Raw genomic sequence first — 126,968 nt, forward strand, 5'->3', positions numbered from 1 at the left:
TGTGTGTGTGTGTGTGAGATCAGATGTGCACAGTTTATTACATTGTAAAGTTAAGTTATATAGGCAATGTTGTTTGTGGGAGTTACACCTTCCAGGTGTGTGTGTGCGTTTTCCGGTGTGTGCAGGCAGGGAATACGAGACGCTAGGAGTTGTGTTCGAGTGTGGGGAAAAGTGTTATACTATTGATTGGTTCTGTAAATAAAGAGAACGTTTTCGACATTGAAGGCTAGAGTGATCTGTGATCTTGAAAAGCGGTGAACGCTACAATATGAACAGGCTCGTGCTTGGCCCACTGGTATTGTTTGTTTATTTATTTTGAAAATTAACTAGCAACGCCGTGCTGTCATATAGCAACTGCTAAGCTACTGCAGCAAAAACATCCTGGCGCCGCCCATGTGTAAAATACATTTCTTCTTGTTCTTCAGAGAGTGATAAAAACTGCTTCAACACTTTTTAGACCGTAAAACCGGGATGACATTGAAACGAGAGCTGAAAAAGCATCACGTTAGCAGATTTAGCAGAGAAACAGAAGAGTTGAAGAAGCTCCTGCTGATCACTGCTATGCTGGAGCTGAAGATGTGTCCTGTCTGGTGTGTTTGGCCTCTTATTGTGACAAACAACTCCAGCGTCATTGTGACACAGCTACATTTAAAAAACACAAGCTGGTGGAGCCCTCCAAGAAGCTGTATTGCTGAGATAGATTTGGGCATCATCAGCATAGCAGTGGAAGTTGAGTCCGTGATGGCAGATGATCTGGCCAAGGGGTACCATGTAAATGGTGAACAGGAGGGGGCCAAGCATAAAGCCTTGGGGGACACCATGATTGACTGGGGCTGGAGGGGAATTCGAGTTATATCTGAAGCAATTTATGTTTCTGACAATGTGTAGTCAATTCCACCCTTCAATGTAGCACAAATGTGAACTCTCATTACAGGAACATTACCGGAAACAGACGTAGGAAAGATCCTCAGCTCGCCGATTGGATGTTTTAGCCTCAATGCACGTTGGGATATGGTGTTTATGCGATGTGAAACAAACACATATAGCTGATCAGTAATTATTATTTAGTTGTTGCAACAAACAATAATGGGAAGTACATCACCAATCGCGGAAATGCCCCCGACAGTAGCAGTAATCACACAACATAATTATATAGCCACGGCAATGAACACACACACATTTTCCCTAAGCATGTTTGACGCAAACACATTTTATCATGCAGCCTACCACACACATGTCACATGTTTTTCTCTCTGAAAGCTATACTTGTATATGTTTAAACATCAACATCTCATGACATCCTTAGGATTAGTTAACTGACAAAGGTTAACTGTTTTTATAACTTAAGGCCTTTTCTTAACTTCCTCTAACCTCGGTGTCAGCTCACTTAAAATGAAAACATGTATTGATAATTCAGAACGACCATTGTCTCTCTAACGTGTGTGACCCAACTCAGTAACACACATCATATGGAATACCATGTGATCTCTAATGAATATCATAAATATGCTGTATTAAACATGCTGCTATAACAATAGGGTGGTGGGACAAGTGTTCATTCTGTCTGGCTTAGCCTATTATCATACTAAAAGGAATGCATGCAGCACGCCCTTCCAGGTGTCCCGATGCAACAAGTATCTGAATCCTATTTACATTGTACACTTGAGTCACACGATACTACCTGGCTTAGCCTTATCATAACAAAAGGAATACCTACACCCATATATGCAGATAAACCAGATCAACAAGTCACACAATGCTGTCTGGCTAATGCTAACAGGCTGATTATCATACTAAAAGGGATACATCCAAGTGTCCCAAAACATTTCAGAAACTGTTTCTGCAAGAACCAGAGTTAAATGTATTTTTGTAAGTAATGAACTGATAAGATACAAGTAGAGTTTAACATATTGCTACAGATATAATTTCACATACTTTTATCAGAAATAATGTATTAATTTATTCAATTCTGGTGTTCATTCAAAATCTTAACAAAGGACACATTTAGAACTTAGTTATAGTGAATTATCAAAGATATTATATTTATATTAGAGTTTTATTTCTATATGTGAATAAAACAAAGAGATGTTGCTTGTTTGAAGATTCAGAAGTTGTGTGAGTGTATGCTCCAGAGGGCAGGACCTATAAACACATGTAATACCCAATAGCATTGTGAGGCTGACCAAAGGACCGTTAGACCGTGTAAATTGAGTCTTTAAAAAAACAAAAACATTTACTGACTTTTTTAGGATAGCTTAAAATAATATTGTAAAATTACAACAGTGGGCTTTACAGGGTTAACATCTTCTCATGAGTTGTTCTGTAGATGTTGGAGTTTCTTCAGGCGGCGCTCCTTCCTGTCTGTTTAGCCATGGAGGCTGTCACTGATCAGGAGGATTTCTGTTAACCTCAACTGATATTTCTCCGCATGGAAATGTAAACTTTACTCTAAATATTTGTTGAATATCGATATTGATGTATTTGTAGGTTGTTGTTTCTCTTGTAAAGCATGAGAGAGGGAAAGCAACAGAGCTTCTTTCATTGTAGATATTTTATTCTAAATGTATTCAATTTTTTACTAAGTCTCAATGTGTTGAATGCATAAAGGACATTTTGAAGAAGGAAATAACACACATTAAAAGAAAAGCCAGCAGGATGAGTTTGCAATAAATTGTGTTTCTATTTTCAAGATGTGAGATGAGTGCCACATTTACTTGTCTCTAAAAAATAACATGTTGGGATTTTTCTTGTTAATAAAAGAGCTCTGAGGAAAAATGTCAGTGTTGTGTTTATTTTTTCTGAAACAAGATATTCGCATTTTTAAAATGTATTTTTAGGAAAATAATATTAAATTCAGATTTTATTTTATTTTCAGAAAAACATGGGAATATATTTTAGTAAACCCTGCACATGTTTCGTCAGGTTGGTGTAGATTTCTCTTCATTTGCATGTGTTTTGGCACATTGCTGTTAATATGTTTCATTGTTATTGAAGCTGCAGCACGTCCTGATGTAAGTGTTTGGTCCGTTGTGGCGTGATTGCACCTGCCGGCCACCGTAGTTTGTACATCTGAAACTTAATCATCGAGTTTAAAGTAATAACATGTCAAATACATTTCTTCTTGTTCTTCAGAGAGTGATAAAAACTGCTTCAACACTTTTTAGACCGTAAAACCGGGATGACATTGAAACGAGAGCTGAAAAAGCATCACGTTAGCAGATTTAGTGGAGAAACAGAAGAGTTGAATAAGCTCCTGCTGATCACTGCAATGCTGGAGCTGAAGATGTGTCCTGTGTGGTGTGTTTGGCCTCTTATTGTGACAAACACCTCCAGTCTCATTGTGACACAGCTACATTTAAAAAACACAAGCTGGTGGAGCCCTCCAAGAAGCTGTAGTGCTGAGATAGATTTGGGTATCATCAGCATAGCAGTGGAAGTTGAGTCCGTGATGGCAGATGATCTGGCCAAGGGGTACCATGTAAATGGTGAACAGGAGGGGGCCAAGCATAAAGCCTTGGGGGACACCATGATTGACTGGGGCTGGAGGGGAATTCGAGTTATATCTGAAGCAATTTATGTTTCTGACAATGTGTAGTCAATTCCGCCCTTCAATGTAGCACAAATGTGAACTCTCATTACAGGAACAATACCGGAAACAGACGTAGGAAAGATCCTCAGCTCGCTGATTGGATGTTTTAGCCTCAATGGACGTTGGGATATGGTGTTTATGCGATGTGAAACAAACACAAACGGCTGATCAGTAATTATTATTTAGTTGTTGCAACAAACAATAATGGGAAGTGCATCACCAATCGCGGAAATGCCCCCGACAGTAGCAGTAATCACACAACATAATTATATAGCCACTGCAATGAACACACACACATTTTCCCTAAGCATGTTTGACGCACACAAATGTTATCATGCAGCCTACCACACAAATGTCAAATGTTTTTCTCTCTGAAAGCTATACTTGTATATGTTTAAACATCAACATCTCATGATATCCTTAGGATGAGTTAACTAACAAAGGTTAACTGTTTTTATAACCTAAGGCCTTCTCTGAACTTCCTCTAACCTCGGTGTCAGCTCACTTAAAATGAATACATCTATTGATAATTCAGAACGACCATTGTCTCTCTAACGTGTGTGACCCAACTCAGTAACACACATCATATGGAATACCATGTGATCTCTAATGAATATCATAAATATGCTGTATTAAACATGCTGCTATAACAATAGGGTGGTGGGACAAGTGTTCATTCTGTCTGGCTTAGCCTATTATCATACTAAAAGGAATGCATGCAGCACCCCCTTCCAGGTGTCCCGATGCAACAAGTATCTGAATCCTATTTACATTGTACACTTGAGTCACACGATACTACCTGGCTTAGCCTTATCATAACAAAAGGAATACCTACACCCATACATGCAGATTAACCAGATCAACAAGTCACACAATGCTGTCTGGCTAATGCTAACAGGCTGATTATCATACTAAAAGGGATACATCCAAGTGTCCCAAAACATTTCAGAAACTGTTTCTGCAAGAACCAGAGTTAAATGTATTTTTGTAAGTAATTAACTGATAAGATACAAGTAGAGTTTAACATATTGCTACAGATATAATTTCACATACTTTAATTAGAAATAATGTATTAATTTATTCAATTCTGGTCTTAATTCAAAATCTTAACAGAGGACACATTTAGAACTTAGTTATAGTGAATTATCAAAGACATTATATTTATATTAGAGTTTTATTTCTATATGTGAATAAAACAAAGAGATGTTGCTCGTTTGAAGATTCTGAAGTTGTGTGAGTGTATGCTCCAGAGGGCAGGACCTATAAACACATGTAATACCCAATAGCATTGTGAGGCTGACAAAAGGACCGTTAGACCGTGTAAATGTAGTCTTTAAAAAAACTAAAACATTTACTGACTTTTTTAGGATAGCTTAAAATAATGTTGTAAAATTACAACAGTGGGCTTTACAGGGTTAACATCTTCTCATGACTTGTTCTGTAGATGTTGGAGTTTCTTCAGGCGGCGCTCCTTCCCGTGTCTGTTTCGCCATGGAGGCTGTCACTGCTCAGGAGGATTTCTGTTAACCTCAACTGATATTTATCTGCATGGAAATGTAAACTTTAGTCTAAATATTTATTGAATATCGATATTGATGTATTTGTATGTTGTTGTTTCTCTTGTAAAGCATGAGAGAGGGAAAGCACCAGAGCTTCTTTCATCGTATATATTTTATTCTAAAGGTCTTTTATTTGTATCTAAGTCTCAATGTGTTGAATGCATAAAGGACATTTTGAAGCAGGAAACCAAACACATCAAAAGAAAAGCTAGCATGTTGAGTTTGTAATAAATAGGGTTTCTATTTTCAAGATGTGAGATGAGTGCCACCTTTACGTGTCTGTAAAAAATAAAATGTTGGGGTTTTTCTTGTTAAAAAAAGAGCTAAGAGGACAACATCTCCGTCTTATGTTTTCTTAATCTAAAAAATATCTCTAAATTATTTTTTCTGAAACAAGATATTTTCATTTTAAATGTATTTTTAGGATTAAGAAAATAATAATGAATTCAGATTTTCTATTATTTTCAGAAAAAAATGTGAATATCTTTTAGTAAACCCTGCACATGTGTCGTCAGGTTGGTGAAGATTTCCCTTCATTTGCATGTGTTTTGCAAACACAGCCTGCCTCTCACACAAAGCTTTGTTGAAAGCAGTTAAATCTGTTCCCTTTGATTCCTGCTCCCAAACACACTGAGCTGCACCCTATCAAGGTATTTGAATGTTCCCGCCCCTTCACAGGTTGGCAACATGTTAAAAGAGAAATCTGTTTCCTCATTCTTTGCATTGACTGAGCAAAAGCAGGAGGAGAGGAGATTTGTTGTCCGTCAGAGATTGTTTCTGTTCAGAGAAAGTGGATATTTGACCTTCTGTCTGCAGTCCGTAACTATCACTGAGAGGTGAGATGAGGCAGAAAGGAGTTCAGCTGGACCGGGAAACCTTCTCTTGTTCCATCTGTCTGGATCTACTGAAGGATCCGGTGGCTATTCCCTGTGGACACAGCTACTGCATGGACTGTATCAAACGCCACTGGGATAGAGAGGATAAGAAGAAAGTCTATAGCTGCCCTCAGTGTAGAAGGAGCTTCAAACCGAGGCCTGTCCTGCTGAAGAACACCATGTTAGCAGATTTAGTGGAGAAGCTGAAGAAGCCTGGACTTGAAGAAGATCCTGCTGATCACTGCTATGCTGGAGCTGAAGATGTGGCCTGTGATTTCTGCACTGGGAGGAAACTGAGAGCCTGTAAGTCCTGCCTCATCTGTCTTTTATCTTATTGTGAGAAACACCTCCAGTCTCATTTTGACGTAGCTCAATTAAAGAAACACAAGCTGGTGGAGCCCTCCAAGAAGCTCCAGGAGAACATCTGCTCTCGCCACGAAGAGGTGATGAAGATGTTCTGCCGCACTGATCAGCAGAGTATCTGTTCTCTCTGCTCTGTGGACGAACACAAAGGACACGACACGGTGTCAGCTGCAGCAGAGAGGACTGAGAGGCAGAGAGAGCTGGAGGGGAGTCGACTAAACATCCAGCAGAGAATCCAGGACGGAGAGAAGGAGGTGAAGCTGCTTCAGCAGGAGGTGAAGGCCTTCAATGGCTCTGCTGATAAAGCAGTGGAGGACAGTGAGAAGATGTTCACTGAGCTGATCCGTCTGATGGAGAAAAGAAGCTCTGATGTGAAGCAGCAGCTCAGATCCCAGCAGAAGAGAGAAATGAGTCAAGCCAAAGAGTTTCAGAAGAAGCTAAAGCAGGAGATCTCTGAGCTGAAGAGAAGAGACGCTGAGCTGAAGCTGCTCTCTCACACAGAGGATCACAACCAGTTTCTGCTCAGCTACCCCTCCTCACTGTCAGCCCTCAGTGAAGCTACACACTCCTCCAGCATCAACATCCGTCCTCTGAGCTACTTTGAGGACGTGACGGCGGCCCTGTCAGCAGTCAGAGACAAACTACAGGACGTCCTGAGAGAGGAATGGACCAACGTCTCATTGACTGAAGTGGATGTTTTACTGCCAGCAGCAGAGCCCACCACCAGAGCTGGGTTCTTAAGATATTCACAGGAGATCACTCTGGATCCAAACACAGCACACACAGAGCTGTTATTATCTGAGGGGAGCAGAAAAGTAACATTCATGAAAGAACAGTCTTATTCTAGTCATCCAGACAGATTCACTGATTGGCCTCAGGTCCTGAGTAGAGAGAGTCTGACTGGACGTTGTTACTGGGAGGTGGAGCGGAGAGGGAGAGCAGTTTTTGTTTCAGTCTCATACAAGAATATCCGCAGAGCAGGGGATGGTACTGAATGTTTATTTGGATACAATGACAAATCCTGGGCGTTAGAGTTTAAACAAAACAGTTATTCATTTACTTACAACAATAGCAAAATTCCCGTCTCAGGTCCTCTGTCCTCCAGAGTAGGAGTGTACCTGGATCACAGAGCAGGTATTCTGTCCTTCTACAGCGTCTCTGAAACCATGACTCTCCTCCACAGAGTCCAGACCACATTCACTCAGCCGCTACATGCTGGACTTTTGGTTTGTGACGCAGCTGAGTTGTGTAAACTGAAATAGCCTGAATTCATTTGAGGAACTCTTCTACTTCTTAAACTCTTTGTGTGTCCATCATTGTTGCTGAGAGCTGAGTGTTCATGTCTTCACTGCACAGAGATCAGCTGTCAATCAAACATTATGGGATGTGCTTTAACATCTTCTCATGAGTTGTTCTGTAGATGTTGGAGTTTCTTTAGGCGGCACTCCTTCCTGTGTCTGTTTAGCCATGGAGGCTGTCACTGCTCAGGAGGATTTCTGTTAACCTCAACTGATATTTCTCCGCATGGAAATGTAAACTTTGATCTAAATATTTGTTGAATATCGATATTGATTTATTTTTATTTTGTTGTTTCTCTTGTAAATCATGAGAGAGAGAAAGCAACAGAGCTTCTTTCATTGTAGATATTTTATTCTAAATGTATTCAATTTTTTACTAAGTCTCAATGTGTTGAATGCATAAAGGACATTTTGAAGAAGGAAATAACACACATTAAAAGAAAAGCCAGCAGGATGAGTTTGCAATAAATTGTGTTTCTATATTCAAGATGTGAGATGAGTGCCACATTTACTTGTCTCTAAAAAATAACATGTTGGGATTTTTCTTGTTAATAAAAGAGCTCTGAGGAAAAATGTCAGTGTTGTGTTTATTTTTCTGAAACAAGATATTCGCATTTTTTAAATTTATCTTTAGGAAAATAATATTAAATTCAGATTTTATTTTATTTTCCGAAAAACATGGGAAAATATTTTAGTAAACCCTGCACATGTTTCGTCAGGTTGGTGTAGATTTCTCTTCATTTGCATGTGTTTTGGCACATTGCTGTTAATGTTTCATTGTCATTGAAGCTGCAGCACGTTACTCCTGATGTAAGTGTTTGGTCCGTTGTGGCGCGATTGCACCTGCCGGCCACCGTAGTTTGTACATCTGAAATTTAATCATCGAGTTTAAAGTAATACAATGTAAAATCAGGGACGGCGCCAGGGGGTTGCTGGCAGTTGCTATAGCAACTCCAGGAATTGGCCTAGCAACGGCTTAGCAACCCCATTGTTTTGTAATGAAAAAAATGTATCTATATATATTTACACATTCTCGCGAGATCTTTCTGGGGTCTTTGTAAGTTAAAGCGCGAATTCTAGGTATGTGAAGTGAACACACAGATCGAAAATGGAAAAATGTCTAACAAATCAGCGAAAACGACCGCGATCTCAAACGGAGCCGGTCCAGCCGGACAACCCTACTATCCACAAGGATCCCGATGTTACTATTACTAATGATAACCGGGAGGATTGGGACCACGAAGAACAGGTGCCCCCGGCCCGCCGACTGACCCACTGCCCCCGCAGCAGCAGGAACAGCTAGCTGCTACGGCGAGCTGCAGTGGAACCAGCGGAGCTAGCGCTGCTCCCCGACCCCTCCACACCGTAATTGACATCAGCCAGTCAGCCTCTGATGGACCAAGAGGTCCCATGCTTAGAAAATACCCGACCAAGAAGTACGGACTGCAAATGCGGTCATTCAATCGCCGATGGTACGAGCAATACACTTGGCTCGAGTACTCAGTGTCTATGGACGGTGTATTTTGTTTTGCCTGCAGGCATTTTGCTCACGAAGGACGCCGCGGTTCCATAAAGAAACCGCCTTTACCCATGACGGATTTACCACCTGGGTTAAAGATACGCAGTCATTCCTTACACATGATGTGAGCAGTGGATATAAATGTGCCATGGATGCATGGCCTGAATTTAAAGTAAGGAAAGAGAGTGGCTCAAAAATCAGCAACGCACTCAGCGAGGGACATTCAAAAACTGTATGTGAAAACAGGGAATATATGCGGGCAGTTGTGGAAGCATTGCGTGACACTGCGTGTCAAACCATTGCACTACGGGGGCATAGGGAGAGTGAAGCAGCCAACAGGGGGAACTCATCGAACTTTTAGACCTGATTGGCAAGTTTGACAAAACTGTGGAGAAAAAAAAAATCTGACAATCCAAGAAATGCAAAGTACACACACCACGACATACAAGATGAGCTAATTGAGCTGATATCAAATATGGTCAGGGATCAAATCAGCGGGGAAGTACAGGAAGCTGGAGTGTTTGCACTGATGGTGAATGAGAGCAAAGACGTGAGTAAAAAGGAGCAGGTGTCTGGCAGTGCGGTATATACATGACGATGGCATACAGGAGGAGTTCCTTCACTTCACCCCAGCTGATGGACTAGACGCAGATTCACTTTTGACAACGATCAAACAGACGCTCAGTAAATGCAACATTGATCACAACATGTGCATTGGCCAACGCTACGACGGTGCCGCTGTCATGTCGGGGTGTAATAATGGTGTGCAGGAGAGATTTCGGAAGGAGGTGCCACAGGCCCTTTATGTACATTGCCATGCCCACCGGCAACATTTTGTTTTTGTTGACTGTGTCAAGAATGTAAGATCAGCAGGGGATTTTCAACTGGCCTCTGCTATGGATCTTGTTGAGTCGGTAATTACATCCCTCTCCCAAAAGAGAAATGAAAAATCATGGGAGGAAATTTTGGACAAAGCACACGCCCTCTCCACCAAGACTGGCATCCTCGTCAAGTTGAGACAAGAGCGACGTCAGACTCAGCCTGCATGCCACCTACAGGAGTTTGTAGTTGATGCTCCAACAGGAAAACTTCCACCTCTCACCTCCTCTGATGACATCCGCAAGCACTGCTACTACCCTGTCATTGATAGACTTGTCAATGAAATGAAAAGGCGGTTTTCGTCTGAATCTTGTGGCTTGCTGCAGGGCACGTCTGCCTTAAATCCAACTCACAAGTCATTCCTTGAGCTGGAGCACCTATCACCCATGGCCCAGTATTATGGGGTAAAAACGGACAACCTGTCTGCAGAACTGCACCAAGTTCGACGGCTCCTTGACCGAAAAAAGCAGCAGCAGCAGGGACAAACTGTGAAAACCACGCACAAATTTCTCTCCCTTCTCCGGCCATACAAGGACGCATTTATTGATTTGCACAGACTTTTGTGTATATCGGTCACACTGCCTGTCACGTCTGCAAACTGCGAACGCAGCTTTTCTTGTTTACGGCGTGTGAAAAACTACATGAGGAGCAACAGCGGGGACTTGAGGAATAGCAATTTGGCTTTGCTGTCCATCAATGCAGAACGAGCAAGAGCCCTGGATGTGCAGGGGGTAATAGAGAGGCGAAGTCCCTCCCCTTCCGGGAGCCTCCATGGGACCCCGGAAGCGGAAAATTATACATTGAATTCAATGGAGAGAGAAAACGTATCTTTTGATCCCGTTTGAATTGTGCCACGAATGACACATATGATGTTTGTCAATTTAAAAGAACATTTTGCAAGTCAAAACAATTAAAATGTGTCGTAAAACTGTGAAGTAACACATTTTTTTGTGTTAAGCCGCTCAGTGAACTACATGTCTCTGGTCCCGCACAATACGCGTCACCAACACAAAGATGGCCGTCACATTGGCAATCTTTCAGAATGAGAATAAAAGTATAAAACGAGGTGAAAATCACTACAAGTCTGGGCACGTTGAGAGCTGTACATACACGAAAGGGGAGTTAGTCGGTTCTGTAAGAGCCAGCATGCGGGACCGGCTTTACAAGATTTCGGTGAGTAGTATGAGTGCAATGTTTAAGGTTAATGTCAGTCAATAAGGAGGAGAATGAAAAAAAAGATGATGAACCACAGACCCGGCATATAATGACTGCAGTGTGCAGGGCTGTGTTAATTTATGTTACTGTTATCAATAGCATTAGTTGACTGAGAAAACCGTCAAGAAAAAAAGTTTAGCGATGTTACGAGTCGACTAGCATAATATGAACAACGGCTGTGATTGACAACCTGGACAGCCAGTCAGAAGCTAGAATGCCAACCTAGAGAGCCAATCAGAACCTAGAACGGGTGTACTGTATACGGGTGTGTATGCTGTGGATAACATTTGTGTTCACAAGAACAAGGTACACTCCCGTGTTTTGTTTTAGTTGCTCTTCAGATTGAAGCGGCCAGTTTTATATCGACTATATGTGTGATCTCCTTTTTACATCTCGTTGTGTCATTTGAGTTTATTTGCTGTGTGTAGATTCAAGGATTTTGGTTATCTTGTCAATTTGTTTGGTTATCTAGGCACAGCTGTGTGTGACTCCCTCTGGTACACTGGTATGTGTTTTCCTAATGTAGAGAGCATTGATTAATTCATAAACTACACACTGAGTCTAGACCCTGACCAAATCCTTTTTTGTTGATCAAATGTTTTTCAAAAATGTAATACACATTTAAAAAAATACAATGTACAATCACAACCAATACAACACAAATTACAAAAAATTCAGAAAAAACAAACAACAACAATCAGACAAGAGGACAAAACTATGGAAAAATAAACCCTCCCACCCCCAGATCTGGACCATCCTTGTATTGCTCATTCAATCTATTATAGCATGTTAACAAACATGGTACTTACTTTATTTGTACAGATCTACATGGGAGAGGATGGCGTGATGCAGAGCGCTGTCTGTGGTTGTGCACGGGGGATGTACAAATGCAGCCACGCTGCAGCATTGGCAATATTTGCCATGTGGCAGATCAGCTCCACAGAAGTTGAGTGCCAGTGGAGGAAGCCTGGCTCTTCAAAAGTAGTCCAGCCGGTGTCTCAACTCTACCAACAGCAAGAGGAGAAATACAACCCACTGGCCAGAGACATCGCCACTGAGGAAGTAGACTTTTTCAGGTCTGCACTGAGGGGCACAGCGTGGCATGGCATGGCTTTTGTCACCTGAGCCAGAGCTGCAGCCTCAACATCAGGCCATTTTCAACGTGCCGGAGCTGGTGAAGGAGCGTGGGAGTCGGGGGCTTGAGGCAATTCTTGCCTCAATGCGACTGAGCAGAGACCAGCAAGCTGCCATCCAGACAGCCACCGTAGGACAGCGGACAAATCCTCAGTGGCAGTTACACAGGCAGGGCAGGTTGACAGCCAGCAATTTTGGTGCTGTGCTGAGGTCGGGACTTTCATCCACTCCATGCGCGTCCCTCATGAAGAGGGTGCTTGGGGGGTACAATTTAGACGGAGTCATGGCTGTCAACTGGGGAGTTGTAAACGAGGTGTGTTTGGCCAGTGTGTTTGGCCTTTTAAGTGTGACACATATGTAGTGATAAATGCTTCACCTGACCACTGTTCCTAAATAAAAAAAGTTTTCTGCATCGTCAGTCATTTTTTCCAAATAATGACCAATATTTCACAAATTCTTCATGTCAACTTAAGAGCACAGCTGTATGTTGAGTGTCAGCTTTGCTTGGTTCATCTTACTGGGGGGCAGCTACATGGATGTCGGTGCAGTCCACAATAATTTTGCAGTTGAAGGCAGAATGAATTTATTATTGACTCAGAATGAAGCACAACTTCATGTCATACAATACATTGACTTTATTTGTAATTGTGTAAAAAAATAAAGCATTTATTAGCAAGCAGGACCTGCAGGAACAGAGAACGATGATGGATGGAGCTGGGAAGAGAGAAGAATAAAGAAAACAGATCAACTTTATTATCGGATATTAAAAATTCAATTTCAAAACAAGTTGCCGCTCCTACAGTTTTCTAGTATGTAAAGATGATTTCACATGACCTATGCAAAATATCACACTCAATACATGTGTCTCTCTGGGGGGTGCATTGTGCCTTTGATGTATATAAATAATATACCATAACCAAATACTATTACGTACAGTGGAAATCAGGTTGCCAGAGCATGTCAGTGTGCATGTTCCTCAGGGTCTCAGCAGTTACAGGTGAGGTAAAGACAATAAGAGAAAAAGGTCAGTAACAACACTTTAAAGTAACAACACTGAATAATTATCTATTTTAATAATTTTCTCTCAGTAATCACTCAACTACTGTCTTTCCAACAAACAGATTGACTCACCCTCACTGTCATCACAATGACACATGTCCAGAAGAATGTCATGCAAGGCTCCCTGCCTGCCTGCCTTCCTTCGACTCTCCCTGAACTGCTTCCTTAGCACCCGGTGGAGGGGGCAGTAGGCCACTCTTCAAATGTTTCACGAAATACTTACCATGATGACTACTCTTACTGTTTAACATTTTGGTTTACTTCATGTAATACAATAATAACTTAATGGTAAGGCTACTAAAAATGACAAGGCTAAGTAATGTAATGCTAACTAACGTGCTCGCTACTCGTCGCTACTAGCTAGGTAGCTAACTTGACTATGTTCCATGCACAACATGTATATTACCTATGATATTACCTGATATGTTTGGTCCAGCGACTCCTGGTCCTTTCATAAGAGGGGAAGCGATAGAACGAGCAAGTGGTATGATCACTTTTGTGATTACAACATGGTACAAAGCACACAGGCATCTTGTAAAAGTGAATTTATTGGAGCAATCTCTTATATTTATTGGAGGGAATAAATCAGTTATGAAATCTTCTTCTTCGCTTTAATTACGAGTCGCAACCACTTGGAGCATTATCGCCTGTGACATCACATGCGCGACCCAGAATGGGATTTGGGATTTGTAGTCTTTGTAGTCGCGTATTTTTCATAGTCTTTTATTTCAACAGTTTTACGACAAAATGTGACTTTTTTGACATGGAAATGATTGTTTAAGATTGACAAACATCATATGTGTAGTACGTGGCACAATTCAAACGGGATCAAAAGATACGTTTTCTCTCTCCATTGAATTCAATGTATAATTTTTCGCTTCCGGGGTCCCATGGACCGGAAGTAGATGGGCGTGACTTCGCCTCTCTATAGAGAGGCGAAGTCCCGCCCATCTACTTCCGACCCATGGGACCCCGGAAGCGGAAAATTATACATTGACGTCAATGGAGAGAGAAAAGTCATCTTTCGATCCCGTTTGAATTGTGCCACGAATGACACATATGATGTTTGTCAAATTAAAAGAACATTTTGCAAGTCAAAAAAATAAAAATGTGTCGTAAAACTGTGAAGTTACAATTTTTTTTGTGTGAAACCGCTCAGTGAACTACAGGTCTCTGGTCTCGCACAATACGCGTCACCATCACAAAGATGGCTGTCACGTTAGTAAATTTCACCTGTTTCTTTCAGAATGAGGCGAAAAAGTATAAAAAGAGGTGAAAATCACTACAAGTCTGGGCATGTTGAGAGCTGTACATACACGAAAGGGAGCGGTTCTGTAAGAGCCAGCATGCGGGACCGGCTTTACAAGGTTTCAGTGAGTAATATGAGTGCAATGTCTAAGGTTAATGTCAGCTAGCTAACAAGGTACACTAACGTGTTTTGTTTTAGCAACTAGTTTTCTCCTTAAGAACTTTGTGGTGTCTGTGTATGCTTTGGATAACATTAGTGTTCACAAGAACAAGATACGCTCCCGTGTTTTGTTTTAGTTGCTCTTCAGATTGAAGCGGCCAGTTCTATATCGACTGTGTGATCTCCTTTTTACATCTCGTTGTGTCATTTGAGTTTATTTGCTGTGTGTAGATTCAAGGATTTTGGTTATCTTGTCCAGGGATGCAAACTTGTCACCTTTCGGCGAAATTCTCCGTTTTGAATCCAAAATAGGTCGTTTTTATGATTCCTGTAGATCTGCAATAAAAATATTTTTGGGGTATGGGAGGGGGTCTGGGACCCGGATTAATGTGCGGCCGCGAGCTTTTTTTTATATATTATAATGAAGCGCGAGCTGTGTGCTCGAGTCTTCCTGCCTGTCGGCTCTGCTCATGATGTATAATAAGCCTCTGCTGCTCGGCGATGATGGTCTAGCTTCAGCAGCTACATTACCTACGGTGCGTTCGTTAATATTAACTGTGCGTCCGGAGTCACTGTGGCACAGACTGGACCGCTGGTGAACAGCTGTTAGAACGGGCCGTTCAGGTGTTCAGAGTAGAGCTCCCTGTCGGAGCGGCAGAGCGTGATATGCACTGAAAAGTTTTTTTTCCCCGTCGCAATATTATCGTTGAGCTAGCTAACTAGCATACATTGTCACTATCTGCTAACGTTAGCTTTAGCCTTCGTTTTCTAATCGTTTTTTTCATAGGCTATAAACAGAGGTGGTATAAGTATATATCTTGAAATTGATTAAAAGTAGAAGTACTCAGTTCTTGTACTTGAGTAAAAGTAGAAGTACCAGAGTGTAGGAATACTCTGTTACAGTAAAAGTCCTGCATTCCAAATGTTCCTCAAGTAAAAGTAGAAAATTATTATTATCAAAATATAGTGAAAGTAGCGACAGTAAAAGTAGTCATTTTGCAGATTGGTCCATTTCAGAATAATATGATATGTTTTATAATGACTGATCATTAAAGTGTTATCAAAGCTGGTAAAGGTGCAGCTAGTTTGAATGACTTTGTATACTGCAGGCAGGGTAGCTTTTGGATTTACTCCAGGTGGAACTAAAGTCTGATTTAACACTTGATTATATTTCACATCATTCATCCACATCTGTAAAGTAACTAAAGGTATTACATACATGTAGTGGAGTAAAAGTACACCATTTACCTCTGAACTGTAGTAGAGTAGAAGTACAAAGTAGCAAAACATTGAAATACTTAAGTAAAGTACAAGTATCTCAAAATTGTGCCCAAGTATAGTACTTGTTGAGTTTATGAACTTGGTTACTTTACACCAGTGGCTATAAAGATAGAAAGACTAAGCCTTGCACAGAGGCATGAAAATACATTTTCAAAATGCTCAACAGTGCTGCCAAAATTATAAACTGACTGCTACACAATTAAAATAAATGCTTTTTATATATTTCTATTAGATGTGACTCTATGGCGTTTCTGTTAATATTAACACTGCTGCTTTAGTTGTTCTGACTGCTAAAATCCTGTTATTCCTAATTTTAAAGCCGATATTCTGTGGGGTCAGGGGGCTCGGATCCTTGTCACCTTTTTCATACCTGATGAGTTTGCATCCCTGTTGTCAATTTGTTTGGTTATCTAGGCACAGCTGTGTGTGACTCCCTCTGGTACACTGGTATGTGTTTTCCTAATGTAGAGAGCATTGATTAATTAATAAACTACACACTGACTCTAGATCCTGACCAAATCTTTATTTTTTGATCAAATGTTTTTCAAAAAAATTTATTGTATATTATATAACAGCTGCACATCACAGACCGGAGTCTCTGCTGCTGTGGACCACGATGGAGGCGATCATCCTCCCCATCCCCAAAGACCCTGCATGGCATGGAAATCTCCTCCTCCTGGAACAATTCTACACCCAGCATATGCTCCCTGTGTTGGCCAGTAGAGAGGAGGACATTTAAATAAACATACTCTTAACACCCTCGGACTCTGCGTTGTGTTTCGTATGTGTGATGGGGTGTTATGCAGAGGGGAGGAAAACAGGACACAGCAGATTGGGATTGTGGTGGAGATGCTGAGCAGTTATTTAATTGTTGCGTGTAATTATTATTATACTGCGTGCTTCTTAGTTATTCCATCTTTTGCTGTAACATGGATCTGTATGTAACTCTATATTTACTTGTTATCTACCACACTTCCTTCTACATCATACACCATCATTATACATGGTGTATATAGGATATATATTTATTTGTATACATATCTGTAAATTGTATAATTTTATTTTTCGTATTTGGGATTTCTCTTTTGTCCACTCAAATACACTTGGCCCTTACACTTGGCCCTTTCTCTTTTCCATGTGGAAAATGGCAGCTGCATATTCTGCTTTTCTCATCTGCTCCCTGTCTGCTCATCTACGATGAGAAAATTATATAATTAATTACTAATAATCATTTAAACCTGTTATTACCAATATTTCACAAATTCTTCATGTAAACTTAAGAGTACAGCTGTATGTTGAGTATGTCAACTTTGCTTGGTTCATCTTACTGGGGGGCAGCTACATGGATGTCAGTGCAGTCCACAATAATTTTGCAGCTGAAGGCAGAATGAATTTATTATTGACTCAGAATGAAGCACAACTTCATGTCATACAATACATTGACTTTATTTGTAATTGTGTAAAAAAATATGAATATTGATTAGCAAGCAGGACCTGCAGGAACAGAGAATGGTGATGGATGGAGCTGGGAAGAGAGAAGAATAAAGAAAACAGATCAACTTTATTATCGGATATTAAAAATTCAATTTCAAAACAAGTTGCCGCTCCTACAGTTTTCTAGTATGTAAAGATGATTTCACATGACCAATGCAAAATATCACACTCAATACATGTGTGTCTCTGGGGGGTGCATTGTGCCTTTGATGTATATAAATAATATACCATAACCAAATACTATTACGTACAGTGGAAATCAGGTTGCCAGAGCAGGTCAGTCCAGTGTGCTTGTTCCTCAGGGTCTCAGCAGTTACAGGTGAGGTAAAGAAAATAAAAGAGAAAAAGGTCAGTAACAACACTTTAAAGTAACAACACTGAATAATTATCTCTTTTAATAATTTTCTCTCAGTAATCACTCAACTACTGTCTTTCCAACAAACAGATTGACTCACTCTCACTATCATCACAATGAAACACGTCCAGAAGAATGTCATGCAAAGCTGCCTGCCTTCCTTCCTTCGACTCTCCCTGAACTGCCTGATCTTTTAATGGTCAATGTTAACCATTTGTGCAGATAGCATTAAGTAGAAAAGATCGCTGATACTAATGTGGGGTTAGCCTACCTCCCGCCCCCTTAGCACCTGGTGGAGGGGGCGATAGGCTACTCTTCAAATGTTTCACAAAATACTTACCATCATGAATACTCTTACTGTTTAACATTTCGGTTTACTTCGTGTTAAGGCTAATACAAATGACAAGGCTAAGTAATGTAATATAATGCTAACTAACATGCTCGCTACTAGCTAGGTAGCTAACTTGACTATGTTCCATGCAAAACATGTATATTACCTGATATGTTTGGTCCAACAACTCCTGGTCCTTTCATCAGACGGGAAGCGATAGAACGAGCAAGTGGTATGATCTCTTTTGTGATTACAACCTCGTACAAAGCACACAGGCATCTTGTAAAAGTGAATTTATTGGAGCAATCTCTTATATTTATTGGAGGGAATAAATCAGTCTTCTTCCTCTTTGCTTTGCGAGTCACAACCAGTCTTGGAGCATTATCGCCTATGACATCACTTACGCGACCCAGAATGCATTTGGGATTTGTAGTCTTTCTAGTTGCGTATTATTCATAGTCTTATATTTCAGCAGTTTTACGACAAACTGTGACTTTTTTTGCATGGAAATGATTGTTTAAGATTGACAAACATCATATGTGTCATTCGTGGCACAATTCAAACGGGATCAAAAGATAACTTTTCTCTCTCCATTGACTTCTATGTATAATTTTCCGCTTCCGGGGTCCCATGGAGGCTCCCGGAAGGGGAGGGACTTCGCCTCTCTATTGACGCGTTTGCTTTGCACCACAACAACAGACGCATTGTCTTGCTGTAACGGATGTGACCCATTGGTGTGTGTGTGTGTGTGTGTGTGTGTGTGTGTGTGTGTGTGTGTGTGTGTGTGTGTGTGTGTGTGTGTGTGTGTGTGTGTGTGTGTGTGTGTGTGTGTGTGTGTGTGTGTGTGTGTGTGATCAGATGTGCACAGTTTATTACATTGTAAAGTTAAGTATATAGGCAATGTTGTTTGTGGGAGTTACACCTTCCAGGTGTGTGTGTGCGTTTTCCGGTGTGTGCAGAAACGCTACAATATGAACAGGCTTGGCCCACTGGTATTGTTTGTTTATTTATTTTGAGAATTAACTAGCAACGCCGTGCTGTCATATAGCAACTGCTAAGCTACTGCAGCAAAAACATCCTGGCGCCGCCCATGTGTAAAATACATTTCTTCTTGTTCTTCAGAGAGTGATAAAAACTGCTTCAACACTTTTTAGACCGTAAAACCGGGATGACATTGAAACGAGAGCTGAAAAAGCATCACGTTAGCAGATTTAGCAGAGAAACAAAAGAGTTGAAGAAGCTCCTGCTGATCACTGCTATGCTGGAGCTGAAGATGTGTCCTGTCTGGTGTGTTTGGCCTCTTATTGTGACAAACACCTCCAGCGTCATTGTGACACAGCTACATTTAAAAAACAAGCTGGTGGAGCCCTCCAAGAAGCTGTAGTGCTGAGATAGATTTGGGTATCATCAGCATAGCAGTGGAAGTTGAGTCTGTGATGGCAGATGATCTGGCCAAGGGGTACCATGTAAATGGTGAACAGGAGGGGGCCAAGCATAAAGCCTTGGGGGACACCATGATTGACTGGGGCTGGAGGGGAATTCGAGTTATATCTGAAGCAATTTATGTTTCTGACAATGTGTAGTCAATTCCACCCTTCAATGTAGCACAAATGTGAACTCTCATTACAGGAACAATACCGGAAACAGACGTAGGAAAGATCCTCAGCTCGCTGATTGGATGTTTTAGCCTCAATGCACGTTGGGATATAGTGTTTATACGATGTGAAACAAACACAAACAGCTGATCAGTAATTATTATTTAGTTGTTGCAACAAACAATAATGGGAAGTACATCACCAATCGCGGAAATGCCCACCGACAGTAGCAGTAATCACACAACATAATTATATAGCCACGGCAATGAACACACACACATTTTCCCTAAGCATGTTTGACGCACACACATTTTATCATGCAGCCTACCACACAAATGTCACATGTTTTTCTCTCTGAAAGATATACTTGTATATGTTTAAACATCAACATCTCATGATATCCTTAGGATTAGTTAACTAACACATGTTAACTGTTTTTATAACCTAAGGCCTTCTCTGAACTTCCTCTAACCTCGGTGTCAGCTCACTTAAAATGAATACATGTATTGATAATTCAGAACGACCATTGTCTCTCTAACGTGTGTGACCCAACTCATCATATGGAATACCATGTGATCTCTAATGAATAGCATAAATATGCTGTATTAAACATTCTGCTGTAACAATAGGGTGGTGGGACAAGTGTTCATTCTGTCTGGCTTAGCCTATTATCATACTAAAAGGAATGCATGCAGCACGCCCTTCCAGGTGTCCCGATGCAACAAGTATCTGAATCCTATTTACATTGAACACTTGAGTCACACGATACTACCTGGCTTAACCTTATCATAATAAAAGGAATACCTACACCCACACATGCAGATAAACCAGATCAACAAGTCACACAATGCTGTCTGGCTAATGCTAACAGGCTAATTATCATACTAAAAGGGATGCATCCAAGTGTCCCAAAACATTTCAGAAACTGTTTCTGCAAGAACCAAAGTTAAATGTATTTTTGTAAGTAATTAACTGATAAGATACAAGTAGAGTTTAACATATTGCTACAGATATAATTTCACATACTTTAATTAGAAATAATGTATTAATTTATTCCATTCTGGTGTTAATTCAAAATCTTAACAAAGGACACATATAGAACTTAGTTATAGTAAATTATCAAAGATATTATATTTATATTAGAGTTTTATTTCTATATGTGAATAAAACAAAGAGATGTTGCTTGTTTGAAGATTCTGAAGTTGTGTGAGTGTATGCTCCAGAGGGCAGGACCTATAAACACATGTAATACCCAATAGCATTGTGAGGCTGACCAAAGGACCGTTAGACCGTGTAAATTGAGTCTTTAAAAAAACAAAAACATTTAATGACTTTTTTAGGATAGCTTAAAATAATATTGTAAAATTACAACAGTGGGCTTTACAGGGTTAACATCTTCTCATGAGTCGTTCTGTAGATGTTGGAGTTTCTTCAGGCGGCGCTCCTTCCCGTGTCTGTTTAGCCATGGAGGCTGTCACTGCTCAGGAGGATTTCTGTTAACCTCAACTGATATTTCTCTGCATGGAAATGTAAACTTTGCTCTAAATATTTGTTGAATATCGATATTGATGTATTTGTATGATGTTGTTTCTCTTGTAAATCATGAGAGAGAGAAAGCAACAGAGCTTCTTTCATTGTAGATATTTTATTCTAAATGTATTCAATTTTTTACAAAGTCTCAATGTGTTGAAAGCATAAAGGACATTTTGAAGAAGGAAATAACACACATTAAAAGAAAAGCCAGCAGGATGAGTTTGCAATAAATTGTGTTTCTATATTCAAGATGTGAGATGAGTGCCACATTTACTTGTCTCTAAAAAATAACATGTTGGAATTTTTCTTGTTAATAAAAGAGCTCTGAGGAAAAATGTCAGTGTTGTGTTTATTTTTTCTGAAACAAGATATTCGCATTTTTTAAATTTATTTTTAGGAAAATAATATTAAATTCAGATTTTATTTTATTTTCAGAAAAACATGGGAATATATTTTAGTAAACCCTGCACATGTTTCGTAGGGTTGGTGTAGATTTCTCTTCATTTGCATGTGTTTTGGCACATTGCTGTTAATATGTTTCATTGTTATTGAAGCTGCAGCACGTTACTCCTGATGTAAGTGTTTGGTCCGTTGTGGCGCGATTGCACCTCCCGGCCACCGTAGTTTGTACATCTGAAACTTAATCATCGAGTTTAAAGTAATAACATGTCAAATACATTTCTTCTTGTTCTTCAGAGAGTGATAAAAACTGCTTCAACACTTTTTAGACCGTAAAACCGGGATGACATTGAAACGAGAGCTGAAAAAGCATCACGTTAGCAGATTTAGTAGAGAAACAGAAGAGTTGAAGAAGCTCCTGCTGATCACTGCTATGCTGGAGCTGAAGATGTGTCCTGTGTGGTGTGTTTGGCCTCTTATTGTGACAAACACCTCCAGTCTCATTGTGACACAGCTACATTTAAAAAACACAAGCTGGTGGAGCCCTCCAAGAAGCTGTAGTGCTGAGATAGATTTGGGTATCATCAGCATAGCAGTGGAAGTTGAGTCCGTGATGGCAGATGATCTGGCCAAGGGGTACCATGTAAATGGTGAACAGGAGGGGGTCAAGCATAAAGCCTTGGGGGACACCATGATTGACTGGGGCTGGAGGGGAATTCGAGTTATATCTGAAGCAATTTATGTTTCTGACAATGTGTAGTCAATTCCGCCCTTCAATGTAGCACAAATGTGAACTCTCATTACAGGAACAATACCGGAAACAGACGTAGGAAAGATCCTCAGCTCGCTGATTGGATGTTTTAGCCTCAATGGACGTTGGGATATGGTGTTTATGCGATGTGAAACAAACACAAACGGCTGATCAGTAATTATTATTTAGTTGTTGCAACAAACAATAATGGGAAGTGCATCACCAATCGCGGAAATGCCCCCGACAGTAGCAGTAATCACACAACATAATTATATAGCCACTGCAATGAACACACACACATTTTCCCTAAGCATGTTTGACGCACACAAATGTTATCATGCAGCCTACCACACAAATGTCAAATGTTTTTCTCTCTGAAAGCTATACTTGTATATGTTTAAACATCAACATCTCATGATATCCTTAGGATGAGTTAACTAACAAAGGTTAACTGTTTTTATAACCTACTGTAAGGCCTTCTCTGAACTTCCTCTAACCTCGGTGTCAGCTCACTTAAAATGAATACATCTATTGATAATTCAGAACGACCATTGTCTCTCTAACGTGTGTGACCCAACTCAGTAACACACATCATATGGAATACCATGTGATCTCTAATGAATATCATAAATATACTGTATTAAACATTCTGCTGTAACAATAGGGTGGTGGGACAAGTGTTCATTCTGTCTGGCTTAGCCTATTATCATACTAAAAGGAATGCATGCAGCACGCCCTTCCAGGTGTCCCGATGCAACAAGTATCTGAATCCTATTTACATTGTACACTTGAGTCACACGATACTACCTGGCTTAGCCTTATCATAACAAAAGGAATACCTACACCCATACATGCAGATAAACCAGATCAACAAGTCACACAATGCTGTCTGGCTAATGCTAACAGGCTAATTATCATACTAAAAGGGATACATCCAAGTGTCCCAAAACCTTTCAGAAACTGTTTCTGCAAGAACCAGAGTTAAATGTATTTTTGTAAGTAATGAACTGATAAGATACAAGTAGAGTTTAACATATTGCTAAAGATATAATTTCACATACTTTAATTAGAAATAATGTATTAATTTATTCAATTCTGTTGTTCATTCAAAATCTTAACAAAGGACACATTTAGAACTTAGTTATAGTGAATTATCAAAGACATTATATTTATATTAGAGTTGTATTTCTATATGTGAATAAAACAAAGAGATGTTGCTCATTTGAAGATTCTGAAGTTGTGTGAGTGTATGCTCCAGAGGGCAGGACCTATAAACACATGTAATACCCAATAGCATTGTGAGGCTGACCAAAGGACCGTTTGACCGTGTAAATGGAGTCTTTAAAAAAACTAAAACATTTACTGACTTTTTTAGGATAGCTTAAAATAATGTTGTAAAATTACAACAGTGGGCTTTACAGGGTTAACATCTTCTCATGACTTGTTCTGTAGATGTTGGAGTTTCTTTAGGCGGCGCTCCTTCCTGTGTCTGTTTAGCCATGGAGGCTGTCACTGCTCAGGAGGATTCCTGTTAACCTCAACTGATATTTATCTGCATGGAAATGTAAACTTTAGTCTAAATATTTATTGAATATCGATATTGATGTATTTGTATGTTGTTGTTTCTCTTGTAAAGCATGAGAGAGGGAAAGCAACAGAGCTTCTTTCATCGTATATATTTTATTCTAAAGGTCTTTTATTTGTATCTAAGTCTCAATGTGTTGAATGCATAAAGGACATTTTGAAGAAGGAAACCAAACACATCAAAAGAAAAACCAGCAGGTTGAGTTTGTAATAAACTGTGTTTCTATTTTCAAGATTTGAGATGAGTGCCACCTTTACGTGTCTGTAAAAAATAAAATGTTGGGGTTTTTCTTGTTAAAAAAAGAGCTAAGAGGACAAAATCTCAGTCTTATGTTTTCTTAATCTAAAAAATATCTCTAAATTATTTTTTCTGAAACAAGATATTTTCATTTTAAATGTATTTTTAGGATCAAGAAAATAATAATGAATTCAGATTTTCTATTATTTTCAGAATAAAATGTGAATATCTTTTAGTAAACCCTGCACATGTTTCGTCAGGTTGGTGAAGATTTCCCTTCATTTGCATGTGTTTTGCAAACACACCCTGCCTCTCACACAAAGCTTTGTTGAAAGCAGTTAAATCTGTTCCCCTTGATTCCTGCTCCCAAACACACTGAGCTGCACCCTATCAAGGCATTTGAATATTCCCGCCCCTTCACAGGTTGGCAACATGTTAAAATAGAAAGCTGTTTCCTCATTCTCTGCATTGACTGAGCAAAAGCAGGAGGAGAGGAGATTTGTTGCCCGTCAGAGATTGTTTCTGTTCAGAGAAAGTGGATATTTGACCTTCTGTCTGCAGTCCGTAACTATCACTGAGAGGTGAGATGAGGCAGAAAGGAGTTCAGCTGGACCGGGAAACCTTCTCTTGTTCCATCTGTCTGGATCTACTGAAGGATCCGGTGGCTATTCCCTGTGGACACAGCTACTGCATGGACTGTATCAAACGCCGCTGGGATAGAGAGGATAAGAAGAAAGTCTACAGCTGCCCTCAGTGTAGAAGGAGCTTCAAACCGAGGCCTGTCCTGCTGAAGAACACCATGTTAGCAGATTTAGTGGAGAAGCTGAAGAAGACTGGACTCCAAGCTGCTCCTGCTGATCACTGCTATGCTGGAGCTGAAGATGTGGCCTGCGAGATCTGCACTGGGAGAAAGCTGAGAGCCTGTAAGTCCTGTCTGCAGTGTTTGGCCTCTTACTGTGAGAAACACCTCCAGCCTCATTTTGACGTAGCTCAATTAAAAAAACACAAGCTGGTGGAGCCCTCCAAGAAGCTCCAGGAGAACATCTGCTCTCGTCACGAAGAGGTGATGAAGCTGTTCTGCCGCACTGATCAGCAGAGTATCTGTTCTCTCTGCTCTGTGGACGAACACAAAGGACACGACACGGTGTCAGCTGGAACAGAGAGGACTGAGAGGCAGAGAGAGCTGGAGGGGAGTCGACTAAACATCCAGCAGAGAATCCAGGACGGAGAGAAGGAGGTGAAGCTGCTTCAGCAGGAGGTGAAGGCCTTCAATGGCTCTGCTGATAAAGCAGTGGAGGACAGTGAGAAGATGTTCACTGAGCTGATCCGTCTGATGCAGAGAAGAAGCTCTGATGTGAAGCAGCAGCTCAGATCCCAGCAGAAGAGAGAAGTGAGTCGAGCCAAAGAGTTTCAGAAGAAGCTGAAGCAGGAGATCTCTGAGCTGAAGAGAAGAGACGCTGAGCTGAAGCTGCTCTCTCACACAGAGGATCACACCCAGTTTCTGCTCAGCTACCCCTCCTCACTGCCAGCCCTCAGTGAAGCTACACACTCCTCCAGCATCAACATCCGTCCTCTGAGCTACTTTGAGGACGTGACGGCGGCCCTGTCAGCAGTCAGAGACAAACTACAGGACGTCCTGAGAGAGGAATGGACAAACGTCTCACCGACTGAAGTGGATGTTTTACTGCCAGCAGCAGAGCCCACCACCAGAGCTGGGTTCTTAAGATATTCACAGGAGATCACTCTGGATCCAAACACAGCACACACAGAGCTGTTATTATCTGAAGGGAGCAGAAAAGTAACATTCATGAAAGAACAGTCTTATTCTAGTCACCCAGACAGATTCACTGATTGGCCTCAGGTCCTGAGTAGAGAGAGTCTGACTGGACGTTGTTACTGGGAGGTGGAGCGGAGAGGGAGAGCAGTTTTTGTTTCAGTCTCATACAAGAATATCCGCAGAGCAGGGGATGGTACTGAATGTTTATTTGGATACAATGACAAATCCTGGGCGTTAGAGTTTAAACAAAACAGTTATTCATTTACTTACAACAATAGCAAAATTCCCGTCTCAGGTCCTCTGTCCTCCAGAGTAGGAGTGTACCTGGATCACAGAGCAGGTATTCTGTCCTTCTACAGCGTCTCTGAAACCATGACTCTCCTCCACAGAGTCCAGACCACATTCACTCAGCCGCTACATGCTGGACTTTTGGTTTGTGACGCAGCTGAGTTGTGTAAACTGAAATAGCCTGAATTCATTTGAGGAACTCTTCTACTTCTTAAACTCTTTGTGTGTCCATCATTGTTGCTGAGAGCTGAGTGTTCATGTCTTCACTGCACAGAGATCAGCTGTCAATCAAACATTATGGGATGTGCTTTAACATCTTCTCATGAGTTGTTCTGTAGATGTTGGAGTTTCTTTAGACGGCGCTCCTTCCTGTGTCTGTTTAGCCATGGAGGCTGTCACTGCTCAGGAGGATTTCTGTTAACCTCAACTGATATTTCTCCACATGGAAATGTAAACTTTGCTCTAAATATTTGTTGAATATCGATATTGATTTATTTTTATTTTGTTGTTTCTCTTGTAAATCATGAGAGAGAGAAAGCAACAGAGCTTCTTTCATTGTAGATATTTTATTCTAAATGTATTCAATTTTTTACTAAGTCTCAATGTGTTGAATGCATAAAGGACATTTTGAAGAAGGAAATAACACACATTAAAAGAAAAGCCAGCAGGATGAGTTTGCAATAAATTGTGTTTCTATATTCAAGATGTGAGATGAGTGCCACATTTACTTGTCTCTAAAAAATAACATGTTGGGATTTTTCTTGTTAATAAAAGAGCTCTGAGGAAGAATGTCAGTGTTGTGTTTATTTTTCTGAAACAAGATATTCGCATTTTTTAAATTTATTTTTAGGAAAATAATATTAAATTCAGATTTTATTTTATTTTCAGAAAAACATGGGAAAATATTTTAGTAAACCCTGCACATGTTTCGTCAGGTTGGTGTAGATTTCTCTTCATTTGCATGTGTTTTGGCACATTGCTGTTAAAATGTTTCATTGTTATTGAAGCTGCAGCACGTTACTCCTGATGTAAGTGTTTGGTCCGTTGTGGCGCGATTGCACCTGCCGGCCACCGTAGTTTGTACATCTGAAACTTAATCATCGAGTTTAAAGTAATACAATGTAAAATCAGGGGCGGCGCCAGGGGGTTGCTGGCAGTTGCTATAGTAACTCCAGGAATTGGCCTAGCAACGGCTTAGCAACCCCATTGTTTTGTAATGAAAAAAATGTATCTATATATATTTACACATTCTCGCGAGATCTTTCTGGGGTCTTTGTAAGTTAAAGCGCGAATTCTCAGTATGTGAAGTGAACACACAGATCGAAAATGGAAAAATGTCTAACAAGCCAGCGAAAACGACCGCGATCTCAAACGGAGCCGGTCCAGCCGGACAACCCTACTATCCACAAGGATCCCGATGTTACTATTACTAATGATAACAGGGAGGATTGGGACCACGAAGAACAGGTGCCCCCGGCCCGCCGACAGACCCACTGCCCCCGCAGCAGCAGGAACAGCTAGCTGCTACGGCGAGCTGCAGTGGAACCAGCGGAGCTAGCGCTGCTCCCCGACCCCTCCACACCGTAATTGACATCAGCCAGTCAGCCTCTGATGGACCAAGACGTCCCATGCTTAGAAAATACCCGACCAAGAAGTACGGACTGCAAATGCGGTCATTCAATCGCCGATGGTACGAGCAATACACTTGGCTCGAGTACTCAGTGTCTATGGACGGTGTATTTTGTTTTGCCTGCAGGCATTTTGCTCACGAAGGACGCCGCGGTTCCATAACAGGGTGTCCGCGGGGTCTTAAAAAGTATTAAAAGTTGATAAATCAATTTAGCGAAAATTAAGGCTATTAAAAAGTATTAAACGGCATTTCCCAAGGTATTAAGAAGGTTCACAGCAACGACAACATGAAACACCCTTTAATTTACTGAAACGACATGTCGGGAAACCCCACAAGGCGGCCCCATGCATAGCGCGCCGTAAAATGCTGCTTATTATTTTAAGTTTCGTTGCCTTGCTCCGCTCTGTGTGTGTGTGTGGGGGGGGGGAATAAACGACTACGGTAACGGGTCCCAAGGTGGGTAGACCGTTGTATATTTTTGTTTTTTTGGTTTCATGGTTCTGCCACGAGCTCACAAGACAGTTTTGGGTAGACCGGCATACGCAACGCTCTGGGGGGACCAACCCTATGTGATCATTTTCTGATAAAGATGAAAGAGCCCGCCTCCCTCTCCCCACGTCTCCTGCTGCTGCTGGGCTGTCAGAAGAGGGGGAGGAAAAGAGAGGCAGTCACCGTTTATTAAATATTATTATATTATTATACAGAGAACAGAGTCGTTATCAATTTGTTTTAAAGCTCAATAAATAACAAAGAAGACCTCTGACCGGCACTTTCCTAATTTTGTACGGAAGATTTAAACTTTAAAGGACATGTTGACCGGCGGAACATTTTTTTTAAGGAAGCTCTGCCGCACGGTTCCTTGGAAGAGGCGGAGAGGTGGGTGTTTTTCATCTGCTGGTGGACTACCTGAGAGATACAGCAGGAGAACACGCCGTCCACCGCGGAGAATAAACAGAAGGGCAACCATGGCAACCATGCTCCGGGGTCTTCTTCGCTGCTTTTGGTGTATTTCGGGCGGCAGCAGCGCCACTTACAGGCCTGACATATGTACTACATCATTTCCAGTATTTCCAGCGGTCTAGTGTGAACGGACACGTTAATGAATCGAAAGCGTGTGCCCAATTTAACCCCTGGGTATTTGTGAGGGTGCTCCTATATGGCATTACCCCGCTGAAGCTCACCAAAGTTTAACATATTTCATAGTTCAAAGTTTTGTCAATTGTTTTGTTTATTGGTCAAATACTGGTTTCTAATGTTTTCTGAGGAATTTTACTGGAATGAAAGAGCACAGAGTACAGAAGCAACAAAGCAGCATACTGCATTAAACCTTCACAGAGAGGTTGAAGTTCATGTGGAAAGGAGGCTTCAGTAGTCTGTCTGCACTCTGTTTAGTTTTACTATCTTACAATCAATATAGTCAATGTGAGGTAAAGTGTGTTGCCAATGTAACCGGTTAGAACTCAAAGTTGTGATGAGGTCTTAAAATGTATGGAAAGGGTCTTAAAAAAGGTCTTAAAAGGTATTAAATTTGACTTCAGGATTCCTGCATATACCCTGCATAAAGAAACCGCCTTTACCCATGACGGATTTAGCACCTGGGTTAAAGATACGCAGTCATTCCTTACACATGATGTGAGCAGTGGACATAAATGTGCCATGGATGCATGGTCTGAATTTAAAGTAAGGAAAGAGAGTGGCTCAAAAATCAGCAACGCACTCAGCGAGGGACATTCAAAAACTGTATGTGAAAACAGGGAATATATGCGGGCAGTTGTGGAAGCATTGCGTGACACTGCGTGTCAAACCATTGCACTACGGGGGCATAGGGAGAGTGAAACAGCCAACAGGGGGAACTCATCGAACTTTTAGACCTGATTGGCAAGTTTGACAAAACTGTGGAGAAAAAAAAAATCTGACAATCCAAGAAATGCAAAGTACACACACCACGACATACAAGGTGAGCTAATTGAGCTGATATCAAATATGTTCAGGGATCAAATCAGCGGGGAAGTACAGGAAGCTGGAGTGTTTGCACTGATGGTGAATGAGAGCAAAGACGTGAGTAAAAAGGAGCAGGTGTCTGGCAGTGCGGTATATACATGACGATGGCATACAGGAGGAGTTCCTTCACTTCACCCCAGCTGATGGACTAGACGCAGATTCACTTTTGACAACGATCAAACAGACGCTCAGTAAATGCAACATTGATCACAACATGTGCATTGGCCAACGCTACGACGGTGCCGCTGTCATGTCGGGGTGTAATAATGGTGTGCAGGAGAGATTTCGGAAGGAGGTGCCACAGGCCCTTTATGTACATTGCCATGCCCACCGGCGAAATTTAGTTTTTGTTGACTGTGTCAAGAATGTAAGATCAGCAGGGGATTTTCAACTGGCTCTGCTATGGATCTTGTTGAGTCGGTAATTACATCCCTCTCCCAGAAGAGAAATGAAAAATCATGGGAGGAAATTTTGGACAAAGCACACGCCCTCTCCACCAAGACTGGCATCCTCGTCAAGTTGAGACAAGAGCGACGTCAGACTCAGCCTGCATGCCACCTACAGGAGTTTGTAGTTGATGCTCCAACAGGAAAACTTCCACCTCTCACCTCCTCTGATGACATCCGCAAGCACTGCTCCTACCCTGTCATTGATAGACTTGTCAATGAAATGAAAAGGCGGTTTTCGTCTGAATCTTGTGGCTTGCTGCAGGGCACGTCTGCCTGAAATCCAACTCACAAGTCATTCCTTGAGCTGGAGCACCTATCAGCCATGGCCCAGTATTATGGGGTAAAAACGGACAACCTGTCTGCAGAACTGCACCAAGTTCGACGGCTCCTTGACCGAAAAAAGCAGCATCAGCAGGGACAAACTGTGAAAACCACGCACACATTTCTCTCCCTTCTCCGGCCATACAAGGACGCATTTATTGATTTGCACAGACTTTTGTGTATATCGGTCACACTGCCTGTCACGTCTGCAAACTGCGAACGCAGCTTTTCTTGTTTACGGCGTGTGAAAAACTACATGAGGAGCAACAGCGGGGACTTGAGGAATAGCAATTTGGCTTTGCTGTCCATCAATGCAGAACGAGCAAGAGCCCTGGATGTGCAGGGGGTAATAGAGAGGCGAAGTCCCTCCCCTTCCGGGAGCCTCCATGGGACCCCGGAAGCGGAAAATTATACATTGAATTCAATGGAGAGAGAAAACGTATCTTTTGATCCCGTTTGAATTGTGCCACGAATGACACATATGATGTTTGTCAATTTAAAAGAACATTTTACAAGTCAAAAAAATTAAAATGTGTCGTAAAACTGTGAAGTAACACATTTTTTTGTGTTAAGCCGCTCAGTGAACTACATGTCTCTGGTCCCGCACAATACGCGTCACCAACACAAAGATGGCCGTCACATTGGCAGTCTTTCAGAATGAGAATAAAAGTATAAAACGAGGTGAAAATCACTACAAGTCTGGGCACGTTGAGAGCTGTACATACACGAAAGGGGAGTTAGTCGGTTCTGTAAGAGCCAGCATGCGGGACCGGCTTTACAAGGTTTCGGTGAGTAATATGAGTGCAATGTTTAAGGTTAATGTCAGTCAATAAGGAGGAGAATGAAAAAAAAGATGATGAACCACAGACCCGGCATATAATGACTGCAGTGTGCAGGGCTGTGTTAATTTATGTTACTGTTATCAATAGCATTAGTTGACTGAGAAAACCGTCAAGAAAAAAAGTTTAGCGATGTTACGAGTCGACTAGCATAATATGAACAACGGCTGTGATTGACAACCTGGACAGCCAGTCAGAAGCTAGAATGCCAACCTAGAGAGCCAATCAGAACCTAGAACGGGTGTACTGTATACGGGTGTGTATGCTGTGGATAACATTTGTGTTCACAAGAACAAGGTACACTCCCGTGTTTTGTTTTAGTTGCTCTTCAGATTGAAGCGGCCAGTTTTATATCGACTATATGTGTGATCTCCTTTTTACATCTCGTTGTGTCATTTGAGTTTATTTGCTGTGTGTAGATTCAAGGATTTTGGTTATCTTGTCAATTTGTTTGGTTATCTAGGCACAGCTGTGTGTGACTCCCTCTGGTACACTGGTATGTTTTCCTAATGTAGAGAGCATTGATTAATTCATAAACTACACACTGAGTCTAGGTCCTGACCAAATCCTTTTTTGTTGATCAAATGTTTTTCAAAAATGTAATACACATTTAAAAAAATACAATGTACAATCACAACCAATACAACACAAATTACAAAAAATTCAGAAAAAACAAACAACAACAATCAGACAAGAGGACAAAACTATGGAAAAATAAACCCTCCCACCCCCAGATCTGGACCATCCTTGTATTGCTCATTCAATCTATTATAGCATGTTAACAAACATGGTACTTACTTTATTTGTACAGATCTACATGGGAGAGGATGGCGTGATGCAGAGCGCCGTCTGTGGTTGTGCACGGGGGATGTACAAATGCAGCCACGCTGCAGCATTGGCAATATTTGCCATGTGGCAGATCAGCTCCACAGAAGTTGAGTGCCAGTGGAGGAAGCCTGGCACTTCAAAAGTAGTCCAGCCGGTGTCTCAACTCTACCAACAGCAAGAGGAGACATACAACCCACTGGCCAGAGACAAGAGCACAGCTGTATGTTGAGTGTCAGCTTTGCTTGGTTCATCTTACTGGGGGGCAGCTACATGGATGTCGGTGCAGTCCACAATCATTTTGCAGTTGAAGGCAGAATGAATTTATTATTGACTCAGAATGAAGCACAACTTCATGTCATACAATACATTGACTTTATTTGTAATTGTGTAAAAAAATAAAGCATTTATTAGCAAGCAGGACCTGCAGGAACAGAGAACGGTGATGGATGGAGCTGGGAAGAGAGAAGAATAAAGAAAACAGATCAACTTTATTATCGGATATTAAAAATTCAATTTCAAAACAAGTTGCCGCTCCTACAGTTTTCTAGTATGTAAAGATGATTTCACATGACCTATGCAAAATATCACACTCAATACATGTGTCTCTCTGGGGGGTGCATTGTGCCTTTGATGTATATAAATAATATACCATAACCAAATACTATTACGTACAGTGGAAATCAGGTTGCCAGAGCATGTCAGTGTGCATGTTCCTCAGGGTCTCAGCAGTTACAGGTGAGGTAAAGACAATAAGAGAAAAAGGTCAGTAACAACACTTTAAAGTAACAACACTGAATAATTATCTATTTTAATAATTTTCTCTCAGTAATCACTCAACTACTGTCTTTCCAACAAACAGATTGACTCACCCTCACTGTCATCACAATGACACATGTCCAGAAGAATGTCATGCAAAGCTCCCTGCCTGCCTGCCTTCCTTCGACTCTCCCTGAACTGCTTCCTTAGCACCCGGTGGAGGGCGCAGTAGGCCACTCTTCAAATGTTTCACGAAATACTTACCATGATGACTACTCTTACTGTTTAACATTTTGGTTTACTTCATGTAATAAAATAATAACTTAATGGTAAGGCTACTAAAAATGACAAGGCTAAGTAATGTAATGCTAACTAACGTGCTCGCTACTCGTCGCTACTAGCTAGGTAGCTAACTTGACTATGTTCCATGCACAACATGTATATTACCTATGATATTACCTGATATGTCTGATCCAGCGACTCCTGGTCCTTTCATAAGAGGGGAAGCGATAGAACGAGCAAGTGGTATGATCACTTTTGTGATTACAACATGGTACAAAGCACACAGGCATCTTGTAAAAGTGAATTTATTGGAGCAATCTCTTATATTTATTGGAGGGAATAAATCAGTTATGAAATCTTCTTCTTCGCTTTAATTACGAGTCGCAACCACTTGGAGCATTATCGCCTGTGACATCACATGCGCGACCCAGAATGGGATTTGGGATTTGTAGTCTTTGTAGTCGCGTATTTTTCATAGTCTTTTATTTCAACAGTTTTACGACAAAATGTGACTTTTTTGACATGGAAATGATTGTTTAAGATTGACAAACATCATATGTGTAGTACGTGGCACAATTCAAACGGGATCAAAAGATACGTTTTCTCTCTCCATTGAATTCAATGTATAATTTTTCGCTTCCGGGGTCCCATGGACCGGAAGTAGATGGGCGTGACTTCGCCTCTCTATTGACGCGTTTGCTTTGCACCACAACAACAGACGCATTGTCTTGCTGTAACGGATGTGACCCATTGGTGTGTGTGTGTGTGTGTGTGTGTGTGTGTGTGTGTGTGTGTGTGTGTGTGTGTGTGTGTGTGTGTGTGTGTGTGTGTGTGTGTGTGTGTGTGTGTGTGTGTGTGTGTGTGTGTGTGTGTGTGTGTGTGTGTGAGATCAGATGTGCACAGTTTATTACATTGTAAAGTTAAGTATATAGGCAATGTTGTTTGTGGGAGTTACACCTTCCAGGTGTGTGTGTGCGTTTTCCGGTGTGTGCAGAAACGCTACAATATGAACAGGCTTGGCCCACTGGTATTGTTTGTTTATTTATTTTGAGAATTAACTAGCAACGCCGTGCTGTCATATAGCAACTGCTAAGCTACTGCAGCAAAAACATCCTGGCGCCGCCCATGTGTAAAATACATTTCTTCTTGTTCTTCAGAGAGTGATAAAAACTGCTTCAACACTTTTTAGACCGTAAAACCGGGATGACATTGAAACGAGAGCTGAAAAAGCATCACGTTAGCAGATTTAGCAGAGAAACAGAAGAGTTGAAGAAGCTCCTGCTGATCACTGCTATGCTGGAGCTGAAGATGTGTCCTGTGTGGTGTGTTTGGCCTCTTATTGTGACAAACACCTCCAGCGTCATTGTGACACAGCTACATTTAAAAAACACAAGCTGGTGGAGCCCTCCAAGAAGCTGTAGTGCTGAGATAGATTTGGGTATCATCAGCATAGCAGTGGAAGTTGAGTCTGTGATGGCAGATGATCTGGCCAAGGGGTACCATGTAAATGGTGAACAGGAGGGGGCCAAGCATAAAGCCTTGGGGGACACCATGATTGACTGGGGCTGGAGGGGAATTCGAGTTATATCTGAAGCAATTTATGTTTCTGACAATGTGTAGTCAATTCCACCCTTCAATGTAGCACAAATGTGAATTCTCATTACAGGAACAATACCGGAAACCGACGTAGGAAAGATCCTCAGCTCGCTGATTGGATGTTTTAGCCTCAATGCACGTTGGGATATGGTGTTTATGCGATGTGAAACAAACACATATAGCTGATCAGTAATTATTATTTAGTTGTTGCAACAAACAATAATGGGAAGTACATCACCAATCGCGGAAATGCCCCCCGACAGTAGCAGTAATCACACAACATAATTATATAGCCACGGCAATGAACACACACACATTTTCCCTAAGCATGTTTGACGCACACACATTTTATCATGCAGCCTACCACACAAATGTCACATGTTTTTCTCTCTGAAAGATATACTTGTATCAATCAATCAATCAATGTTTATTTATATAGCCCAATATCACAAATGTTACATTTGTCTCAGTGGACTTCACAGTTTGTACAGAATATCAGTATGACAATACGACACCCTCTGTCCTTAGACCCTCACATCGTACAAGGAAAAACTTCCAGAGAAAACCCCACAGTTTAAAGGGAAAAATGGGAGAAACCTCAGGGAGAGCAACAGAGGAGGGATCCCTCTCCCAGGACGGACAGACGTGCAATAGATGCCGTGTGTAAATTGAAAAGATAATACATTTGCAACATAGGTAGTCCAAATGTTTTGAAATGCATGTGTGTATAATAAGAAGATGAATCCACGAGGATATCCATCCAGGACTTATGATCCAGGACCGCAGCCACGACTCAAGATCCAGGACTCGCAGTCCATGACACAGGACCGCAGGATCATCCATGACTCCGGATCCCGGCGTATATAGACACCAAAAAGAAAGAAATTTGGGGAAGCTGGGTTAATCGGAACATGAGAGTACACAGGTATAGACAGAGAGAAGGAAGAAGTAAGATGTCCCCCGACAAACTAAGCCTATATCAGCAAAACTAGGGGCTGAATCTAATCAGCCCTAACTATAAGCTTTATCAAAAAGGAAGGTCTTAAGCGCACTCTTAAAAACGTGTCTGCCGTCCGAACACAAACTGGAAGCTGATTCCACAAAAGTGGAGCTTGATAAGAAAAGGCTCTGGCTCCCATTGTACTTTTAGAGACTCTAGGAACAACCAACAACCCTGCATTCTTGGAACGCAATGCCCTAGTAGGACAATAGGGTATAATGAGTTCTTTAAGGTAAGATGGCGCCTGCCCATTAAGGGCTTTGTAGGCGAGAAGAAGAATTTTAAATTCTATCCTGTGTTCTATAGGGAGCCAGTGTAAGGCAGCCAGAACAGGAGTAATGTGGTCCCTTTTCCTAACTCTGGTTAGTACACGAGCTGCAGCATTTTGAATCAGCTGAAGCGACTTGACTGACTTCTTGGTACACCCTGATAATAAGGAGTTACAATAATCCAGCCTTGAAGTAACAAATGCATGGACTAGTTTCTCTGCATCGTTTTGAGGCAAGATATGCCTGATTTTTGCAATGTTACGTAGATGGAAGTAGGCGGTCCTTGAAATTGATTTTATGTGGGCGTTAAAGGATAAATCCTGATCAAATATAACACCAAGATTCCTTACAGTCTCACTGGAGGCCAAATTAATGCCATCCATAGTTAATATATCTTTAGATAATTTTTTTCGTAGATTCTTCGGGCCAAGTACAATAACTTCAGTTTTGGTCGTGTTTAACATCAAAAAATTTAAGGTCATCCACGTTTTTAAGTCCTTGAGGCAGTCTTGAATTTTATTTAGATGATTAATTTCATCAGGCTTGAATGATAAATATAGTTGAGTATCATCCGCATAACAATGAAAGTTTACAGAATGATTCCTTATAATATTGCCTAACGGAAGCACATATAGGGTGAACAAAATAGGTCCAAGCACTGAGCCCTGTGGCACTCCATGGCTAACTTTGGTTTGCATGGAAGATTCATCGTTGACACGTACAAACTGAGAGCGTTCAGATAGATAAGACCTAAACCAGCCTAAAGCAGTTCCCTGTATGCCAACTAAGTGCTCTAGTCTTTGCAATAGGATATCATGGTCGATAGTATCAAATGCAGCACTAAGATCGAGTAAGACAAGAATAGAGACAAGTCCCTTGTCAGAGGCTATTAGAATGTCATTTGTGACTTTAACCAGAGCTGTCTCTGTGCTATGTTGTGTTCTAAAGCCAGACTGAAAATCTTCAAATAAATCATAGTTTCTTAAGTAATCACACAGCTGTTTTGCGACTGCTTTCTCAAGAATTTTTGAGAGGAACGGAAGATTAGAAATAGGTCTATAGTTGGCTAAAACCTCTGGATCGAGGTTGTGCTTTTTAAGAAGCGGTTTTATCACTGCTACTTTGAATGATTTTGGAACATAGCCTGATAATAAAGACATATTCATAATATTTAATAAAGAAGTGCTAATTAATGGAAAAACTTATTTTAACAGCTTAGTTGGAATCGGGTCTAAGATACACGTTGATGGTTTAGAAGAGAGAATCATTGAATTTAATTGTTCAAGGTTTATGGCTGAAAAGCATTCTAGTTTACTATCTAGTGTAATATTATTAGAACTTACGTTTCCGGGAGCTGTTGATAACACTATACTGGTCAAAGGCAAGAGGTCATTGATTTTGTTTCTAAGAGTAACAATTTTATCGTTAAAAAAGCACATAAAATCATTACTACTGAGTGCTATGGGAATAGAAGGCTCAGTCGAGCTGTGGCTCTCTGTCAGCCTGGCTACAGTGCTGAAAAGAAATCTTGCATTATTCTTATTCTCATCTATTAATGAAGAGTAGTATGCTGCTCTCGCTTTACGCAGTGCTTTCTTATATTCATTGAGAGTAATATGCCAAATTAAACGAGATTCTTCAAGTTTAGTGGAACGCCATATCCTTTCAAGTTGTCTCGACTTTTGCTTTATTTTGCGGGTTTCGGCATTATGCCATGGAGCTAATCTATGTTGTTTTATTTTCTTCTTTTTCAAAGGAGCAACAGAGTCTAATTTTATTCGCAGCGCATCTGTAGCACTATCAACAACATGATCAATTTGGGGTGGTGTACATTTTGTATAAGTTTCCTCCCCTACATGCAGACATGCTATCGAGTTAAGTATTGGTGGAATCTCTTCCTTAAATTTGGCTATAGCACTAACAGATAGGTTTCTGCTGCAGGAGCTTTTGGCTAATGCTTTGTAGTCTAGTAACAGTACTTCAAAAGTTACTAAGAAATGGTCGGATAAAGCAGGATTATGCGGTTCGACTAATAGTTGCTCAATTTCAATACCATAAGTCAGAACAAGGTCAAGAGTGTGATTATAGCAGTGGGTTGGTTTATTTACACTCTGACAGAAACCAACAGAATCTAATATAGAGTTAAATGCAACAGTAAGGCTATTTTTATCATCGTCAACATGAATATTAAAGTCACCTACGATAATTACTTTATCTGTTTTAAGTACCAAAGCTGATAAAAACTCAGAGAATTCTGATAAGAATTCTGAATAAGGACCTGGTGCACGGTACACTGTAACAAATAAGATTGGCTGCAAAGTTTTCCAGGTCGGATGCGTAAGACTGAAAATGAGGCTTTCAAAGGAGGTATAATTTAATTTTTGTTTAGTATTGATAAGTAAACTTGAGTCAAAGATTGCTGCAACTCCACCTCCTCGGCCCGTGCCTCGGGCAATATGAGTATTGATATGGCTGGGTGGAGTGGCCTCATTTATGCTGACATATTCTTCATGTCTCAACCAAGTTTCAGTGAGACAGCATATATCAATATTATAATCTGATATTAAATCATTTACCAGTATTGCTTTAGATGCTAGAGATCTTATGTTTAAGAGACCACATTTAATCTTCCTGTTTTGTTGCACTGTAGTAGTTGTTACATTTACTTTTATTAGGTTATTATGTATGACACCTCTATTAGATTTTACCTTAAATTGTCCTTGGGCAGACACACACACCGTTAATATTGGGTATTTTATTGGGGTCGGGATTCCTATGGATGACTGCCTAGGAGAGAGCGCAGAGAAGCGTGTAAGACTGCGACTCTGCCTCCTGGTCTCAACTCCAGTTTGTCATGGATTAAGTCCACAGAGCCCTGAAATGTTTGCCGAAATGAGATTTGCACCTTCCAAAGTAGGATGAATGCCGTCTCTCTTAATCAGACCAGGTTTTCCCCAGAAGGCTGTCCAATTATTCACGAAGCCCACATTGTTTGCTGGGCACCACCAAGACAACCAGCGCTGAAATGATGACATGCGGCTATACATGTCATCATTGATCAGATTGGGGAGGGGACCAGAGAAGATTACGGTGTCCGACATTGTTTTAGCATAACTACACACCGACGCCACATTAAGTTTGGTGCATTCTGATTGGCGTAAACTAACATCATTACCACCGACGTGATAACAATCCTACTGTATTTACGTTTATTTTTAGCCAGCAGTCTAAGATGCGCCTCAACGTCGCCCGCTCTGGCCCCCGGAATGCATGTGACTGTGGACGCTTCGGTCTCTAAATTCACGTGTCTCATAATAGAGCTACCAATAACCAGAGTTGGCTTCTCAGCGGGTGTCTCGCTGAGTGGGGAATATCTGTTAGATACGTGAACGGGTTGGTGGGGACCTGCGGGTTTCGCGTTATGCCCCTTCTGAACAGTCACCCATTCTCCCTGCTGCTCGGGAGTTGCCGGGGGACGGCTAAGAGGAGCTACCTTTTGCCGGTCCGCACCGGCTAACATGGGCTTTACTGTAGCTGAGTTATTTTCTAAGATGCGGAGCCGGGCTTCTATGGCTATGATTCCCGCCTCCAACCTAACAACTATACTACATTTAACACATGTATCGGTACCAGTAAAGGAGGTAGGGGAGTAACCAAACATGAGACAGTTAGAGCAGGAAATAGCACCCGAGGGTGGGGAAAGAGCCATGGCTAGCTATCAAGCTAAAGTAGCTACCGTTAGCAAACCCGAAAAGAGTGTAGGCAACTGTGGAGTTACAGTCGCTAAGAGAAGGAGAGTTTGTGGGTGCTTAAGCTGTAGTAACGTGTGATTACAACGTCAGGCAGTTGCCGTGATCAAGAGTTTTAAAACGATCGATTAAGTTAAGATAACAAGCTATCAGCAACAGAACAGGCACACGGGATACCCGGAGATGACAACAACAACCGGAAGTTACAACATGCTTACCGCAATAGTGGTCCGTACTTGTATATGTTTAAACATCAACATCTCATGATATCCTTAGGATTAGTTAACTAACACATGTTAACTGTTTTTATAACCTAAGGCCTTCTCTGAACTTCCTCTAACCTCGGTGTCAGCTCACTTAAAATGAATACATTGATAATTCAGAACGACCATTGTCTCTCTAACGTGTGTGACCCAACTCAGTAACACACATCATATGGAATACCATGTGATCTCTAATGAATATCATAAATACGCTGTATTAAACATTCTGCTATAACAATAGGGTGGTGGGACAAGTGTTCATTCTGTCTGGCTTAGCCTATTATCATACTAAAAGGAATGCATGCAGCACGCCCTTCCAGGTGTCCCGATGCAACAAGTATCTGAATCCTATTTACATTGTACACTTGAGTCACACGATACTACCTGGCTTAGCCTTATCATAACAAAAGGAATACCTACACCCATACATGAAGATAAACCAGATCAACAAGTCACACAATGCTGTATGGCTAATGCTAACAGGCTGATTATCATACTAAAAGGGATACATCCAAGTGTCCCAAAACCTTTCAGAAACTGTTTCTGCAAGAACCAGAGTTAAATGTATTTTTGTAAGTAATTAACTGATAAGATACAAGTAGAGTTTAACATATTGCTAAAGATATAATTTCACATACTTTAATTAGAAATAATGTATTAATTTATTCAATTCTGTTGTTCATTCAAAATCTTAACAAAGGACACATTTAGAACTTAGTTATAGTGAATTATCAAAGACATTATATTTATATTAGAGTTGTATTTCTATATGTGAATAAAACAAAGAGATGTTGCTCATTTGAAGATTCAGAAGTTGTGTGAGTGTATGCTCCAGAGGGCAGGACCTATAAACACATGTAATACCCAATAGCATTGTGAGGCTGACAAAAGGACCGTTAGACCGTGTAAATGGAATCTTTAAAAAAACTAAAACATTTACTGACTTTTTTAGGATAGCTTAAAATAATGTTGTAAAATTACAACAGTGGGCTTTACAGGGTTAACATCTTCTCATGACTTGTTCTGTAGATGTTGGAGTTTCTTCGGGCGGCGCTCCTTCCCGTGTCTGTTTCGCCATGGAGGCTGTCACTGCTCAGGAGGATTTCTGTTAACCTCAACTGATATTTCTCTGCATGGAAATGTAAACTTTAGTCTAAATATTTATTGAATATCGATATTGATGTATTTGTATGTTGTTGTTTCTCTTGTAAAGCATGAGAGAGGGAAAGCACCAGAGCTTCTTTCATCGTATATATTTTATTCTAAAGGTCTTTTATTTGTATCTAAGTCTCAATGTGTTGAATGCATAAAGGACATTTTGAAGCAGGAAACCAAACACATCAAAAGAAAAGCTAGCAGGTTGAGTTTGTAATAAATAGGGTTTCTATTTTCAAGATGTGAGATGAGTGCCACCTTTACATGTCTGTAAAAAATAAAATGTTGGGGTTTTTCTTGTTAAAAAAAGAGCTAAGAGGACAAAATCTCAGTCTTATGTTTTCTTAATCTAAAAAATATCTCTAAATTATTTTTTCTGAAACAAGATATTTTCATTTTAAATGTATTTTTAGGATTAAGAAAATAATAATGAATTCAGATTTTCTATTATTTTCAGAAAAAAATGTGAATATCTTTTAGTAAACCCTGCACATGTTTCGTCAGGTTGGTGTAGATTTCCCTTCATTTGCATGTGTTTTGCAAACACACCCTGCCTCTCACACAAAGCTTTGTTGAAAGCAGTTAAATCTGTTCCCCTTGATTCCTGCTCCCAAACACACTGAGCTGCACCCTATCAAGGCATTTGAATGTTCCCGCCCCTTCACAGGTTGGCAACATGTTAAAAGAGAAAGCTGTTTCCTCATTCTTTGCATTGACTGAGCAAAAGCAGGAGGAGAGGAGATTTGTTGTCCGTCAGAGATTGTTTCTGTTCAGAGAAAGTGGATATTTGACCTTCTGTCTGCAGTCCGTAACTATCACTGAGAGGTGAGATGAGGCAGAAAGGAGTTCAGCTGGACCGGGAAACCTTCTCTTGTTCCATCTGTCTGGATCTACTGAAGGATCCGGTGGCTATTCCCTGTGGACACAGCTACTGCATGGACTGTATCAAACGCCACTGGGATAGAGAGGATAAGAAGAAAGTCTATAGCTGCCCTCAGTGTAGAAGGAGCTTCAAACCGAGGCCTGTCCTGCTGAAGAACACCATGTTAGCAGATTTAGTGGAGAAGCTGAAGAAGCTTGGACTTGAAGAAGATCCTGCTGATCACTGCTATGCTGGAGCTGAAGATGTGGCCTGTGATTTCTGCACTGGGAGGAAACTGAGAGCCTGTAAGTCCTGCCTCATCTGTCTTTTATCTTATTGTGAGAAACACCTCCAGTCTCATTTTGACGTAGCTCAATTAAAGAAACACAAGCTGGTGGAGCCCTCCAAGAAGCTCCAGGAGAATATCTGCTCTCGTCACGAAGAGGTGATGAAGCTGTTCTGCCGCACTGATCAGCAGAGTATTTGTTCTCTCTGCTCTGTGGACGAACACAAAGGACACGACACGGTGTCAGCTGCAGCAGAGAGGACTGAGAGGCAGAGAGAGCTGGAGGGGAGTCGACTAAACATCCAGCAGAGAATCCAGGACGGAGAGAAGGAGGTGAAGCTGCTTCAGCAGGAGGTGAAGGCCTTCAATGGCTCTGCTGATAAAGCAGTGGAGGACAGTGAGGAGATGTTCACTGAGCTGATCCGTCTGATGGAGAGAAGAAGCTCTGATGTGAAGCAGCAGCTCAGATCCCAGCAGAAGAGAGAAATGAGTCGAGCCAAAGAGTTTCAGAAGAAGCTGAAGCAGGAGATCTCTGAGCTGAAGAGAAGAGACGCTGAGCTGAAGCTGCTCTCTCACACAGAGGATCACAACCAGTTTCTGCTCAGCTACCCCTCCTCACTGCCAGCCCTCAGTGAAGCTACACACTCCTCCAGTATCTACATCCTTCCTCTGAGCTACTTTGAGGACGTGAAGGCGGCCCTGTCAGCAGTCAGAGACAAACTACAGGACGTCCTGAGAGAGGAATGGACAAACGTCTCATTGACTGAAGTGGATGTTTTACTGCCAGCAGCAGAGCCCACCACCAGAGCTGGGTTCTTAAGATATTCACAGGAGATCACTCTGGATCCAAACACAGCACACACAGAGCTGTTATTATCTGAAGGGAGCAGAAAAGTAACATTCATGAAAGAACAGTCTTATTCTAGTCATCCAGACAGATTCACTGATTGGCCTCAGGTCCTGAGTAGAGAGAGTCTGACTGGACGTTGTTACTGGGAGGTGGAGCGGAGAGGGAGAGCAGTTTTTGTTTCAGTCTCATACAAGAATATCCGCAGAGCAGGGGGTGGTACTGAATGTTTATTTGGATACAATGACAAATCCTGGGCGTTAGAGTTTAAACAAAACAGTTATTCATTTACTTACAACAATAGCAAAATTCCCGTCTCAGGTCCTCTGTCCTCCAGAGTAGGAGTGTACCTGGATCACAGAGCAGGTATTCTGTCCTTCTACAGCGTCTCTGAAACCATGACTCTCCTCCACAGAGTCCAGACCACATTCACTCAGCCGCTACATGCTGGACTTTTGGTTTGTGACGCAGCTGAGTTGTGTAAACTGAAATAGCCTGAATTCATTTGAGGAATTCTTCTACTTCTTAAAGTCTTTGTGTGTCCATCATTGCTGCTGAGAGCTGAGTGTTCATGTCTTCACTGCACAGAGATCAGCTGTCAATCAAACATTATGGGATGTGCTTTAACATCTTCTCATGAGTTGTTCTGTAGATGTTGGAGTTTCTTTAGTCGGCGCTCCTTCCTGTGTCTGTTTAGCCATGGAGGCTGTCACTGCTCAGGAGGATTTCTGTTAACATCAACTGATATTTCTCCGCATGGAAATTTAAACTTTGCTCTAAATATTTGTTGAATATCGATATTGATTTATTTGTATGTTGTTGTTTCTCTTGTAAATCATGAGAGAGAGAAAGCAACAGAGCTTCTTTCATTGTAGATATTTTATTCTAAATGTATTCAATTTTTTACTAAGTCTCAATGTGTTGAATGCATAAAGGACATTTTGAAGAAGGAAATAACACCCATTAAAAGAAAAGCCAGCAGGATGAGTTTGCAATAAATTGTGTTTCTATTTTCAAGATGTGAGATTAGTGCAACATTTACTTGTCTCTAAAAAAATTACATGTTGGGATTTTTCTTGTTAATAAAAGAGCTCTGAGGAAAAATGTCAGTGTTGTGTTTATTTTTCTGAAACAAGATATTCGCATTTTTTAAATGTATTTTTAGGAAAATAATATTAAATTCAGATTTTATTTCATTTGCAGAAAAACATGGGAAAATATTTTAGTAAACCCTGCACATGTTTCGTAGGGTTGGTGTAGATTTCTCTTCATTTGCATGTGTTTTGGCACATTGCTGTTAATATGTTTCATTGTTATTGAAGCTGCAGCACGTTACTCCTGATGTAAGTGTTTGGTCCGTTGTGGCGCAATTGCACCTCCCGGCCACCGTAGTTTGTACATCTGAAACTTCGAGTTTAAAGTAATAAAATGTAAAATCAGGGGTGGCGCCAGGGGGTTGCTAGCAGTTGCTATAGCAACTCCAGGAAATGGCCTAGCAACGGCTTAGCAACCCCATTGTTTTGTAATGAAAAAAATGTATCTATATATATTTACACATTCTCGCGAGATCTTTCTGGGGTCTTTGTAAGTTAAAGCGCGAATTCTCAGTATGTGAAGTGAACACAGTACACAGATCGAAAATGGAAAAATGTCTAACAAGCTAGCGAAAACGACCGCGATCTCAAACGGAACCGGTCCAGCCGGACAACCCTACTATCCACAAGGATCCCGATGTTACTATTACCAATGATAACCGGGAGGATTGGGACCACGAAGAACAGGAGCCCCCGGCCCCGCCAACTGACCCACTGCCCCCGCAGCAGCAGGAACAGCTAGCTGCTACGGCGAGCTGCAGTGGAACCAGCGGAGCTAGCGCTGCTCCCCGACCCCTCCACACCGTAATTGACATCAGCCAGTCAGCCTCTGATGGACCAAGACGTCCCATGCTTAGAAAATACCCGACCAAGAAGTACGGACTGCAAATGCGGTCATTCAATCGCCGATGGTACGAGCAATACACTTGGCTCGAGTACTCAGTGTCTATGGACGGTGTATTTTGTTTTGCCTGCAGGCATTTTGCTCACGAAGGACGCCGCGGTTCCATAACAGGGTGTCCGCGGGGTCTTAAAAAGTATTAAAAGTTGATAAATCAATTTAGCGAAAATTAAGGCTATTAAAAAGTATTAAACGGCATTTTCCAAGGTATTAAGAAGGTTCACAGTAACGACAACATGGAACACCCTTTAATTTACTGAAACGACATGTCGGGAAACCCCACAAGACGGCCCCATGCATAGCGCGCCGTAAAATGCTGCTTATTATTTTAAGTTTCGTTGCCTTACTCCGCTCTGTGTGTGTGTGTGTGGGGGGGGGGGGAATAAACGACTACGGTAACGGGTCCCAAGGTGGGTAGACCGTTGTATATTTTTGTTTTTTTGGTTTCATGGTTCTGCCACGAGCTCACAAGACAGTTTTGGGTAGACCGGCATACGCAACGCTCTGGGGGACCAACCCTATGTGATCATTTTCTGATAACGATGAAATAGCCCGCCTCCCTCTCCCCACGTCTCCTGCTGCTGCTGGGCTGTCAGAAGAGGGGGAGGAAAAGAGAGGCAGTCACCGTTTATTAAATATTATTATATTATTATACAGAGAACAGAGTCGTTAACAATTTGTTTTAAAGCTCAATAAATAACAAAGAAGACCTCTGACCGGCACTTTCCTAATTTTGTACGGAAGATTTAAACTTTAAAGGACATGTTGACCGGCGGAACATTTTTTTTAAGGAAGCTCTGCCGCACGGTCCCCTCGTTCCTTGGAAGAGGCGGAGAGGTGGGTGTTTTTCATCTGCTGGTGGACTACCTGAGAGATACAGCAGGAGGACACGCCGTCCACCGCGGAGAATAAACAGAAGGGCAACCATGGCAACCATGCTCCGGGGTCTTCTTCGCTGCTTTTGGTGTATTTTGGGTGGCAGCAGCGCCACTTACAGGCCTGACATATGTACTACATCGTTTCCAGCATTTCCAGCGGTCTAGTGGTCTAGTGTGAACGGACACGTTAATGAATCGAAAGCGTGTGCCCAATTTAACCCCTGGGTATTTGTGAGGGTGCTCGTATGGCATTACCCATACGAGCGTAGTCAATTCCGCCCTTCAATGTAGCACAAATGTGAACTCTCATTACAGGAACAATACCGGAAACAGACGTAGGAAAGATCCTCAGCTCGCTGATTGGATGTTTTAGCCTCAATGCACGTTGGGATATGGTGTTTATGCGATGTGAAACAAACACAAACGGCTGATCAGTAATTATTATTTATTTGTTGCAACAAACAATAATGGGAAGTGCATCACCAATCGCGGAAATGCCCCCGACAGTAGCAGTAATCACACAACATAATTATATAGCCACTGCAATGAACACACACACATTTTCCCTAAGCATGTTTGACGCACACAAATGTTATCATGCAGCCTACCACACAAATGTCAAATGTTTTTCTCTCTGAAAGCTATACTTGTATATGTTTAAACATCAACATCTCATGATATCCTTAGGATGAGTTAACTAACAAAGGTTAACTGTTTTTATAACCTACTGTAAGGCCTTCTCTGAACTTCCTCTAACCTCGGTGTCAGCTCACTTAAAATGAATAGCCTACATCTATTGATAATTCAGAACGACCATTGTCTCTCTAACGTGTGTGACCCAACTCAGTAACACACATCATATGGAATACCATGTGATCTCTAATGAATATCATAAATATGCTGTATTAAACATTCTGCTATAACAATAGGGTGGTGGGACAAGTGTTCATTCTGTCTGGCTAAGCCTATTATCATACTAAAAGGAATGCATGCAGCACGCCCTTCCAGGTGTCCCGATGCAACAAGTATCTGAATCCTATTTACATTGTACACTTGAGTCACACGATACTACCTGGCTTAGCCTTATGATAACAAAAGGAATACCTACACCCATACATGCAGATAAACCAGATCAACAAGTCACACAATGCTGTCTGGCTAATGCTAACAGGCTAATTATCATACTAAAAGGGATACATCCAAGTGTCCCAAAACATTTCAGAAACTGTTTCTGCAAGAACCAGAGTTAAATGTATTTTTGTAAGTAATTAACTGATAAGATACAAGTAGAGTTTAACATATTGCTAAAGATATAATTTCACATACTTTAATTAGAAATAATGTATTAATTTATTCAATTCTGTTGTTCATTCAACATCTTAACAAAGGACACATTTAGAACTTAGTTATAGTGAATTATCAAAGATATTATATTTATATTAGAGTTTTATTTCTATATGTGAATAAAACAAAGAGATGTTGCTTGTTTGAAGATTCAGAAGTTGTGTGAGTGTATGCTCCAGAGGGCAGGACCTATAAACACATGTAATACCCAATAGCATTGTGAGGCTGACCAAAGGACCGTTAGACCGTGTAAATGGAGTCTTTAAAAAAACTAAAACATTTACTGACTTTTTTAGGATAGCTTAAAATAATGTTGTAAAATTACAACAGTGGGCTTTACAGGGTTAACATCTTCTCATGAGTCGTTCTGTAGATGTTGGAGTTTCTTCAGGCGGCGCTCCTTCCCGTGTCTGTTTAGCCATGGAGGCTGTCACTGCTCAGGAGGATTTCTGTTAACCTCAACTGATATTTCTCCGCATGGAAATGTAAACTTTGCTCTAAATATTTGTTGAATATCGATATTGATTTATTTTTATTTTGTTGTTTCGCTTGTAAATCATGAGAGAGAGAAAGCAACAGAGCTTCTTTCATTGTAGATATTTTATTCTAAATGTATTCAATTTTTTACTAAGTCTCAATGTGTTGAATGCATAAAGGACATTTTGAAGAAGGAAATAACACACATTAAAAGAAAAGCAAGCAGGATGAGTTTTCAATAAATTGTGTTTCTATATTCAAGATGTGAGATGAGTGCCACATTTACTTGTCTCTAAAAAATAACATGTTGGAATTTTTCTTGTTAATAAAAGAGCTCTGAGGAAAAATGTCAGTGTTGTGTTTATTTTTCTGAAACAAGATATTCGCAATTTTTTAAATTTATTTTTAGGAAAATAATATTAAATTCAGATTTTATTTTATTTTCCGAAAAACATGGGGAAATATTTGAGTAAACCCTGCACATGTTTCGTCAGGTTGGTGTAGATGTTTCTTCATTTGCATGTGTTTTGGCACATTGCTGTTAATATGTTTCATTGTTATTGAAGCTGCAAGTTACTCCTGATGTAAGTGTTTGGTCCGTTGTGGCGTGATTGCACCTGCCGGCCACCGTAGTTTGTACATCTGAAACTTAATCATCGAGTTTAAAGTAATAACATGTCAAATACATTTCTTCTTGTTCTTCAGAGAGTGATAAAAACTGCTTCAACACTTTTTAGACCGTAAAACCGGGATGACATTGAAACGAGAGCTGAAAAAGCACCACGTTAGCAGATTTAGCAGAGAAACAGAAGAGTTGAAGAAGCTCCTGCTGATCACTGCAATGCTGGAGCTGAAGATGTGTCCTGTGTGGTGTGTTTGGCCTCTTATTGTGACAAACACCTCCAGTCTCATTGTGACACAGCTACATTTAAAAAACACAAGCTGGTGGAGCCCTCCAAGAAGCTGTAGTGCTGAGATAGATTTGGGTATCATCAGCATAGCAGTGGAAGTTGAGTCCTTGATGGCAGATGATCTGGCCAAGGGGTACCATGTAAATGGTGAACAGGAGGGGGCCAAGCATAAAGCCTTCGGGGACACCATGATTGACTGGGGCTGGAGGGGAATTCGAGTTATATGTGAAGCAATTTATGTTTCTGACAATGTGTAGTCAATTCCGCCCTTCAATGTAGCACAAATGTGAACTCTCATTACAGGAACAATACCGGAAACAGACGTAGGAAAGATCCTCAGCTCGCTGATTGGATGTTTTAGCCTCAATGCACGTTGGGATATGGTGTTTATGCGATGTGAAACAAACACAAACGGCTGATCAGTAATTATTATTTAGTTGTTGCAACAAACAATAATGGGAAGTGCATCACCAATCGCGGAAATGCCCCCCAACAGTAGCAGTAATCACACAACATAATGATATAGCCACTGCAATGAACACACACACATTTTCCCTAAGCATGTTTGACGCACACAAATGTTATCATGCAGCCTACCACACACATGTCACATGTTTTTCTCTCTGAAAGCTATACTTGTATATGTTTAAACATCAACATCTCATGATATCCTTAGGATTAGTTAACTAACAAAGGTTAACTGTTTTTATAACCTAAGGCCTTCTCTGAACTTCCTCTAACCTCGGTGTCAGCTCACTTAAAATGAATACATCTATTGATAATTCAGAACGACCATTGTCTCTCTAACGTGTGTGACCCAACTCAGTAACACACATCATATGGAATACCATGTGATCTCTAATGAATATCATAAATACGCTGTATTAAACATTCTGCTGTAACAATAGGGTGGTGGGACAAGTGTTCATTCTGTCTGGCTTAGCCTATTATCATACTAAAAGGAATGCATGCAGCACGCCCTTCCAGGTGTCCCGATGCAACAAGTATCTGAATCCTATTTACATTGAACACTTGAGTCACACGATACTACCTGGCTTAGCCTTATCATAACAAAAGGAATACCTACACCCATACATGCAGATAAACCAGATCAACAAGTCACACAATGCTGTCTGGCTAATGCTAACAGGCTAATTATCATACTAAAAGGGATACATCCAAGTGTCCCAAAACCTTTCAGAAACTGTTTCTGCAAGAACCAGAGTTAAATGTATTTTTGTAAGTAATTAACTGATAAGATACAAGTAGAGTTTAACATATTGCCAAAGATATAATTTCACATACTTTAATTAGAAATAATGTATTAATTTATTCAATTCTGTTGTTCATTCAAAATCTTAACAAAGGACACATTTAGAACTTAGTTATAGTGAATTATCAAAGATATTATATTTATATTAGAGTTTTATTTCTATATGTGAATAAAACAAAGAGATGTTGCTTGTTTGAAGATTCTGAAGTTGTGTGAGTGTATGCTCCAGAGGGCAGGACCTATAAACACATGTAATACCCAATAGCATTGTGAAGTTGAACAAAAGGACCGTTAGACCGTGTAAATGGAGTCTTTAAAAAAACAAAAACATTTACTGACTTTTTTAGGATAGCTTAAAATAATGTTGTAAAATTACAACAGTGGGCTTTACAGGGTTAACATCTTCTCATGAGTCGTTCTGTAGATGTTGGAGTTTCTTTAGGCGGTGCTCCTTCCTGTGTCTGTTTCGCCATGGAGGCTGTCACTGCTCAGGAGGATTTCTGTTAACCTCAACTGATATTTCTCTGAATGGAAATGTAAACTTTAGTCTAAATATTTATTGAATATCGATATTGATGTATTTGTATGTTGTTGTTTCTCTTGTAAAGCATGAGAGAGGGAAAGCACCAGAGCTTCTTTCATCGTATATATTTTATTCGAAAGGTCTTTTATTTGTATCTAAGTCTCAATGTGTTGAATGCATAAAGGACATTTTGAAGAAGGAAACCAAACACATCAAAAGAAAAGCTAGCAGGTTGAGTTTGTAATAAATGGTGTTTCTATTTTCAAGATGTGAGATGAGTGCCACCTTTACGTGTCTGTAAAAAATAAAATGTTGGGGTTTTTCTTGTTAAAAAAAGAGCTAAGAGGACAAAATCTCAGTCTTATGTTTTCTTAATCTAAAAAATATCTCTAAATTATTTTTTCTGAAACAAGATATTTTCATTTTAAATGTATTTTTAGGATCAAGAAAATAATAACAAATTCAGATTTTCTATTATTTTCAGAAATTTTTTTGAATATCTTTTAGTAAACCCTGCACATGTTTCGTCAGGTTGGTGAAGATTTCCCTTCATTTGCATGTGTTTTGCAAACACAGCCTGCCTCTCACACAAAGCTTTGTTGAAAGCAATTCAACCTGTTCCCCTTGATTCCTGCTCCCAAACACACTGAGCTGCACCCTATCAAGGCATTTGAATATTCCCGCCCCTTCACAGGTTGGCAACATGTTAAAAGAGAAAGCTGTTTCCTCAATCTTTGCATTGACTGAGCAAAAGCAGGAGGAGAGGAGATTTGTTGTCCGTCAGAGATTGTTTCTGTTCAGAGAAAGTGGATATTTGACCTTCTGTCTGCAGTCCGTAACTATCACTGAGAGGTGAGATGAGGCAGAAAGGAGTTCAGCTGGACCGGGAAACCTTCTCTTGTTCCATCTGTCTGGATCTACTGAAGGATCCGGTGGCTATTCCCTGTGGACACAGCTACTGCATGGACTGTATCAAACGCCACTGGGATAGAGAGGATAAGAAGAAAGTCTACAGCTGCCCTCAGTGTAGAAGGAGCTTCAAACCGAGGCCTGTCCTGCTGAAGAACACCATGTTAGCAGATTTAGTGGAGAAGCTGAAGAAGCCTGGACTTGAAGAAGATCCTGCTGATCACTGCTATGCTGGAGCTGAAGATGTGGCCTGTGATTTCTGCACTGGGAGGAAACTGAGAGCCTGTAAGTCCTGCCTCATCTGTCTTTTATCTTATTGTGAGAAACACCTCCAGTCTCATTTTGACGTAGCTCAATTAAAAAAACACAAGCTGGTGGAGCCCTCCAAGAAGCTCCAGGAGAACATCTGCTCTCGCCACGAAGAGGTGATGAAGCTGTTCTGCCGCACTGATCAGCAGAGTATTTGTTCTCTCTGCTCTGTGGACGAACACAAAGGACACGACACGGTGTCAGCTGCAGCAGAGAGGACTGAGAGGCAGAGAGAGCTGGAGGGGAGTCGACTAAACATCCAGCAGAGAATCCAGGACGGAGAGAAGGAGGTGAAGCTGCTTCAGCAGGAGGTGAAGGCCTTCAATGGCTCTGCTGATAAAGCAGTGGAGGACAGTGAGGAGATGTTCACTGAGCTGATCCGTCTGATGGAGAAAAGAAGCTCTGATGTGAAGCAGCAGCTCAGATCCCAGCAGAAGAGAGAAATGAGTCAAGCCAAAGAGTTTCAGAAGAAGCTGAAGCAGGAGATCTCTGAGCTGAAGAGAAGAGACGCTGAGCTGAAGCTGCTCTCTCACACAGAGGATCACAACCAGTTTCTGCTCAGCTACCCCTCCTCACTGCCAGCCCTCAGTGAAGCTACACACTCCTCCAGCATCAACATCCTTCCTCTGAGCTACTTTGAGGACGTGACGGCGGCCCTGTCAGCAGTCAGAGACAAACTACAGGACGTCCTGAGAGAGGAATGGACAAACGTCTCATTGACTGAAGTGGATGTTTTACTGCCAGCAGCAGAGCCCACCACCAGAGCTGGGTTCTTAAGATATTCACAGGAGATCACTCTGGATCCAAACACAGCACACACAGAGCTGTTATTATCTGAAGGGAGCAGAAAAGTAACATTCATGAAAGAACAGTCTTATTCTAGTCATCCAGACAGATTCACTGATTGGCCTCAGGTCCTGAGTAGAGAGAGTCTGACTGGACGTTGTTACTGGGAGGTGGAGCGGAGAGGGAGAGCAGTTTTTGTTTCAGTCTCATACAAGAATATCCGCAGAGCAGGGGATGGTACTGAATGTTTATTTGGATACAATGACAAATCCTGGGCGTTAGAGTTTAAACAAAACAGTTATTCATTTACTTACAACAATAGCAAAATTCCCGTCTCAGGTCCTCTGTCCTCCAGAGTAGGAGTGTACCTGGATCACACAGCAGGTATTCTGTCCTTCTACAGCGTCTCTGAAACCATGACTCTCCTCCACAGAGTCCAGACCACATTCACTCAGCCGCTACATGCTGGACTTTTGGTTTGTGACGCAGCTGAGTTGTGTAAACTGAAATAGCCTGAATTCATTTGAGGAACTCTTCTACTTCTTAAACTCATTGTGTGTCCATCATTGTTGCTGAGAGCTGAGTGTTCATGTCTTCACTGCACAGAGATCAGCTGTCAATCAAACATTATGGGATGTGCTTTAACATCTTCTCATGAGTTGTTCTGTAGATGTTGGAGTTTCTTTAGGCGGTGCTCCTTCCTGTCTGTTTCGCCATGGAGGCTGTCACTGCTCAGGAGGATTTCTGTTAACCTCAACTGATATTTATCCGCATGGAAATGTAAACTTTGCTCTAAATATTTGTTGAATATTGATATTGATTTATTTTTATTTTGTTGTTTCTCTTGTAAATCATGAGAGAGAGAAAGCAACAGAGCTTCTTTCATTGTAGATATTTTATTCTAAATGTATTCGATTTTTTACTAAGTCTCAATGTGTTGAATGCATAAAGGACATTTTGAAGAAGGAAATAACACACATTAAAAGAAAAGCCAGCAGGATGAGTTTGCAATAAATTGTGTTTCTAAGATGTGAGATGTGAGATGAGTGCCACATTTACTTGTCTCTAAAAAATAACATGTTGGAATTTTTCTTGTTAATAAAAGAGCTCTGAGGAAAAATGTCAGTTTTGTGTTTATTTTTCTGAAACAAGATATTCGCATTTTTTAAATGTATCTTTAGGAAAATAATATTAAATTCAGATTTTATTTTATTTTCCGAAAAACATGGGAAAATATTTTAGTAAACCCTGCACATGTTTCGTCAGGTTGGTGTAGATTTCTCTTCATTTGCATGTGTTTTGGCACATTGCTGTTAATATGTTTCATTGTTATTGAAGCTGCAGCACGTTACTCCTGATGTAAGTGTTTGGTCCGTTGTGGCGCGATTGCACCTGTCGGCCACCGTAGTTTGTACATCTGAAACCTAATCATCGAGTTTAAAGTAATACAATGTAAAATCAGGGGCGGCGCCAGGGGGTTGCTGGCAGTTGCTATAGCAACTCCAGGAATTGGCCTAGCAACGGCTTAGCAACCCCATTGTTTTGTAATGAAAAAAATGTATCTATATATATTTACACATTCTCGCGAGATCTTTCTGGGGTCTTTGTAAGTTAAAGCGCGAATTCTCAGTATGTGAAGTGAACACACAGATCGAAAATGGAAAAATGTCTAACAAGCCAGCGAAACCGACCGCGATCTCAAACGGAGCCGGTCCAGCCGGACAACCCTACTATCCACAAGGATCCCGATGTTACTATTACCAATGATAACCGGGAGGATTGGGACCACGAAGAACAGGTGCCCCCGGCCCCGCCAACTGACCCACTGCCCCCGCAGCAGCAGGAACAGCTAGCTGCTACGGCGAGCTGCAGTGGAACCAGCGGAGCTAGCGCTGCTCCCCGACCCCTCCACACCATAATTGACATCAGCCAGTCAGCCTCCGATGGACCAAGACGTCCCATGCTTAGAAAATACCCGACCAAGAAGTACGGACTGCAAATGCGGTCATTCAATCGCCGATTTTCACGTATGTAATTGTTTTTCCTGCACAGTGTCGTCTTGTTGTGATGAGAGGGATACAGGTATTTCATAAAATAAACGTGCTCCCTGGAAGTTAGCTACAGAATTGATATCACAATTTAATCGGAGCTGATCACAAGTTGTCATGACTGATCCAGTCATCTCGATGAGCGTTCGGGCTGTGAATAAACAACTTGTGTTTTACTTTTAGGCTTTCTGAAGGTATGGACAGCTATCAAAGCTACTATACATCACATTAAGAACGATGAACAAATGAAAGTCGGACACAAATATATAATTTAAATGATTTATTGAAGTTTGCAATGTTTTGAACAGGCATCCACACAGTCACCTACTTTGTAATGTTCGATACCTCCCTGTAAGCGTCACGATATCAGACTCTCACCCACAACCTCACATACGAGTACTGAATGTGCAGCAAAGTGATCTTAGGAAGGCAGATATAGCAAAAGATGAACGTAAACGACAAACGATGTTTCTTTCCTGGTAAGTCAACAATGGGTCCTCAATGTACACGCCCCGGATTCCTATGACGAAAATAATAGAATGTCGCCAGTTGTCATGACTCAATTTATACTGTAACACCGGATCTTATGGCTCCGTTCCTTTCAAAGAGCCGTTCAAAAGAGCCGTTTTTTTGGCGGGGTTACTTGGTTTGTCTGTGAAATAATCACCAGGATAATGATTGACTGTATTGCCAGACCTAATGTCAATAATCTGCTTTGTAAACACGACACAAGGTGGCGTCATATCCATGTCATTCATGTCCGTGAATGTACTACTTTGAATTTACCCTCCGTATGTGTTAAGTAAATAAAGTTGCCTTGCCTTGAATGAAATTCACGCAACTCTTAATATTAGATACTGTGTTTTTAAGTGGCGATGGAGATCATTTGTTGACCCTGCTTTAAAGGATATTTTGCCTTTACAAATAGTGCGCTTTTTTGGTTGAAGTTCATCAAAATGCTGCTGCTTTTTCGCGTTTGGCTCATTTTCCATCCGAAAAACACGTCGTCTACCTGTCCTGTAGCCTACCACTTGTTATGACTTCTCTCTCTCGCGTATTCCGTTAAGACCCACCCCATCTCACTCCTCCTGCTGAAACCTACTAATCAGAGTAGGGGCGGGTCTTCACAGAATACGTTTGGGGAACAAAATCAAGCTTTTTAACAGGCGAGTGGATTTTGGCAGGCAGTGAGTGCGGACTAACAATTGAACGATAACAAGAACGGCTCTCACCAAGTACGACTCGGTTCCCCTCGTTCATACCAAAGAGCCGTTCAAAAGAATCGGCTCGTTCGCGACCGACACATCACTAATACACTTGGCTCGAGTACTCAGTGACTATGGACGGTGTATTTTGTTTTGCCTGCAGGCATTTTGCTCACGAAGGACGCCGGTTCCATAAAGAAACCGCCTTTACCCATGACGGATTTAGCACCTGGGTTAAAGATACGCAGTCATTCCTTACACATGATGTGAGCAGTGGACATAAATGTGCCATGGATGCATGGTCTGAATTTAAAGTAAGGAAAGAGAGTGGCTCAAAAATCAGCAACGCACTCAGCGAGGGACATTCAAAAACTGTATGTGAAAACAGGGAATATATGCGGACAGTTGTGGAAGCATTGCGTGACACTGCGTGTCAAACCATTGCACTACGGGGGAATAGGGAGAGACACTTCACTTCACCCCAGCTGATGGACTAGACGCAGATTCACTTTTGACAACGATCAAACAGACGCTCAGTAAATGCAACATTGATCACAACATGTGCATTGGCCAATGCTACGACGGTGCCGCTGTCATGTCGGGGTGTAATAATGGTGTGCAGGAGAGATTTCGGAAGGCGGTGCCACAGGCCCTTTATGTACATTGCCATGCCCACCGGCGAAATTTAGTTTTTGTTGACTGTGTCAAGAATGTAAGATCAGCAGGGGATTTTCAACTGGCCTCTGCTACGGATCTTGTTGAGTCGGTAATTACATCCCTCTCCCAAAAGAGAAATGAAAAATCATGGGAGGAAATTTTGGACAAAGCACACGCCCTCTCCACCAAGACTGGCATCCTCGTCAAGTTGAGACAAGAGCGACGTCAGACTCAGCCTGCATGCCACCTACAGGAGTTTGTAGTTGATGCTCCAACAGGAAAACTTCCACCTCTCACCTCCTCTGATATTGTAAAATTACAACAGTGGGCTTTACAGGGTTAACATCTTCTCATGAGTCGTTCTGTAGATGTTGGAGTTTCTTCAGGGCGCTCCTTCCTGTCTGTTTAGCCATGGAGGCTGTCACTGCTCAGGAGGATTTTTGTTAACCTCAACTGATATTTCTCTGCATGGAAATGTAAACTTTGCTCTAAATATTTGTTGAATATCGATATTGATGTATTTGTATGTTGTTGTTTCTCTTGTAAATCATGAGAGAGGGAAAGCACCAGAGCTTCTTTCATCGTATATATTTTATTCTGAATGTATTCAATTGTTTACATTACATTACATTGCATTTAGCTGACGCTTTTATCCAAAGCGACTTACAATAAGTGCATTCGACCAGGAAGATACAACCTTTAAGAAAACAGAATCATATAAGTACATCAGGTTTCATAGAGCCAAACATTTCAAGTGCTACTCAACTGGCATTTAGAAAGCCAGCCCTTTATTAGTATATAAGTGCTTTGTTAGTAATTTTATCGCTCGAAGTTTACTAAGTCTCAATGTGTTGAAAGCATAAAGGACATTTTGAAGAAGGAAATAACACACATTAAAAGAAAAGCCAGCAGGATGAGTTTGCAATAAATTGTGTTTCTATATTCAAGATGTGAGATGAGTGCCACATTTACTTGTCTCTAAAAAATAACATGTTGGGATTTTTCTTGTTAATAAAAGAGCTCTGAGGAAAAATGTCAGTGTTGGGTTTATTTTTTCTGAAACAAGATATTCGCATTTTTTAAATTTATTTTTAGGAAAATAATATTAAATTCAGATTTTATTTTATTTTCCGAAAAACATGGGAAAATATTTTAGTAAACCCTGCACATGTTTCGTCAGGTTGGTGTAGATTTCTCTTCATTTGCATGTGTTTTGGCACATTGCTGTTAATATGTTTCATTGTTATTGAAGCTGCAGCACGTTACTCCTGATGTAAGTGTTTGGGCCGTTGTGGCGCGATTGCACCTGCCGGCCACCGTAGTTTGTACATCTGAAACTTAATCATCGAGTTTAAAGTAATAAAATGTAAAATACATTTCTTCTTGTTCTTCAGAGAGGGATAAAAAACTGCTTCAACACTTTTTAGACCGTAAAACCGGGATGACATTGAAACGAGAGCTGAAAAAGCATCACGTTAGCAGATTTAGCAGAGAAACAGAAGAGTTGAAGAAGCTCCTGCTGATCACTGCTATGCTGGCGCTGAAGATGTGTCCTGTCTGGTGTGTTTGGCCTCTTATTCAGGGTGTCCGCGCGGTAGTAAAAGGTAGTAAAAGGTAGTAAAAAGAATCTACCCAAATTAAGGCCCTTGAAAGGTAGTAAAAGGTAACAAACGCAATTTGACTTGGTAGTAATTTTTTTAAAACTCTGCCTCAATATATAATGAGTTTCCATTGTTTGCTTATTATTTGTGTCTGCATGTTTGAATTTCATCTAGCCTACGTAGTTTAAAAATATATACGGTGCTAACAGGACCTGAGTGAGGCGTAGTTGATAGCAATGACGTAGAGGTAACCTGTGTGGACTTCATAGCCTATCAGCGACGCTTACAACATTTTCCGCCTTTTTCCAACAATTGACGTTAGCAGAGCCGCCTTTTGCCACAGTTGCAGTCTACTTTTTCTGATGTTAGCAAATTCGAGCAAATTTAGTGTGAAATGGGGAAGTGCAAGTTTTCGCAATTATGGGTTGATGACCCCTTATATAAAGACTGGCTTAAACCCGTCATAGGAAATGACCGTGAAGCATTTTGCAGTGTCTGCAAAAAAACTATAAATGTTACCTGGAACGGCATTACTGCTATCAAGTCCCACAGTGGATCGGCTATACACCAGCAGCGGCTTCGGGTGAGGGGGGGACAGCTGCCGATTTCGTTGTTTTGCGATGCTAGCAGCAGCACCACACAGATCGCGGCAGATCATGCCAACTTATCAGCAACAGTCGCACCACCTCGGCAGCAAACCAGTGCCACCAGCACCACCACGGCTGCGATAGCCAAACAGCAGACGTTACCGCCACAAACATCAGCCCTCAGGGCTGAGGTTCTCTGGTGCCTGAACACAGCAGCTAACCATCATTCATTCAATTCGAATGAGGGCATTGGGGAATTGTTCGAAAACATGTTCACTGACTCCGACATAGCCAAAAGTTTTGTTTGTGGCAAAGATAAGACATCGTATATCCTTGGATTTGGCATTGCTCCACATTTTAAGAAGCTTCTTATAAATAGCATCAATGCTTCTGGGCCATATGTTGTCATGTTTGACGAGTCTCTGAACCAGTCCGCCAAGAAGAAGCAAATGGATATTCACGTTCGGTTCTGGAGAGATGACCGCGTGACGTCTTCATATTTTGGGTCACAGTTTCTTGGACATGCAAGGGCTGAAGACTTGCTGCAAAGCATTAAAGTGAGTTGATATTTTCTTGTTTGTTCTTTCTTATTGTCGTTATATGCCCATTTGAAAATGTTTATGTCATAGTTAGCCTAAGCTTTAGCCTACACGACGTGTGTGTCGGGTGTGTTTTGTGACCCTGCAAGGCGATATCAGTCGCTTTGCGCTCAATGCTATTTTGAGAAAATCCACGGTAAACAAACATCCGGGTTAAAATGTTGAATTTCATGTTTTCGCATAATTTGACAGTATACAGTCTACATATCATTTCATATCGTGGACAAATCACGGAAAAACATACGTTTTGACTGTTAAGCCCGGTGAAGATGCAACACATTAGCAGTCATACCATTTGTCAACGCCGCTTAAAAAGGTGATTTTCTCCTCTTCTAGCATTATCATGACAGGAGAACCATGCCACTTTGGATACAGTTATCTTAACGATTGTTCTAGCAATAGCCTCAATATACATATCGTTGGAAAGCTTAGTTTATGGCCGTTCATATGAGAACAATAACTTAGTTTTGTACATTTTACCAAAGCGACTGGTTTCGCCTTGCAGGGTCACATTTTGATGAAGGATTTGGTTAATATTTCTGAAAGATGCATACTGGTACTACAAAGGGGGAAACACGTTTGACTTATACTTACTGGCACTGTATTTACTGTCTATCTATTGTCTATTTTATGAATAACCAAAAACCACAGGACAGATTAAAATTTTCAATAAACTTTGTTTTTTGTGACAATTCACAGGAATGTGTTGCACAACTCAACTTGAGACACCTGCTGTCTGTCAGTATGGATGGCCCAAATGTCAACTTCAAGCTGCTGAAGCTCCTTCAGAACGAACATTCAGAGCTTCATGGGGATGCACAACTCATCAGTGTTGGCAGTTGTGGCTTGCACACCCTCCACAATGCCATGAAGGCAGGATTCGCAACATGGCAGGTAGACAAACTGTTGCGAGCTATGCACTACATCTTCCACAATGTTCCTGCCCGTAGAGAAGATTACACCGCCACCACAGGATCTTCTACCTTTCCCCGATCTTTCTGTGGCCACAGATGGGTGGAAAATGTCCCTGTGGCTGAGAGAGCTGTCGACATTTGGCCTGTGCTTTTAACATATGTTGATGCTGTTCAGAAGAAAAAGGTGACAAACCCAAACACGGCGTCATATGATATCATTTTGGCAGCACGGGATGATAATTTGATAATTCCAAAGCTCCAGTTCTTCTTGTCAGTTGCACGAAGCTTCAACCCCTTCCTGACCAAATATCAGACCGACGAGCCTGTGCTGCCCTTTTTTGCTAAAGATCTGAAAGAACCCCTGATGGTAAGAAATGTAATTCCTGTAGAGTAACTGTCTTTATTTGAATGTGATTAAACTGTATCAGTTGACAGGTGTGACTTGATTGCTAACAGTTTTTGTTGTTCTTTTAAGGCTTTACTGCGGCGATTTGTTAAAAGGGAACTTATACAGGACCGAAGCCCACTGCAACTTATCACAATCCAGGTGTCTGAGGAGAAGAACTGGGTGGCTCTGAAAAATGTGGACATCGGCCTGGGTGCTGAATCTGCCATCAAGGTAATTACTGCAGATACTTTCAATGTCATACATGAAATGTGCTGTCGGCACAAATAAATAGTTACTTCGAACTATTAGGGTAGAAAATGAATGAGTAACATTGGGCATTATTTAACCACCTCTGTGGTAAGCAATATAGCTATCGTAATTGTGTGGTTGTTAATGGTTATCTTTCAAACTTCAGTGGTCTTCACCACCAGGCCTTTGGCATTGAGGCTTAAACTGAACCACAGCCATGAGGATATACCAAACCTCTTTCTCACTCTGGTTAAATTGTTAGGATTGTTTTAAATGTGTAACTTGTCATAGTTTAATTTCCAATCATAGCAGTGAATGTTTATGCATCCTGAACTCATCCTGAACTATACTCACATATCCCATCACTCCCCCACCCACCCACCCACACACACAAACACACCCACACCCACACCCACACCCACACCCACACACACACACACACACACACACACACACACACACACACACACACACACACACACACACACACACACACACACACACACACACACACACACACACACACACACACACACACACACCCAGAGAGCAGACAACCAACATCTTTTCCCCACAGGTTTTACACAAGTATCTCTATATATGTGACAAATAAATATCCTTGTATGAACATTAATGTTCTCTATTTGTTAGGCCCTTCAGAGCAAACCAGGAGGCAAGATAGGGGAGCTCTCTCTGCTAACCTTCAGGAAAGAATGTTTGCAGTGCCTTGTTAAGGTTGTCATGAAATTGCAAGACAAATCCCCCCTAAAGGTTCCAATGGTTAGGCACATTGCATGCCTTGATCCCACACAAATCCACCAAGAACCGGAGTGGTGCATCAAGCAAATGAAGAGTGTAGTGCAGACATTCCTTCAGGGAAAGAGATTGACAGGTGGCATTCCAGCTGGTAAGAAAAAATACAGTATGTCTAGGGACAGGGAAGGTCATTCAAATGAAGGCCATGTTCTAAGGGTGTTCTACTTTGAAATGTACTTAAATGTCATTAATGATTATGTTTTTGTCAATATTGTAGGTGATGTTATCATTCAACAGTTCGAATCGTTGACCTCTGTAGAAGGACGGGATGAACGTTTCCTGGCTTTCAAGCCACTGAAGGACCGCCTTGATGTGTTCTTCTACACAACCCTCAGCAGGCCTTACCCTGACTTGCTGCAGTTTTGCCAGAGTCTCCTCCTTCTTTCCCATGGCCAAGCCACTGTGGAAAGAGGATTTTCAGTGAACAAAGAGGTGGAGACATGCAATCTCCATGACCGCACACTGGAATCACTGAGACTAGTTTGTGACAGGATCAACAGTTGTGGTGGTGTTTTGAAAGTGCCCCTCACAAAGGAGCTCCTTGCCTCTGCCTCATCAGCTAGATCCCAGTACAGACTGTACCTTGACAGTGAAAAGAAAAAGAGAGAGAGTGCTGCCCATGCTCTGAGGAGGAAGGCAGTGGAGGAGGAGCTTCTGGACCTCAGAAGACAGGAAGAGGTACTTCGCCGTGTTTGTCACTCACTGGAAAAGGACGCGGACAAGTTGGCCGAGCAGGCTGAGGGAAAGGCTGGGTCCAAAATGGCTGAACTGATAATCAAGTCCAATACCCTTCGCAGAAGGCAGAAAGAAAAAAAAGAAGAGCTCTGCAAATTGGAGAAAATAATTGAAGATAAGTCCTCACAACTGAGACTTCTGTGACTGTACACCCCTCACAGTTATTGTTTTAAATGTTTCTCTTAGATACAATGTAGATTGCAACAACTGCACACAGGCACACCCACAGACGAATGCAGGCACACGCACACACAAACACACACACACGTACACCCCTACAGTTATTGTTTTAAATGATTCACTTAGATACAATGTAGATTGCAACAACAACAACATCCATACAAAGGCGCACCCACAGACATGTGCATACATGCACTCCTCACACACGTTATTGTGTTTAAATATGGTGAATGTTATATTGAAGCAGATCTTTGAAAGCTGTAGTCCTCAGAGCATATTGTTCATTAAAGTTATTTATTTGATTGATTTTCAATTTTTTTCATTAATACGCATTATTAATACGCACCAGTAACTGCTTAAGTGTGTGTGTGTGTGTGTGTGTGTGTGTGTGTGTGTGTGTGTGTGTGTGAGAATGCGTGTTTGTGAGAGAATGCGTGTTTGTGAGTAAGTGTGTGTGATGTGACACTTTATTATTAATATTTATGGTTGTTAAGTGATATGTGTTTAAGAAGTGTCAAGGTTATTACTCACTTTATTAGGGCTAAGGGTCAACTCAACACTACAAAAAAAAACACAATTGACAATGACAATACTTAATGATCACAATTAAACATTAGTGTACCTGATATGTATGACGGGTGTGACAGTGTCACACTAATACCTTATAATTAGTAGTCCAAAAAGGGCTGCTGCTTGATGTCGTGTTGGTAGTAAAAAATATTGTGGAGGTAGTAAAAAAGGTAGTAAAAGGTAGTAAATTCATCTCTATGAATCCTGCAGATACCCTGTTATTGTGACAAACACCTCCAGTCTCATTGTGACACAGCTACATTTAAAAAACACAAGCTGGTGGAGCCCTCCAAGAAGCTGTAGTGCTGAGATAGATTTGGGTATCATCAGCATAGCAGTGGAAGTTGAGTCCGTGATGGCAGATGATCTGGCCAAGGGGTACCATGTAAATGGTGAACAGGAGGGGGCCAAGCATAAAGCCTTGGGGGACACCATGATTGACTGGGGCTGGAGGGGAATTCGAGTTATATCTGAAGCAATTTATGTTTCTGACAATGTGTAGTCAATTCCACCCTTCAATGTAGCACAAATGTGAACTCTCATTACAGGAACAATACCGGAAACAGACGTAGGAAAGATCCTCAGCTCGCTGATTGGATGTTTTAGCCTCAATGCACGTTGGGATATGGTGTTTATGCGATGTGAAACAAACACATATAGCTGATCAGTAATTATTATTTAGTTGTTGCAACAAACAATAATGGGAAGTACATCACCAATCGCGGAAATGCCCCCGACAGTAGCAGTAATCACACAACATAATTATATAGCCACGGCAATGAACACACACACATTTTCCTTTTGACGCACACAAATGTTATCATGCAGCCTACCACACACATGTCACATGTTTTTCTCTCTGAAAGCTATACTTGTATATGTTTAAACATCAACATCTCATGACATCCTTAGGATTAGTTAACGAACAAAGGTTAACTGTTTTTATAACCTAAGGCCTTCTCTGAACTTCCTCTAACCTCGGTGTCAGCTCACTTAAAATGAATACATCTATTGATAATTCAGAACGACCATTGTCTCTCTAACGTGTGTGACCCAACTCAGTAACACACATCATATGGAATACCATGTGATCTCTAATGAATATCATAAATACGCTGTATTAAACATTCTGCTGTAACAATAGGGTGGTCGGACAAGTGTTCATTCTGTCTGGCTTAGCCTATTATCATACTAAAAGGAATGCATGCAGCACGCCCTTCCAGGTGTCCCGATGCAACAAGTATCTGAATCCTATTTACATTGAACACTTGAGTCACACGATACTACCTGGCTTAGCCTATTATCATAACAAAAGGAATACCTACACCCACACATGCAGATTAACCAGATCAACAAGTCACACAATGCTGTCTGGCTAATGCTAACAGGCTAATTATCATACTAAAAGGGATACATCCAAGTGTCCCAAAACCTTTCAGAAACTGTTTCTGCAAGAACCAGAGTTAAATGTATTTTTGTAAGTAATTAACTGATAAGATACAAGTAGAGTTTAACATATTGCTACAGATATAATTTCACATACTTTTATCAGAAATAATGTATTAATTTATTCAATTCTGGTGTTCATTCAAAATCTTAACAAAGGACACATTTAGAACTTAGTTATAGTGAATTATCAAAGATATTATATTTATATTAGAGTTTTATTTCTATATGTGAATAAAACAAAGAGATGTTGCTTGTTTGAAGATTCTGAAGTTGTGTGAGTGCATGCTCCAGAGGGCAGGACCTATAAACACATGTAATACCCAATAGCATTGTGAAGTTGAACAAAAGGACCGTTAGACCGTGTAAATGGAGTCTTTAAAAAAACAAAAACATTTACTGACTTTTTTAGGATAGCTTAAAATAATGTTGTAAAATTACAACAGTGGGCTTTACAGGGTTAACATCTTCTCATGAGTCGTTCTGTAGATGTTGGAGTTTCTTTAGGCGGTGCTCCTTCCTGTGTCTGTTTCGCCATGGAGGCTGTCACTGCTCAGGAGGATTTCTGTTAACCTCAACTGATATTTCTCTGAATGGAAATGTAAACTTTAGTCTAAATATTTATTGAATATCGATATTGATGTATTTGTATGTTGTTGTTTCTCTTGTAAAGCATGAGAGAGGGAAAGCACCAGAGCTTCTTTCATCGTATATATTTTATTCTAAAGGTCTTTTATTTGTGTCTATAGTCTCAATGTGTTGAATGCATAAAGGACATTTTGAAGAAGGAAACCAAACACATCAAAAGAAAAGCTAGCAGGTTGAGTTTGTAATAAATGGTGTTTCTATTTTCAAGATGTGAGATGAGTGCCACCTTTACATGTCTGTAAAAAATAAAATGTTGGGGTTTTTCTTGTTAAAAAAAGAGCTAAGAGGACAAAATCTCAGTCTTATGTTTTCATAATCTAAAAAATATCTCTAAATTATTTTTTCTGAAACAAGATATTTTCATTTTAAATGTATTTTTAGGATTAAGAAAATAATAATGAATTCAGATTTTCTATTATTTTCAGAAAAAAAATGTGAATATCTTTTAGTAAACCCTGCACATGTTTCGTCAGGTTGGTGAAGATTTCCCTTCATTTGCATGTGTTTTGCAAACACACCCTGCCTCTCACACAAAGCTTTGTTGAAAGCAGTTAAATCTGTTCCCCTTGATTCCTGCTCCCAAACACACTGAGCTGCACCCTATCAAGGCATTTGAATATTCCCGCCCCTTCACAGGTTGGCAACATGTTAAAAGAGAAAGCTGTTTCCTCATTCTTTGCATTGACTGAGCAAAAGCAGGAGGAGAGGAGATTTGTTGTCCGTCAGAGATTGTTTCTGTTCAGAGAAAGTGGATATTTGACCTTCTGTCTGCAGTCCGTAACTATCACTGAGAGGTGAGATGGCACAGAAAGGAGTTCAGCTGGACCGGGAAACCTTCTCTTGTTCCATCTGTCTGGATCTACTGAAGGATCCGGTGGCTATTCCCTGTGGACACAGCTACTGCATGGACTGTATCAAACGCCACTGGGATAGAGAGGATAAGAAGAAAGTCTACAGCTGCCCTCAGTGTCGGCAGAGCTTCAAACCGAGGCCTGTCCTGCTGAAGAACACCATGTTAGCAGATTTAGTGGAGAAGCTGAAGAAGCCTGGACTTGAAGAAGATCCTGCTGATCACTGCTATGCTGGAGCTGAAGATGTGGCCTGTGATTTCTGCACTGGGAGGAAACTGAGAGCCTGTAAGTCCTGCCTCATCTGTCTTTTATCTTATTGTGAGAAACACCTCCAGTCTCATTTTGACGTAGCTCAATTAAAAAAACACAAGCTGGTGGAGCCCTCCAAGAAGCTCCAGGAGAACATCTGCTCTCGCCACGAAGAGGTGATGAAGCTGTTCTGCCGCACTGATCAGCAGAGTATCTGTTCTCTCTGCTCTGTGGACGAACACAAAGGACACGACACGGTGTCAGCTGCAGCAGAGAGGACTGAGAGGCAGAGAGAGCTAGAGGGGAGTCGACTAAACATCCAGCAGAGAATCCAGGACGGAGAGAAGGAGGTGAAGCTGCTTCAGCAGGAGGTGAAGGCCTTCAATGGCTCTGCTGATAAAGCAGTGGAGGACAGTGAGAAGATGTTCACTGAGCTGATCCGTCTGATGGAGAAAAGAAGCTCTGATGTGAAGCAGCAGCTCAGATCCCAGCAGAAGAGAGAAATGAGTCGAGCCAAAGAGTTTCAGAAGAAGCTGAAGCAGGAGATCTCTGAGCTGAAGAGGAGAGACGCTGAGCTGAAGCTGCTCTCTCACACAGAGGATCACACCCAGTTTCTGCTCAGCTACCCCTCCTCACTGTCAGCCCTCAGTGAAGCTACACACTCCTCCAGCATCAACATCCGTCCTCTGAGCTACTTTGAGGACGTGACGGCGGCCCTGTCAGCAGTCAGAGACAAACTACAGGACGTCCTGAGAGAGGAATGGACAAACGTCTCACCGACTGAAGTGGATGTTTTACTGCCAGCAGCAGAGCCCACCACCAGAGCTGGGTTCTTAAGATATTCACAGGAGATCACTCTGGATCCAAACACAGCACACACAGAGCTGTTATTATCTGAAGGGAGCAGAAAAGTAACATTCATGAAAGAACAGTCTTATTCTAGTCACCCAGACAGATTCACTGATTGGCCTCAGGTCCTGAGTAGAGAGAGTCTGACTGGACGTTGTTACTGGGAGGTGGAGCGGAGAGGGAGAGCAGTTTTTGTTTCAGTCTCATACAAGAATATCCGCAGAGCAGGGGAGGGTACTGAATGTTTATTTGGATACAATGACAAATCCTGGGCGTTAGAGTTTAAACAAAACAGTTATTCATTTACTTACAACAATAGCAAAATTCCCGTCTCAGGTCCTCTGTCCTCCAGAGTAGGAGTGTACCTGGATCACAGAGCAGGTATTCTGTCCTTCTACAGCGTCTCTGAAACCATGACTCTCCTCCACAGAGTCCAGACCACATTCACTCAGCCGCTACATGCTGGACTTTTGGTTTGTGACGCAGCTGAGTTGTGTAAACTGAAATAGCCTGAATTCATTTGAGGAACTCTTCTACTTCTTAAACTCTTTGTGTGTCCATCATTGTTGCTGAGAGCTGAGTGTTCATGTCTTCACTGCACAGAGATCAGCTGTCAATCAAACATTATGGGATGTGATTTAACATCTTCTCATGAGTTGTTCTGTAGATGTTGGAGTTTCTTTAGGCGGCGCTCCTTCCTGTGTCTGTTTAGCCATGGAGGCTGTCACTGCTCAGGAGGATTTCTGTTAACCTCAACTGATATTTCTCCGCATGGAAATGTAAACTTTGATCTAAATATTTGTTGAATATCGATATTGATTTATTTTTATTTTGTTGTTTCTCTTGTAAATCATGAGAGAGAGAAAGCAACAGAGCTTCTTTCATTGTAGATATTTTATTCTAAATGTATTCAATTTTTTACTAAGTCTCAATGTGTTGAATGCATAAAGGACATTTTGAAGAAGGAAATAACACACATTAAAAGAAAAGCCAGCAGGATGAGTTTGCAATAAATTGTGTTTCTATATTCAAGATGTGAGATGAGTGCCACATTTATTTGTCTCTAAAAAATAACATGTTGGGATTTTTCTTGTTAATAAAAGAGCTCTGAGGAAAAATGTCAGTGTTGTGTTTATTTTTCTGAAACAAGATATTCGCATTTTTAAATGTATCTTTAGGAAAATAATATTAAATTCAGATTTTATTTTATTTTCCGAAAAACATGGGAAAATATTTTAGTAAACCCTGCACATGTTTCGTCAGGTTGGTGTAGATTTCTCTTCATTTGCATGTGTTTTGGCACATTGCTGTTAATATGTTTCATTGTTATTGAAGCTGCAGCACGTCCTGATGTAAGTGTTTGGTCCGTTGTGGCGCGATTGCACCTGCCGGCCACCGTAGTTTGTACATCTGAAACTTAATCATCGAGTTTAAAGTAATACAATGTAAAATCAGGGGCGGCGCCAGGGGGTTGCTGGCAGTTGCTATAGTAACTCCAGGAATTGGCCTAGCAACGGCTTAGCAACCCCATTGTTTTGTAATGAAAAAAATGTATCTATATATATTTACACATTCTCGCGAGATCTTTCTGGGGTCTTTGTAAGTTAAAGCGCGAATTCTCAGTATGTGAAGTGAACACACAGATCGAAAATGGAAAAATGTCTAACAAGCCAGCGAAAACGACCGCGATCTCAAACGGAACCGGTCCAGCCGGACAACCCTACTATCCACAAGGATCCCGATGTTACTATTACCAATGATAACCGGGAGGATTGGGACCACGAAGAACAGGTGACCCCGGCCCCGCCAACTGACCCACTGCCCCCGCAGCACTAGGAACAGCTAGCTGCTACGGCGAGCTGCAGTGGAACCAGCGGAGCTAGCGCTGCTCCCCGACCCCCCCACACCGTAATTGACATCAGCCAGTCAGCCTCTGATGGACCAAGACGTCCCATGCTTAGAAAATACCCGACCAAGAAGTACGGACTGCAAATGCGGTCATTCAATCGCCGATGGTACGAGCAATACACTTGGCTCGAGTACTCAGTGACTATGGACGGTGTATTTTGTTCTGCCTGCAGGCATTTTGCTCACGAATGACGCCGCGGTTCCATAACAGGGTGTCCGCGGGGTCTTACTGAAACGACATGTCGGGAAACCCCACAAGGCGGCTCCAGTGGTGTAGTGGTCCCTGGAGAAGTGGGTATACTCTTTTGTTTTGCAATTTTTTTTAAGCAACCCATAGTGCAAAGGATTATCGCCCTGTTTTATAGTGACATACTCTATTTAGTTCACCCCAAAAATATTAACCCAGTATAGTTACTCAGTATTACTTACACACAGTGGTGGACAGTAACGAAGTAAATGTAATTCGTTACTGTACTTAAGTACTTTTTTGAAGTATCTGTACTTTACTTAAGTATTTCCATTTTGGAGGACTTTTTACTTTTACTCCACTACATTTCAAAGTAAAATATCTTACTTTTACTCCACTACATTACGGGACATCTGTCGTTCCTTCTCATGAGTGAATTATTTGTTATATAAATAAGCAGAGCGTTCCACAAGGTTTAGGAGTGTGTTTATGGGAATTTTTTACCATTCTTCCAGAAGCGCATTTGTGAGGTAATTTAACCAAGAGATTTTGGACAATTCCATACTCCCAACTTTGAAAACAGTTTGGGAATGGCCCCTTCATGTTCCAACATGACCGTGCATCAGTGCACAAAGCAAGGTCCATAAAGACATGGATGACAGAGTTTGGTGTGGATGAACTTGACTGGCCTGCACAGAGTCCTGACCTCAAACCAATAGAACACCCTTGGGATGAATTAGGAGCACAGCCTGAGAGCCAGTCTCTTCATCCAACTTCAGTTGCCGCTTCTGGAAGAATGGTCAAATATTTCCATAAACACACTCCTAAACCTGGTGGAAAGCCTTCCCATAAGAGTTGAAGCTGTTATAGATGCAAAGGGTGGACCGACGTCATATGAAACCCTATGGATTAAGAATGGGATGTCACTTAAGTTCATATGCACATCAAGGCAGGTGACCCAATACTTTTGGCAATATAGTGTATATATATATATATATATATATATATATATATATATATAAATAAATATCACCACAAATATTGAATATCATCATTCAAATAATTCAACAATAAATTCAAAACGATATGTTACAAAACAACAATATATAGTTAACAATGAACAAAAATATATACATTTTACAACATATCCATGAAAACCAAAGTGACTCTCTCAACCCAGTGCTGGGTTTCTAAGTAAGTGCTCATATTACAGTATTTTCCAGACAGACTTGCTTTCTGCAGGAGTTTTCATACCGCATTGCCTTGAACGCATAGAAGTGGCAGCACGGTGTCTCTTCAACCAGGTCCTCATATACTTTTGAGGATCAAACATAGAAGTAGGGGGGCCGTTGATATTAATCATCATCAAGTTTGCTATGTTTGAGATCAGTAGTACAGCTCTTTTGTCTGAGCTTATATTGTTCATAAGGCTAAAGTTCCTCTCACACTGCTGTGCTGACAGGGAATGTCTTCATACAGTTCATGAGTGGTTTTAGGTCCTTGGGCTCACTATTGGGCTCTTCCAGTAGGTCTCGCATCCCATTCAGTGCTTGGTCTGTGCACAAGTGAAATCGCTTGCACAGTCGCTTAACCTGGTCTTCACCATGGCGAATGCTGGGGTTTGATGGCCATTTACTCTGATCAAGGATGCTGAAGTCCTTGATGACCGCATCTTCGAAAGACAAGCGTTGCTCAAGATTGTTCACAAGGCTTTGTAAGAACTGGCCTGGATTGATTGACTTCAGCTTTGCATTTCCTACTAGAGCTATAGAGCGATACTCCCCAGCCTCTTTTGCCTCTAAAGCCTCACAGTAGTTTTCACCTGGACTCTCTTTGAAAGACTGTATCACTCTGATTGAGCGTTTCAGCAGATGCTCTGCTCTGAGGAGAGTTATAGAATGAGCTTGAAGCTCCAGTGACAGGACACTTAGTTCATGGAGAGTGTCATACATGAGCCCAAGGTCACAGATAAATTCAGGACTTTGAAGACGGTATAATAAACCTCTGTACATTTGTTTCTCTTTGGTGGACCTCATCTCATCGGAAGACGCATTCTTAAAGTGCTGCACAAGACCTCCCAGGGATGTCCACACAGCACGAACAGTACGAAAGCTACTGTCCACCCAGCGTACATCTAAAACTCTGCCAATGCGAAGAAGTTGTGAGCCTACTTCAGCTGCTGCATCTTTGAGTTCACGCTCATTTTTGTTCGACATACTATAAAGTGAATATAGCTTCTGCATAAATATTTTAAAGTGGTTGACACCCGTCACCTCATCAACAGCATTTGACACAGCTAGTTCCAGCCTATGGTTCATACAGTGCAACACAAAGAGCCTTGGGAATCTCGAGGTCAACCTGGTTGCTACTCCTGACTTCTTTCCTAGCATGACACTGGCTCCATCAGACACAAATGTTACCCAGTTTTCAAGAAGCCACTCTTCTGTAAAGCCAGCCTTCATTAAACAGGTGAGTAAAGCCTGTTCTATGCCATCTGCTCTCTGATTGTCTAATTCAACTAGATCAAGGAATATGAACTCAGGGCTTGCTCCTTCAATTGACGCTTTTACAGAAACTGTCATGACAGGTTTGTGACTTAAAGAAGAGGCCTCGTCAATAAGGACAGCTAACTTCGTGGATGATGCTATTATGTTACTCACAATTTTGCTCTGCATCTCACTGGCAACATGTTGTATGATTTGTGTTGCACTGTAACGTGAATGAAGTATTGAGCCCATCTTAACACCATTCAGTTCCTGCAGCTCAATGAGGCTCTCATGGTCAGAAAAGGGTCTGTTCTTTTTGGCCAAATGGTAGGCTGTTCGGAACACAGCATCAGTTTCCTTCTTGTAGGACTCAGTCATAACCTCCACTGCATTCTCAATGGCCGATTCTTTTTGTTGTTCTGCCACCTTCACAGCCTGAGAGTGTGCCTTGGACAAAGCATGTTTCCTGATCTTATTTCTCAAGACTGACAGACTTGTTTCTCTACTTCCCTGAGAACACACTTGAATTTCAAAGTTCATCAATTCTCTTGAGAGTGATACACCTTGCTCCTTGTTGATCCCAATGGAGTTCACACTGCTACAAACCAGACATCCTGTGAAGCATAAACATACAATGTAACTACTGTATCCACAGCTGTATGTGTGCATGGTCTATTTTTCCCATATACATAAAAGGACACACACACACACACGCACACAATATTAATGTGTGTCCACTGTTTCAGAAGCTACCTAAACTAACAAGATACCTAAACTTACCAAGTTTTTTGTTTTTGGATCCCAACCAGGGGTTCTTGGATTTAAAATCCTCTTTTTGATTGACAGTCCACAGGTCAGGCCAGTCATTATTGATGTCTAAGGGAAGAACAACAAAAGTGATTGAATTATAGGCTATAAAAGGGGAACAATGACCATAACCTATTCAAAAGTGTAAAGTTGTCACCTTCATAATCTGCATTATTAGATTTTTTCATTTTAGCCCCCAAATAGTCAAATAGTCAATTACACAGGGCCTAGCTGTAGCTTTATCCATGGCTGTGTCAATACAAAGTGTGAAGAAAAGGCGTTATGACGTGACTCAATGTTGCACACAAATTAGACCTAAACACAGACAAACCTTGTGCCCTTTTCAAACAGGTCCTTGGTAAACAACAGCACGTTTCCTTTCGTGAGGAAGACGCACTTTTAAACTTTTACCGTCATATACGTCTTTTACTTCCTACCGCATCCTGCCTTCAAAATAAAAGTACCCGTTTTCATAATGTATCCAAATTCGTGGATTCCACGTAGCGTCGCTATGCCCGAATCTGGCTGTGCGTTGCACAAGGTCAAAATGCCCTTGCTATTTTTAAGCTGTTGGCTGAAACAACAGTCGCCAAAGTAACACAGATATAAGACTTTATTCAATCCTAAAAGAGGTAGATCGGCGGGATAAATGGCTGTCTTTAATTAGAAGAGACCACTGGCAGCCAACATCTACCCTCAGATTGTGCAGTCTCCTATAAATTAGCACTAGCTACATTTGACCTCAAATTATGTAGCTGCTAGTGCTAGCTAGCTAATTTTTTATCTCCATTTGACAGGAAAACGCTGACAATCCAAAACACTAATCTTCAGTTGCCACAGCTAATGTTAAAATTAAGCAGATAGCTGTGTCACGTCACCAAACACACGATGATCTTAGCATTATGTTAGCTAACGTTAGCTAAGCGCTAACGTTCTTCAGATTGCGTGGTACCTAGCTATGCTCTTGAAAAGCCTTCAGGCTATCTCTGGTGTATGGGGATGGATTTTGTGTACAAGATAAATGTAAATGTCGGGAAAATAAAGTTGGGGCAGACACTTAGCATAAGGGACACAATAAAGTTCAGAGTAATAAATATGGATTGCAGCAAATAATGGATGTATTTTCCAAATGTCTTTCTGTCTCACTAAGGTGTGCTGTGCTCATTGCCATGAAGCTATAATAGCTAACTAGCGCCACTAGAATCAGAAATACTAAATTTAAACAAAAATAATGCTATTACTACTTTTATGTTAGTATATATGACTACCTAGCTACGATTTGTTACAAAAATCTTAAAATATAGAAGTGAGACCCACCGTTATTGTCGTCTTCATCTCCTTCCCTGTCAGCATCCTCTTCAACGGATGAGGGGGACGGAGGGAGCGCAGGTGTTGGGCTGATGTCAGGGCTGATGATAACAGGGCTATCAGCTAACAGCTCCGGTGTTCTAGCCTCACTATCTGTAGCTGAGCTGCTGGCCGATGTAGTTCCACAAGGATGTTTATTGTAAAAGGAAATGTTAGTCTGAATGGCTCGCTTCATTCTAACAGTTCATACAATTTTTGTAATGGCAAATAGTTGAAAGTAAATTAACATTTGTCTATATGCAGTTTTTTTCCCTTATTAAGACCCGCCCTACTCTGCCTCTGATTGGTTTTTCATCAGTTCTCGCGCTGAAAACCTGAGCAATCTAACCAGCGAAGGCCCGTCTACACTACAGGCATGAAAAAATCTTGAAGCTAGGCGTGTCTGAAGCTTGGCGATTTTTTGCGAGCAACCAATCACATGAATCTCCCGCCCCCGACATACAAAGCAATAGCAATGTTAAAACGAAGTAAACTGGATATAAACTCTCCAAACAGGCGAAAAAACTATCAGTTTCACCCACTGTCTCTGCCACCTCCCTCCATGCCTGGTTCCTCCGGTTTGTATCCCGGTAAATAGTTTCGGTCGTAAAGAACCGGGTGATTTGCTACCGTAATATCTCGTTTGGAATATGAGGAAATGAACTGTGGTCTGGCTCTCCCAGCTTGTACGTGGTTTGATTGGCTGCGCTTGCACTGGCGGGATTTGCATAAACGGAATTTGATTGGCTGATGCCAAGCATCGAGCCTCAAAAGTTGAACATTGTTCAACTTTTGATGCCGATAGATGCTCGTGATGCTTGCAAAGCCATGCTATGCTCCCCACAATGCAGTTCGGCGAAGATTACAAATCTTCTACGTCACCCCATTCAAGTGAATGGGCGAAGCGTTGAAAGCATTTTTTGATGCCTGTAGTGTAGACGTACCAGGCAGAGTAGGTTTGTGTCATGAGTCTTCACAGTACTATGAAATGACATTGAGCCACTACTAAATAATGCGCACCAGCGGTGATTGAGAAGTGGGTATACGCCATGCTGTCTGAAAAATAAGTGGGTATACGCCGTATAGTATACCTGCGTATACCCTGGACTACACCACTGGGCGGCTCCATGCATAGCGCGCCGTAAAATGCTGCTTATTATTTTAAGTTTCGTTGCCTTGCTCCGCTCTGTGTGTGGGGGGGGGGGAATAAACGACTACGGTAACGGGTCCCAAGGTGGGTAGACCGTTGTATATTTTTGTTTTTTTGGTTTCATGGTTCTGCCACGAGCTCGCAAGACAGTTTTGGGTAGACCGGCATACGCAACGCTCTGGGGGGTCCAACCCTATGTGATCATTTTCTGATAACGATAAAAGAGCCCGCCTCCCTCTCCCCACGTCTCCTGCTGCTGCTGGGCTGTCAGAAGAGGGGGAGGAAAAGAGAGGTTGAAGTTCATGTGGAAAGGAGGCTTCAGTAGTCTGTCTGCACTCTGTTTAGTTTTACTATCTTACAATCAATATAGTCAATGTGAGGTAAAGTGTGTTGCCAATGTAACCGGTTAGAACTCAAAGTTGCGATGAGGTCTTAAAATGTATGGAAAGGGTCTTAAAAAAGGTCTTAAAAGGTATTAAATTTGACTTCAGGATTCCTGCATATACCCTGCATAAAGAAACCGCCTTTACCCATGACGGATTTAGTACCTGGGTTAAAGATACGCAGTCATTCCTTACACATGATGTGAGCAGTGGACATAAATGTGCCATGGATGCATGGTCTGAATTTAAAGTAAGGAAAGAGAGTGGCTCAAAAATCAGCAACGCACTCAGCGAGGGACATTCAAAAACTGTATGTGAAAACAGGGAATATATGCGGGCAGTTGTGGAAGCATTGCGTGACACTGCGTGTCAAACCATTGCACTACGGGGGCATAGGGAGAGTGAAGCAGCCAACGGGGAACTCATCGAACTTTTAGACCTGATTGGCAAGTTTGACAAAACTGAAAAAAAAAATCTGACAATCCAAGAAATGCAAAGTACACACACCACGACATACAAGATGAGCTAATTGAGCTGATATCAAATATGGTCAGGGATCAAATCAGCGGGGAAGTACAGGAAGCTGGAGTGTTTGCACTGATGGTGGATGAGAGCAAAGACATGAGTAAAAAGGAGCAGGTGTCTGGCAGTGCGGTATATACATGACGATGGCATACAGGAGGAGTTCCTTCACTTCACCCCAGCTGATGGACTAGACGCAGATTCACTTTTGACAACGATCAAACAGACGCTCAGTAAATGCAACATTGATCACAACATGTGCATTGGCCAATGCTACGACGGTGCCGCTGTCATGTCGGGGTGTAATAATGGTGTGCAGGAGAGATTTCGGAAGGAGGTGCCACAGGCCCTTTATGTACATTGCCATGCCCACCGGCGAAATTTAGTTTTTGTTGACTGTGTCAAGAATGTAAGATCAGCAGGGGATTTTCAACTGGCCTCTGCTACGGATCTTGTTGAGTCGGTAATTACATCCCTCTCCCAAAAGAGAAATGAAAAATCATGGGAGGAAATTTTGGACAAAGCACACGCCCTCTCCACCAAGACTGGCATCCTCGTCAAGTTGAGACAAGAGCGACGTCAAACTCAGCCTGCATGCCACCTACAGGAGTTTGTAGTTGATGCTCCAACAGGAAAACTTCCACCTCTCACCTCCTCTGATGACATCCGCAAGCACTGCTACTACCCTGTCATTGATAGACTTGTCAATGAAATGAAAAGGCGGTTTTCGTCTGAATCTTGTGGCTTGCTACAGGGCACGTCTGCCTTAAATCCAACTCACAAGTCATTCCTTGAGCTGGAGCACCTATCACCCATGGCCCAGTATTATGGGGTAAAAACGGACAACCTGTCTGCAGAACTGCACCAAGTTCGACGGCTCCTTGACCGAAAAAAGCAGCAGCAGCAGGGACAAACTGTGAAAACCACGCACAAATTTCTCTCCCTTCTCCGGCCATACAAGGACGCATTTATTGATTTGCACAGACTTTTGTGTATATCGGTCACACTGCCTGTCACGTCTGCAAACTGCGAACGATGCTTTTCTTGTTTACGGCGTGTGAAAAACTACATGAGGAGCAACAGCGGGGACTTGAGGAATAGCAATTTGGCTTTGCTGTCCATCAATGCAGAACGAGCAAGAGCCCTGGCTGTGCAGGGGGTAATAGACGCGTTTGCTTTGAACCACAACAACAGACGCATTGTCCTGCTGTAACAGATGTGACCCATTGGTGAGTGGCTCCGCCCCCCTCCGTGTGTGTGTGTGTGTGTGTGTGTGTGTGTGTGTGTGTGTGTGTGTGTGTGTGTGTGTGTGTGTGTGTGTGTGTGTGTGTGTGTGTGTGTGTGTGTGTGTGTGTGTGTGTGTGTGTGTGTGTGTGTGTGTGTGTGAGAGAGAGTGTGTGAGATCAGATGTGCACAGTTTATTACATTGTAAAGTTAAGTTATATAGGCAATGTTGTTTGTGGGAGTTACACCTTCCGTGTGTGTGTGCGTTTTCCGGTGTGTGCAGAAACGCTACAATATGAACAGGCTCGTGCTTGGCCCACTGGTATTGTTTGTTTATTTATTTTGAGAATTAACTAGCAACGTCGTGCTGTCATATAGCAACTGCTAAGAAAATAAAAAAATCCTGGCGCCGCCCATGTGTAAAATACATTTCTTCTTGTTCTTCAGAGAGTGATAAAAACTGCTTCAACACTTTTTAGACCGTAAAACCGGGATGACATTGAAACGAGAGCTGAAAAAGCATCACGTTAGCAGATTTAGCAGAGAAACAGAAGAGTTGAAGAAGCTCCTGCTGATCACTGCTATGCTGGAGCTGAAGATGTGTCCTGTGTGGTGTGTTTGGCCTCTTATTGTGACAAACACCTCCAGCCTCATTGTGACACAGCTACATTTAAAAAACACAAGCTGGTGGAGCCCTCCAAGAAGCTGTAGTGCTGAGATAGATTTGGGCATCATCAGCATAGCAGTGGAAGTTGAGTCCGTGATGGCAGATGATCTGGCCAAGGGGTACCATGTAAATGGTGAACAGGAGGGGGCCAAGCATAAAGCCTTGGGGGACACCATGATTGACTGGGGCTGGAGGGGAATTCGAGTTATATCTGAAGCAATTTATGTTTCTGACAATGTGTAGTCAATTCCACCCTTCAATGTAGCAAAAATGTGAACTCTCATTACAGGAACAATACCGGAAACAGACGTAGGAAAGATCCTCAGCTCGCCGATTGGATGTTTTAGCCTCAATGCACGTTGGGATATGGTGTTTATACGATGTGAAACAAACACAAACAGCTGATCAGTAATTATTATTTAGTTGTTGCAACAAACAATAATGGGAAGTACATCACCAATCGCGGAAATGCCCCCCGACAGTAGCAGTAATCACACAACATAATTATATAGCCACTGCAATGAACACACACACATTTTCCCTAAGCATGTTTGACGCACACACATTTTATCATGCAGCCTACCACACAAATTTCACATGTTTTTCTCTCTGAAAGCTATACTTGTATATGTTTAAACATCAACATCTCATTATATCCTTAGGATGAGTTAACTAACAAAGGTTAACTGTTTTTATAACCTACTGTAAGGCCTTCTCTGAACTTCCTCTAACCTCGGTGTCAGCTCACTTAAAATGAAAACATCTATTGATAATTCAGAACGACCATTGTCTCTCTAACGTGTGTGACCCAACTCAGTAACACACATCATATGGAATACCATGTGATCTCTAATGAATATCATAAATATGCTGTATTTAACATTCTGCTGTAACAATAGGGTGGTGGGACAAGTGTTCATTCTATCTGGCTTAGCCTATTATCATCCTAAAAGGAATTTATGCAACACGCCCTTCCAGGTGTCCCGATGCAACAAGTATCTGAATCCTATTTACATTGAACACTTGAGTCACACGATACTACCTGGCTTAGCCTTATCATAACAAAAGGAATACCTACACCCATACATGCAGAGTTACCAGATCAACAAGTCACACAATGCTGTCTGGCTAATGCTAACAGGCTAATTTTCATACTAAAAGGGATACATCCAAGTGTCCCAAAACATTTCAGAAACTGTTTCTGCAAGAACCAGAGTTACATTTATTTGTGTAAGTAATTAACTGATAAGATACAAGTAGAGTTTAACATATTGCTACAGATATAATTTCACATACTTTTATCAGAAATAATGTATTAATTTATTCAATTCTGGTCTTAATTCAAAATCTTAACAGAGGACACATGTAGAATTTAGTTATAGTGAATTATCAAAGATATTATATTTATATAAGTGTTTTATTTCTATATGTGAACATATAAGAAGGGAAATCTCCGTGACAGGTGCTTATATTATTTTGACTACCACACTGACCCAGTGTTGTAATAATACAACAAAGATATAAGTTGCTCAAAATCTAATTTGATGAATGTATTCCACAATAACTACATATGTACATGTTCTAGATATTGTAATAATCACACAAAAAACACTTGAGGCATTTTATTTACTTGAATCTCACAAACCCAGTCCAATAAAACAAAGAGATGTTGCTTGTTTGAAGATTCTGAAGTTGTGTGAGTGTATGCTCCAGAGGGCAGGACCTATAAACACATGTAATACCCAATAGCATTGTGAGGCTGAACAAAAGGACCTTTTGACTATGTAAATGTCGTATTTAAAAAAACAAAAACATTTACTGACTTTTTTAGGGTTGCTTAAAGTAATGTTGTAAAATTACAACAGTGGGCTTTACGGGGTTAACATCTTCTCATGAGTCGTTCTGTAGGTGTTGGAGATCGGGCTTATTAATCTCTTGATTACCGAACGGACCGGGTGTGCACTTGGCTCGAAGCGAATCATATCCCCTCAGCCAAATGAATCTCTGAACCTTAAGACAATCATTAGGATCTTCTCAGGCAGAATTCCCGACTACGAGGTCAGATACAGTGATTCCTCCAGCATTACATGTATATCGGCTAGCAAAGATCATATCCCCCCAGTCAAACCTTTAGCTTCTCAGGCAGACTACGAGGTCAGATGCAGTGATCTCTCCAGCATAAACATTTATCAACATAAAACAAGACCTTTACGAATCAACAATGACAACCAACAGACAGAACAATCAACAAACAGATTTCAGCTCTAGCTATGCTGCCTTAAATCCACTCCTCTGCTTTTTTTTCTTACATTTAGAAAAATAACCAATACAACTTCAAAAGCCAATTTCATTTCATATACGTTTTGCTTACTGTGAGTCGGTATTTCTTCTGTGGAAGTCTCAAGTCTGGTTTCTCAATTCCTTGAGATTTTACCACAGCCGTCTAAGGGCTGCCTGGCCAAGGGAGTTGAGACCCTCAGAGAAGGAACACAGCAACCTCATGCATTGGCAATCTCGGTAGGACCTCCAAAATGTTGTGGCGATCCAGCACTCACACAACAGGAAATAATTCAACAGAGAGGAATCAATAAAACACAAACACATATATAGCTGATCAGTCATTATTATTTAGTTGTTGCAACAAACAAACAATAATGGGAAGTACATCACCAATCGTGGAAATGCCCCCGACAGTAGCAGTAATCATACAGCATATCACTCCTTCCTAACTGACAGACAGCAGCAGGTGAAAGTAAACTCGACCCTCTCTGACACACAGGTCATAAGCACAGGGACACCACAAGGCTGCGTTAGCTCTCCTCTTCTCTTCACACTCTACACAAATGAGTGTTGGAGTCAGCACACACACAACCACATTATAATGTTTTCTGATGACACAGCCACACTTAGTCTACTGACTAGAGACTCAGACATTTCCATTTATAAACTTGAGATTGAAGAGGTCGTGAAGTGGTGTGAGGCGCACAACCTGGTGTTAAATGTTAAAAAAATAAAGGAAATGATCTTTGACCCCAAGTCAGTAGGTGATCACAGCCCCGTCCTTATCAACAGGGAGGGAGTTGAGCAGGTTTCACGTTTTAAATATTTGGGGATTTATTTTGATGCTCAGTTAGGCTGGGCCCATCAGGTGGATACGGTATGCTCAAAGATAAGCCAGCGCCTGCATTTTCTGCGTAGGCTCAGGGTTCATGGAGTGGATAAATGTATCATGTTAATGTTCTACAGGGCAGCAATTGAGTCTATTATTCGTCATGGCATCACAACATGGTTTGGTAACTTGTCAGTTAAATCTAAATCACAACTCAAGAGCTTGATAAAAGGGGCTGAACAAAATAATCGGCATGCCTCCACCATCCTCTCTTCAGGAGACATTTGAGGAGATGGTGAGAAAGCAAGGTCGTAAAATCACATGCGACCCCAAACACATCCTGTATCGAGAGTTTGAGTTGCTGCCCTCGGGCAGAAGGTATAGATTACCAAACTATAAATTGAACAGGTATACGTTTCCTTTGCAATAGGGAAGGTGCAATATTTGATTATGTATGAATGCAATAGGGATATGTGCAATAGGGAAGGTGCTGTACCTGTATGTTTCTTGTTTGTTTCTTTGCCTTGTGATATGTGATCTCTGTTCTTTATCTATGACTGATTGACCTGAATGTTTTATGTTTATTATCTCGATGCCCAAGACAAATTTCTCCTAAGGGAGACAATAAAGATCTATCTTATCTTATCTTACTCCCCTGCTGCTTCAGTCAAGGTTTCAGTGAAATATCTAGAGCCAAGAAGATTTAAATTCAGAATGTATTCTGGTCATCAAAAAAACACTATTTGGGATTTAAAAAACAAAAAAGGTGTGTCTTGTTTTTTAATTCCTACAGTCTGAGACATTTCAGAGAGATCTAGGTGATGGCTTCTGGTTCCTTGTTATTTACTTTTTTTCTCCACACCTATTCTTATTGCATGTATTTGATGTGGTAAACACTCCAATAAATACAATTCACTTGGATTGTTCCTGTTCTTGTTAAAGGATCTATCTGTGCTAGATTTTTAATAACATACATTTATATTGTTAGATAATCAAATGATTTCCCCTTTGGTCTTCCTGACAAACAGGTTCAGTACTAGGGTGTGGCTTTTTTAAATTATGATGAGCAGTAATGGAGTCAGTATGCTTTTTAATGTCACCAACGTGCTACTTACTGATTGGTCCCAAAGTGTACCATGCTTAGACCCCGTGTCATGTTTCAGAATTGAAGAGTTGTTTCACGTTCTAAACTTCTTGATTCTACCTTAAAAAGTAAGAATTATACAAACACTTGACATGAAAATACCCACATGATTAGAGAAAAGGACAACTTTAACAGGGAATAGGATAAGGGTTTACATTTCAAACACAAATGCAGTTCAAATTGCATTAAAATAACGCTTGATTAATTTAGTGTGGGAGGAGTTACGTTCTGCACCTATCAGCGGAAACAAAGACACTTTAAGTTCCGTTTCCCAGGTTGGGTTGGGCAGTTATTGGGAGACTAAGCGAGAGACTCCTTTAATCTGCTTTTGGCTTCATATCAACTGGCTGTACGCTACGGGTAAGCTTTGGAACGATTCATATTCTTTTGTTTCATTGTTAATTTTGTAAATCATGTTCTATATGAAATGAATGGTAATATGTTGTATGTTAATGTGTTAGGGCTTCTTGTTTGGTTGCTACCTTTGTCCCAGGCTCTTGAAAAACACAGTAACATTAAATTAGTTTCAAAACCAACGCACGTGTTTTTGTTTGTTTTGTAACGGAGCTGTATGTTCTTTCACGTGGTATGAATATGTTTTATACCATGTTCTGTGTTTCTACTTTAAATACATTGAAATTGGAACAAAGTAAACAAACAAGAAACCACAAACTTAAAGTCATGTTTAGTCATGTTAGCAGAAAAGTATCCCAGAGGGGAGCATATTTCTCGGGGAAACAACCGCATTGAGCATTTCTGATGGCATTTGGCCCTGAATTTGAATATTTTATACCATTATATTATATAATTAGATTAGTATTATTAATGTTACTGTTTTATTTGGGTGGAATCAAGTTTGGTAGCCTTCAAGACGGTTATAATCACTTTGTTTGGACAGCAAACACTCTGAAAAAACAGGAGAGCTAACATCTGAGAATCTGGAACTACCTAGAAGATTTTTACTTGAACATTTAACCAAACAATTATCCGAAAAGAAAATTGCCAATTAATTTTCTGGCATAGAGTAGTTAATTTCAGCTGTACTTGTGTAAACTGTTGGATAGTTTGACAATAATTTATCTTTGATTCAGAATAAATGCTTTTATTTACATTACATGTTACTTATTAGACGCTTTTATCCAAAGCGACTTACATACTCAATACTGTGGACAATCCCCACAGGAGCAATTTGGGGTGAAGTGTCCCAGGGACACAACGACATACTGAGGGGTTTGAACCTGCCCCCCTGATCAGAACACCAACGCACTAATCCACTGAGCCACACGCCTACCGTGGTGATTCATATATTCCATTCCACTGGAAAACATGAAAGCTCAAGTTTCTGTAAACGTCTACAAGAAAGGAAAATAGCAGGTAAGTAAACAGCCAAGCAGGCTCTCAGAAAAGAATTTCCGAAATTTGTACTCAATTATTTGTGCTTATCTTGTGATCATACAATTATTTCCTACATGCTTCATATAAAAACTTTAATTAGGCTGCCATTATCACTTTAATAACTCCCTATTTTTCTATTGACACATCAAAACTCTCACAAGTAGTTATTTTGTTGATTAAAATAATGATTTGTTTACTTTCCAGTTGCTATTCTTAATCATGGATAATTTTGATGGCAACAAATTATTTAAAGGTAAAGTATTCCCTTACTTTTTGTTGGGCAAACATATTATAAAAAGTTGATATGACCTTCCACTGAAATGTCTAAGCATCTACTTGAGGACACATAAACTGCCTCAACATCGTTACTCTGTAACTTTCTGACATATCCTTGACATAATCAAACAATCATAAAGATTGCACATCTTAGAGAGGAAGCTATTAAAGATTACCTTCAGAGTGACTCATTTTCTGTAGCATCTTTTCAGCAGCACTTAAATCAAGACTAAAAATAACAAATAATAAAATATTACCAATATGAATTCAGTTCAGACAACCTTATGGGGCTGTAATGCTCTTTTTAAAACATATTTTCAACAGCTGAACTCACATTTCACCCCATGCAAAATATACATCTACAGATATTGGTAATTGGTTGACATTTCTTAATTTTTTTTTCAGATCACAAAGTTGACCAGGAAAGTCTTTACTGTCTGGAAGATCCAGACATTGCTGACTTGATCCCAAAAGTGGGACCACGGTCAAAATTCAGAAAGAGACTCAAGTTGTTAAAAGCAATGTCTGCATTTTTACACAGATACTGTATTTGGTCTCATTAATCTCAAGAAATGTACATCATCTACATACAGAGTATAATATATCTGGTTGACTTTGCTATAATTTAATATTATTTTTTCTTACTATTCTGGATTTGAGACTATTTTCTTTTCTAACTAGGAGGAACAAAGCACAACAGATCCGGAAACATCTGATTCTTCTGTTGAAGTTAGTTGAATGCAGTTTAATTCACTTTTGATATTGTCATTGTCTGTTCAACATTTGACATGGCCAGCAAGAGTATTTGTTTTATTCACAATGTAAATGGGAGGAAGCTGTTTCTGCTCAGGTGATGATTACTTTAAACTGACCATGCTTGTTATCATTGAACTTGATTCAATCCTTCACGCATTGAGATTTGAAGCGTCCTGAGACAAAGTCCCCTTTAACTGAAGAACTGTGAACTGTTTCATTTGTTCATAGAGCTGTTCATTCAGTTAAAAGAATGCTGAATGTGATCACTTGATAGCCATTTTTGAAGTATATATTATTTTGCATAGAGTTTTGAATGGGAAATGAAATGCAAATGTGGGTGTGTGCAAATTGTAAAGATGTGTTTTCAAGCCTGTAACACCCTGTGAGAGGACAAAGAGTCAAATTTGCATGTTCTTCCTCAGATGGGTCCGTCCACCTGCAAAACAAATGATAAAGGTGAGATACAAAGTTTCTTATGGATTATGTGCAGGTTTATTGATATTTCATAAACAATAATAAACCTGCTTTATCTAAACAATGTTGAGAAAATGTTTGAATAAAAAATAAATATATGTATATCTTATTTACAAAAAATAAAAACCAGGAAAGAGGAAGTTGGATCTTCCGGGTGAGTCCAGCCAATCACCAGCCAGTAAACGACCATGTAAGGATATACAAGGATCATACGCAGGTATTTATATTAAATTCCAAAATATTAGAAACTAGGGTTAATACGTATAATTTGTTAAATGTTTAATCGTTCAGCTAATGAACTTACATATATGTAGCAACACAGGTCTTATTAAGTTATAATGGTCTTAAACTGTAAGATACCTGCCATAGTATAAACCTGAAGAAAATGATACTCTCAGGTATTTTGATTGCTTAATTGAGAATACATCTTAATGGACATACTGGTTATTGGTTCCTGCTGAATAGTTCTTTACTTTTACTTTTACAGAAAAACACATTCTTTCTGATGTGAAATACACCATGAAATGTGTCCTTGGTAAACTGCCTGACAAAGACGACAAGCTCATCAAGTTCCTGAAGTAAGTATTAGTGTTTTCAAGCAAGGGGAAAGAGTTTAAAGAGACCATCGTAAACCTGTCGAAATGACACAGCACTGAGGACACTGTTGTGATTTGTAAAAGTCCCCAAAAAATTGAATCCAAAAATTTGTCTGAAGATAGTATTATGCTTAAGTAGGATGTGAATGCATGCAGATGGGTTTCTTCTTGAATTTGACACACTCTATTAGGGAAAGAGAAAGAAATAACCTCAACGATTTGGAGACAGACAAGAGGGAGCTGGTCGGCGTCTTTGGTAAAACGGGGGCTGGAAAGAGCTCTCTGATAAATGCCGTCATTGGAGTGAAGGATCTGTTGCCCTCTGGAAGCATCAGTGCATGTACCTCAGTGATGATTAAAGTGGAGGCTAACAAGCGTAACCCAAAGTACGAGGCTGAAATTGAGTTCATTACAAAAGAGGTAAAATGAGCTAAATATGTTTAAACTTAGAGCTATTTCAACTTTTATGATGAAGCTGCAAATAAATATATATGCCGTCTACACAACATGCCATTTAATAAAACATATTTTTTTAGGAGTGGAAAGAGGAGTTGTGGACCTTGATTAATTTTGCTGATAATAACGAAGATCAGGAAAACTATGAAGATGATCAAGACAGTGTTGAAACGCTGTCACTGCTGTATGGAGAAGATTGGAAAAACAACTCTCCTGAAAACCTCATGGATAAAAAGTACTATAGAGACATTCCTGAATTTCTCAGTTCCGGTAGGAAGACTTTGACAAGGGATACAGTAAGTAAGACTAAAACACTTGTATGATTTCATAAAACAGACTCTTGGTTGGTGTAGTTTCACGATAGACACCAAATGCAGACGTAAATTCTGTATGAAATCAGAAAAATGGGCTTGATCTATCTGGCCCAGTGGCGGTTCTACGGGGTGGCACGGGGTGGCAGCTGCCACCTCAGAAAAATGACTTGCCACCCCAGCTGCCACCCCAGTTGGCACCTTTGTTTTGAAAGAAAAGTTGTGGCTCATCGGACATTTATGAGAGAAAAGCTCTAATGTCCGAGTGCAAGTGAATGCAGCACAAGACGCGAGCCTTGTAACCCCTCCCCGGGCCCTGGCGGGAGCTTGGAAATATGATTGCCGGCGATTTCATTTGAACGGGGGGACAGCGTAAAACGAGAAGCATTTCGGATCCAAGTAGACGGAAGGAATAAGGTATTTGCGGTGTCAGGTTTGTGTCAGCATGTCAGGTTTGGCTGCAAGGCAAGTTTATTTATATAGCACTTTTCTGTACGCGACAATTCAAAGTGCTTTACAAAACAAATTAAAATACTTTTTAGGAATACATACAGTAAAAACACATATAATGGCGTTTTACGACAGACATTACAAAACAAAGATAATAAAATAATACAAATAAACACCACGGGTATACAATACATGTTTAAAAGGCATACTGTAGTGCGAATATGAGCAGCTCAATTAAAAGCAGCCAAAGAGATATGTTTTTAGTCTCCATTTAAAAATAGTAAGCGTTTCTGCGGACGTGCATGATTTGGGTAGTTTGTTCCTGATTGTCGGGGCATAATAGCTAAATGTTGCCTAATTATGCAGGAGTTTAACAATATACTTTGGTCCTAAACCATGTAATGATTTAAAAACTAGCAATAGTACTTTAAAATCAATTATTTGGCCGACTGGAAGCCAGTGTAAAGATTTCAGAACCGGACTGATGTGATCCACTCTTTTAGTGTTAGTGAGGACACGTGCAGCAGCGTTCTGAATCAGCTGCAGCTTTCTGATGGATTTTGTTGTCAGTCCTGTGAATACACTATTGCAGCAGTCAAGTCTACTGAAAATAAAAGCATGGACAAGCTTTTCTAAGTCCTGTTGTGACATTAGTTTTGTAATCCTCGATAGGTTCTTCAGGCTGTACTCAGCATTGAATCAAAATGCACCATAGCTTTAAACAGTGGCGGCTGGTGGAAAATATTTTTGGTGGGGCTGTTGATATAGTGAGTAAACATTTTTTTTTGGGGAGAAATGACCCCTTAAATTGGGACTTCTGGTGATGTAATGGCCCCATAAAATCGTGGTTCTAGGGCCAGGAACAACCAGGCTGAGTCGGGCTGAGTATGCTAAACTAGAGAGAGAATCGCTGTCAAGGGGGCTACAACTACAACAAGATGAACATATTTGACCGTGATTTAATTGTAATACACGTTTCAAAATGATGCCGAAGTAACAACATACTGATACCGGATAGTAAAAACCATGAATTAAGGCTTTGACATGTCTGCAGACAGACGGCAGGCGAAAAACCATTTAAAATGCGTGTTTTCTAATGGAGATTTGGCTTAGCTAACGTTGTAAATGCTCCGACCGTCCACACTCACAACAACGGCCTATACAGACATAAATAAACCAGCGACTGTATTCTCCATGACACAGGCAGTCTGTGGTTTGTACTTGTTTAACTTTCGTCTAGTTTCTGAACAGATATGAAGAGCTGTGAGCTCTGAGTGCTAAGAGCTAACAGCTGTGTTGTTTTTCTGGGGAGCTCATTGAACGTCACTGCTCCGCCTACACTGCGTTACTATAGATACTACCCCAGTTCCTCACGAGTCTAAAAAACAACTCGCGTCAACGCACGTAAGCAACGTGGACGCCAACGTGACCGCCCTCGTAACCAAAATATTTGAAGGCGCTGATTGGCTGAAATTCTGTTTCGGCGGCACAGTTTACTATTGAGAGTTTTGCAACGTGCTGGTTGCTGCTGTTTGTACGGTGGCCCTGAGAGGCCAGGGTGCTGCAAATAAAAGAACGCTGCAAATAAAAAAAAAGCTGCAAATAAAAAAAACGCTGCAAATAAAAAACGCGGCGATGCAAATAAAAAAGCCACAACGGAAGTGAATTACCGGGGACTATTATTGCTGATGCACATACGACGGAAGTTAATTACCGGGGACTATTATTGCTGATGCACATGCGTTTTTTTTATGCGAGAGAAGAAGAAGGCTGGGGGATCTCCGGGAAACATCTCATGGGTAAGTTTATAATGTTAAAGTTACACAGGATGTAGATAATATCTGTCGCTGCCGTATTTATGACTTTAAATGACGTTATTTTGTGTGTGGGAGCAGATTATGTGTGTAGTGTATAATGTTAGTAGAACATAGCTTTGATCAAAACTGCAGAAAGCTATTTTCAAGTTGTTTGCTTGTCTGTAAAAACTGTTTGATTCTGCTCGATTTATCCGTGCAGCTTGAACCGTTTTAAATCTAGACCACACACACACACACACACACACACACACACACACACACATTATTGGACCTGACCTTAAAAGGCTATACCTTTGCTTTCTGAAGAAAGACCACCAACTCTCGATGCGCTGGTTTGCAGTTGAGGTACCATACATGTGACTGAGGGCTCCTGCAAAATCATCTGTGTGTTGAGATCGTAATGTGCAGTTAATGGCTGCCATAGTGCCGTTTTCAGTTCCACAGTCAGTGCGAAGGCGGGCTGGAAGTAGTCCAAACTCCGATACACACTGCAGGTAGTACTGCGCAATGATGCCCGGATCGTTGTTAGTGCTGCCACTCCTGAGCCACATAACTTTCCTTGAAAAGCCGTCGATGCAGCCACTGATGGCAATACCAAAGGGTTTAAGTTTATCATATCCATCAGCGTGCCACACTTGGTTTGGTCCTGCTGTGACGTATCCCCTTCGGACAAACCTTCGCCTGGAACGAAGTTGAACACCAGATGGATCTAGTCTGGAAATCGTCTGTCTAACATCCTCCCTTTTTACTGTCAGGTGATACTTTTGTTGCAATGTCTGCCACATAGCTCTGTAACCCAACAGCCGACCCGAGCCTCTCAGTTCATGTGCAACAGTTTGGTGTACAGTGCCAATGGGAGTGTAGTCTGTCCTTCTTGTTAAGCCAGCGTTCTGTAGCCTCCTCTTTAAGGTCCTCAGACTAAGAAAAATGTTGTGTCTTTTTTCTAGAAAATCAAGTATCACTTCATAAGCGTGTCCCTCCGTGAAGTACTTGTGGATGAGGCCTGCCTTGATTCCTTCATTAGATGCTGTGACTGAAGGGAAAAGACAACAGTGTCATTAGGAATGAAACTTAATAACAAAAAACCTATTAAGAAAAAAATGAAAATGTATCAGTAATGAGGAAAATACCTGAAATGTTTGATGCATAAGTGTATGTTTTCAGTATGTTCAATGCGTGAACAATTCCAGACATGAGGAGCAAAAAAGAAGAGAAATAAACAGGCAAAGGACAACATATTGGGATACTTACATAATTGGTAAGGATAAAAATACATATCAATCTAGAGGTAGCAAACAAAAAGGTACCCTTTTAATGCCTGTATTTGTGCATAAACGCATCAGAAGGCTCAACCCTCAGCACATGAAGGAGCACATAATTGGTCAACTTTGGTATTTCACCTGATTTTTTTACTTGTTGGCATTTTTTTTTATCAGTAGTTCTAAATCATGTTGAAATTGCCATGACTGACAATAATATGTGTATAGCATATATTAAAATGGCAACAAATCATATACAAATAAGACATTATCACTGTACTGGTGAAATTCTTGACTTTTAAGGAGGAGCTTACCATATTCGAGAAAGGGAGCCAAACATTCAATGTTGCTGCCACAGGAGCCGCAAAACCTCCCAAAACACCCAGCAGTCCCACAATATGGACAATACATTGCCTGTGGAAAAAGAGCAATGTGAATGTTATTCATTTGCAATTAAGTAACAGCTACTTGGTAAGCTATTGCAGCAGGTAATGTTACCTGCAAACAGCTGACACTAATTTAACAGCAGATATCAGCTGCAATCACTTAATATCTGAACCATGCATCTACAATGTCAAAATACATTAAAAAAAAAAAAGAAAGATTTAAAGCCAGTACACTTCTCAAAGGAAGCACGTCTTGGATAGGATAGAGACCCTTCTCTATCTCTAAGCAGGATAAGAGACCCTCATTTATCTCTAGACAGGCACATTTAGATGACATGTTGATGGAGTCAAGATTGACTACAGGATGTTAGTGAAGATCTATACTTGTATGTATTCAATATAGGGCTGGGCAACGATTATAACGCGTTAACTTGCCCAGCCCTAATTCAGTAAAAGTTGTTCCTTCAGAGCATGTTGAGGAGAGGACCCGAGCTCGTCTGTTGAATAAAGGCATATTCAACTTACTTTGTGTGTCTTAGCATCATCTTTAAGTCCCGGTCGGCTCAGATCCGTTTGTTTAGAAAACAGCTAACGTTAGCAGATAAAAGTAGCTATGTTCTACTAACATTATACACTACACACATAATCTGCTCCCACACACAAAATAACGTCATTTAAAGTCATAAATACGGCAGCGACAGATATTATCTACATCCTGTGTAACTTTAACATTATAAACTTACCCATGAGATGTTTCCCGGAGATCCCCCAGCCTTCTTCTTCTCTCGCATAAAAAAAACGCATGTGCATCAGCAATAATAGTCCCCGGTAATTCCCTTCCGTTGTGGCTTTTTTATTTGCATCGCGGCGTTTTTTATTTGCAGCGTTTTTTTTATTTGCAGCGTTTTTTTTATTTGCAGCGTTCTTTTATTTGCAGCACCCTGGCCTCTCAGGGCCACCGTATGTTTGGCTCGGGGGCAGCGCCCCGTAATGATAAACTAATGCCAAGGGCAAGGCCAGGCAGGAAACATGTGACTTATCAGTAACTTTAGACATCGTAACACAATTATTTTAAACAAGATTTTATTGTAGATTATACATTTTACTGATACCAATTGTATGATATTTACCTTGTTCATTAAAAATAAAAAATATAAAATATATATATCTTTGAAATATATATTTTTTTAAATATTTAATTAAAAAAAAAAAAAAAAATGTGTATGTGGGAAGAGGTGGGGCGGCGCCCCTAGCGCCCCTATGGGCCGCCCGCCACTGGCTTTAAATCTTAATAAGTTTGTGAGGCGTTTTGCTGAACAAGATGCTAATCGCCACATTCAGCTGTTATAGGCATGCCAACTTGAAGCTCTGCTCACGGATGACTCGATGAGCATAATAAATTGTTAAGATGATGACCTTACGTGTGTAAATATATATTTTTTCTTTGTGGGGGTCTGCCCCCAAAAAACAGTTTTAAGCCTTGAGAAAGTCAAATAAGACGTAAAATTTCACTGCCCAGCCAAAACAAAGTAACCACTTTTACTTAACTAGGCCAGTAGGTACGGACTTTCCACTGGATAATAACTGCAGCGATGTATGTTTTAGCTGAATACACGTTTTGTAATCCTAACTGATGCAGTTAGTCACTTCTTTAATGTTTGTTCTTTCTGATGTAAAGTCAAGGTTGTAACTGTTTGTAAAGTCGTGGGGCGCTGAACTGTTCCTTTGAATCTTTTGATATATGATAGTAATTACTTGTCTTTCAAATTTGAAGGAGGGTGGGCAAGCATCTTGAGGAACATTCATCATTAACTCCTCCAAAAAATATAGTTTATTCAATAATAACACTGAATATGTGAATCATAAAAGGGATTGACAGCTGATAGGAATAATATGATTGTTAATATGATCATATTCATACAGACACACATCGATGAGACAGTTAATTAATGTATTTATTGCAGCAGTCTGCATAGATTTGGTACCCCTGCTGGTCTAAGAGTTAAACCAACTCATTCAGTTAAAATTCATTAAATTATGTCTGCCACCTTATATATTTATATTTAAGGCTTTACTGATGTGCCACAAAAATGTCACCAAATGTTATTGAGTTAAAATATCAATATTGTGGCTTTCCAAGTCAAAATTGATTGATATGACTGCGATTAAATCAGCATATACTTCTGCCAGGGATGCCACCCCTCAAAATCTCCTGCCACCCTCTTGCCACCCCATGAGCATTTTTCTAGATCCGCCCCTGATCTGGCCTCTAATAACAATAACTACAAAACCAAATCTTCTTTATGCATCATAAGAAATAGCATGTCTACCAGTAACTAACTTTCCTGCAAGAACCTCCTAGATAATTTAAGGCACTACCAGCTTTACATTTAAAATCATGTTAAAAATGTTAAACATAATTGTTCCCTATTGCCAACATTTTAACGTAAGGTTTGTTACTTTTTAATTTAATTCAGATGTTGTTTCAGCGATAGGGTTTAAAATGGACTCTTCTTTTAATGTTATACTATAATAATTCTTTAACACAATCCTTTAAAGCACTTTCAAGTTAAAGTTTGTTCATGTAAAATAAATGGCCTCTTATTTTATTTTATTATCTATTTTAGGCTAAAAAGTTATCTTCAGCATTTGACAAATACACACAAAGTGAGTCAAACGAGGAAGATGCTAAGTGGTATTGGCTACTGGTGAAGTGTGTGACCTTCAGGGTGCCGAACAATCCTCTTCTCCAGCACGTCACAGTTGTGGATCTTCCTGGAAGCGGGGACTGTAACAAGAGCAGAGACACGATGTGGAAAAAGGTGATTTATCCACATGCAGTGCTGATTATTGTGGAAGGTTACACTGACAATGTAACCATTATTATTGGCTGTATTCCCCTCCAGGTTATTGGAAGTTGTTCTACTGTGTGGATTGTGACTGATATAAATCGAGCAGCTTCAGCAAAAGAACCCTGGGAGATCCTGAAAAAATCCTGCAGCCTCATGGGAAATGGTGGCGAGTGTCGGCAGATTGATTTTATCTGCACCAAGTCTGATATGGGACGATCACGCAATCAGTAAGTGGTTTGAGATGCCTAAAGTACACAGTTAAATGTACCATCCACTGACACTGACGCTTGAGACAGAGATGGCCAAGAGGAGGAACCATGGAAACATTGATTACGTTAACAGGCACATTAGTATCCTGGTTTTGATCGTATTCAGGGATGTTCACTTGAAACAGGATAAACAGGTTATTCTTCATCATAACAATATCCGTGTTTCTAAAATGTCTGCATGTGTGTCTTGATTCCTCAACATCTCTGTCCTAATGTTGTTGCTTCACAAACACTTTGTAATGCTGGATTAAGCTACTCCATGTGATCACTGGTTATTGAAAGCAAGATCGAGATGCGTAGTGATATGATATCCTTGATGGTATATGCAGTTTATGTAATTCTCTAAAAACAAATCTTTTCATATAGTTCAGCAGCTGATGTCCGTGCTCAGATACTGAATGAAAACGATCGAGCCAAGAGAAAAGTGAGGGCAGCGTTCAGCAAACTAAAATGCGTTAAGGTGAGTAATATTGAACACAAATCAAACACAAATATTGTCCAAATTGCAAACCTGCTTTCATATCAAAACTTTGTTTGTTTTCTCAGAAACAATTCAGTGAGGAGTGTTTCAAGGTTTTCACAGTGAGCTCCAGAGAGTTCTTGAGAAAGAAACGTCTGGATCCAGATGAAACAGGTGATTCAAGTCTCTATAAGAGAGCCCGGATGACAAAATGGTTTTATCTCCTCCAATAAATATGGCGTGATACTAATTGAGTATAACATGTACATTCAAGAATGTAATGTAAGTATATTACATTGTTTACAGAAATTCCCAAACTGCAGGAAATCCTGCAAGCTCTCAATGACAGTCACTCTAAGACATTAAACTATGTGTCCGGAGCTCGCGGGATTCTCTCTCTGATGCAGGGAGCCAGCAGCAGAGAAGGGGTAAGATCAAGTAACAACATCTTTCATTGTCTTTAATATTGAAATAATAACATTCATATACAATAAGTATGCTAGGTACACTAAAATGTTGTGTACAAATTGTAAAGTCAAAGACTGCTTACATGTAATGTAACCTGTGGAGCCAACAAGGTATTGGATTTGCTGAGTTTGTGTTGCTTCAGAGAGGATGCATTGCTACAGTAATTAAAGGGTTTTGTACTTGTTGTTGAAAGGGCTTGAACAAAAATCCCATGTTGAATTATGGTTGAAATGCTTTAAATATTGAATGTGTTGTGTATGGTTTCAGGCTGACATAAAGGAAAATGTGTGCAAAGGACTTCAAAAAGATCTGATTTGTGAACTTCATGAAGTCAGGGAACTCATGGAAGAGACCCGTAAGGCTTTTAAAAAATGTCTCAGTCGGGGGGTTAAAAAATCTAAAAGTTCATGGGAAAAACTGTTGAAGCCGGTCCTTTATCCTGTAAGTATTTAATGAAATCAAAACAACTGATTCCTCTTAATATGATTATGTCTCTTACAAAATTCAGTTTTGTTTCAGGAAGAAAGTGATTGTGCATTTCACAGGTCACTGAAGTGTGTAGTTCAGAAGGATGGCATCCACATAACAAAAAAAGGGAAATCAATAAACATCAACATGAAGTTAGCTTCATGTTTGACCGACAGCATTGACGAGGAATTTAAGAAGACCTTCCCGTAAGAAATGACTTAATAAAGACATAAAACCCCGTATTGGAACAAATGATGTTGTACAATATAAATACATTATTGAAATACAAACTTGTTGATGAATTTAAGCATTTCTTTGTTTTAATATGTTTTAGAAATGAAGGAAACAGTGGCCCATTCAACGGGGTCATCAATGCGTTTTCACTTGGCACAGAAGAGAAGAAGATGAAAAAGGAGTACGGAAATGTCAAACTGCAGCTGACATTTCTCATGGCAGAGGTAAAAGATCCTATTCATTAGTCCATTATCAAACATGTTTGTAAAGCCAGGGAGACTGTAGTGGAAGGGTGAGCGATATTATTAACAGTGGCGAGCCGTCAGGGCCCTCTAGGCCCTCTGTGAGGGCCTAAGATATTCTACAAAATAATATTTAAAAACATAAAAAATAAATTAAAAAAAGATTAATATATTTTTTTAGCTATATTTTTCATTAGTTTTACCAAAATAACTTGATTTAATTGTTTTAAAATAACATTTCCAAAGAAATTAATCCTTTGAATCTGCCTATTCAGTTTCTGTTGGAATGTGAAGGGTTAAATGAAAGAAGCTCGTCTCTGCGAGAACTTTACTGTGAAGAGAGGAGCTGTTGGACGTCCAGGCGGTCCAGCTATAGTAACTGAACGAGAGAGTAATGTCAAATGAAAGTACAATTGACCAATCTTCCCTCTAAATGGGTGGGTGTTATTATCGCGTACTTTATGACAAGTTCCGCCCGCTGTGAAACCTTACTTGTTTCCATAGCAAAGGAAAAAACTAGGGGAAGCCAATAACACGTCCTTTCTTTTGGGTCGGTCGGGGGTGTGGTGGTCAATTTAATAACGTAACCAGATGAGTGATTACAGCGCCCGGTATCATTTTACACACATTTGTATCATACAGATGCAGGACTTACACAAGCCTGTTATCTGACCGACAGGTCCGCACGCACTCTCCAGCCCAAACTCTAATAAGCATTCATTCATTAACTAAATCAGGAGACCTTTAACGTTTTACGTCCGGTTCACTCCTTTGTTCCTCGCTGTACACAGCTACAGTTTGGGCATTGGCCTGTCATCAGATTGTATTTGTTGTTGCTGCTGCTGCAGCGGAAGTTTAGTACAATTATTTTTGATTAAATCCTCCAAATCTCCACCCTCCATAATTGCACTTGCTTCAGTTGCTTGCTACTTTCTAACAGCGGTGAGAGTGGTGCAGTGGCGCTATTTATCTTCTATCGATTAGATTTATGATTCGAAAATTATAAAAGTAGGGTAGACATGTGGATATTATCCGACTGAACAAAACGTGCATTTACCTAACAGGTTCGTTTTACACTGACCTTTTTTTGAGCTATTTTCCAAAATCCTATGGAGAAATCCCATTGCTTTTTTGTAGAGGGAAACCGAGCGCGGCTTACTTCCGGGTTTTACGACGCATCAATAAGTTGATGCGATTTGATTGGATTGTGAGGCAAGGGAAGCCAGCCGCCTCTGGCTTCCTTTGGCATGGCCCTGACTAATCACGGTTGGCAGGGGCATGATGTGAGTCTTGTCTGATTGGTCAATCCCTCCATTTTTTTTCACCAAGGGAAGCCAGTAGGCTTGTTTAAGACGCGTTGCGGCTCGCCTCGAAAGTAGACGAGAATAGCCGATCGCAGCCATGGGAGCCTGCCTGCAGACCTCCACTCTCAGGACAGTTCCGGTGCAGGCTGCATTTTCAGGACACCTCCACTGTCAGTACAGGAAGTGACGATTCTGACAAACACGTTTTTTTCCCACCCACCGAAGGACTCGTTTGATGGAAGTTTTCAAATCCCAATGGAGACTCATCACGGAGGTGATGAGTCCGCCCTCTGTGCACTTTGGGTCGGCCTTGGTCAAGCCCTTTTGACCCCCCCAGCCTGGAGGAATGTAACGGGAGTTGACAGGGGACTCTGCCCGCCTCACGAGTGCCCACTTTCCCACCTATTTTCCCCGGTTTTATTATTATTATTATTTTTGGCTATTCCACACGGTTTCTACCGGGGACATTGCCCGTCATCCATATATTAACGGATTTTGACCATTTTTGTTGCATTTTTCTCCTCTCCTCTCACTGATCGAATGGCAAACGTGACCCACTGTCGGAGGGCCTCCGCGCCGGCCCGGCCTAGTGCCGGTGCTCTGGCGGTCGGTTCCTCCGATCTGCGGGTTCGACTCTGATGGCCGGGAGGGTGTGCTGCGTTGGGGTGGGGGACTTCCCCCACTCTGCGTGTCTCTTCCTTCACGGGTCCCGCAGCGGGGAGGTCCCCAGCTGGAACCTCCCCACCTCCGCCGCGTATGTGTGTGTGTATATGTATATATATATATATATAGTGATGAAAAGTGATACTGTACTGATATTAACTACAATACAAGGTGTCCCTATATATAGGGACACCTTGTTTTCTAGTTAATATCAGTACAGTATCACTTTTCATCACTTAGATTGATTGAACTGTTCTGCCCTTACAGCGCGTATCCCTATGCGTAGCTAGACAGTTAGCTAACATTTAAAAGTCCTCCAATAAAGATGCAAGGTTTTCTTTCTTGACTTTACTGTTCTTCTTTTACTTTTTAAAACTGTAACAATACAGAAATAAAACACATATAAGTATGCAGGCTTTGCATAACATATAAGTAGCACTGTACAATCGACACACATACTACTATTAGGAATTAGCTATCATTAGCTAGCATCACTATTAGCTAGCACACGTCAGAATCGTCACTTCCTGTACTGACAGTGGAGGTGTCCTGAGAGTGGAGGTCTGCACCGGAACTGTCCTGAGAGTGGAGGTCTGCAGGCAGACCCCTCTCACCGCAGCCGGGGGAGGTCTCAAAAAGCTTGCCTGAAGTCGGACAGCACCGAGTCGGCTTCTTCTTCTTCTTCTACTTCTTCGCCTTCTTCTTCTTCTACTCTCGGTTTTTTGGCGGTTTGCAAAAACTTTAAGGTGCATACCGCCACCTCCGGAGTCGGCTTGACTCGGTTTGCATTTATAAAGAATGCACACATGTGTTTAATCGTTAATGTCAGATATGTACTAAGTAAATACATTTGTTCCTGCTCAAGATTAGATTCAACTTTTTGTTATTGCACATATTACAGGTACTGGGACAACAAAATACAGTTTAGCTTCCAACCAGGAGTGCAACAACAAGCAGTAAAGTGAAAAGTAATGTACACAATCTACAGAATAAAATATTGAATGAAGTGAATGATGAATAAACAGTGAGGGGTATGAATACACACAGCAGCCTGTGAGCAGTATGAACAGTGTGTATGAATATGCTAAGATGTATAAAGTATGAAAACGGTAAGCAGTCCAAGTATAGTACAACATATATAGATATTAATTTCATGATGATAAACATTGTGGAACAATGATGAAAAATGTGACTGGAAGTGGCGACGTAAAACTGACACAAAACAACAACAAAGTTTTGCCGAGCCAATTGGAGAGCTTCATCAGCAGCACGGGGTAAAAACCACCAATCAGCGCTCAGCTCGAGATACCAGCGAGTCATCTCCCATCAAGCATTTCGCTTCCGAGGAACTGCGCCGCGTCTCGCTCTCAAGGCTGCGGGCGTCTTTGTCCCGCCAGATTTCAACGTCTCATGTAGGCGAGCCTCCAGAGCAAGTCGGACAAAATGACTAACCATCATGCAACGCACTAGCAAGACGTTGATCGAAATTGCGCAGGTCTCGCTTGTCTCAAACAAGCCTAATTTCGTCTGGCCTCCTCTCGTAACAGAGAGTGCAATCTACTGTACTGTTTTACCATAACCATTTGAACATTACGCTGTTTCACTCTTTGTAAAATACTCAATGAGAATGGGGGAGAGACGGGCCGGCAGCAAAACACAACAAAGAATTTCCGAAACTAAACAAAGTGTTTTTATTTATTTATTAAAATGATAACTACAATTCGAAAAAACAGGGGAAGCCTGGCTTCCCTTGGCCTCCAGGAGAAAACGCCACTGATGCAACGCAACAACAACTTCCTGTCAACAGCGTTAACTCGCCTTCAAAATAAAAGCATGCCAAATTACACTTAAGACATACAACTGTAAAAAAGACAATGCAATATCCTTTTCAATTTCAAAGAACACAAATAGGGTTATTTACAGGTGTTGTTTTGTGTGGTAGAGGGTCGCTTCCATTGATGCGTTTTGTACCCCGGGCCGTTGTTTTGATATTCCGCTGAAGCAGGGGTAGCCAACGCGGTGCCCGCGGGCACAAACGGCCCGTCTACACTACAGGCATGAAAAAATCTTGAAGCTGGGCGTGTCTGAAGTTTGGTGATTTTTTGCGAGCAACCAATCACATGAATCTCCTGCCCCCGACATACAAAAAAACAGGCGAAAAAACTACCAGTTTCACCCACTGTCTCTGCCACCTCCCTCCATGCCTGGTTCCTCCGGTTTGTATCCCGGTAAATAGTTCCGGTCGTAAAGAACCGGGTGATTTGCTACCGTAATATCTCGTTTGGAATATGAGGAAATGAACTGCGGTCTGGCTCTCCCAGCTTGCACGCGGTTTGATTGGCTGCGCTTGCACTGGCGGGATTTGCATAAACGGGATTTGATTGGCTGATGCCAAGCATCGAGCCTCAAAAGTTGAACATTGTTCAACTTTTGATGCCGATGGATGCTCGTGATGCTTGCAAAGCCATGCCATGCTCCCCACAATGCAGTTCGGCGAAGATTAAAAATCTTCTACGTCACCCCATTCAAGTGAATGGGCGAAGCGGTGAAAGCATTTTTTGATGCCTGTAGTGTAGACGTACCAGGGGGGAAATTGGTCGCCCGCGTGCATGTTCTAAAAATAGCCTCTAAAAAGTGGTGACTCTAAAAAGTCACCATGGAGCTCCGTCTAAAAAAATTATTGAATACATTTTTATTTTTAAAATGACAATATTGAATATAACATTTTAAAAGCACACATTTTGTATGTACATATGTAAGTGAAATGGAGATTTGGTGCGTGAAATTGAACTCTGACCCCAGATAGCTTCAGAGTTGAACTCCACGCACCAAATCTCCGTTCCACCTTTAGCTGAGACAAGCTAGCATGAGCAGCTACGATCCTGGGCCTCATCACACACACACACACTAGGGTGGCCATTTCCATAACACCAAAAAGGAGGACACTTTGGGATTATCTTTTAGTTTTTATCCTGGCTTCACTGAATCCTTCACACTCAAAACACAATAAGACTCTAGTGTACTAACCACAAGTTGAATGTCTATTTACGATACTTTTGCCCTTTCCTGGCTGCTTCCAAGAGTTTTTTGTTTGTAAGGAGTCTCTGGTACATGTCTGTGCACTCAAATGTGAAGTTGACACAAATTTGCAGCTCTGCCTTGACACTGTCCACATCCAGACGATTTCTCTCATTTCTCCATGCTGAGGTCATCATTGAGAACACACGTTCTGTATGTGCATTGCTACATGGGATGGAGAAGATGTAGGCGCTGATCTTCCTCAGATTCACAAGTGGGACTTCTGCTTTGGAAAACAGTTTCAGATACCGCTCCTCACTGTGGCATCCTTCCATTTCTGAAGAGCTGAGAATAGCTTCCACCATGCCATATTCCTCATAGAGTCCATCCATGTCAATGTCTTTCAGGCTGCAGGCTTGGACTGCATCACTGTATTCTCCATAGGACACAGCAGTTGTGAGGCCAAGCTTTGACACTTTACTATGAAAGCTGTTCTCAGAGAAGTCATACCTTTCACTCACGTATTTCTTGGCTCTTTCATAGAAACCAAGAAAATCCGCCTCACATTTCTTAGCCAGATCAGGGGTTAGCTGCTTGAGTTTGTTGTTCACAGCAAAGCCAAAAAATGTGTCCTTTAACCTTCTCTCAAGTTTCCCTTTTAGTTCAGTCATTACCTTAAACACAGAGGTTATGCTGAATGATTTGGCCTCAAGTGCTTCAATGCAGTCTGAAAACACTTTCAGAATGTGACTGAGGAAGAGAAAATACATCTCAGATACTTCGTTGCCATCCTCTCCAAAGCATTTCCACAAAATCTTGGAGCATTCCTCCTCACCTAGACTCTGAAAGTAGCTGGTCAGGGGTCTCCAACTCTTCAGGATTCTGTCAATAGATGGCAGCAGAGACAACCATCGCGTGACAACGTGCCGCAGCAGATTGCATTCCTCCACTTCCACAAACTCGCAGAATTCCTTCAACTGCGCCGTTCTGCTAGCTGAGATCCTAAAATGGCTATACACCTTAAGCACAACATTTTCAATGTCAATATCCAAGTTGCTTGCTGCATATCTTGTTGCATTGTGCAGAATATGGGCTAAACAGTTTGCAGCGAGCACGTCTTTTTGAGCCTGTTTCAGTTTCTGATAAACACTGTTGTGTTTTCCATAGTTAACGCTGGCGTTGTCTGCTGCATATGCTGACATTTTTTTCACATCTAGTCCAGACATCTCCAGTTTAGATAGCAGCTGATTTGTTTTAGCTTCCGACTTTTCGTTGCTATCACTGTAAAAATCCAACAGTGCATGTTGCACGCCCTCCTCAAAGTGAAAATATCTCAGTACAATGGGGAAACACTTGATCGTACCTTTGTTTGATGCATCACTTGCCACTGAATAATGCAGTTCATTTTCTTTTATGTAATCCACATGCGTCTGGACAGAGTAGGGTGCTAGGATATTTTCGCACAAAGCTTTGGCTTTTGTTTTTCCACAGGTCATCCCTTTTGCTATTGATGAGTCGTTGTAGATTGTGCGATCAACTTTTATTCCACAGTCTACACTCCTGTATGACTGGTGATGCTTGACGGCATGATAAACTTTACAAAGTTCTGCTGCGGAGATTTTGTCATCTTGAGGCGATGAAGCTTCACGGAAAAACGATAAAAGTGAAGAGGCACCTGCGCTTTGATCGTTGCTTTTGTGCTTATCTGTGTTAGCATGTCTGTCGACAGCACCTTTTCCTTTGCTACTTACGTCCACATCGCAACGACACAACGTGCAAAAAGCATGGAAGTCGTCCTTTCGGCTTTTTGTGAGGAATCCATGCTCTTTCGACCATTCAGGATTAAATGAAGTCTTTCGTTTCGGCATTTCTGCGGTTTAACCTACCGCTAACTAGGCGGAGTTGGCTCATGAGCTAGTCTGCTAGCGCTAAGGTCACTCTGTGCCACAGTGCCATGCCGTGAACGTGACGTCAAGAAGCACATGGCTAATTGTTTACGTTTATTAACCAATGAAATACAAGATATTTATTTGACATCACATTCAGCCAATAATTTGTAAGACCACAAGTCTTACAGGGATATATACTTACACATAACTTATTTTTTGCATTTCTTTGTATAATTGTCTATTTTTTTTTTATACCCTAAAAGTATAAAATGGGGATCACCTCAAAAGGAGGACAAATGAGCGTCCGGCTCAAGGCTGCGCCGGCAGACGGACACAGACATTGAAAACCGGACTGTCCGACCTAAAACCGGACGGATGGCCACCCTAACACACACACACACACACACACACACACACACACACACACACACACACACACACACACACACACACACACACACACACACACACACACACACACACACACACACACACACACACACACACACACACACACACACAGCAGTGGTGAGGATCTCAGCCTGCTACTGACGTTCAACCAGAAAACATCAGCTGTTAGCAATTAGCAAACAGAGATCACAGCTCCTCATATCTTTTCAGAAACTGGACAAAAGTTAAACAAGTACAAACCACAGACTGTCTGTGTCATGGCGAATACAGTCACTGGTTTATTTATGTCTTTAGGCCGTTGTTATGAGTGTGGAATGAGCATATACAACGTTAGCTTAGCCTGGTCGACCCAATCTCCATTCAGAAAACAAGCATTTTAAAAGGTTTTTCGCCTGCCGTCTTGTCTGCAGACTTGTCAAGCATTAATTCATGGTTTTTACTAAGCGGTATCAGTATGTTGTTACTTCGGCATCATTTAGAAACGTGTATTACAATTTAATCACGGTAAAATGTGTTCATTTTGTTGTAGTTGTAGCTCCCGAGCCAGCGCGTCTTGTTTGAATGATGCGAGTAAACACAGCTGGCAGCAGCGGTGAAACTCGAGCGATTAGAGCGAAGTCACGTCCGGTGTGAACGCAGCATTACAACGACCCCTGATAGATCTCGCGAGAATGTGTATAAATACATTTTCATAACAAAACAATGGGGTTGCTATAGCAATGGTAAATCATTGTTAATAATTATTGTGAGGAATAATTAACATTAACATGTGATCAGACAGTCCCTCACATACAGCAAATTAATATGTATTCTGATTATTATTAATAATAATATTATCATTAAAGGTGAACCGTGCAATTATGTTATTCAGGAAGTTTGTATCAAACAAGTAGCCCTTCGTATTACTCAGTACCCTTGAAGTAGCCCTCGGTGACAAAAAGGTTGGTGACCCCTGCGCTGAAGTATACACTGTGACGTAATAACTCGAGGGAAGGGGTGGGGGTCAGAGGGCCTAGGTATAAAATTCACGGCTCGCCATTGATTATTAAATATAATACATTTTGATCAGTCAACATATTCATATACCTTGGTATCTGGCTTGATGATTGTCTCACTTTTAAACTTCATGTCAATAACCTGCTTAAAAAACTGAGGGTTAGGCTAGGTTTGTTCTACAGGAACAAGTCCTGTTTCTCGCTTGAGGCCAGGAAAAGTTCACTGACCTTTTTACCTGTGGACTATGGTGATCTGATCTATATGTATGCACCTGCCCATTACCTGATCAAGTTAGATGCCGTCTATCACAGCGAACTGAGATTTGTGACAAACTGAAAAGCATTAACCCATCACTGTACCCTGTATGCAAGGGCAGGTTTGCTTTCACTAACTGTACGGAGGCTCAGTCACTGGTATCTTTTTATTTACAAAGCAATGTTAGGGAAACTTCCATCCTACATCTGCTCCCTGATCTCACGGCGAATTGTAAGTGGCTACTGCCTGAGATCGAATGCTGTGGTTTTATTAAATGTGCCAACTGCTAGGACTGTCTTAGGGAAGATAGATTTTAGATGCGCAGCTCCGCTAACTTGGAACAGTCTGCAAAAGGAATGGAAGCTGAGCAATCTGGTTCCACTAAAACTTTTTAAAGCAAGGATAGATGCTATCCAATCGGAAACTGTTGGAACCTGTAAATGTTACTAGCTATGTAAACTGTAGTCGCTGTAAATATGCTGTATGATGTCCTTTTTGTTTTTCTGTTATGTTTATATGTATTCATGTGGAACCTACTTGCAGCAGGTCACCCTTGAAAAAGAGATCAATGATCTCAATGGGATTCACCTGCATAAATAAAGGTCTGAAATGAAATGAAATAAACATTGTACTGGAATAGCTCAGTATGAACTGGAGATGGCTTTGAAAAATTAACTGCAGCTGTAAATCTGACGCTGCCCCAAGTCATGAAGACACACTCAAGATTACAAAAGAATATTCTGATATTGGGCAAAGTGGTCCCCCAGCTGGTGAACACGTCCTATCAGTTTGAATAATGTTCTGCTTTTCCACGTAAAATCTGGAAAAAATAAAAAAAGGGAAAGATGAGCCTTGTTTGTAACTTATTCATTTTAAAATATGTTGATATCTGCTTCACATTCTGTCTCTAAGGAAAAAAAGATGAAAACAAAACTCAACAAAATCATCCGTGAGCGAAAGAAAACGATCTACAGCAGCCTGGCAACAACAATCAAAGAGAAAATGAAACCATGCTATGACAGTAAGACAGAAGATCATTACAGACATATAAATACACTTCTAGACATTTTTATGTTGCAAAATGTTTCTGTTTTATGTAGAAGCAAAAAAAATTAAAGGAAAAGGCTCGCTGAACAAAATGAGGGAAACTATTGAAAAGCACGTATGTCGTTCAAAGGACGTCATGTTTGCTCAGGCTAAAGACGCCATGATGGAACAGCTGAGAGACTTGATGGTTTGTCACATTTTATATTTCGTCACACAGAAATAATTCTTCACTTAAAATTCAACTAGGAACGCTGTAACACAAACATACATGTCCAAACATTTCAGTGATAAGTGATAAATATTTCAATGCTGATTTAGGCGGAGGTCCTGGAGGAACTGAAGAGCACGATGCAGGAATCAATCGAGCTGTCACTCAAGACACATGGTGTCTCCATCCCAGGTAAAGGAAACAAAATCACCAAAATAGAGTACATTTGATCGTACATAAATAGTCGATACATTCCCATTGTGTATTAAATGAATCCATTGTTTGAAACAATATGTTTATTTATTTTTAGATGTAAGTGTTGAGCTTGACAAGGTAAACAAACACTGCAATTACCTGACCCAAAAGCCCACATGATGATGCAACTCTTTGGTAAAACTCCATTTAAACATAATATAAAATATACATATTGTCTGGATTATGACTTGTTTTCTGAATATATTAACAGTGTTTTTATTACAGTAGTGATTAACCTGGTCAAGCAGCTGCAGTGCGTCCATGATGTGCACAGGTAGGTTTAGTGAAAACTGTTAATAAGTATTTGTTATTAATATTTAATTTCACAACATCGCTCATTCTCTCTCTGCTGGACGTTTCAGGGTTGATCCGTGGAGACTAACAGCAGACGCCTGTTAACATACCGAGGATGAAAGACACGAGGCCTCTGGATTGGGTCTCAATCATTTTTTTAAAGTTCTTATCTCTGTTGACTTTGAGTGTTTTTTATTGTTAGCATAATGTGGTGCCCTAATTCATGTCATTAAAAAATCAGTTTGGTGAAAAGCTTAGGTTTTACAGCCCATAAAGGAATATCTCCATGTCAATAGCGACCCCCACATCCACCCCCCCCCCCCCCCTGCTTTTGTGCGCATCATTAGTTGTCTGCTAGAAGCATTCATAAACATAGTTTTTAATCCAGTTTTCAGAACACTTTTACTAAACACTTTAAACCTTGGTCTTTTTCAGCTAACAGTCTTTTACCCTAGCTCAGGCAACAGGAGTTCTTGGCAGATTTATGTCCGATTCTAGGACGACAATCAGAGGTTAACACCTTGGTTTGTACCAATGTTTGGCAATGTAAGAAGACTTACAGATCAACTATGAAATGTTAAACCTCCAGAACTGTTTGCAGAGAAGCTAAGGTAACTTTTCATTAGCTTGTAGCCTCTCTGGCTTTTATCCATCAAGGGAACATTAACTGTAAAAGTAAACTGCTGTATTCAGTGCTGAACCAGCTTTACTCTTTGGGTCACTTTGTTTTGGAGAGGAGAGACCTCTGGGCACTTTTGGGCCATAATGGCAAACTATGAGTTGCTATGCTGTATTCTGTTGTTATGTTTTGAATGAGATCCCCCAGTGAAAAAGTCCTCACTATGCCCATGAATCGGAGAATAGATATTGGATCTCAGCCACTGCTGTGATGTCACAGAGACGTTTTGCTTTTAATATTTCAACAGTTGATTTGTCTTTTTCATATATGTATTTTCTGTTTAGCATTGTGTGATAAGTTTAGGCTGACATTTCAATGAATTGATTAAATCCTCAACATTGATCACAGCACTACTGTAGGGTGATTTGGATGAAGACTTCTCAAAGAATGATTTTGATCTGTTTTCTCTTATTTTAAAGCACACAACTCACTGTAATTTTTCTTTGTTGATGTTCTCTCATTCATATATGAAATCTAGAGAGATCTAGATGATGGCTTATCTGGTTCCTTGTTATTTACACTTTTTTCCCCACACAAAATTCGTATTGCGTACATGTATTTGATGTGGTATAAACTCCAATAAACCAATAAAATGCACTTGTATTGTTCATGTTCTTGTTAAAGGATCTCAGCTCTGGTTGAGGTTCAGTAGGGTACGGCTTTTTAAATGTATAATGAGTAGCAATTAAATCATGCTTTTTAATGTCACCAATGTGCCACTTACTGATTGGTCCCAAAGCTTACCACCATTCCTATTAGTTATTTTTGTTTATTTCTATTTTCTGACCAACTGACTCTCTTCAGTCTGCGTACAAATGACACGACTTTACACATTGTAAATGCGTGCAATAGATATGCAGAAGTCCGATTTTGGGTGCCTATGATACGCTAACTATTCCCATTGAGATCTGAGGCCGAGTTTTGCTTGCATATGATACGCCACGTTTCGTGCCTGCACCACTTATTTTTGTCCGGTCGGGTCTTGGTAGACCGGAAGCTGTGTTTTGAATAAAAACATGTTTTTACTCAATACCAATCCACGATTATTTATTTTAAATCGTATAATGTCTGACTTTTTTTGCCGTCTGTGAGGAAAAAAATGGGGCTCAGAGCCTCAGAATACTGAAATCTGTATTTTTTTAAATATTTGTTTCCTTCTAATTTCTTATTCTTTTCTAAATAACACACTGTTATTTCAGTCAGACAACTCACGTGTTTCTTTAACATGTTTATTAGAATCAGCATATAGTTGAGTTTGGCGACTAGGCTCGGGCATCATCACTCCAGAGATATACATAGCACGATGAGTGATGATCAAATAACTAACCCCCGAGCCTACAGGTGGAAGCTGGGGTGGTGGTGGGGCAGGCGAGCAGCAGTGACGTGGAAGTAGCTGCAGCAATAGCAGCAGTAAGCAATGCATGGAGAGAGATCTGGCAGGTTAAATAGAGCACAGGGTTTCCCACACATAGCCTATACTTGGGCGGGCCGCCCAGGTATAGTAACGGTCGCCCAAGTATATTTCTCGACCTGTTTAGTTTTTTGTTTTTTTAATAATCTTTTTTTTTTTAAATGTATTTGTGCGCAATCATGACGTCATCTGTGATCGATTTACTTGTGGACAATGATCCCTCGCTCTACGCCTCCTGTACCCAGTCCCGGACTGGCCATCGGGAGGACCGGGGGGTTTCCCGATGGTCTGGCCTGTTAGTGGCCTGCCTCACACAGGGTGACTGGCTGTCCACATGATGTGGCCTGCCGACATGGCCACTGTCATGCAGATCATAAATCAAAGCCCTTGATTGGTCTCTGTGTGTCATTCAAGCTCGGGATAACCTCAGCTCAGGTGAGGTAAAGGACTCTCAGAGTGTTTAGATGGTTAACTTAGTCTAAGTTCTCAGTGGGTCTCAAAGGGTTTGGTCACCATGTATGTAAACACATATTTCCATTTGAGGGGGGAGTGATTAGTAAAATATGCATGAATAAAAAAAAAAAAAGTTAAGTAAGTGAAAAAAGGCAAGATACACTTTTAAAACTTGTTGAGAGCTAAAACTGCTGCCTCAAAAAGGAACAGAGGGAGAGGAGGTAGACAGGAGAGGCTGATTCAGGAGCACAGGCACACTCACAACTATAAATGAACCAAAAATAAATAAATAAACAAGTTTCAGTGTTTTTTCATATTGGAAATTATATGTTATTGGTTATGGCCATGTTCTTATGATTTTATGATTTTTGAAATGTATACAGTTCTGTTTCACATAGGTGTTCCCATAGATCTAGTCTCTTTATTTTCCCTTCAAAGTGCACCAGATTGATGCATTTAACTCCAACATTTTAAAAAATCTTACCGGGGGGGGCATGCCCCCGGACCACCCTAGAGGATTTGAGGTCCACCCCCACTTAAAATCACATGGATCGGTTCCTAAATACATTTACCTTTTTTGTTTTAAAATAGTAACCTATGTCCATATGTTTATTTGTGGGTGGTAGATTTAAACTATAGGGCTATCACTAAGGGCCCTGCCTGTAGCTGTTCGCTCTCCCATCGCGTGAGGGGTCTGCTAACAAGCGACCAACAGAAAGGTTTATGTTAATGTTGTTGCACGTCACAAAGGCACGTCACCTCGACCCCCCCTCTGAAGCTCTGTGATGGGATGTTTTAGCCGCAATGCACCTTGGGACATGGTGTTAATGCGATATGATATCCGAAAAACATTTCAGAGTTTAGGATGGCCGAAGACACTACACTACCCATAATCCTCAGCTATCTTTCGGGACTACAGTCCCGTTGCTTGACAAACCTCGTGATTAATCTTCAAGCTCTAGGATTTGGATGTTGGAGTGGCAGTGCGCCAAGGTTACACCGAGCGTCAAACAGCTCTTTGAAATCGAAGGAAACCACAACAGACTATCCAAAACTGGAATTGAACGCCCCACCAGAACTACACATGCTGGCTATTGTGTTTCGCAACATGTTCTATGGCACGTCTCTACTGGGAATTGTAGTTTTAAAAGACGTTTTCGTTTTTCCCACAATTAGAAGTTGCCAGTATTAAACTGTGTAAAGCCCTGGAGGTTTAGGCGATAGGATACACATTTAAAACATATAATTAATAAATGGGTGAAAATCGCTTGTATCCATAATGGGCAGCATTAATATATACCCACATGACAGCTCATTGTTACTTTGTAATTCTACTCCACCACAATTCAGATGTTAACCTGGTATTTTTACTACACTACATGTATTTTAGTTACTTTGCCGATTTCTGATTAATGATGTGAAATATACACAACCCTTAAAGCAGACTTTAGTTACACCTGAGTAAAATTCAGGGAAAGGTGATTGTCAAGTGCCAACAATCAGGAGAGATATTTGATAGTAGGTGCTTGAGAAGACTAAACATTTATCTGCAGATCTCTATAAAGTATATTAATTACTCGTTATTCTCTACTAATAGTTAATTAAAGAATGTATAATTGCTATTTTGCACATCCCTTTCAAGATTTCAAGATGTTCAAAGGTTTATTGACATATCATATACACAACTACGGTGTAGTTATGCAATGAATGGAAAACTTGGGACACAGGTTCCTCAACAGTGCATTACAAGACATCAATATGTGTGTACCTCCTCCATTAAACTGTCAAATTCTTATACTATCTACATACATCTTATAAGAGTATAATATAATATCATTTAAAATAAGTGCTTCAAAATAGTTAACATTGCAGGAAAGCAAAATATTAGACTGTACTTTGTCAGGCTTAATATTTATCTGTAGATACTGTCACGATCTTGGTGTTATGTCACGGTTTTAGTGTTGTCTGTCTGGTAATGGGTTTTGTTTTGCTGTTCTGTTCTCCCTGTCTCTTGTTTTCCCCCTGTGTCTGATTGTCTCATCGTGTTCACCTGTTACCCTTGTGTTTCTGCCTCCCTAACCCAGCTGTTTCTCGTCCCGTGATTACCCCTCTCTGTATTTAGTCTTTCCCTGTGTTCCCCTGTCGGTTCATTGTTTGTTTGTCCTCCCTTCACGTCACGTTTCATGTTTTTCTCTCCGGTCTTCCTCCATGTCTTTCACGGTCAGTTTTTGTGTTATTGTTTTCCTGAGCTACCATTTTTTCATGCCATGTTTTGTTATCAGCTTTTAAATGAAGCTCGCTTTTTGTTTCTAAACCTTTTTCCCGTTTTTTTAGTCTGCATTTTGGTCCTACCCATACTTGTCAACCCTCCCGATTTTCGCGGGAGACTCCCGATTTCATTGCCCTCTCCCGGTTTCCTCCCGGGGTCATATTTCTCCCGCATTTCTCCCGATTTCTGACAAAATCATATTTACTCAGGACTGTTTCCACTCGGACTTTAATACAGCTACACCATTGTTTGGTTTCCATGGTAACACGTCTCTTTAGTAGCGCGCGCAACTCAAAGTCTGAGAGGCTGAGGAAGATAGTCACAGAAAACAGAACAAGAACCGACAACTAATCTACTCTCTGCTCACTCCTTTCCTGCCCACACATATGCTCCATCAAGGATGGTGCTACAGGCCGCAAGGCAGTGCATTTAGAACTACAATATAAGCATGTTAATGTTAATCTAACAGCTCCGGCGATCCACTAGCACCCCCCCCCCCCCCATTTTGCATTTTGAAATGCTCCCGATTTCTGAGGTCTCAAGGTTGGCAAGTATGGTCCTACCTTTTCCGTGATCTTCCAGAGATCATAACAGATACCCCCAAAGCTTCTTTCTTATTCAAAAGAAGACCTTAACTTAAAGTATTCTTTAATGTTTAAATAAAGGTTAATTAGTTTGTCTGTTTTGGACATCCTCCTATAAAGCCCCAAGGACCCCCTCGGCGGGTCTTTTTTCTTTTTTCACGACACTGTGTCTCAGGGGCTCTTAATATTTAAGAACCTATTAATGTGTTATACCAGATTAACGGGGATAATCTCAGCTAACTGATGATACAAACCATTTTTACCAAAATAAAACACAAGTCTCATAAGAAGCATCTAAATGACCCCTTAGCGAAAAATGCTAATGGACATTGGCACAGAACTCAAGATAAAAGTACCCTTATTACTTATCGTAGCTGCACATACAAGATATCCGATTAAAGCTGAGGTTCCACAGATTATTTAGGTATATAGTATCATCACTGAGTGATCCGAACTCTTGACGGGGGAAGCAAACACAGACATCACAACACGTACCTTTATGGAGCTTTTACGGGAGATCGTCTCACCGTAGCTGTCAATCTGATCAAAAGACGTGTTCAATGGCATTAAAACGAGAAAAAACGCGGCTGAATCGGTTAATCCATAGGTTGATAAAGTTTCTGGGTAATAATTATTTTTATTTATAATCCATAATTCCATTTTTATGTTAAAATTGGAGAGTAAAAGTTAGCTGCTAATGGTAGCCACCAGAGTTATCGCAGCTTCCGGTCTTGGCTATGCGGCAGTCTCACACACACACATTACCAAATAAGGAGTATGTGGGAGTTCCCCTCGATTCGGTTAGAAAGAGATGTCAATCAGCAAAATCGACCAAGGGGGGCCAGAGATGTGGAAAATCCAGCCAAATTACCCCAGAAGTGTTTTGTTTTTGCTAAATCTCTCTAAAAAGGTCAAATTTAACTTGTTTTGCATCAATCTTGATACAGGATACTTATTATATGTTGTAGTTTGGATTCCTAAAGCTTTTAGTCTACTAACCCATCATTCAATGGTAGTTTTCACTATAAGTATTTTTTTTTTTGGACGGACACAATAATTTACATGTTTTTACTGTGTTCAATCTGAATTTACTTTAAAATAAAAACATCTATATTGATTCTGACACTTCTACATCCAACTCACAGGTGTAACCTTGCTTTGAGAAAAAAGATTATTAATTTAACTCTTTTAGAAGTGAAGATATGGTCATTTGTTCTGGGAATGTCATTTTCGAGCCTGAGAGTTAATAAGTTAATATCTTTGGACGTCCTGCACTAAACTGTTTTATTGTAGAGATCACTACAGTATCTTCTTGATATTTTCTATTCTATATTTCTATCATGCCTTCTGCTTTCCACCTATTTTGTATGTAGGCTACTTTTAATATTTAAATGTTTTCATCAAAGATAACTTATTCAACAACTAAATTCAATAACGTGCTTTAACCACTAGGCGGTGCGAGTTAAAAAAACACTGGTCTAGTTAATAAAACATAATAATATCAAACATAATATGAATATTAACTTTATTGTGGAATTAAAAAAGAACGGTAAATAAAAATACAGTTTCAGTCTCTCGATTTGAAGCTTACGCATTGTACCATGAACCTGTATAGACTTGTAACAGTCAACTGCATGAGGAGTTGGAAAGGTAGTTCGGTAAATCAGTAATATCTTTAAAAACTACAAGTCCCTTTCTATCAGCTGTGCACCGTTATGGTGTAAATACAGCATATCTACCAATTGGATCAAATATAAAAGTCAGCCGTCACGTATCCAGTTTCGGCGGCATTTCTGTGTAGTTCGATGTTTTAGCCAATCAAAACCTCTGAAAAAAGAAATGTGTGTCTCAGAATCAAAAGAGAAAAACACAAAAGCAGTGCACACAATTTATACCAATTAATGTCGTGCAATTAACAAGTAAACTGATGTTTTTTAGTGGATGAGTACTACAGATATAGCTTTAAAATCATTTGACAGTGAGGGGAATACGGTTTTATTATGAAAACTTCGAGACCAGAAATACTGTTTTCACCCCGTGAGGGTTGGCTAACTTTACATGGAAGCTGCCGCATATACACGTTCTCCTGACGAAACCTCAAATCATCTTCGTAATATCTATCAAACTATAGATCCTACATATCGACTGGACGTGGATTCTAAAAGTACAATATACACTTCTCGCTAGAAATGTAATCAAATAGCGTTTTAATGGCCAAACTATTCTACAATTTAGGATTTTTCAGAGAGGGTTATTTGTGAATCAACGACCCTCTGTAACGTTTGCAATCAACGGGAGCACTAGAGGGCGAAAACTTTAAAACGTGATTATTGGTCGTATTAAGCGCTTGAACAAACAACATATTTGGTCGTATGAGTTGGAGGACTTGTTGGTCCTCTGAGCTACTTTGAGGACTTGACGGCGGCCCTGTCAGCAGTCAGAGACAAACTACAGGACGTCCTGAGAGAGGAATGGACAAACGTCTCACCGACTGAAGTGGATGTTTTACTGCCAGCAGCAGAGCCCACCACCAGAGCTGGGTTCTTAAGATATTCACAGGAGATCACTCTGGATCCAAACACAGCACACACAGAGCTGTTATTATCTGAAGGGAGCAGAAAAGTAACATTCATGAAAGAACAGTCTTATTCTAGTCACCCAGACAGATTCACTGATTGGCCTCAGGTCCTGAGTAGAGAGAGTCTGACTGGACGTTGTTACTGGGAGGTGGAGCGGAGAGGGAGAGCAGTTTTTGTTTCAGTCTCATACAAGAATATCCGCAGAGCAGGGGATGGTACTGAATGTTTATTTGGATACAATGACAAATCCTGGGCGTTAGAGTTTAAACAAAACAGTTATTCATTTACTTACAACAATAGCAAAATTCCCGTCTCAGGTCCTCTGTCCTCCAGAGTAGGAGTGTACCTGGATCACAGAGCAGGTATTCTGTCCTTCTACAGCGTCTCTGAAACCAGGACTCTCCTCCACAGAGTCCAGACCACATTCACTCAGCCGCTACATGCTGGACTTTTGGTTTGTTATCATGGAAACACAGCTGAGTTGAGAGAACTGAAATAGCCTGAAGTCATTTGAGGAACTCTTCTACTTCTTAAACTGGGGTTTACTTCCGGTTTATGTCTTACTGATGTAGATTGTCATGGGAACTCATGCTGAACACAGAAGCTGCTCTGGAGCAATACACAAATATAATTAAACTCAGATCTACTCGTGCCTTGGATGGGGAAGTGACATTATAAATGTGTTTATTTGTGCACTCACACAGTCTGAGGATTTGCTCGCCATTTGCTCTTCCTAATTTGGCAGTTTCAACTATGTTGCATTCAGCCCGTATTGTGTGTTTAACTTCTTCCATTTCTAACTCTGCCATTTATGTGAAATCGCCCATAGCCATACAGAGAAACTCCAGTTTAACTCATAGAAATGATAACCAGCGTTGTAGTAGAGTTTAGGGTTCGTTAAGCAAGATAACACAACCATTTCCTGAGTATTTTTAAACTTGCGAGGACATTAAGTCTTCTTGTTCTTCTGTCATAATAGCTGATTATACATACTGTGTTTTTGCATCAGTTCCTTCAGAGGACATATTTTTCATAATTTATTCTTTCTCATGTTTCCTCTACCTGTCACTTGAATGTGTCTGGGAGAGCTCTGAGTGTGTGTGTGTGTGTGTGTGTGTGTGTGTGTGTGTGTGTGTGTGTGTGTGTGTGTGTGTGTGTGTGTGTGTGTGTGTGTGTGTGTGTGTGTGTGTGTGTGTGTGTGTGTGTGTGTGTGTGTGTGTGTGTGTGTGTGTGTGTGTGTGTGTGTGTGTGTGTGTGTGTGTGTGTGTGTGTGTGTGTGTGTGTATGTGTTTATAACTGAGGGGGAAAGCATGAGACTGACAGCCAGTCTTGGGGAAAGTGGAGATTTGTCGTCGTCAAGGTTCAGGGGTCACTGTCGGTTACGAAACAGGCAGGCTGGGTTTTGTTTTTCCCTCCGGCTCTCTTTTCTCTTCTTCCCCTTTCTTCACTCCAGGTAATCAACAGCTGATCAGTACCTGCTTGTCACCTCGGACTGACTGCTGATTGGATCCCCTCTTAGCTACTGACTCCAAAGCATCTCTGATTTTGTTAGATTTGGTGATTCTTCTGTAAATCTTGTTACAGTTTATGATTATTGTTAAATGTGTGTGTGGTGGGAGGTTGAGGATATGGGTTATTTTGGTTTAGCACCTACATTTCATCGGTAAAACTTTGTTAAACACACTAGTTATTAGATTGTTGCCACCCCCCATCTGCTTCTCATACACACTTTAAGAATAGAATAGAAAAACAACTATTATAGTTTGGCTTTTCAGCCCACACAAAATATACTATGTATAATGTTCTCTGTCATCCAAAACATGAGCCATTTGTCTCTTAAATATATATAATATAATGCTTCAGAATTCAGCGTTTCTCATTATTCACATAAAAGAAAGAAAAACAGTAATTTTTACAAAAACTAATTTAGTAAAGCTGTTTGTTTTAACCCTGAGGGAAGATCTGCATTTATAAAAAAAAAGAAGTTATTTTTACTGTATCTCACAATCCAGTGCATTATTTATTTACAGTAAATTACTAGCTTGTAACTTTCAAAATGACCAAATCGTATTTAACAATATATTCAATTACGCTCTATTCAATATTTATATCTTCTAAGTTCCTGATATATGGGTTGCATGTGCACATTTGTATTCAAACCATCAACCATATAAATACTTTTGATTGTATTTAATTAGATTTGATCTTTTAGTGAACATTTTACTTATTTCTTATTTTTCTATACATATTTGTATTCTATTTTCTTAATTGTTTACTTTATTTATAGTTCCTCAGATGAGTGTGATATCTGTGTGTGAAACATAACATTAGTGAGGTATACCGGACTCTTGTATCAGTCCATGTTAGAGTAAAAATGTCTGCAGATGACACACACACACACACACACACACACACACACACACACACACACACACACACACACACACACACACACACACACACACACACACACACACACACACACACACACACACACACACACACACACACACACACACACACACACGTTGTTATTGTTTCACTGAGCGGACCCGCCAAAAAAAATCAAACGCCCCCCTTTTTGGTCCATCTGCGGCGGTAATAGGTTTTGTGCGCTGTGATTATTCGGCTGTACCTTTAGTCATGAATATTAAATGTTGTGAGTAAATCTTTCCACCAATAATTCCAATAAGTAATCCAAAATGTATTCACTTCAGGTTTACGAAAGTAACTGTAATCAGGTTACTAGTCTTATTAGTCTCATGCTTTCCCCTCAGTTATAAACACACGCACGCACGCACGCACGCACGCACGCACGCACGCACGCACACACACACACACACACACACACATACACACACACACACACACACACACACGGGCCTGTCTGACATCCTGAGGATAACATCACCACTCACTGTCACATGAAATCATCTTCTTTCTTTGATAACAGACGCTGTTTCCTGAAGATTTCTAAAAAAGTCTGTCCTCTGTGTAAATGTGTGCCTTTTTAAGTTTGTTAAATGCCTTTTGTATTGCTGTTTTCATTCTGGACTTGATTCCACTCCACTAGAATACAAATTGGTACATTTTAAGACCTTTTTCACAGCTTTTAGAATTAGATTAAGAATCCGAAATGCCTGTACTTAGTCCCACATCTGGGAAATGTACAGCATTACAGCAATAGTTGCTTAATAGATCAAAGGGAAGCAATAAAAGAGTAAGCTAGCCTATTACATGTTGCAACAAGATAAAAATAAAGACAAATAGGTAAACATTGATGGTTAAAAACAAGTAGTTGCATTTTAAAAGTACAATTTCTAAATAAACAAGGTGTTGAGATATCATATAAAGTATGAATTACGGTTTATTATTATTTATTTTTGTATTTGTATTATTGCACACTATAGTATAACGGAGTGTATATTGTACATTGCAGGCTTGTTGCACAACATATTTCATATTTTAAGACCAAAATAACCAGCTTTAAATGACCCTGTATTGAAATGTGCTACATAAATAAACTTGCACCGTTTGTTGTAACAAGGATTCCTTCATTGTCTGCCTTCTATGATAAATAGTATAGACGTTCCTCTAGCTATAGGGACATTTTGTTTCCTCAGTGCCCCACTGTTAATTGTTTACATCTTTCAAAGGCATGTTGACAAGCTGAATATATGTGAGTCGCTTCCAAAATTTACAGGCCACTGACCTTTCGCAGCTATTCTCTGGAACAATAATCCACTAATTGACGGGGTACAGGGCAGATCCTATAGTCTGTGATCTGCTGCTGAGCTACGCCAGGGGACATGTTACGATGACATGAAGCTAAATACTGGACTTCCTCTGGGAATATTTGTCGCATATGTCAAATTGGTTTACTCACGGGTCGATGCCCTACTGTTGCAACTAAATCACAGACAAAAGGGCTGAAAGGCTGGTCAAATCATCTCTTGTACAGCACATACTGTAATTCTTCTGGAATATGAGGGGAGAAAAATATCACACGATAATTAAATGTAAAACTTCATCTTCTCCTTGGTATTAATTGAAACCAAGCATGCCAAACCAAACTGTAGTCACAGGAGCATTAGTGAACTATAACATTGCAAGTATGAAGAATTTTATAAGTGAATGCAAAAACACATCTATTAACAATTTTAACAAGAATAAATACATAACAAGCAGTGTTTTAAACTATTACAGCGCTGAAAAACGAACCGAAAAAGTGTGTGGAAATATTGGCATATTGTGGCACTGTTGGCTTTCCATACCCCAGTACTTAAGAACTAACATAAATGAAATAAGAATTATTCAGCACTTTCGTATTGCTCTAGCTTCAAACTACATTCAACCATATCAAATTAATAGTAAAACAAGTTGGTTCTCATACTTATTCTGAAACGTATACTCAGTGTCAAACAAAACAAAATGTTGCTGCTCATGTTTCAATTAACTTTCAGTGACCTACCGTTAACATTGTCCAACTGTTATGTCAGCTACATTCAATGTTATTCTGAGGCATAAAATAAGGCATGACAAGCAGGAAGTAATATTTGGTCTAGCAGAAATTGCAACGGTTGCATTAAATAGATTGTTTTCGTTTTATTATGGACATAATTTTGTCATTTTAAGTATGTCATTGGAGTTAGCAGAACCACTAACGCAGAATGGCATGTTGGTGGCAAACTGTAACACAGCAGCATTTATGAACTACAGCATTGTTAGTATGAAGCAGATTATAAGGGATTTAATATGAAAATGACTTTGAGCATGGCCAAAGACAAAAGATGCATCTTTTACGCAACGCTGTTGGCCTCGTGTTTCACCCAGGGCCGCCGCTTGCGGACAGGCAAGGCAGGCAACTGCTTGGGGCCCCAGACCAGTAGGGGGCCCCCGAGGGGCGACACATCTTTAAAACGACATCAGTGTCGTTTTTTTTTTTAAATGCCAAATTCAGAACAACAAATTATACAAAAAATACAATTAAAAAGACATCATACATTGCCATAAGCCTTCATCCAATTCAGTTCATCTACAATAGTGGGGGCCCCATTATTGTAGATGAACTGAATTTGAGTGAGTGGGGCAATGCGCAACGTTTGCAATGACAGACATTAGGAGACCTCCCTAATGGGGCCCCACCTTATCCAGGCTCACTCCGGTGTTACAGTATAAGTTGAGTCATGACAACTGGCGACATTCTATTATTTTCGTCATAGGAATCCGGGGCGTGTACATTGAGGACCCATTGTTGACTTACAAGGAAAGAAACATCGTTTGTCGTTTACGTTCATCTTTTGCTATATCTGCCTTCCTAAGATCACTTTGCTGCACATTCAGTACTCGTATGTGAGGTTGTGGGTGAGAGTCCGATATCGTGACGCTTACAGGGAGGTATCGAACATTACAAAGTAGGTGACTGTGTGGATGCCTGTTCAAAACATTGCAAACTTCAATAAATCATTTAAATTATATATTTGTGTCCGACTTTCATTTGTTCATCGTTCTTAATGTGATGTATAGTAGCTTTGATAGCTGTCCATACCTTCAGACAGCCTAAAAGTAAAACACAAGTTGTTTATTCACAGCCCGAACGCTCATCGAGATGACTGGATCAGTCATGACAACTTGTGATCAGCTCCGATTAAATTGTGATATCAATTCTGTAGCTAACCTCCAGGGAGCACGTTTATTTTATGAAATACCTGTATCCCTCTCATCACAACAAGACTACACTGTGCAGGAAAAACAATTACATACATGAAAATAACCTTGATGCATGGGAATGAAACACACAAACTAACAGATAAATCATCAGAAGAAGGCAGAGAGGAAGTAAATAACAACAGGAACACGGAAGGCAGACAGAATTGCTTAGACACGGGTGTCACATGAAATTTAAATGTTCTGGAAAGTTCCTTATACAGCTTTAGCCTTTTTTATCTCATGAAGTCCCAAAGTGACACACACTGAACAGTCTGGGGTCATGGTCCTGTGAATACAGTTTTGGAAGATTCATAGCTACCACACTGAAGATGGATTATCTCATATTTTTAAGGCTCAATTTGCCCCCCCCTCTAACATCACCAGATGTCATAATTTAAGCGGTCATTTCTCAAAAATGTCTTCCGGGGGACAATTCCCCGGACCGCCCTAGTATGGTCTGGTCACCATTTCCATAGCCCCACAAAAAATATGTTCCACCAGCCGCCACTGAAAGTAACCCTCCCAACCCTGGGAACTTGGTACATAAAACACGTCCACTATTCCCAAAGTGTAACTCTGTTTGACAGAATAATAGCCGCCCTCTGCAGCTGTAACTGCTCACCTGACTCTAATCAAACCTGGCAGGTGTTTATGTCTTTCATACTCAGAGATTTAAATGCGCAGCTCCTCAGTGCTACTGTGTGTGACAGCAGTGTGATGCAGGCTTCTATAAATACGAGCAAACAAAGGTAAGCTGGAGACAAATGTTTGAATATGAAATCAGCTCAGGAGCCTCTGCTGCTCTCCTATTTTCTTAAATTATTATGTGTTGTCAAACAAGGACCATGCATAGAAATACAAAGGGATGATTTAATGCCAGATTTAGCTATAAGCTCATTTCCATCCGGTCCCCAGCTCTCTTATTAAACACCTCCACAGAAAACCTGCAATGTATTTGTGTGCTGAGTGGTTTCCATATCAAAATCATTTTATTATTCCCATGCATGCATGTGGCGGCAAAGGGGAAAATATACCTTCATGCAGATTGTTTTTTTGCTAAGTTTCGGATGATCGTGTAAAACCTAATCAAGTCAGTCAAGTCTATATTGCCAAATATCGCAAATTAGCCTGGGCTTTACAATATGATTACTATTGACATCCTTTTTCTTTGACCCATGATTCAAAGGATAAACTGCCCCATAAAAACCTGAAACAAAGGACAATTACAGTTACTTAAATATAAATTAAATACATTTTTGACGGGTAAAATGTACATATAATTAACAGTAAAATCATTTTTTAAAATAACCTCATGTTGTACAGCAAGCACCGGCCCCATTTACTTCCACTCTCAATCCAAATGCATGAGTTAAATACAAATGTGAGACTCATTTGAAAATATGAAGATCATGTTAATGTAATAATAAAATAAAATACAAATTATATAAGAATGGAAATAAAGCAGCAATGTTTCCTGTCAACACTTATATTAATTACTTTCATATTGGGTAATATAGCTAACACTCTTTTCACCATTCTTTATGTAGAAAACCCCCGACTTTAATGGCATTTACATTTTAATAGGATGATTCTTGTAAGCTTTGAACTGCATTTAGATTTAATAGAGATAAGATAAGACACCTGTTATCTCACGCTAACATTAGATTAAAGACTCCTCTCTTTCCCATGTGCTATTCGCTCTCCCTCTGTCATTTGGCTTGTCTGATAAAGCCAGCATGAGATAAAGGAATGGTGGGAAAGTAGTTTTTAAATGTCTCTATAGAGAACATGATTGGCATGGTAATTATGGACTGTATTAAAGTTAATTAAAGGGTAAAAGGTGAACTGTTAGAGGGAAACTTTCTCAATGCAATCTCCTTTCCAAATAAGTGATTTTAAGGAGTTAGACTATTTTGTACTTTGAATATATTTTGATGCCAATGGTTTGAATGCAGGACCTTCAGTTGTTGCTGTTGTTGTTACATGTGTAATTTCATTATAATTAATCAAAGCAGGTTAACAAGTGAAATGTGAAAACTGAAACACAAGGGGGCGCCTTCACCCCGCTAACCAGGGATGAGCTGCATGTCTCTCACTGATGATCATGATTTAAGTTGTGTGTGATTTTTTTATAATTCAGTCCTGAAACCAATGAGACACATTTGAATATCAATACATGTGTATGGCATGTGGATTCAAATATTACACCTGTGATACAAACACTAAATGCTTTCTAGCTAAATACAAAATATGTTTGGGTATGAAGACCTTAAAATTAGGGCTAATTGTGTTATAGCTTTTTAATTGAGGATAAAAACAACAATAAAAAATAGGAAAGTTATAGAAGTTATAGTCAACATTAAATATTTGGGCCTTGTTCACAATAATAAAAGCAACACAAATATACATATTTAAAATATGTGTATTTACAATATAAACAATAGCGAAAATTGATCAATAATTTAATGTACAATATTATAAATAAATATATTGCTTCCCTGTAAATATTTCATTTGCTTAAACCTAAAAAAGTACAGTCCTTCAGTGAATGTTTCGGAATGTATCCATCGCTACAAACGCGTTAGCTCCGGACTCCATATCCCATAGTTCATTGCGCCAGTTTCTTTGTATCACTTCCGGTTACTTCCATCCTGTCGAAAGGGAAACATATGACTCGTCTGCTGCGTTGAGACTGAAACCTCCCGACTAAAACCTTCCAACCGCTGCGTTAGGAAACTAAAATAAACATTTGGAGCAAGTTTTAAAGGTAAGAACTGTGAAATAGGCTTTTAAAAACCAGTTGAAATGCCTGAATGTGAGCTAACTCGCTAGCTTGGTTGTGTCATGAAGGCTTGTAAACACCTTTATTATGGCAGCTCTGTACACACCATGTTATTTAGATTTTATTTAACCATTTTCTGTTTGTTATTAAGCTTGTATGCTGCTTAAATGCTATGAGGCAATGCTTATGAATCCACAGTGCTGCTGCTGCTGCTGCTGCTGTTGTTGTTGTTGTTGTTGGCCTACTCCCTGCACCAGGAAACCGGGTTTTTCCTGCACTTTTACACAAAATCAGGAATATCAAGTATTTAAAGTGATGCCTTGAAGCTTTAATTGTAAGACAGGTTATGAACCTCATCAGGTGAACGAGTGGAGGAATGTGCATTTACTCAATTGTTGTATTTAAGTACACATTTTGAAGTATGTGTGCTTAAGGCATTTCGATGTTGTGCTATTTCTGGTTCTACTTGAGCTACATTTCAGATGCGATATTGCACTTTACCCAATACATTTATTTGACAGCTGTAGATTATTAATACAAAATATGAATCACCTTGTAAATGATGCTATATTATTGTGGTTTGAATTAGACAGCACTATAAAGCAATTAAAAAGTCAGCTCTCTCATGCATCACTTCATTATAGTACTGTTTTATATATGTGATGCTGAAATTGAACATTTTGCATCGTGCTTTTGGTGTTTAAAGTTTGCAATGTTTTTAACATCCTTATGTGAACCAGTAGTTGAAAATGCATTAACTACATAACTGTATTTAAGTACAATTTGGACGTATTTGGACTTTGAGTATCTCCAGGTTCTGCCACAGCTAATGCTAAAAATCAGCCAATAAATGATGATATATTATTGTGTATTAAATGACCACGCCATATGCAAAGTAATCACAAAATAACCCCACCTCTACAAGCTGCAAAATGATCGTGATATATAATTGTATACTTATGCTTTTGTACTTTAAATAGATTTTAAAAAGTAAGTAATAATTAAGTAAAAAGTCTGAGTACTCCGTCCCCCTCTGAACAAAATAACGAGTGTGCATTCATTTAAGTAAGCTTTCTAAGTGCAGTATAATTGAGTTCTTTGGTTACATTTATTGGGCTTTGAGAGATATATTAAACATGTTTTTTCATTTGGAAAATGCAAAACACTAGAATAAAATGTGAGCAAAGTTTTGAGTTTGGGATTTGTTTTTTTACTTCACCTGCGCTTAATATTAATATTAATATTACGTTTAATGTCACACATTGCTGTAGATATGTCTAGACTCAGTGACATCCAGGCCACTCATGAGTTTCCTCTGCAGCATGCAAGATTAACCTCCTCCATCTTATCTCCATCAGCAACTATGCTGTCTTTTCAAGTTATCCGCCAACTCTTTTCTCAATTCATCTATTCCCTTCTTGAGTCCATGTGTAAGCAAAAAAGTGGAACAAATATCCCTCAGTATCCCAAATTCACATCTTCAGATTATCCACCAAGGAGCCAGAGATATTACATTTGCTCTCATATATGAACAATACATTTCACTCAGAAGGCAAAGCTCTCCGTCTACCGGGCCCCTTTCCTTCCTACCCTCCCCTATGGTCATGAAGGATGGGTCATGACCAAAAGAACGAGATCGCGGGTACAAGCGGCCGAGATGGGTTTTCTCCGCAGGGTGGCTGGCGTCTCCCTTAGGGATAAGGTGAGAAGTTCAGTCATCCGGGAGGGACTCGGAGTTGAACCGCTTCTCCTTTGTGTCGAAAGGAGCCAGTTGAGGTGGTTAGGGCACCTAGTTAGGATGCCACCTGGGCGCCTCCCTAGGGAGGTGATCCAGGTACGTCCAGCTGGGAAGAGACCGAGGGGTAGACCTAGAACCAGATGGAGGGATTATATCTCTTCTCTGGCTTGGGAGCACCTTGGGACCCCCAGTCAGAGCTGGATGATGTGGCCGGGGGAAAGGAAGGTTTGGGGTCTCTGCTGGAACTGCTACCTCCGTGACCCGACCACGGATAAGCGAAGAGAAGATGGATGGATGGACATGTCACTTAGTATGTGCTTGTTATTACATTTAGACGGCCTCATTTACTTTAACGATATCTCTATATGCAATTCCATTATAGGGTCATCGTTATTGAATACCACACAGGAGCTGCTTTCTGTTTTAAGGAAAGGGAACACAGCAGGGAGCAAAATCAAACAAAGGAGGGACGTCTCAGTACAAAATATTGCTTCCACTTTTTCCAAGTTGCCTAATGTCTCATGGAGAAAGGTATTCTTCCCGTTACAAATATTAAAGTGTATTATATACCAGTCATTTAAAATGGGATCTCCGGTGCTTTCTCTCCGACTACAGTCACATTTCCAAACAGGTGTTTAGTGCATTATAGCTTTCTTATTAAATGCGGCATGCAGATTTGTGTAGTTCTAATCCAGGTTCGTTCTAGTTTCACTGTGACGTACGGTATGTTATGAATCAATACTTTACTTCCAAATAAGGTTTAGAGTCGTTAAAGTCCTCGGTTTCAGTTAAGAGTGATTAACCCGCTTTGAATTCACAAACCTTCTTGTCGCTGATTTTTTTTTTTTTTTTTGGCACATTTACTGTCGGTGTTCAGTTGCAGCACAATCTCATTTCTAGCAGCGATAAAGTTCTGATAAATGAACTGTACACTTCCTGCTCTGCAATAAACTTCCAACAGGAGCGGGTATTTATTCTCAGTGGCTAGTGGAGACCATACCAGAGCTAAGAGGAGAGTAAATACCTGACCTACATTCATCAGCTGCACAGAAATAACTCCAGATGAATGAGTATATTGCTCTGAGTGTGAGTCGTACGTTTATTACTTTGGGGAGTTCCTTAAGTCGCCAACAAATCAAATAAATGAATACAGATGTCGGAGACCTGATCGAATTAATTGGATGTATTTTTGTATATATTTCCCATGAAGAATCAGCTGGCAGTCATGCTGCTCTGGTGTCACAGTATATACACAGATATGCTTTGGTCTTAAGACTGGAAGAGTTTCTTCTGCATGACTGCATTCTTCTGCTGACGCACGGTAACGCTGCAGAAACACAAGAGTGTCAGTCAAATCCACTCGTCCTTAGAAATCCTGTGACCAGTAGTGCCAACGTACTACTTCCTTCTTTTGAGATTATTATGAGTTAGTAAGTGCTCCTGTGAGCTCCTTCATTTTAGGAGCCAATATCATACTTTGTTCTGCATTTTGCTGATAGCTTAAAGATAGGGATGTCCCGATCACCTTTTTTTGCTCCCGATCCGATTCCGATCATTTGATTTTGACAATTTGCCGATACCGATTTTTCCCGATCCGATCTTTATGCAATGCATTAAGAGACAAAAAAGCATTCAAGTTGTCCCTTAAGGTAATTTTTTTATTTAAATTGGATTTTCTATCCAACATGGATATAGCTTCTTTCTTTCACAGCAGCATTGGATCAGTTCAGTTGTGCAGCATTGGATCAAAACAAAATAAAGCTTTCAGTACTCGTTAGCTTACTGCTACAATTAGACACTGCGCCCACTCTGTTGCCAGATTTGAGAGAAATAAGCAGGTCTATGAAAACAAGCCCCAAAGAAGCAACACATACATGATGTCGTGTCATTTGAAACCAAAACTAAAGCCTCAGGATGACTTTAAGACTTGAACATGGTCATTTTTGTTTTGTAACATTGAATACAAAATAAAAAAAAACTATTAAAAAAAATAAAGTCCCGATGCCCGATTTTTTTCCTCCCGATTCCGATCTTTTGAAAATCACGTGATCGGCTCCGATCCCCAATCACGTGATCGGATCGGGACATCTCTATTAAAGAGGACCTACTCCCTTTGGAGGGAACATATGATGTTAGCCTTTGCAGACCGTGTACACGCACAGAAACCTATTTAACTAACTACAGGAAAGGGAAACTCCCAAAAAGCTCAATAGGGATGAACAAAGGACAGTGTCTCTGAAAACTGTTGCTATGTTACCTTAATTCTAGTGTGGCATTTCTCTACTGTATTTTCTCTTTATTGGTGTTTAACTTCCTCATACCAACCCTGAAATGAGGAAGTCTGCACTGCACTCGGTAAATGAACTGCAACACTTGGTCAAAAATCCTTATTCTTCTCATTTCTCAGTGACATTCAAGCTTTTATCACGTTGAACTTAAAGGCTAGTGTGGTTTAAAATGCGCTCAGGCATGTAAAGAGGAATTGGTTGGTCGATGTGGTTTCATTGGGAATTACAGTAAACGACTTGACCGTCCTTTTGTGCTATTATAAAAAACACTCTTACCATTAGATCATATTGACACTGTCCAATCAACCTCAGATTTATTTATAGATAATGTGGAAAGTGCAGTTTGATTCTTCAGTGTTTGGGTTTTGAATAACCTGCT

General features: G+C 40.6%; 11 protein-coding genes and 2 long non-coding RNA genes across 14 annotated transcripts in view; 11 read left to right on the forward strand and 2 right to left on the reverse strand.

The window, feature by feature from the left end:
• Positions 1-5,989: 5,989 nt before the first annotated feature.
• LOC307020044 (tripartite motif-containing protein 16-like) lies at positions 5,990-7,695 on the forward strand (the record flags this gene model as incomplete). Its single annotated transcript, XM_079651134.1, has 1 exon — positions 5,990-7,695. One exon carries the CDS (start codon positions 5,990-5,992, stop codon positions 7,646-7,648), a length of 1,659 nt encoding a protein of 552 aa, XP_079507260.1. The 3' UTR covers positions 7,649-7,695.
• Positions 7,696-14,617: 6,922 nt separating this feature from the next.
• Positions 14,618-16,941, forward strand: LOC307019613. Its single transcript, XR_013802710.1, has 2 exons — positions 14,618-14,863; positions 16,755-16,941. It is a non-coding gene; the product is annotated as an uncharacterized lncRNA (long non-coding RNA).
• Positions 16,942-17,604: 663 nt separating this feature from the next.
• On the reverse strand, positions 17,605-19,015 carry LOC307019614. Its single transcript, XR_013802711.1, has 2 exons — positions 17,925-19,015; positions 17,605-17,704 (listed from the first exon to the last, which is right to left on the reverse strand). It is a non-coding gene; the product is annotated as an uncharacterized lncRNA (long non-coding RNA).
• A 5,980-nt stretch (positions 19,016-24,995) lies between these two features.
• LOC307019383 (tripartite motif-containing protein 16-like) lies at positions 24,996-26,869 on the forward strand. Its single transcript, XM_079650237.1, has one exon. The coding sequence runs from the start codon at positions 25,046-25,048 to the stop codon at positions 26,702-26,704; it is 1,659 nt and encodes a 552-aa protein (XP_079506363.1). The 5' UTR covers positions 24,996-25,045; the 3' UTR covers positions 26,705-26,869.
• A 15,623-nt stretch (positions 26,870-42,492) lies between these two features.
• Positions 42,493-44,161, forward strand: LOC307019384 (tripartite motif-containing protein 16-like; the record flags this gene model as incomplete). The annotated part of the gene is made up of 1 exon (XM_079650238.1): positions 42,493-44,161. The coding sequence occupies one exon, from the start codon at positions 42,493-42,495 to the stop codon at positions 44,149-44,151; it is 1,659 nt and encodes a 552-aa protein (XP_079506364.1). The 3' UTR covers positions 44,152-44,161.
• Positions 44,162-51,915: 7,754 nt separating this feature from the next.
• Positions 51,916-53,758, forward strand: LOC307019595 (tripartite motif-containing protein 16-like; the record flags this gene model as incomplete). Its single annotated transcript, XM_079650601.1, has 1 exon — positions 51,916-53,758. One exon carries the CDS (start codon positions 51,916-51,918, stop codon positions 53,572-53,574), a length of 1,659 nt encoding a protein of 552 aa, XP_079506727.1. The 3' UTR covers positions 53,575-53,758.
• A 4,797-nt stretch (positions 53,759-58,555) lies between these two features.
• On the forward strand, positions 58,556-61,067 carry LOC307019967 (uncharacterized protein; the record flags this gene model as incomplete). The annotated part of the gene is made up of 2 exons (XM_079651063.1): positions 58,556-59,717; positions 60,459-61,067. The coding sequence occupies exons 1-2, from the start codon at positions 58,968-58,970 to the stop codon at positions 61,065-61,067; spliced, it is 1,359 nt and encodes a 452-aa protein (XP_079507189.1). The 5' UTR covers positions 58,556-58,967.
• Positions 61,068-61,105: 38 nt separating this feature from the next.
• LOC307019022 (uncharacterized protein) lies at positions 61,106-63,343 on the forward strand. The gene is made up of 3 exons (XM_079649628.1): positions 61,106-61,292; positions 61,962-62,217; positions 62,344-63,343. The coding sequence occupies exons 2-3, from the start codon at positions 62,052-62,054 to the stop codon at positions 63,003-63,005; spliced, it is 828 nt and encodes a 275-aa protein (XP_079505754.1). The 5' UTR covers positions 61,106-61,292; positions 61,962-62,051; the 3' UTR covers positions 63,006-63,343.
• Positions 63,344-66,498: 3,155 nt separating this feature from the next.
• On the forward strand, positions 66,499-68,248 carry LOC307020938 (tripartite motif-containing protein 16-like). The gene has a single exon (XM_079652638.1). It carries the CDS (start codon positions 66,505-66,507, stop codon positions 68,161-68,163), a length of 1,659 nt encoding a protein of 552 aa, XP_079508764.1. The 5' UTR covers positions 66,499-66,504; the 3' UTR covers positions 68,164-68,248.
• Positions 68,249-75,607: 7,359 nt separating this feature from the next.
• Positions 75,608-78,756, forward strand: LOC307019824 (52 kDa repressor of the inhibitor of the protein kinase-like). The gene is made up of 2 exons (XM_079650929.1): positions 75,608-77,673; positions 78,625-78,756. Exon 1 carries the CDS (start codon positions 76,701-76,703, stop codon positions 77,655-77,657), a length of 957 nt encoding a protein of 318 aa, XP_079507055.1. The 5' UTR covers positions 75,608-76,700; the 3' UTR covers positions 77,658-77,673; positions 78,625-78,756.
• A 1,380-nt stretch (positions 78,757-80,136) lies between these two features.
• LOC307017890 (nuclear GTPase SLIP-GC-like) lies at positions 80,137-107,373 on the forward strand. The gene is made up of 24 exons (XM_079647793.1): positions 80,137-82,948; positions 83,771-83,962; positions 84,188-84,236; positions 84,665-84,679; positions 84,939-84,988; positions 85,438-85,471; positions 85,620-85,706; positions 85,977-86,067; positions 86,277-86,505; positions 86,622-86,837; positions 93,392-93,586; positions 93,671-93,843; positions 94,252-94,345; positions 94,432-94,519; positions 94,652-94,773; positions 95,081-95,254; positions 95,333-95,487; positions 95,616-95,739; positions 105,206-105,314; positions 105,394-105,527; positions 105,659-105,740; positions 105,859-105,938; positions 106,029-106,077; positions 106,166-107,373. The coding sequence occupies exons 3-22, from the start codon at positions 84,203-84,205 to the stop codon at positions 105,921-105,923; spliced, it is 2,271 nt and encodes a 756-aa protein (XP_079503919.1). The 5' UTR covers positions 80,137-82,948; positions 83,771-83,962; positions 84,188-84,202; the 3' UTR covers positions 105,924-105,938; positions 106,029-106,077; positions 106,166-107,373.
• Positions 88,976-91,634, reverse strand: LOC307017891 (uncharacterized protein). 2 transcript variants are annotated; one of them, XM_079647794.1, is made up of 3 exons: positions 91,508-91,634; positions 90,693-90,792; positions 88,976-90,152 (listed from the first exon to the last, which is right to left on the reverse strand). In XM_079647794.1, the coding sequence occupies exons 1-3, from the start codon at positions 91,553-91,555 to the stop codon at positions 89,167-89,169; spliced, it is 1,134 nt and encodes a 377-aa protein (XP_079503920.1). In that variant the 5' UTR covers positions 91,556-91,634; the 3' UTR covers positions 88,976-89,166. The 2 variants fall into 2 exon arrangements, with proteins under 2 accessions (XP_079503920.1, XP_079503921.1); XM_079647795.1 differs by lacking the exons at positions 90,693-90,792; positions 91,508-91,634 and adding an exon at positions 90,250-90,675 and having other exon boundaries at positions 88,979-90,152.
• A 15,033-nt stretch (positions 107,374-122,406) lies between the features above and the next one.
• Positions 122,407-126,968, forward strand: part of stard3nl (STARD3 N-terminal like) — an 18,193-nt gene continuing 13,631 nt past the window's right edge. Inside the window, exon 1 of the mRNA XM_079650095.1 lies at positions 122,407-122,548. The gene's annotated coding sequence lies outside the window, so the exon portion shown is untranslated. The remainder of the gene's footprint in view (positions 122,549-126,968) is intronic.

This window comes from Notothenia rossii (genome assembly GCF_949606895.1).
Source record: "Notothenia rossii genome assembly, chromosome: 9".
Taxonomy (NCBI): Eukaryota; Metazoa; Chordata; class Actinopteri; order Perciformes; family Nototheniidae; genus Notothenia; species Notothenia rossii.

Excerpts from the sequence above, each read along its gene's own strand:
- LOC307019383 (XM_079650237.1), top strand. The coding sequence starts at position 25,046 with ATGAGGCAGAAAGGAGTTCAGCTGGACCGGGAAACCTTCTCTTGTTCC.
- LOC307019022 (XM_079649628.1), top strand. The coding sequence starts at position 62,052 with ATGAAATTGCAAGACAAATCCCCCCTAAAGGTTCCAATGGTTAGGCAC. Across the intron at positions 62,218-62,343 it reads GACAGGTGGCATTCCAGCTG|GTGATGTTATCATTCAACAG; the intron begins GTAAGAAAAAAT and ends TCAATATTGTAG.
- LOC307020938 (XM_079652638.1), top strand. The coding sequence starts at position 66,505 with ATGGCACAGAAAGGAGTTCAGCTGGACCGGGAAACCTTCTCTTGTTCC.
- LOC307019824 (XM_079650929.1), top strand. The coding sequence starts at position 76,701 with ATGTGCATTGGCCAATGCTACGACGGTGCCGCTGTCATGTCGGGGTGT.
- LOC307017890 (XM_079647793.1), top strand. The coding sequence starts at position 84,203 with ATGGATAATTTTGATGGCAACAAATTATTTAAAG. Across the intron at positions 85,472-85,619 it reads CTGCAAAACAAATGATAAAG|GAAAGAGGAAGTTGGATCTT; the intron begins GTGAGATACAAA and ends AATAAAAACCAG. Across the intron at positions 94,774-95,080 it reads GAGCCAGCAGCAGAGAAGGG|GCTGACATAAAGGAAAATGT; the intron begins GTAAGATCAAGT and ends GTATGGTTTCAG.
- LOC307017891 (XM_079647794.1), bottom strand. The coding sequence starts at position 91,555 with ATGCGAGAGAAGAAGAAGGCTGGGGGATCTCCGGGAAACATCTCATGG. Across the intron at positions 90,793-91,507 it reads CTCCGGGAAACATCTCATGG|GCAATGTATTGTCCATATTG; the intron begins GTAAGTTTATAA and ends CTTTTTCCACAG. Across the intron at positions 90,153-90,692 it reads GGCTCCCTTTCTCGAATATG|TCACAGCATCTAATGAAGGA; the intron begins GTAAGCTCCTCC and ends TTTTCCCTTCAG.